Source organism: Aythya fuligula, chromosome 26 (genome assembly GCF_009819795.1).
Source record: "Aythya fuligula isolate bAytFul2 chromosome 26, bAytFul2.pri, whole genome shotgun sequence".
Taxonomy (NCBI): domain Eukaryota; kingdom Metazoa; phylum Chordata; class Aves; order Anseriformes; family Anatidae; genus Aythya; species Aythya fuligula.
Window position 1 is genome coordinate 2,262,195 of NC_045584.1, and position 135,967 is coordinate 2,398,161.

Sequence of the window (135,967 nt, forward strand, 5' to 3'; positions counted from 1 at the left end):
GATTTTCAACTGGCACAGAACTTCAGGCGGTTCCTTTTCATTTTCCAGCTGGCCCTAAACCACTCGCTGAACCAAGCTGGGAGGGCTTTCCCTGCCACCCAGCACTGCCTGGGGATTGCTCTCCAGGCTCTTCAGGCATATGATCCTATGATTTCCTCCACATTTTGGGCATTTTGCAGAACTGTAGAATGGTTGAGGTTGGAGGGGACTTCAGGAGATCACCTAGAGCACATTGCACAGGATGGCGTCCAGAAGGGGGTTGAATCTCCAGAGGAGACCCCACAGCCCCCCTGGGCAGCCTGTCCCGGTGCTCTGTCACCCTCACAGCACAGAATTGTCCCCTCTGATTGAGCCAGAACCTCTGGGGCTTCACTTTATGCCCGCTGCCTCTCATCCTGTCGCTGGGGATAACTGAAAAGAAACCATCTCCATCCTGCCCTCAGACACACGTTCACGAGACCTCCCCTCAGCGTTTCAATCTCCCCCATATTCGGGGCGTTTCCCCTATATTTCATCCATTTCCCCCCCCAGAACTCCGTCGCGCCTCTCTGACGTTCGGAACCTCCCCCACAGCCTTCGAGCTACCGCTGCGAGCCGCGGGGACTCCCCGTGAGGCGCTGGGACCGGCGGCCGCCCTCAGCCGCGGCCCCGCTCCCCTCAGCCCCGCGGGCGCCCGCGCTCCTCCTCCCTCCCTTTCTCCCCCCCACCCACCCCCTTTCCCCCATGAGCTTCCCTCCCTGCGCGCAGGCGCGGTGCGCGCGGCGGGACGTCAGGGGCGCGCCGTGCGTAACGGCGTCGGGCGTGTCCCAGGGTGCCCTGCGCGGGGCTGGCTCCTGCCCACAGTTGAGTTGGGCCCCGAGCGGAGCGGAGCGGAGCCGAGCAGGCGGGCCCCGGCCCGGTCCCGGCCCGCCGCGGTTCTGTCCCCGCTCCGAGCTCCGCCGCTGCCGCCTCTTCTTCTTCTTCTTCTCCTTTTGCTCCCCCCCCGCGCCTCGCGGGGAGCGAACATGCGACTCCGGCTCCCCGAAGAGGCCGCCGCCGCCGCCGGCGAGTGAGGAGCCGCCGCCGCCCCGGCCCGGCCTGGCCCCGCCGCCCGCCCGCCGCCGCCGCCCCGGCCGCAGCCGCCCCGCTTCGCCCAGGCAATGACAGCGGCTCCGGCCCCCTCCCCGCAGCAGATCAGGGACCGGCTGCTGCAGGCCATCGACCCGCAGAGCAACGTGAGTACGGCCTCGGCCGGGCCCGGCGGCTCCCGGAGCTGGCAGCGAGGAGACGGGGGGCGGCGGCCGCCCGGCCCGGGGCTCCCCTCACCGCCGCCTCCGCTCCCGAGGGTCTCCCCGGGGCCGCTCCCCCGCCGCCTCCCGCCGGGCTCCTCCCGGGTACCGGAAGCCTCCGCTGCGGGCGGTAGCGGGGAGCTCCCCAGCGCCTTGCTCTCACCCAGGGGGGCTCCGGTTGCCGGCGGCGCCCCCCCTCGTCCCCCTCCTTCTCCTCAGCGGGAGCACCGGAGGCTTCCCCCGGCTCCCCACAGGGCCTCGCTGCGCCGCGTTCCGCCTCCTCCCGGTACCCCCGGGGCCGGCCGGAGGTGCCCGGCCATGCGGCGTGCGGCCCGGCGGCCTCCCGACGCCAGGCCGCGGCTCGGCTGCGGCCTGCAGGGGGCTCTGGGCCGGGCTCCCGCCGCCGCCGGGACCTGCCGGGGGGCGCCCACCTGTTCCTCGGCCCCCCGCTGCCTCCAGCAGCAGTCACCGGGCCGGGGAGGCGGCCCCGGGTTCCGGGGGACACCCGGAGGGCTTCGATGTTGGAGTCGGGGCTCTGGAGCTGCTCCAGCACCGAGCAGCCTCGGTCTTCGCTTTTATCCTTCCCTGCAGAGCGCTAATGAGCTTATCTGCTCCTTCTGGGATGTAGTGTAAGCACAGAAGTCGGCGTGTGTTTCACCAGTAAGTGGCCTTCACGTATACACTGCAGTTATCCCAAGCGTTACATCCTCCTTTTAATTTTTTTTGGCATTTTAAAGCAGTTCTCGGGTGTTTATCACGGTGAGAGGGCTGCGGAGCCTGCAATCTGTCAGATTTCTGTGATCTTAGCTCAGCAGGCACCGCAGCAGGACGTGAAGGTGCGTTTGGCCTGGCCATCTGCAGTTTGTCGTGGGGGCAGCCAGGGGTGCGTCAGGCTGAGCGTTTGCATGAGTGCGTGGTGTTCCAGGAGGCTGGGTGTACAAGATGGTGTTTTGGCTCTATTAAACTCATACCTGCTTCTCCATGAATAAGTATTTTTTGTAATAGATGTATGTCGCAGTATTGAAGTAGCTAATAAAGCTATTGCCATTTGGAAACGTTCTGGAGCAGCTTGTACGCTATGTGAAAACTGAAGAAAAATCACCCAAAATCACCCTGACCTTGTAACTTCTTCAGTAATCCGCTGTGATGTGCATTCGTCACGAGCGGCGATATCGCGTGTTGGAGTAACAGTAATGAATTATCATGGTAATTGTGGGCTCTTAAATGTCAGAGTTGTTTGAGTTTGAAGTACTTTAACTCAGTTCTCACTGAAATGTCAGTCCATGAATTCTCTTTGCTCAGGGCTCTCTTCTTCTGGTTGCAGATTTTTCACTTGGTGAGGCCAAGTGTCAACCCAGTTAAGATATAATTCCAACAGGTCTCTACTTTCTCTTAACTTCCAAACTGCTGGCGGCACATGTTACCCTCCTTCTGGTGCCCTGGCTGTGTGGAGCTAAGCAGCTAGGAGGTGCATTTTGTGATGGGTATGGTTCCTTTTTCCCCATAAATTCTGCTGTGAAAGTGCTTGCAGCTTGGTTGTGATGCAGGGGACCAGAAACAACCAGGCAGCTGTCTGCAGGGGGAAGTTCAAGCATCAGCCCCAGCTCTGCTGAGCTTCCTACAGGTCAGTAGCCCCATAAGCTTAGGAGTAATGTATGTTAAATTATAATTCTACATACTTGATACTTATCCAGGGCAATAATTAGCGGCGGAAAAATCAGCCCATTGTTCAGAAACGCCTGTAGGCAGGGGGCTGTCTTCCATTTTAACCTCTTCTTCGAATGAGAGCAGAGGTGGTGTGGAGATTCATTGTGCAGGCTTAGAGCTCAGATTTTTTTCTCCAAAGCACTTACAATACGTGGTGAATAGTAGCTAAAACTGTCACACCGTTTCTGTGAAGGGAAGAAAAAATCTGACTTTTGAACGTGCTTAAAAGCAGAGTTTGAATTCAGTCTGAGTCCCAGGGTAGAGGCAAAGGAACTGTTCTGGTGTTTTCCCACAGGAAGAAGTCACTGCAGGTAGGAGCCGCAGCACTTCTTGGTGCTCATGGAAAATCGTGGCTACTTTCTTCTGGCTTTTAGAATCTTCTGTTAAAAGAAGTGGTTGCATTCAAACTTCGAGTATTCATTATTGTGATTGACTTCCTTGTTTACCGAGAAAGTCGAGCTTTGAGGCCTGGATTTCTTTCAGGATTTTCAATATAATTGTTGGTGTGAGCGTGTGTGTGTTTCTGGAGGAGGAAGGGTGAAAATTGCGTGGATGTTGCCAAATGCGTGAAAATGCAGTCCAGTTTTGTGAGGGTGAGGAGGGGGTTACAGTTCTTTTATAGCTTAATCTGATAGTGCCCCACAATCAGTTTAAGCTTCCCTGATGAGTTCTCTACTACAAGCCCCTCCACCCATGTGGATACCCACTGCAGTGTGCCTCTAATGGTCTTTGGAGTTCATACAAATCTCAGATAAGTCAGAGGTCCTGCCTTAAGGGGGAAAAAAAAATCCCTCTCCATGTTTAACTGACCAAAAAAATCTTTTCCCAAGTTTTCAGAACCTGCCTGCTATGAGGAATCATCTTCTGTGCCAATCGTTCATCTTTAACTGCTGCATCAAGCCGTGCTGACTCAGGAGCGATGCTTTAATTGTACACAAGCACTTAGCACTTGAGACCTCTTCTAGTAATTGCTGCAGAATATATTTATAACTTAGTTTCGCGCACTTGCTTCACAATTTACATGGGTAACCTCTATTTCAAACGAGACCTATAAGAAATAAGCTATTTAAAAAAAAATTACATCATCTCGGAAGCCACCCGGGATGTCTGGGTTGGTGTCTTCGTTTATTCATCCTTTTCACATCAAAAAAAAAAACATATGGGCAAACTGCTGCGTGACTTAAACACTAAGAATCAACATCGGTTTCCTTCCAAAGCTTGTGGGTTAGCGGGAATGCACCGCGACTTGTATCAGAGGGAAGAGGTTGGTGTCAGCACCCTTGTGATGTGATGTCCCTGCGGGAAAATCCTTTTCCTGGGAGAAACACCAGCTGGAGAAGCGTCCAACGCTTACTGTGGCGGTTGTGTGAGGCCTTAGAGAGGAGATTTCCTTGGTTCTGGTAGGAGCAACGCTGCCCTTCAGGTTCGCTGTGCGGAGAAACCACCACTTCCACCTTTGCCTTGTTAAATTGTGCTCTGTGCTCTTCGGGGAATTTGTTACCTGATGTCAGGAATAATGAGATCGGTTCGGTTTTGCTCTGCGGGAAAGCCTGCCGCTTCCAACTGGCTCTTAGAATTGCGCTTGCAATTAAATGGTTCCTCGTCCTGAATATGTAGCAGTCTCCGCATGTTAAATATGAGACAATAATTTAATTATTTGCCATTAATACTGCTGTGTGATGCAGACCTGGCTTTGGTTTGAGTAACAACCTGCTGGATGTTCACGGTGGGGATTGTGTTGGCTGTAAATCAGGCTGCCGTGCGTGCAGCACCTCAGTTGGCCTTGCTGCACAGACCTTCAGGAGATGTCCCTGATCCGAATTATTAAAAAATAAACTGGTTTGGGTGTTGTATTAGGTTTAGTAGTGCGTTGGCCCAGGGTGATCTCCCAGTTGTCGTGTGAGTTGCATAGGTATGCTCCCATGGCCGTTCTCTGTATCGATTGCTTTGCCGAAGTCTAGAAACCAAAGCCTCTGTCACCAGCGATAAATCCGCGTTCTAGAATCGACTTGAAAAAGGAGAGCTTCCAGAAGAAGGTGCCAGACGTCGCTCTAATAATATAAATGTTGGGGGGGAAGGAAGGCAGCACTTCACTTTGGGAGGGTCTCGGTAATTTCTCTAGCTGCAGGGAAGTGCTGTGTGGGCGAAAGTAGACTAGGCATGGCTTTTGCTTTAGCTTTATCCTTTTCTGCGAGGCCCTTAATGAGCTTATCAGTTTTCAGGAAGCTGCGGTGTGCAACGAGACTGGAACCTGCTGTACCTCTCCCAACTTCTTGCTTCTTTATTGTAGCTCGTCCTGTTTCCAGGAGCAATCCCAAATCTCCTGTGCATGGAGGCAGCTGATTGTTTCAGGTGTGTGGGGAAACAAGCAGGTGGTTGTGGTATTCCCTGATGTGTAGAGTCTGAGTGGGGTTATCACATCAGTCCTGGGTTCCAGAGAAAGATTTGGTGCCAGCTGTAGGAAGTGCCAATGTAGTCAGTCTCCTGCTAATTTGAAATAACTACAAATGAGGTTTTTGATGCTCTGTATTGTCAACAGCTGAGTTCACTTAACTCATTGGTTTGCGGGTGGAGATACTGTTGGTTTCTTGGCCTTGACCTGCGGTTTTACTCCCTGTCCCTTACCAAAACAGCCTGCAAACTAATTTGGTTTGTTTTCCTTTGTGCTTGCTGGAAGTTTATTCCACCAGTGCCAGTGATGCTCACGTAGATACTGGGTTTAACTGGTCTGAGATAGAGCTTGCCTGGCTGGTCCTGGGCAGCTTGTCACAGGTGGCTGTATAGTCTGTGACTTCTGGAGAGGATTTTTTGGGGTGCTTAGAAGCTTTTTGTTTGCAGTTCCCGTTGCAGCAGCACTGTCACAAAGCTTGAGGCTGCTGTGACAAAATCGGAGCAGAACAAAAGTCGCAGCGAGTTTGGGTTGGGGGGTCCAACACTGGGAATGCCCAAAATTTCCTTCCCATTGGTAATTCCTTGATGATGGCAGTAGTCATTTGTTCTTAAACTGTAATTTGAATGTTTGTTTTGGCGGCAGTGACAATTTAAATAACACCCACTGCTTATTCCTGCTACCTACACCCCTTGTACGTGTGCTGCTGCAGGAGCGTGCGGTGGAATGAACTCAGGGATTGATCTGGGCTAAAAAAAGGAATATAACTTTTTTTTTCCTTGGTAGTTTTTGATGTTGCTCAATTACCTGATGCAGCTTGTGTGTTTTGAGTAGTCCTGGCCCAGGTGTGGCAGCAGGAATGGGTATTAAAGTGCTTAAATAGGTTCAGAGGCTACGGAGCGGTGTGCTGCTCACTTCCTCAAGCTCCCCTGCTGCCTTCTCTAGGGAAGAGGCGGCGTTACTGTAGGATTTAACTGCGCCTGTCGGCGTGCTCTTGAGATGAGAGCGGGCGCCTGATGGTCAAGTTTCATTTGTGGAATCTTTCTGGGGTGGTTTGGAGGTGTCTGGAGCTGTTCCTGCCTTGTTGCGCTGCAGTAGCGCGGTGGCCAGGCACGTGGACCCGGGAGAAGTGCTGGGCAGCTTCCTTCTGGATGTCCAGGGGGAAGTTCCTGGGCGAGCTTTGCAACTGGAGAGTAAACCACTTTACAGCAGTGGCTAATGCTTCAAATAAACCAAAATTAAACTGTCTTGGCTTAAACTCGCATGCTTACAGAAGCTGGAGCTACCAGCAGAGCTGCACCCAGCTGCACCCTTCCTCTTCCCCACCTCCTGCTCCCTCCTCACACTGGGGCAGCCGATGGAGCCCACCTGGCCCTGCTCTGCCTGCACAGAGCTCACCTGGAAGCCTGGCTCTGGCTCCTCATGGCTCAGGAGAGGTGGTTTTGGCACAGAGAGGTTGGTGGGGACTGCAAAGTGAGGAGAGGTGAGGGTGGGGTGGTGGCAGCCCTGAGTGGCACAGGCTTGGGGTGTTTAAACCCAAACAGCCAAGCTTTGCAGCAGGCATCTGTCTGCAGGTGTGGACCCTGTGATTTGGACACTGAAGTCTCTCGGGGAAGATGTGTGGGGAGGGAAATGGCTGTAACAGGTTTCTCTTGGAGCCACGGAGCAGTTTACTGAATAGAAGAGCCAACTTTCTGTAGGTAGGGTAAACATCTGGAATAATTTCTCCCAGTCACGGTGAAACACAGAGTGGAAAAAGCAGCTGATGTGCAAGGTGTGCATCCTTCCAGGAGGAGAGATGCGCTGAACCCAACTTCCCAGGCAGAAGGGAGGCTGAGGCTGCAGTTTCTCAAGCAGCTCTGACTGCAGGCAGCTGCGTTCCTGCAGACACCAATGTACCCAGGACCCCGGGGTGAGCCTTTCTGGGACTTCTGGTTGGCAATGAAAGAACCTGGGTGAGTGGGGAGCCCTGAGGCAGCTGAGCAGGGGGGTCCCAGGGGTGCTGGAGCTGGTGGGAGGCCGCAGGGTGCAGCTGCAGTGGCTGGCAGCGCGAGCGGCTCCGGCTGCCAAGGCACTGCAGCCTGGCACTGCCGTGGGTGGGAGGGAGGGAAAATATTTGCTGTCACGAGCTCCCGAGTGGGCAGAGACCCAATTTGGGGCTTCTAAAACATGAAGACCCTCAGCTTAGCCCATGTTTCTGAAGTCTGGGCTGGGGAGAGAAACTGGAATTTGTCAGTCCTGTTACCTTTTGGGGAACCAAGTTAAGGGTGAGCCTGGGTTAGGAGAGTATCAGGTGTGGGCTCTTGCATCTCTCCGGCGTTTTTGGTATCAGCTTTTGGCATAACGGTGCTGTCACTCTGACACCTTCACCTCCTGATCGAAGCAGTGTCAGAGCAACTGAAGCACTTCCTCCCGGTACCCTGGGAGTGGAGATCCTCTTCCAGTTCCTTCAAGTAGCGGCAATGAGTTTCATTTCTCCAGGAGCCGCAATAATTTTCAGGATAGGAAGAGGAGGAGTTGATTCTGCCTACTGGGGAAATCGGATACTAATTAAGAAGTACTTCTTCTAAGGCATATTACTCTGCTATATTAGATTTGGAGTTAAAAATAAATATAATTAAAAAAAATGAAACAGACATCTGTTTTGGCTGATAACACTTTGCTGCTGCCCTGTCTGGCTGTTTTGTGCGTGGTGATAAATTCAAGTAAACTTTCTTCGGTCTGTGTAGCTCGCGGTATGGTGTGGCCCCACCGAGGTGCCTGGTCTGGAAAGAAATATTTAAGGTAAAGGCAAGTACATCACGTTCACCTTAATGTAATTGCAGGTTTGTTTATTCAGTATTCTAACAGCTAAATTATTTTTTTCTGCAGGTAATTCATGCTTTCGGTGTTTGGAACAATATTTAAGTGCTAGCAAATTGCTTTAATTTGAGGTACAGTCTGCTAAACCGAACAGCACGGCAGCGTTTTCTGGGGCACGGCTTTCATGGGGCAGTGGTGCATGCTGAAGTGTGATTGTTAATATCAAAGTATACAATTTCCAGCGTGTCCAAACAGTCGGCGGTAGAAATTTCTATTGAGGGAATCACTGGAAGGAAAACGTAATTAGTTCTGTTTGATTGAACAAAGTGGTTTCCGAACTTAGCTGCTGGGGAGGAGAGGAGTTCTCTGAATCCTACGTCCGAGCCTGTCTGGAGTAGTTAGGAACACGCTCAGCTGGGTGTGTTTTTAAACTTTGTGCTGTAAAGATGATTGTGCAGAGGTGGAAATCTCGTCTGAGACTGACAGCCAGCACTTCTGTGCAGCTTCTTCCTAGCCTATTGTTCTTGTGACGCTCCGTGTGCTGATTTGCATGATTACGCTGTAGATCTTCACGTTTCTTTCAGGAGTGCAGCACTTGTGAAGGTAGAGGAGCAGCAGCTTGTCCCAAGGTGGTAACACACATTCACAACTTGTCTGAAACGAGTGAACTTCAGGGCTGCCTCCAAACACCTCCAAGAGTCTGTAACTTAAAGCTTGGATCTGGTTAGTTTATCCTTGGAGAAACTACACTTCCCTCAAGTAGAGCTGAGCATAGCGAGACTGCAAAGGATTCAAGAGGGGAAGTTTTGGATGTATTTGAAAAGGTGAGGTGCCCGTGCTTTGTGTGCAGATAAGCATGCCAACTGAGACTGTGGTTGTGTCGTGAAAAATCTTGCCTCCACTGTCATATATAATGAGTTTGTATATCAAAATGTGAGTGTACGTAGTATTTGCTGGACTGTCTAAGACTCAAGGAGCTCACTTGGACTTCAGTGGGGCTTTCTTAGGTGGAAATCATGAAAGTTTCTGCTACTAGGTTGGAAATAACTGAACTAGCTTTGTGAGGGCCAGCTTCCAGCTTCCGAGCAGTGTTTGTTTAAGGACAGATAAAATGCTGATAGCGGAGCCAAGTCCTTCTGTCCCGTTAGGATCACACCGGGCGATTGGCCCCGGCGTGGCGCTGATCCTACAGCCAAGCAGCCCGCTGATTTGTGAGCTGGGAGATGAAAGGTTGAGTGCTGAAAGTATTTGGAAATGGGTGATTGGCAGCAGCGTTTCGTCTAGGATTTGGTGAGCAATAATTTGAGGATAAATTGATTGAATTTTTTTTGTGTCTCCATAAAACCTCTCTCTAGTGTGTGCTGATGTACGTTCGGTATTAGTAATTGCTGTTGAAAGGATAGTGACTTACTTCTCTCCAGACTTGGTAGCTAAAACTTTCCCAGTTTGTAAGGGTATTTTTCTCAGGTTTGTGAACAAACACGCCATGCTTAAAACCTCACAAGCGGTCATGCAAGCACGTTGCATGCCCTTCTATCCGATGAATTAATAAATCCCACTGTGCAATGTATTCAACAGGCTCTTACCTTCACACCTCGTCATTTAAGGGATCATTTGAGAAGCTTCCTTGGCATTTTTGAATAAAATTGGTCTGCTACATTGAAAAGTACTTCGATATGGTGATGGGGGATGTCTATTTTTTACGAAAAGAGTGAAAATTGTATCGCGTAGTGATTTTAGGGTTTTCCTGTGTTACATTCAGGTTAACAGCTGTGGGTAGATATTTCATGGGATGGGTAACTAACATAATTTTTAAGAATTTCAGAAAGCTCTTGACCCTTTGAAGCCGTTCTCATCAGGACCGTAAATGTGGGTTGCATAATTTGAAATCTCTGCTGGTTCTCGAGGGTGCGTTACGATGAAGCAGGTGACTGCAGAGTGATTCTGTCCGGGTGATACCTTTAAGGGTCCTTCTTGTGATCTAGCTCAGTGTCTGACTTTGCCCTTACGGTAACACAGGTAGATAATGACGGGCAGCTCGGATGAGGCGGGGAGCTGCTGGGTGCACGGCGCCTGACTTCTCCTTCCCCAATAACCGCAGTCAAAGTGCAGACTTTGGGCCAAGTGACTGTGTTGCTCCTCGCCATGGGAAGCACCAAGAGTACTATAAATAAAAGGGAGTGTGTTTTAAGGCTGGGTTTTCCGTATGTTTTGTGGTATTCTGTCTGAATAGTCAACAAACTCCCATTTCTCTCCTGCTGAAGGAGGACACTTCCTGTGACTGGAGTTGCACAGCAACCTGGTTGTATGGCTCTTGGAGTTTTTCAGTAATTTTGGACTTCAGCTCAGGTATTGTAATAGTAACAACCAAGATTCATCTGGTTAAACTTTCTGTAGAGGGAGAGGAGGAAGGGTTATGGTGTATACAGCAACTCTGTGTCATGGTTAGATGTCCTCAGGACCAGTGTGATGCTTGTTTGGGTTTCTTTACTGCTCTTGTGTTAGTGCTGTGTTCTGTGGGTGTTATTTATTGTGCTGAAATGATCTGTAGTGATCGCACCCAGGTGGACACATTACATTATTTTGTGATCGTTAGATATGCAGCTCAACACCTGATGAGCCTGGTTCTGATAAGACACACAGTGTTGTTCCACAAAGTTTTAAATATATCTGTAGCTGGCCTCGTTGCACTCTCTGGTATTGGCAACAGAAGGCAATGGATGCACGGGGCTGGGTCAAGCCAAACAGCTCCGTAGTTGTTATTGTTTTGTTAAATCAATTCTTCGTTTTGGCAGGCCTGTGCTATTTCTGAGGTGTTATTCAGGTGTTGGGTGAGTGTGAAGTGGTTGAAGTGGTGGTGGTCGGCAGCCGGAGTGGTGCCAGGCTGACATTGGCCCCGTGTCTGGCACAGCCAGGAGGCCCGCACGGTAAGATGAGCCATGGGCCACGGGTGGCAGCAGGCTTCTGAATTTTACAAGTCCTTTATACCACGGACTGCTTCATCTCATTAATTACCTGCGTGCATCCTTTCAGGGAGACAGAATTCAGGAATGCCAGGTGCGTGTCACGGGGGCGCAGGGCTGGAAGGGCCCTCTGGAGGCGATGTGGTCCATCACCGCCTCTGAAGTAACATCACCTATGTCAAACAGCTCCTTCCAGGTTGTCTTGTCTGTTCTTAAAGCTCTGTAGTGTCTGTGGAAACTATTTGGGAGCTTATTTGAGTGCATTGGTAGTTGTCTGCTTGTTCCTCAGATATAATCGGGAGTTGTTTTCGTGCTCATTGACTTAGTTTGAACCAGGACAACTGATCGCCGTTTTCCTTATGATGGCTCTAACGCACAGGAAGGCTAAAACCAAGCCTTGTGTGTCTCCTCCCTATTTTTTTCCAATACTCTATGAGCTGAGTACTTCAACTCTTTCTTGTTAGCTGTGTTTTCAAAACCCCTTATCACTGCTCTCCTCTGAACTCCTTGTTGTATACATTCTTGAACTGCGGTGCCTTGGGATGAACGTGCAAGTCCAGCTGAGTTTGATGCCTATCCTGTTCCTTATCGGTATGGTGTGGAGAGGAAAACAAGACTGAAATATCTTGCCATGGTAGATGCTGTTGATGCTGTGTTCTGCCCTGCTGGCCCAATGGCAACCAAATGTGAGCAATTCTTCCTCTGCTCCTATTCCTCTGTACCGCATGTGTGTCCCCAGCTACTGGCATTTCGTGTGACCAACCTTCACCCCAGTCGCTGGGCTTTTCAAATCAGGCTCATGAACTCGTTCCTCCAAAAAGTTTTGCCCAGGTTTGTGGTTTTGGGTGGGTTGTGGGGTGGGTGGGTGTTTTTGTTATTTTTTTTTGGTGGGGAGAGGGGAAGAAGTCATCAGGGTGTCATGCTGCAGCAAATCTCTCTCTTGTATGTAATTGAGGGGTAGGCACTAGGGTACAAGTCTTAGGACGTAGCATGCAGGCTGCATAGTGCGTGGTGAAGTTGACAGACGATTATTCCTGTTTGTAGTAATAAGAATGTATTCCAATTATTGATTAATAAATGTGAATGGAGCAAAGTGTTACTGTCCTGTTTTCTAGTTGCCTTCAAGACTTCCTCCTGCAGACAAAGACCTCTCACGTGCCTCTGTTGATCTGTGACAAAACAATCTGTTGATTGTTTTGGGTGCGAGTCTTCCTAATCTGTATCCTACTGCTTCTTGTACCTTCTAAATGACTCCACCAACGGTTTCTTCTTTCAGGGGGTGGTTGGTGCTGCCCGGTGGTGTCAGGGCCAGACCTGAGGGTCTTGTGTCCCCCTTGGGGCGGGTCACGGAGCCCTGGTGCTGGTGACTTGGCTCTAGGCTGCTCCAAAGGGCTGGGGCAAGCGCTTCTGCTGGCCGACTCCTCTCGATCCTTGGCTGTCCCAGTCTCCATACACCTTACTTACGTGCGTACGTACTGCCAAAGGTAACAGGGTTAAAGTGTCTCACTACAGGGAAAATGTTTTAGGTCTGCTGATGCCTTCGCAATGTGCTATCTTGCTGGAGTCTGACCTAACTCTCCTGTCTGATCCTGGCTTTGTAAAGTGTATATGGAGAGGAATCTGGATAACGTTACCTTACCATTAAATAAAAGCTGAGTGCAAATAAAATGTATGCAGACTTTTAAGTCTTTCAGTTAGACCTGGAAATGTTAAATCCAGAGGTCGGGATAAGTTCTTGCTGTATATAACCACTCCTGTGACTGTTCTTAGTAGCCGAGGAGTATTTCTTGTTGCTGTTTTGTGGTACATATCTCTGATCAGTTTTCAAAGCGTGGACTCCCGGTGAATTTCTCTTGTAGAAGATGCTCTCAGGGGATGTCATCAACCCAAAAATGCATAAATCTATTCATGTTCAGCATTTAGCAAAGCAGATCTTTAATAGGAAGCATGCCTCCACCTTTAACAATACCTTTTGTATACCAGGGAATACCTGAACTCTGTTTATGCAAAGGAACTTTCAAACACTTTCGGTAATTATGAGCGAAGTAGTGCGTGGTCATCTTTTTGGTATGTCATCTCTGTGAATAGTATCTCCTGTACCCTATCTTTAGACAACGCCATGCCACGTTGGGGGTAGGGGAAACTGTTAATAGATCAGTTGCAAGGGAACTGATCTAAATACCAGCAGATTGTAACCTGAATTCTGACTGTGTGTGTTTGGTCTGTATCTTTGAATAAATGGCATTATAGTTTACTGTTTGTTATATTTTGCTAATGTCTGGTATCCAATGCATCCTATATGAAGTGCTAAATAAACACTGTGCTACTGTATTTCCATCGCAGCATTTAAATAAAGCCTACTGTGAATAGCAGCTCTTTTTCTTCTTACTCCTTATTCCATGTTTTGGATTATAATGCAATCAAGTAGCTTTTATACAAATACACTGCCGTGAGCAGGATTTGGTATTGATTAGAGACCCCAGTCCGGGGTAGGAATTGGTGCTTAGATGTAAGTAAGAGCTACGCTGCTCTGGGGAAGGCGAGTGTGAGTGGAGGGCATCCCTCGTGGTGCTGCTGCCACACCTGCATTCAGACCGGTTCTGCCTTCCTGGCAATTTCAGCAATATTGACCTTGGATCTAGGATTTTCTTTAACATTATCCAGCCTAAAGATTTACGTGACCTGTGGATATGACAGTTCTTGTAACTCTCAATAAAATGCTGCTGTCCTAGTAGCATGGGGAAGACAACGATGGTACAAATACCCCCGTGAACCTCTAGACAGACCATTTTTTAATATTTTTAATATTAATTGCAAACAGAAAACAAGTACTTGGTGATAGAGATCTGAATTGATACCAGTATCAAAGACAAACCTGTTGAGTCGTCCATCGTAGTTCCACTTCTCTTGCATGCCTTTGTAAGAATTTCTGTGATATTCGTTAAACAAAGCATTTTCTTTGAAGCTAGCAAGCTACTGAGTAATGATAGCATATTCTGAAGAACTAAATTGTAGCATAATGTCAAATACCTCCTCTCAAAGCCAGTATCTTCTGATGTGTTTGTGTAGTCTGTTCAAAATACTTATAACGGAGTCGGATTATTGATTATTGCAACCTGTGATTTCAGGAAGATAATAGCATTATACTTTGTTTAGAAAAGTTTCATTGATTAGACTCGAGGTGTTGCAGATTTCAGTTTAAATACCGCTTAGAAACTTCTGAAGGTACTAACGTGGCCGTGTGGATGATGATGCTGTGCCAAAGGATGCCTTTTAGTGCTGTTGTTTGAACTTCATGCAAATAACTATGAAAAAGAACCTTTCTGTCCAGAATCCAGTAGGACAGAAGTCTGTTAGCAGCTTCACAGCGCCTTTTTTTTTTAATAATTTTGTGCTTAGCTCTTGGGCTTTCCTCCCCTAGGGAAATACCCAGTCCTCCTTGTCTGTATTTCTGTGGCAGTTCTTCGGGCAGCAGCGGGGCGAACGTCTGTGGGGCTGCAGTGCTGGGGGAGAGCAGAGGCACTGAGCTGGCTCTCGCCCCGTGCTGGGCTGCTGGGTGCAGGAGGAAGAGAACTGAACTGCAGCAGCTGAGCCTGGTGCGTAACAACCCCCCAGCAGGCTGCTTGCTCTCCCTGGCCCTCCTGCAGCCCCAGCACGTGGAAGCGGTGACGCCAGCTCGTGCGCAGCCGCTTGGTTTGCTGCTGCCTGCAGAGCTGCCTGGGAAGGAGGCGGCAGGGAGCAGCTGCGTGCTGAGCACACCAAACCCAAAAAAAACTTCTCAGCCCTTTAAACCACCATATAGCGCTTACCCCGAAGTCAGTTACTGAATTGTTCTTGATGTAGAAAAGCGAAAACAGGATTAAGATGGCAATTAAAGAAGAGAAATTGAGCTCTCTGATCTTTTGCACCGAGTTCAGAACCCCGTGCTTTTGTCTGGGCCTGTAGTAAAAATAAAAACATTTACTGCTGAACTTGGAAAACATCTGAGATCCCAGTAGCAAGCTCTGGAGTACGGCTGAATGACTTCAGGAGGCTTGCATGGAATAAATAAGATTTGTTTTCTGTGACTGTCATTAGGGTTGGCTGGAAAGGATTATTGTAGATGACTCGAAGCAGATGTTCTCCAGTACAATTTGGAGTGAATCAGTCTGTGTGCCAATCGGTCTTCACACCATGGGAGCAGCATGGGACGAGCTGAAGTGCAGTTTGAATTCCTCTCGGTTGTTTTCTGTAGGATCCTGAATACGAACGAGGTCCTGGGGCTGCTTTGTGGCACTTCTTGTTTTGGGGTGGTTGTAGTGGGTTGCAGCAGAAGTAGACAACGGCAAAAAGAAACTAAAATGATGTGCAAGTTTGAGAGACCGAGTTATGCAATTGTGCTCTTACAGTGTTGGAGGAGAAGTTGCCAAACTCCCTTGTCCCACTGTGCTGTATGTTCCTTCGCCTGTCCGCTGCGTAGCCAAGAAGCATTTCTAATAGCAGCTTGCATTAATAAATGGTCGTCACTGCTGCTGCTCGAAATAGGACATCCTGGTAGCTTTTACAGCTTTGTTCTCTTGTCAGTTATGTGACAATACATGATTTTTACGAAGCCAGTAACAGATGGTTTAAGGTAAAGACCCCGCTGTGCAATACCGATGTACTGCTGTTACCGAAATAGGTGCCTTCGTCTCAAAGATGATACTTGAGGCCTTTTGGAGAGGTCGCCTTGTTTTCATCATAGTGTTTAACTATACCACAAGAGATTTCATAGTCTATATTATTTTGAAGCAGGTAAAAATGATTTTTATGATAAACCTTTTGTGCCAGTTTGGGTAAAGCATTTCAAGATAAGAGCACAAAACTACTGGAGAAGGGTGGAGAAGTTGTTGAACCTGACTGAATTATTTTTTTAAGAGAACCAGGCTTTCCTGAAGGTCAGAAGAAGGAAAAATAGGAGAAACTACTTGCAGTTTGAGTGTTCGCGCTCCTTGCAGCGATGGCTTCAGTGTGGCTGGGTGCTTGCAGTTGCCCACGAGGGCGTGAAGAGTCTGACACCGGTGTCTTGTGCTCTGCTAGGAGCTGAGTGATCAGCACAGACCCGGTGGTGTAAGGCTGCTTTTGCTCTCCTAATTGGTACCATGCCTCTGTCAGAGGACGGGACTGCACCAACAGCATAGCAGCTAGCACTTCTGGTACAGACCTGGCCTCTGGGAGGTGATTTAGCATTTGGGGCATCCATATGTGTGTCTTCGGGTATTTTAAAACAAAGGCAAAGCTGTTGCTGGAAATTCCCTGACCAGTTTCATCTTTCTGTAGGTGTGTGTATATATATGAGCATATCGCTTTCCCCATCTTGACCTTCTGATAGGCTAATGATCCTTTTTTTTGCCATTGGTTTGTCACTTAGGTAATGAATATTTGGGGATTACCAGTAACTGCAAAAATAATTGTACCGGCTATTGATGTGTGCAATAAACAGTGATTCCTTGTGCCTAGGTAACTCTTAGCGTAAAACATGTTGAGAGGGAGAGTATCATGTTTTGCAAGTCTAAAAATGTTTGTCTGGAAACTCCCAGAATTAAACATTCACTATTCTGAGTGCTCCAGATCTAGAAACTTTGGAAGGAAAAAAAAAAAAGGGGGGGTGGTGGAAATTATGTATTACTTAAATTGTGGTGCTAAATTCTCCTTCCTGGGCAGTGAGGGATGCAGGAATCAAAATGTGAAGAAAGTCAACGTGCTGAAATAAAATACTAAATACCAAAATACTTAAAAATCGGTGCTTTAAAACATCAGCCTGCCTCAGATGGTGGGGCTTTAACTGTCTGCAGAGGCTTGGCAGTTCAGCGAAGAAAGAATCGTGACAATGTAATTCGTCTTTAGCCTGAAAAAGATTTTACAGCCTGAGTTACAATCACTCCAAACCTATATAGATTTAAATTTAAACTTGATAAAAGTTACTCTGAAAAACAGGCAAACTGTTTCATTGCAGCTTTATCCGTGTGTCATCAACCTTAAGCAGTCCTGCTGTTGGTTGTGACTTTATAAAAGGGCAGAAATGAGTTGGAAAAAGCCGAGTCTTACAAACTCATGTCCTCCTTAACACGAAGAACCTTGCAGTGGTGTGGGGAGAGCCAGGCTGCTTGTCTGTGCTCGGGTAAGACGTGGGGTGAACGTGGGATCCCTGCACAGCTCCTGGCTGCGTGATTTTCCTCGGCTGCAGTTTGTGTCCAGTTGAGTCACAAACGCAGTTAAGCAATAAACGAGGCTCGGTGATTCAAGTTTTCCTCGGCTTATCTTTTAAATCCATCTACAAAGGTGAATTAGAAATTCCAGTTTTCGGTGCTGTTAGTATCAGGTCATGGAAATTTGGATCCCTTGTAGTCTGAGCGTTCTCAGAGGAGTTATTAAAATCACACTCGTATTTAACATCTACAGATCGTGGCAGCTGCCTTTGGGAGGGACTTGTGCATACGGAAATGTTGCAGCGAAGCCCATCAGAAAGAAGATCTGATACATTAAAGGAGTGTAAAGCGAATTTCTGAAGTTGCTCCTCAGTGTTACATGTCAGGAAGTGTAATTCCAGAACGCTGACAGTTCCTAAGGTGGCTGCTCGGAGCCGGGGCTGGCTCCCATGCCTGGTTTGTCTGGTGCTGGGCGACTGGCTGAGGACACCTACTGGGCACTGAGCTTGCTTCAGCTGGTTTGAGACTTTGAGTACTTTGTACCTAGGCCTTTAGACGCTTGGTGTAGCTCCAGAAAGCACCAGTGCTCTGAGCAAAATTAGTCAGCAGTGACTTGTGTAAATCTAATGCAGTGCCTAAAAGAATAAACGCTGCATTTCTGATTTCACTGGTTACTCTGTTCACTTGGCATTTATGTTCCCAGTTAGGACAATTAACTAATACCTGAAGTCGGGTCTCAGAACTTTGCTAATTTGCACACAGGTTTTACTGCTACTATTTCATTTAGTTTTATGTAAGTGTGTGTGTGTTACAGCTCCTTCAGTTTCCAACTAGGTCAGGAAAGTGTCCTTGTCCCTATTCTTCGAACAATCAGCTCCCTAAAGCCAGACAGTGTGATAGCAATTTTGTGATTAATGTTTCCAGCAATTATAAAGTGGAAGGTCTTAAAGTACATTTGATAATTAAGATGTACGTGAAACATGAAGTGACTTTTTCTTCCTTGTTGCAGATCCATAACATGGTGGCAGTGCTGGAAGTGATCTCCAGCCTGGAGAAATATCCCATTACCAAAGAGGCACTTGAGGTATGTCACCATCTGAATGCCACTTGGTTTTCTTGTGTGCATAAAAGGACTTTCTCAGCCCGTCTCATTTCCATAAGAGCTTTTCCTGAAACAATAGATTGATTGCAAAGGATTCACAATTAAGATATTATTTTGTCCCTCTCATGCTGCTTCTGACATCTCAGTGTGTACACAGTGGTTCTTTCTGGATTCAGATCAGTGTTCTGGGCAGCCTGGTTCCTATTTGTATAAGGCACTACATTAATCGTTACTTGCTACTTGTTAATTCTTTGCATTCATCATCACTCTTCTTGTTGAGCTACTGGTCACCTTTGTAGTTGTTTGGTGACAAGGCAATGAATCTGAAATAGGAAAGCAATGTTCTGTAAAATTAATCTTAAATTTAGTCCAGCATGTTTCAATGCCTGAATCTCTGTGGTGAGATTATATGTATTAAAAGTTGAAGTACCAGCTGGGATAGCAACTGCAGTCTCTCTGGTCACTTTTAAATACAGAGCCCAAAGATGCTTCTATGGCTAAATTATAAAAAGATTTTCAATCTTTATCGTGAAATTGCTTTTAACTATTGTTTTTTTATAACCTTTGACTGTTTTCCCTAGACTCAGGTAGCTATAGGATGATTTGAGATATCTGATGCTGTAAGTAGTCAGCACCGCAGGATCAGCTGTTAGTGAGTACTGAACACAGTGACAAGGCAAATAATTACTGTGAAATGCGGATCGTGATACTCACAAATACAATTACTGTGAAATAATTGTGAGCCTTAGATGGTAAGTGCTAAGTGCTCTCCATGCTGCCACATGGGAGACAAATCTCAGACTGAACAAATCTCAAAACAACTGAGATTCTGATGTATTACAGTACACAAAGCATTGTGTTGTGCCAGGGGTTTACCTTTGCGTTTATAAAGGACCAAATGCTTTGGAAATGCATTCCATGTGGGAATCACATAGCTATTCTGTAAGTCCTAGGTGAAAAACCAAGATGACTTTTTCCAGTTGGAGATGTTGAAACCTGTTTAGATTTTTGTCAACTCTAGTTGTATTTCAACATACGTATCACGTGTTGCATATTTCTCACAAAATCCACTCTGTCTTCCTTTGAAGTGCTGCTCTTAAGTAATCCAACTTGTGGAATTCTTTGTTTTCAAGTGTTCTTTGGACACAAACACTTCCTTCCCATTGCAGAACTGTGTTGGGGCATCCTAGAAAAGCCTCTTTAAGTTGATTTTCAGTACCCTTTCGAGCTACCAGGAGTGAAGGGGGAGGGCATGAAGGAAGAAGACAGGACATAAACCACACCCTGGCAGTCAGATTTGGGAAATGGAGTTTTGTACTTTCAATGTGTTACTGTAACAGGCAAAGATTCTGGATTTCCTCCTCATGCCTCTTTCTGTAGGTCTCAGTTTCACCGTAATAAATGCACCTTTTCTGCCTTGGGTACTGCAGTTCACCTCAAATCTGAGCTTTCACCTGTATTCTCAAGATTTCTGCTTATTAAGAATTCCATTCTGATGTTTTTCACAGCTAGTGGCCCTGGTGCTTTAGCCAGGGGAGAAAGAAAGGATGGCTTAAAACCCACAGTGGGTTTCATTCTGTGTCCAGAATGCTGGACCAAGTGGGTTAATCCTTCCAAAAAGGTTCATTCAGCTCTTAAACCTTAATTGTTTTATACTAGGTATTTCTTAGGGTCAGCATTAAAAGCAGAAACTTACTTAGACAGTGGAGTTGGAATTTTGTTTAGAATAATACCTGTTTTTAAAAGAACTTTTATTTTTTTCTAGGAAACAAGACTTGGGAGGCTTATCAATGAGGTGAGGAAGAAGACATCCAATGAGGAACTTGCCAAACGTGCCAAGAAATTGTTGCGGAATTGGCAAAAGTTGATAGAACCTGTAACCCAGAATGAACCGGTGCCAAGAGGGTTGCCGAATCCACCTGGATCAGCAAATGGAGGTGCTCACAACTGCAAACCAGAAGCACCACTTCCTGCCGTGGCTGGATCCAAGCCAATCAGTGAATTGAAAAGCAGGAATGACATACAGAAACTAAATTCTCCAAAACCAGAGAAATTGGGAAATCGGAAAAGGAAAGGTGAACACAGGGATGGGCATCAGGGCCCTCCTCCCCCAAAAGTCTCCAAAGCTAGTCATGAAGTATTACAAAACTCTTCGCCCCCTCCAACGAATGGAATTGGAGGTAGTCCTGAAAATTTTCCTAGTCCTGTAGATGTAAATCTACACGCAGGGCCTGAAAGCAGCAGGACAGAACTCAGTGAAAATGATAAACACAATAAGATTCCAGTAAATGCTGTAAAACCTCACACCAGTTCTCCGGGACTTGTAAAACCTTCAAGCACTTCCTCGTTATTAAAGACTGCAGTGCTTCAGCAGCATGATAAATCAGAAGAAACCACAGGACCGCACCAACCTAAGAGTCCTCGCTGTTCCTCGTTTAGCCCTAGAAATGTCAGGCATGATACTTTTGCTCGGCAGCATACTACGTACTCACCAAAGGATTCAATGCCTAGTCCATCTCAAAGGTCTCAGTTCTTAGATACTGCACAGGTGCCATCACCGCCACCATCCTTGATGCAACCATCAACACCTCCCATGCCAGCAAAAAGACTGGAGTTCCCTCAGCAATCAGTAACTGAGGTATCTCAGCACTGGCAGGAGCAGCAGGTACCTTCTGAAAGCCAGCACAGGCATACAGCAGGGACGCTTCAACAGCACACATCTCCCAGCTGCAAAACCAGCTCCCATCCCGGGGAATCTCTCACGCCACACATGGGCTTTTCACAGGACACTTCAAAAATGGACAGTGATGATGCTGCTTCAGGTTCAGATAGTAAAAAGAAGAAAAGGTACCGACCTAGAGACTATACAGTCAACTTGGACGGGCACGTGACAGAAGGGGGTGTGAAACCTGTGAGATTAAAAGAGAGAAAACTCACTTTTGATCCCATGACAGGACAGATAAAACCTTTAACACAGAAAGATCCTTTGCAGGTAGAAATCCCTGCACTTACTGAACAGCACAGGACAGAAACGGAAAAGCAGGAGCAAAAACCTAACCTGCAAAGCCCTTTTGAACAAACGAACTGGAAAGAATTATCCAGAAATGAAATAATTCAGTCATATTTAAACAGACAGAGTAGCTTGCTGTCTTCATCAGGAGTACAGACTCCAGGAGCTCACTACTTCATGTCTGAATATTTAAAGCAGGAGGAAAGCACTAGAAAAGAGGCTAGAAAGACTCATGTTCTAGCTCCTAACAGCAAACCTACAGACTTGCCTGGGGTCACAAGGGAGGTCACAAGTGATGATCTCGACAGAATACGTGAACATAACTGGCCAGGCGTGAACGGTTGTTATGATACACAGGGTAACTGGTATGATTGGACACAGTGCATATCTTTAGATCCACACGGGGATGATGGTAGATTGAACATCCTGCCTTATGTCTGCCTAGACTGAGTTCAGTTTTGCTAAAATGCTTTTACATCTGCAGTTAGCAAAAATGGCAGACACTATGCCACTTAAACACGGAGAAAGCCTCCTGTCCTGGACAAACAGGCCCAACGAGCAGAGGGTGAGAGGGAGCTGGGTATTGACAGCTCTTTCCTTTAAATTCTCCTTTTGTGAAATGCTGCTACCAGTTTACTAACAATTGCAAAGGAAGGCATACGAAGGTTGATAAACTGAGTTCAAAACTCTATAGCGAGCCAGCTATAAAAAAGTGTTAGTCCCCAAGAAGTGAAGATGATTTCCAGCACTTTCTGAATGCCGGAATCTTATTACAGGCAGGTACAGAGAAAATTGTGGAAGTTACCTTAACAAAATATGCATCTATTTATTTGACTTGATTTGGGTTTTTATTTGGCAGTGAGATATTCGAGAGACAATGTGCAAAAACTGTAGTTTTATTTGTATCACATCTCTGAACATGATTGCGTTTTTAAAGTCATGTGGTACGGAGATTGGGTTTTAAACAGCAGGTGTTGCACTGCAGGCTGGGCAACCAGCTTCAGCTCAACATTCCATAGGCATCCACATATTTTAGTCTGGTTTCAGTTTAAATCCAGTCTCTGAGAAATGCTGCAAAAACTAGATGTTTAATGATATTTTTGATCCCACCACCACCAGCCAAATATTTTTCCTCCTTTTCCCTTCCTGCAAACTTCTAGGAAAAAAAAAAAAAAAAAGAAAATCACCTTTTCTAGAATCTAAATGTAATGAGGGTGCTACGAGTTTGTAACTGTACTGTGAGAGGGAAAAAGGAAGCCTGTTTGTATGCTGGAAATATACTTGTTACCATTCCTTTAGATATTGTTTGCCTTATGGATATCCATCATAAACGCAATTTGCAAAAACAAAGAGCCTTAGTGAATGTACAGTAACTAGACTTCTGTGTTCTTGGGATGCAGAAGGGAGCAACTTTGCTATTTGGTCCTTTAAGTGGACACATTGTGATATAAATGTGGAAATAAAAAAAATTTGCACAAAGCAGTTTGTGAATTATTTATACTGAACTAATTTATTTTTAGAAGTTTGCTCGATTCAAACTAACTGCGAATCCATTGGAGCAGTGTGGCGAAGCTGAATCCCATCTGACAGTGTCAAAAGCAGCTGGCTGTTAGGGATATATAAGATGTCTTCCAAGTATATTGGTGGTATTCAGTCGCACAGGTTGGATTTTTTTTAAACTCTGGTTGCATCCAGGGTTTAGAGACTGATAACCCAATTACCGTTAACGTACCTCAAAGTCTAAAAAGATCGTAGTTCATCTTTTCTGAGTAATTTTGTAATATATTATTCCTAATTGTTAAAAATTATTTCTAAAGCAGCCTAATTCAGTATAGAAAGCTAAGAATTTTTATTAACTGTAATTGCTTTAACATTTGGGACTAGTTGTTTTCTACAGTCCCTGGTACTGGGCTTCTGTCCAGCGGAAAAGGGGAGGGGACACAATACCAAAAACGTTTCTAGGTTTAGTGATGTTAACTCATCTGTGCTGGATCTCACCTCTGTGGAAGAGCCTTGGCAACAGTAGTTCTGCTGCCTTTGAGAGCAAAGTCAAGCTCTTCGATGTCAAATCATGATCTTAAAAAGGTGTTCCTCACCAGGTATACATTAGGGTGGTTTGTTCCATGGAATACAACTGAAAATGTTTGGTTTATTTTGAAGTCATTCTTGTTAAAACCTACTGCTTTTGTGATTTGACCGGTATTGAAATGTGTGGGTGTCTCAGAAACGTTACTGATGTCTGTTTGCTTCCATTTCTTTAATCTGAGGTCTGCGTGAAATCTCCTATCCTGAAAAAGTGGTTACCAAAAATGTTTCCAAGTATATTTTCAGTTTACTTCCATTTTATCCTTCTACAGTTGATGAGGTCAGGCAGTGTGTTGTGGAGTTTCAGAAAGTTATCTTGCAACTCAGAAAGGTAGATTTGATGGTAGAGGGCTAAAAAGATGACCATTTTGCAAAATGCTTATTTTGTTTTAAATATAAAAAGAAAAAAAAAATGTACATCTTACTCTACTCCCCTCCCCAGCCCCTTCTCCCTCTTTCCTTGAATGGTCTTATATAGGAACAGGGTCTGTGCTCTTTTGAGGCCTTTGAATATGGGGCAAATTTCAGGAAATGACAAAGCACACTTTATAAAAACCATCTTTCTTTCCATTGCTTACATTTCTGCTGCAACCCATGGTCCACGAGGGCCACGCTCAGTCAAGTGATGCCGTAAGTTCATCACTGCTCTTAAATTATTTAGGGCTCTCGGCAGCAAACTGACCATGCTGATGCTCACTTTGCTTGAGGGAGCTTCAGGTATTGGACCCAGCCCTTTCCCTAGTGGTACAAAATCGCTAGAGAAATTCACTCACAATGCAAGCTTTAAATCTTGTTACGTACCTAGTTTGTTTCTGCTGTAAGGGTCAATTCACTTGGATATGATCCAGGGTGAGATGAGGCTTGACAATCTTTATTTCAGCATGCTAGTATAACCAGTTCTGTGAGCTCCAAAAAAATGTGAATAAGTTTACAAGGTGATTTTTTTGTCAATTTTGTAAACAAGTTCAAATGAAGTTTACCATGTGCGTTATCTGCTGTGTACTCTCATTTTTGCATGAACTCAGTTTCTCTGCTACTGGATTCTCTGACCTGCTTTACAGGCTTTATGCTTCTAGTCCTAAAATCTTAATTTAAGAAGGCTGTCATCTCTTCTCGGTGAATGACATGAAATGGCTCATCCCCAAATCTTCTGGGAGTCACCATTCCCTAAAGTGCATGTTTTTAGAGGTACATTAACAGTGTAGAAATGTCTTTTGGAGGAGTGCATGGATGACAGGGGGTGTAGAACCCCCTCCTGCTTGACAGGTACTCATCTCTCATTTAACATACCCACCGTTACACCTCCCTCGAGTTTCTTTTAGAGCTCCCGTGCCTCTGAGGACGTGACTTTCCCTCAGTCACAGCCCTGCCTGTCCCTCCCTCACAGCGCCCTGCCCGCGCTTCTGCACCCCCTAGGCGCTTTCCAGCGCCGCCAGCACCCCTACCACCCCCTTCACGCCACAAAAAACACCTCAGAAAACCCACCCGGGGCCTCTTTTTGTCCTCCCCTTTCTCTCCCGGGCTACTTTTAACCCGAGCCGCGGGAGCTGAGGGGGGGGGTTACGGGAGGCCCCTGCCGGCCCCCGTAGGCGCTGAGGCGGCGGCCGCGGCCGGGCCCGCCCCGGGAAGCGACGCGTTGGCGGCGGTGACGTCTCGGCGGCGGCCGGGGGGAGCACGGAGCCATGGCGGCGGCCCCGCTGACGGCCCCGGGCGGCTCCGGGCCGGCGGCGGCGGCGGCTGTGGGGGCGGCAACGGCAGGAGGGGGACGAGGAGGCCGCGGGCCGGCCCTACGGGAAGGCGCCCGGGTGTCAGCGCTCTGCCTGGCTTGGTACGGGCTGAGCGCCGGCGGTAACGTGGTGAACAAGCTGCTGCTCGGCGGCTTCCCCCGGCCCGTCACCGTCTCCCTCTTCCACATCCTGGGGCTCTGCGGCCTCCTGCCGCCGCTGCTGAGGGCCTGGCGGGTGCCGCCGGCCGGCCCGGCCCAGCTGCCGCCCCGCGCCTACCCCCGCTACATCCTGCCCCTGGCTTTCGGCAAGTATTTCGCCTCCGTCTCGGCCCACGTCTCGCTCTGGAGGGTGCCGGTGTCCTACGCGCACACAGGTGAGGGCCTGGAGGGGGTGTGGAAGGGGATCTGGGTCCTGGGATTCCTGTGGGGGCTTCCCTGTGTGGCCCCGGGGGGGGTCCTGGGGTGCTGGGGGTGCTCGTTGTGGTGCCCCGGGGGGTGATGTGAGGCCTGGTGGGTGCTCGGAGGGTGCTGGACCCTTCTGTGTGCTTGTGCTGGTGCCTGTTTGGCGACTTGAAGGCCTGAACAGGTTCCTGTGGGTGTCCCACGTAGTGACGTGAATCATAAAGTGGTTTGGGTTGGAGAGAACCCAAGAGCTCCCCCAGCTCCAACCCCCTGCCACAGGGACGCCACCCACCGGGTCAGGGTGCTCAGGGCCTCATCCAGCCTAATCCTGAACGCTTCCAGGGGTGGGGCATCCACAGCCACTCTGGGCAACCTGTGCCAGTGCCTCACCACCCTCTGAGTGTAGAAAAGCCTTGTATGCCCTCATACAAGGGTCCAGTGTAGCGTTGTAGGGCCCGGTGTGTGTTTGTGTGGCTGCCTGGCATGGGGTCCTGGTCCCCAGTACGTGCTCACACCAATGCAGGGACCCAGAGCCTTAAATGTGCTCAGGTGGGTGCCTGCTGCAGCTCCCCTGCCCCAGCATGTGCTCGTACAGGTGCTTGCTGCAGTGTCCCCGAGCACCACAAAGGGCGTCCCACGTTTGTATGGCTGCCCAGAGCAGTGACAAGGGATGACCCCGCGTGGGCTGAGGTTCTGGCTGTGGTGGGACCAGAGCTGAGCCCCTGCTCCATCCCTAGTGCTCGCCCTCTGCTGACGGTCTGTAACGGAGCTGGCCCAATCTTTGCATCCCCACCGAAATTTTCTTTCCGTTCTCAGTAAAAGCGACGATGCCAATATGGGTGGTTCTTCTTTCCCGGATCATAATGAAGGAAAAGCAGACGACGAAGGTGCGGACAGGTTTGCTGAGGTTTCTTCTCTTGCTGGTTTTTGTGGTGTGCTTTGCTGGCTGGGATCAGGAAGGCTTGGCTTTGGTCACCTGGGTGAATTTTGTGGTTGAAATTAGATTACATGGTTCCTTTTCCTTTTAACACATCTAAACATTGAGCAAGGTGATGCTCTCCAACATACTGGAGTTGTTCTGGCATTTATTGTAGTTGCTTTGTTTCCTCGAGGCACAACAATATAAAAGCTGATCCCTTGATCTGTTGCTTTATTCTTCTCTCTCCTTTCTTCCCCAGATCAGCAGTAAATATAAACTCACTTAAAATGAAAATTATTAGAAGATGCAAGCTGTTCTTTTCTATTCCTTTTTCAGGTATACTTGTCTCTGATCCCCATAATAACTGGGGTCCTGTTGGCCACAGTCACCGAACTTTCCTTTGACATGTGGGGACTCATCAGTGCACTTGCTGCTACTCTGTGCTTTTCACTTCAGAATATCTTCTCAAAGAAGGTAACAGCTTTGCTGTTCGTGGTATTGGTCAGTAGTGTCACCCTTCAGAGGAGTAGCATGTATTTTCCAGTACAGAGGGATGATGATGATGTTGACTTTCCTAGAGTCATAGGATGGTTTGGGTTGGAAGGAACCTTGAAGTCCATCTTGTTCCACCCCCTACCATGGGCATGACCCCTCCTGCCAGCCCAGGCTGCCCAAAGCCCCGTCCAGCCTGGCCTTGGGCACTGCCTCTCTGAGCAGTCTGTGCTGCCCTAAATCTCTCCTTTAGTTTAAAACTGTTATCCTTGATTGTTACACACTCTGGTGAAGTCTCTCCCCATCTTTCCTGTAAGCCCTGTCTTCTGACAGTTTGATAGTGCTTAAATATAACAGTTTGTTGAAAATTTTTAACATACCTTGCTGTATCAAATCGCTTTCCTGTGGTGAATGAGTCAGTGTCAACACAGGACACTCCTTGAAGCCTTAGAAACAAAGAGGCGAAGTTAAAAGGTGTGGCTTGAATGTTACAAAATGATTTCTGGTTTGTAGAGCCTTTTAAATGTGTGTTGTTAATACTAAGATAGTCACCAGTGAAGAAACCATTGTTTTTCGGAAAGACATCTGTTTTTCTTTGGTCGTCCTTATTGGGAATTCATACCATAACAGTATTTACAAATTTAATATTGTAATATTTACAATATTACAGTAATAAATTAGTATTTATTCGTGGTGTATCTGTCTGTCTGAGGTTGTTACCATTACATGGCTACTGAATCTTTGCTGATTACATGGTGTGTTTCCTAAGGTGTTAAGAGATTCCCGAATACATCATCTTCGGTTGCTGAACATACTTGGGTGCCATGCTGTGTTCTTCATGATCCCGACATGGGTTTTGGTTGATCTTTCTTCCTTCTTAGTAGAGAATGACTTGGTAAGTGTTACGTTTGGGAAACTGTCTGCAATTAAGACAGGAGGAAAAAAATACATCCATACAAAAATGTTCACTTAAATATTTCAGTGTAGTTCCTCATCAGCGTGGAAGGAACTGCTGTGGAATACCTGCAGACTGTTTCACAAAACAATATATGAAACAAGTTTATCATGAGAATTCATGCCAGGGTTAGGAGAGGTAGCATATGTGACAGCTTGAACCTGAGGAACTGAGAGCTGCAGACAGGAACAAATGCACCCAGAGTGCATGTTACGTGTGTGGTGTTTTCGTGTGGTGTTTTCTCAGAATATGTAGTTGCATATTTGGGTGCTACTTAACCATAGGGAAGTTGCAGCTGTTCTTCCTATCGAAAGGCAGGTAAGAAGTGACTCATGTTTTATTTCTGTTACTTTGTCGCTTACCTGAGATAAACCTTTTTTTTCTTGTAACGTTTGTTTTCCTGGCAGAGCACGATGTCTCATTGGTCCTGGACCTTGATGCTACTTATAATCAGTGGATTCTGTAATTTTGCCCAGAATGTCATTGCCTTCAGTATTCTCAACCTGATCAGCCCGCTAAGTTACTCTGTTGCAAATGCCACCAAAAGAATAATGGTCATCACCGTGTCCCTTATAATGCTTCGCAATCCAGTTACTAGCACCAATGTTCTTGGAATGATGACAGCTATCCTAGGAGTCTTCTTATACAACAAGGTAAGGCATTTATCTGTTTGTTTGTTTATTCAGGAAGCTCACTTGAAACAGTCCAGTAGTTTTGAATTATGCCTTTTTGGCTTATTTTATGCGTGGCATAAAACTGAAGCGCTTGGGTCTGGCCGGGTGCTGTTAGGTGTCTAACAAATTTTGATCTTAATATTTTCTTGAAAAATGAAGATTAGGAAGTAACTCACTAAAATATCTTGAGCAGAAGAGAAAAGTAATGATTTGGCATATAGGAAGAATGAGATTTTTATTAGGAGGCACTAGGATTTTAAAATTCTAATAGACGTATATAGGTGTGTCATTTTAAAAGTGTGTGTTTTCTTCCTAGGTCTGAGGATATGTTAGGTAATAACCTAGAAAACCATTCTTTTGTTCATTCTTTCCTTCTTTCCTAGACAAAATACGATGCAAACCAAGAAGCAAAGAAGCAGTTACTTCCAGTTACGACTGGAGACCTTGTGAATTTGGACCGGCATCGAAACACTCCTGAAAAGTCTCAGAATGGACTTACAGCATTTGCACAGCACGGAGACTATCAGTATGGGCGAACCAATATCTTAACAGATCACTTCCAGTACAATCGGCAAAACTATCCAACTACCTACAACTTAAATCGTTTTGATATTTAGAGTCCTGGCGCACAGGTATAGACTGTGATATCAAAGTGTCCCCAACATTATCAGAAACTTTTAGTACATCCATGAATGTAAAGCCATTTTATTGTACAGGTTTTGCAGAAGGGAAGATGCATGTGTAGTGGAAGTGGTACAGACCTTCAGCTTCTGCCGAGCAGATCTTTAAATGTGAAACAGCTAGGTCTGACACTGGAACGAAATGCACAGTGTAGCTCTTGTAGAGAGAGTCTGGTGAACTGCAGGTACAAAACATCAGAGCAAAATATCTGGTGTCACTGCTCCTACTTGGAGTCTGTCAATTGAGTATTCTTTTGGCAGCTAAACTCTGGCCAGTACTTTGTTTCCACACTGATAACGTAACCTTTAATTTGTTCTCTGTTATGTTTTAATGATGCTTAGGGGAAAATTGTAACTAGGCACATTTCTGATTATCAGAATTTGTTGGTTTGGGAGGATTGACGTATGTATATCAGTTGCAGATAAGTAGTCTTGAATTCATCTTGAGCAAAAAACGAAACTTCGTGTGGGTATTAATTATTTCTATGCCTATACCTTCAGTTTTTGATGACAAACCAGAAGTATTTCTGAAAGAATAGACAGTAGGAAGATTGATCCCTTCAAGAAGCATATTTCAAGCTTCATATGTAGAGAAACTGTTTTCTCTAATATCATTATTGTTCCAGTCACTGTAGTTAACAGAGCTTAAGATCCCCATTGTTTTCTGAACAACGTAGTCCTGTAACTTCATACATAGGTCTTCCCTGGCAATACGGAAAACACCTTGACAAATAAAACGTTTGGAATAATGTTACTTTTTTTAACTTGCTTTACACCTCTTATAACACTCTTGTTGGTTAGAAATTGAAAGGCTTAAGGTGTTTTCTTCTCAGTTTTATGCATAAATTATGCTTCCTTATATGATTCATATATTATGAATGCTTGCATTTGAATAATCATCATTCTCAAGAAACAATTAAGTCTTATCTTTTTAGCCCCTAATTGTTTTTTTTAAAGTTTCTTAATTACTGCAGTCGGAGCTGTTTTGTGCATTTTGTCTGACTTCTAATTTCAGCTGAAAGAAGTTACACTTTGTATCCTTCTCTGTTCCTGCAACTCCCCTAGCTCAATTAGTAAATAGCTAAGAAAAAGAATATTTAAATCAGCAGTAAATATATAATTATGGGTAATAAAAACTGATTCAGTCGATATAAATGAACAAAATTCAAGACAAGTTGGTTTGATTATCATGAATTACAGACTGCATTTATGCATGAAAGGAATGAAACCAGTTGAACTTTGGTTTCACTGAATCAGATTATTATTATTATTAATACTTTAGAAAAAAAAAAAAAAAAAAAAAAAAGGTTTTAGGGGCCTTCTTTCCTTAACAGAAAAGCTGTTGTACAGTGAAATTTTTGATAGCATAAATATTGTGTTTTTACTAGAGGTATTAGATACCAGTGACAACGTTTAGGGTGTGGTGCTGTACACAACACTCCCTCCACCTATTTATTGCTTTAAAAATGACCATTTCCGTGATATGAGATGATGATTTGACTCCTTTCTGGATAATAAAGATTTATTTTTAAGGGCAAAGTCAACCTGATCTTATTCTTTTGGCTGACTATGGAGGTAGTTATGTAGATTACCTCCCACAATACAGTCCAAAAGAGGAAATGGTCCATCTGAAACTTCAGAGATGGGTTAAATATGCTGCTAATGTCCGTGAGCAGAACTTCTTGACTTGACTGGAGTTTAATCTGTTCATACTAGGTTAGAACATGGGCTTTTAGTTTATAAAATGTGAATAAATTATTTCCTAACCCCAAATAACAAGGACAAGATTATGAGGAAAAGCATTCTTTCATATGAAATTGCTTTTGCCTATTCCAGTATTAATTTATGTATACTGATTTCTTTTAATACTGTAAAGAGCAACATGTGTATTTCTAAGGCTCACTTCCCAATATTTAAGCGCTGTTACAAAAATGTAGAATCATGTGGACTCTGGATTTGGATTAGATTCTGGCTCTGCACAAGTTTGATTTGAGGATGAAACATTTAGGCTGAGACTTTTGAGAAGAATTTAGATTGTTTGACTGCTTTCAGAGGAAGCTAGCTGGAAACTGTTAGACTCCTGCAAATGCTGGTGTTCTTTGTGCCTCAGTTTCCCTCCTTCGGGGGGGTTGAAATACCAGAAGACAGTAGCAGTGGGGGCCCCAGGGATGTACAGACGTGCTGTGAGTTCATCTGTAAATTTTCTGGTCTGTCTACCACTGTAATATATTCATACAGCTTGGAACTGTTAGTTGGAATAAAGCTCCACATGCCGTATTCACAGATCAGAGATTTCATTAAATATATTTAGATGGCTTGCTCTCTGAAGAACATAACCAGATCTTTTTGCAACTCTTTCAAGAGAGAGCTTGCATGCACGCTTACTGTGGCAGGTTTTAGCTCAGCTTTTTCTGTCAAGAGTACGGTAGCAGATGAGGGCTTTCTGTTGAAATTACCTTGTCCCAAGTTCCAGCCTGGGCTCATGGCCTGACTTTGTCTCTGAAACAGAACTATTGTACTTGCAGAGCAGAAAGGGACTGACCCAAAATAAGGGATATCACACCGGGCCCAGAGTGTGAATCTCTGGGCTTCTTCCCTGGAGCCTGGCTGACAGTGTTCATGCTCTTGTAGTTCACGTCTGTGGTCAGCAGGGATCATTTTGCATGGTACGATGTATAATTAAAACGGTTGAGTGAATCAGTTACAAGAGGTGGTTTTGCTGAGTACCTGAATCCAAGTCCTTAAGCAATATTGCCCACATTCAGGTAAAGGAAGTTTCTGATACTGTTGTAATATATATTTTAATCTTGGACTGCTACAAGATTTTGTTTGGCAAGGTGAAGCATTTGTTTTAACATGGTTTGTAAATTAATGACGTATTTATGTACATAGGTCTGTAGAAAGTATGGAAACACTGGAATAAAAAGGGCATACCTAGACAATCGTGTATAACGACCCTGTTATTAAAGTGAAGGGGGCTGGTTTCATTTTCTTTTTACTTGCAGGAAACTTTGGGAGTGCCATACATTAATACTGGCCACATACGAGAAATCAGATTAATGTTTTGCTAATATGGGTGTGACACCTTACCGGATGTTTACTAAGACTGAAACGAGCATGATTTGGATGCCGTAACTAGTGTTAGGACACTAGTTGCTGGTACCCTTAGAAATGTTTTGATTTCCATTGTGCATTTCTAACATATGTAAATACATCAGAAAATCGGGAAATTTTTGCCAAAACAGTCCTGGATAGTTTAGAAATACCAGTGTGAAAGGATTAATCTCCCCCGCTGTGTGTGGGTTTTCTCTTGATAGCTCCTTAGATCATGTGGTGCTCTGAAGATCTCTTGAAAGCATTTCCCTTGCAGACTGAATTTTAGTACCCAGTAGTGATTAGAGCATCTTTATCATCAGGTAAAATGCTTGGGTGATTTTTTTTTTTTTAACACCTGAAAGTTAAATAAATCAAATTGAGGCAATACTTAGGCTTTGTAGGAGTACACTGATTTGTAAAAACAAGTGTTGGTAATTTGGGGTCAATTCATGATGATTTCTAAACTCAAGACCTTTTCTTTCCAATGTGTGTTCAAAGCCACATTTTTCTGATGTAGCATTTTGCAGCAGAAGAAACTTCTGCCATGTAGCTATTTGTGGAAAAAGGTGCAATACAAATAAAGGGAAAGTTTTGTTTTTCTAAGGCTTCTGTTTCTGAACCATATTGTAAGCTGTTAAAGATAATTTGAAAATATCTTTATGGTGATGGTACAACCTGGTAAAACATTCATTAAACCTGAGATCACAGGTGTATGATAAATCATACTATGTAGATATGCAAATACAAATATGCAGGTGGCAGCCACCACCCATCTTTGTTTTTGTTTTATTTTAGTAGTCCATAAATTGATGTGAGTATAGGTGTTTTTACCAAGAAAATCCCACAATCCTTATGATAGGAAATCCAGCACTTAAGCAAATGCACAGTTTTGTGTTGTTTTCCTCTTCTTATTTCAACTCTTGTTCTGTGAAGCTCCAGATGTTACTTGGTTGGATTGCCCGTGATGCAGCCCTCCAGCATGTGGATCTTGGTACTGAAGCTGGGATCCCCGTATGGGATGAAGGGAAGATATTGCATCGGTCTTTCAGGGCCTGGGACTCTTTCTTGCCTAAAATATATTAGGCGTTCAGATGTTTTTTGACGGACACCTCTGTCAGGTAACTAGCTTTCGAGGCTCTTGGTGGATAAACCATTGCTGCGTGCTGATGGATGTGGCAGCCTGGATGGTGGCAGCATGGGCTCTGATGTGCAAAGCATTTTTGCTGGAAGGCATCATTATGAATTTTGAAAATTTTCTTACTTCTAAATATAAGCTTTAAATAAGATTTAAATATCTTTAATAAGATTTGAACTTAATCTGGTCTTCTGGGATCAGTGTTAATTTCCAGGACTGCAGGGTGATGTAGAATCATGATCAGACTGTATCTGATATTCTTTTTTTCAGTTGTTTCTTGGATACATGAAAACACCCATCTTCTTTCTGAGTTTTTATATTCTGTAGATAATATAGTGGGGTCTTCATGGTATGTCTTGTTAAGAATAAAAAGTTCTACCTTTTTGTGAGGATGTCTGTGAGTCTTATGTATGTGACTGGAAATGCTGAAAAGTGTAATTTAATACCTAAAATTTAAGAAAGTGATTAGATATCCATGTGAGCACTGAATAAAAGTGCTAGAATACTCAGGCTTCCCTTTGGCCTTCTACAATTCATCTCTGGTTCTCCTGTAAATGGTCTTCAAGCATTTTCTAAAAATTGTGTCAGTAAGCAAAGGGAGTTCAGCAATTCCCACCAAGCCTCGTACCTCTTGACTGGGCTGTGAAGCTGATCAGATCAGCACCTTGCTTTTATAGGGATTCTCAAGCTGTCAGATAGTTTTAATCACATTTTGAAAGATAACGGACCATCAGGTGCCAAAGGAAGGATAAGGTAAAGACTAGAAACAACTTGAACATTTAAGTGTGTAAAGAAATGAAGTCGTGTGGAAAGAAACAGTGCTCAGGTGTGAGTTAAATGTCCCTTCATAGGGCAATTAACAGTTATATTTTTCGGTTGGCTGTCCTGAGCTCCCTGCACATCCATGTTCCTAACATTTTTACATCATGTCTGTGGTCTCCCCAAGTGCTGCAGTGATGGATTTTCCCAGATACGCAACAGATGTTGAACGACATTCTTTCTTTTAATGTGCTTTATGGATTTCTGTCAACCTGAGTGCAATTTGGATGTACTTTTAGTTTGGATGTGGATGTACTTTTTAGTTTGGATGTACTTTGGTGTACTTTTAGGGCTTGGTAAGCACAAGAACTAGCTGCTGCAGGAACGGCAGCGAGCGGGGAGCCACCCGCAGCCCAGAAGCAGCTTCCCAGGCTGGGCAGGGCGAGGGGCGAGCCTTGGGGCCGAGACGGCTTCGGAAACCGTGACAGAGCGGCGGGGAAGGGACCGTGAGGGGACCGTGACCACCCCGGATCCTCCCCGGGTGCTGGGGCCTGGCCCCGCCGCCTCAGCCCCTTCCCGCCCCGGGGCCGGGCCCTGTCAGGTTCCCGCCCTTTGCGGTCTCCATAGCGACGCGGCCGTAAAGCGCGGCCGCGCGTGGCGCTTGGCGGCACTTCCGGCCGGTGCGGCCTAGCGGCGGCGGCGGCGCCCCCGTTGTCCCGCAGCCATGGAGATGCCGCTGCCGCCCGACGGTGAGCGCGGCCCCGGGGGGGTCTGAGGGGGGCGAGAGGGGAGAAGGGAAGGTTTGGGAGGGGTGTGAAGGGAGGGAGCGGGCCCGGCGCGGGCTGACGGCGCTGCCTCCCCACAGACCAGGAGCTGCGGAATGTCATCGACAAGCTGGCGCAGTTCGTGGCGCGGAACGGGCCCGAGTTCGAGAAGATGACGATGGAGAAGCAGAAGGAGAACCCCAAATTCTCCTTCCTCTTCGGGGGCGACTTCTACGGCTACTACAAGTACAAACTGGCCTTGGAACAGCAGCAGCGTGAGTGGGGGCCGCGACTCGGGGCCGGCCGAGGGTGGCGGCGGGCCCTGCCCCCCCCCCCCCCCCCCCTCCCCTGCGGCTGCTGCCTCCCGGTCCCCTCTGGGCCCCGGCCCGCGGAGCCGCTTTGCCCCCCCTGGCTTCGCTGTACCCTGCCGGGATCGGTTTGCGGCCTCTTCCTGCCCTCTGAGCTCCAGGTAGATGGCTGAGCCCTGCCCGCGGCTCTGCACGCCTCCCCTTTGAGGGTTTGGAGCTAGGTTGGGCTGTGCTGTGGGCACAGGGGGCACTCGGGAACCGGGAGGTCCCACACAGAGCTCCGGGAGCTGGTCTGGTGTTGGAGACGTTCCTCTCCCATTGAGCAAGGAGTCGCTTGTCCCCCTCATCTCTTTGCACCACCCACCCTTAATTGCACGATTGACATTTTGCATCGAACCATTATGTAAAGAATGAGGGTCTGGAACCAGCACAGCGTTTGTGTATGGGCTGGTGGTAGCAGACTTATATTTGAGGCTTGCTTTAAGAGTTTACTTTGTCTGACAGTGCTGTGCAAGCAAAGTCAAGACATTGAGGCTACAACGCAGATCCAGCCACTGCCCCAACCGTCTCTCCCACCACCGGCTGCTCCCATCCCAGCTCCTCAGGGCACTCCTTCTGTGGAGGAACTTATCCAGCAGAGTCAGTGGAACCTGCAGCAGCAGGAGCAGCATCTCCTTGCCATGAGACAGGTTGGTGTGAAATAAGCACTCATCTGCCTTATCCTAAACTACCCGTGGCTGCAAATATTCAGAGTGAAGGGAGAGAGAAAGGCTTCCATCTGACTGGTGGGTGGTGGGTTTGGGTGTTGGGGAGGAGAGGAGGCATTATTGTACTTATTTTAGTTCCACGGTAATTGCCACCGAATCCTTAGAACAGATGTATGTGATGCTTTAGTAAGATTGGTCCTTGATTAAGATAATATATTTAGTATATGAAAAGCCCTGCTGGTTCACAGAGTGGAAGAAATTGTGACTGCATTTGATGCTGGAGGCTGCTGGGAACTGCGATAAATGTGGTTGTACTTTAGCAGTAGCCTAAAATAATCTTGTACCTCAAGGCAGATTCAGATTTGGGGCGGGAAGGTGCTGTGTACTTGAACTAGGTGTTTTTGCAGGCACCACTTTGCCCTTAATGTTACTGACAACCAAACCGAGGATTTATGGAAGAAGGGAGCACTCCTGAAATATATGTTTAGGACCTGTCTGCAATTATTTTTTTCAATGAAGGAGGGACATAAGAAGCAGAAATGAATACAGTTTTTTTTTTTTTTTTTTTTTTTTTCCCCAAAGAATGAGAATAGTCTTCTTAAAAACAAATAATCAAAACGTTTATGTGTGATAACATTGCCTGTAAAGGGTCTTGGTCTTTGAGAGAGCTGCTTGTGGTTAAGAGGCTAAGAGGCCTGGGCTACAGCAGCTTAGTTTTCTAAAAGAAAATGGGATGTAATTTAATTTTATTTTATAACTTTATTTTTTTTTTCAGGAACAAGTCACATCAGCAGTGGCCCTTGCAATAGAGCAGCAGATGCAGAAAGTTTTGGAGGAAACCCAGTTAGATATGAATGAATTTGACAACCTGTTGCAGCCAATAATCGACACGTGCACAAAAGATGCAATCTCAGTAAGTGATGTTAGTCTGAGCACTTACTTGGTGCTGTTGTGGATTAGGAACAATCGGAATTTTGGGATTGTATAGAAAATAACTATGTTTTGTATGGTAGGCAAGAAAATTACCTGAAAATTTCTCTTCTGGCAGTTATTTCAGTGTTCTAGGGAGTCCTTATGATGTGAACACTTTAGACCAGCTTTTTTTTTTTTTTTTCTTTCTTTTCTCTAAGGCTGGCAAGAACTGGATGTTTAGTAATGCAAAATCTCCTGCACACTGTGAGCTGATGGCTGGGCACCTGCGAAATCGTATAACAGCAGAAGGAGCTCACTTTGAGCTTCGCTTGCACCTGATTTACTTAATTAATGATGTATTGCATCACTGGTAAGGATTAAATTGTGTTTTTCAGTTTTATGTTTTGATTAATTGGGTGAAAGCTGTCTCTGCTACATATATTCTTTGACTAGTCACCTTTTATTTTTAATGTATTCATTATTTTTAGCAGATGCCTTAACATCTGTAGCTGGCACAAAGATCTGGTGCTTTAATAATCAAATTAAACTTTTATCTAATTTGTATATTTTTATTCAAGTTAAGGCTGTACAGTAAAAATGTAAAGGAGGGAACTCTATATCTATGAATCTTTTGGTACAGTGGAAGCTGGGAGGAATTGATTTGCAATGCTTTTAATGCTATATTTAATGCTATAGTGAACAGCAGTAACTCTTCTCCTTCCCCTTCCTTTTTTGAAGCCAGCGGAAGCAAGCACGGGATCTCCTGGCTGCTTTACAGAAGGTGGTTGTACCTATTTATTGTACCAGTTTTTTAGCAGTGGAGGAGGATAAGCAACAGAAAATTGCCAGAGTGAGTATCTGGTTTTAGTTTAACTATGCTTTGCTTTGTTAGGTTAATGCCAGGCAAATTCACAACTACAAGGACAGAAGAGGACTGCTGAGATGTTTTTAGTCTGGCTGTCTTCACAAAATCTTTTCACAGGACGTGCTTTGCATTTGAACCTATTTGAAGTACAACCTAAGAGTACTTAGCTTTAGCTATTACTAAAAGGTTGAATGCATTTGAATCTTTGGTGGTTCCAAATACAACTGAGTAAATCCTAGGTCTTTTGATAAAGCTGGAAATATTTTACAAAAAAAAAAATTGCCTCAATTTTTCTGTGATTGTTCATCAATTCTAAGCACCTTTCACTCTTGAATTTATGCAGCTTCTTCAACTATGGGAGAAAAATGGATACTTTGATGAGTCAATTATTCAGCAGTTACAGAGCCCAGCTCTTGGACTTGGCCAGTACCAGGTTAGCCACAAAAGAAAAGTTACTCTTTTCAAAATATGCCTGTAAATATGAAAATTTAGGAAATGTTTTTCGTTTTGAAAGGCAACTATTAACACTCCTCCTCCTCCTCCCTATTGAAGTTGTTTACAAGGGATTACAGAAAATGTGAAACGTTACCTTGTTCCTTCAAACATTCAATAATCTGGCTGTTGCTATGGTCCCAGAAAGTACTTGCATTAGTAACTATTACATTTCAGTCAAGCTTATTTCTGAGTGTTCTTTTTTTATGGAAATTGATTCTTGATAAAGGGGTACTAAAGAAACCATACCTTTAAATTGTATACGCTGCCATAGCTTTAAATTTTATATGCTAAGCATTAAAATTGTTTTGGCAGTGGGAGGTACTCATTTTTAGCATTAATAATGAATGCTGTTGGTTTTAGCTGTATTTGAAAGCTAGACTTAATATGGACAGTGGATTCTGTCCTGCAGAGAATATTTCAGAGCTTCATAGTGTGACCAGGTCCTTCTGCCAGCAGAGTTATTTCGTGGAAGGTGGGGGGAGTGTAATATAGGAGATTCTGAATGAGCTCATAGGGGATCTGTTTTACGTGCAGCACTAACTTTGTTCTCCTCAATTTCTCACTTTATCAGGCAAATTTGATCACTGAGTATGCAACAGTAGTACAGCCTGTACAGGTTGCCTTCCAACAGCAGATACAGAACCTAAAAACTCAACACGAAGAGTTTGTAAACAGTTTAACGCAGCAGCAGCAGCAACAAATACAAATTCCACCTCTGGAGAATGAGGTGAAATCAACCCCACCGCCTCAAGCCCCCACAGCAGCACCAGCCTCAGCTCCGCCATCTGCTCCAGTTACACAAGCAGGTACTAACCTGTTCTGGGGACCTGTGCAGAAACCAGTGGGTGGAAAAAATTAAGAGACTTGTTTTTATATTTTTTTTTATCTATTTATTTCCCTACATTTTGCTTGTGAGCTACTGTGCTTTGCTAGTTTGTTTCAAACAGATTCAGGCTTCTGCCTGGATCCTTGCATCTGGTGCAGTCTGATGCTTGAATATAAATGAGGAAAGAAGTTATGAGTGTTAGAAATCTGTCAGAAATCTCTCTCACAGTAGTAGATTTCTGTAAAATGTGACTATGTACCCAGCAAAATTCTAATGGAGTCTTGTAAGTGTGCTGGTGTTAGTAACTGCCTGTGACCTGGATGCTTCTAACTGTCTCCAATTTGTTTCAGATGATGGTAAATCTCAGATGCCCATAGGTGGTTCTTCAGAGTATGACGCGACAGGGTCTGGAGTGCAGGATCCTGCCTCTGGTGGACCTCGTGGCCCTGGATCTCACGATCAGATTCCTCCAAATAAACCACCGTGGTTTGACCAACCTCACCCTGTTGCACCATGGGGTCAACAGCAGGTATCAAGCACTGTTCTGAAATGAGATGTAGGGGGAGGTGGAACTTCACCTATTCAGAAACTCCATCTTGGGAGCGGGAGTGTTTTGAAAAGCTGGGAAGGTTATACATTCAGATTAAAATCCAAAGCTTTCTTATTCTCAGCATAGCTGAAAGCAAAGTTTAGGCTGGATTTCAGGTTGTCAGCTACTGCACTTTTCCATATGAATGAGCAGAACAAGAAGTGCTGTCTTCAAGTTCAGCACTGAGTTCCCTAGCAATTTAGTTTCAGAGAAGAGACAGGAAGAGTCCACAGCTGTTCAGAAATATTTTTGAAATTGTCTGCAGGCAATATTTACTTTAAAAGGTAGAATGTTTTTATCGCTTTCTTGTAGCCTAATGACCAGGCTCATTACTTTTACCACCAGGGACCACCTCACTGTCCTCCATGGAATAACAACCATGAAGGAATGTGGAACGAACAGAGAGATCAAGGCTGGAACAACCAGCGAGAGACGCCGTGGAACAACCAGCCCGATCCTTCTTGGAACAACCAGTTTGAAGCCCCGTGGAACAACCAGCACGAACAACCTCCATGGGGTGGGGGTCAAAGGGAACCTCCATTTCGAATGCAGCGGCCACCTCACTTCAGAGGCCCATTTCCTCCACATCAGCAACATCCCCAATTCAACCAGCCCCCGCATCCGCATAATTTCAACCGCTTTCCACCTCGCTTCATGCAGGATGATTTTCCACCTCGCCATCCCTTTGAAAGGCCTCCTTATCCTCATCGTTTTGATTACCCCCAGGGGGATTTTCCTCAAGGTAAAGTGTGTGCTGGGCCAGGTTTTCTTACGTTGCAATACTGATTGCTGTTACAAACTGTAGTGCTTTGGGGTGACAGCATACTCTTGGTGGAGTGCTCAGGTTTTCCTGAGAAATACTGAGTTTTTGGGTTTGGGAAGCTACAACTAACTGACTCAGTAGGAAATATGTGCAGAATTGGATGCTTCCTTGCTTCTTGTCTTCCTTCCACAACCAGGATAACCAGAAACTGTAATCCAAGCTCAAGTCAGTGGCTCTTTGGGTACTCTTTTTGTGACTATTTCATTTTAAAAATAGCCCAGAGGTGAGAGGCGGGATTTACCTCCAAATTCAGTTCTTTGTACGTCAGGCTGTAGGTGAGGTCTCTTTAGCTAGGTCTTCCCTAGATAGAAGAGGTTGGAGGAAGGCAGGATGGAAGCATTTTTTCTTGTGTATCCATGGTCTTCTCTTCCGCTCTTTATTTTTAGAGAAAAGCTCTCAGTTGTCTGTCTCGTGCGTGGCTAGCGTTGTGTGGCTTGGTGTAGTGTCTGGTGAAATGATCCTTCCCTTCCTCGTTGGGTTTGCTCTCTCGCTGGAACACGGGGATGTCTGAGAACGTAGTCGGGGCACTGTGTGCCTGCCCTTTGTGGCTTGGGTTTGGCTGCAGGCCCCCGCTGAAGTCTGGTGGTGGTCTGCCCTGATTTAGTTTCTATTTAGTTTTCCACATCCAGAAGTTATGATCATTCTGGAATGATCATTGTCAACATAGTATCTAAAGATCCCTGTGGTTCTGTGTGACAAGTAACTTTAAAAATGGCAATGTAGGAGTTGCTATTTTAAGCATAAAAGATTTCTATTTCCCCAAGTCCCAAAAAGGTTGAAAACCAATGAATTATGTATTTAGGATTGTGTCTAACTTCTCCAGTAAAGATTTTTTTTTTTTTTTTTTAAGAGCTGTGGTAGTGAGTAGGAAGAACAGCTTTTCTTGTCTGGGTGAGGTGTGTGTGGGGAAATTAAGGTTTTTCAGCTCAAAAAAGATGCTGTGTTTTGGGTTGTATTGATGACCCGGAACATCTGTTGTATCATGCAAAGATGTTGGAGGAGGGGAATCTACTAAACCAGCTAAAATTAGGAAAGTGACGAAGCAATGACAGCGCAGCCTACGTTCAAATCCTAATAAAGATGAGTCAAATAGCAGAGGCTGAGGACTGTGTGGTGGCTGTAGTGACTTCCTGGAAAAGCCGTTGGTCCCCCTGCAGCAGGTATTGATTTTCAGTCTTCCCTTTTTTCTGCGGAGCGCAGTGAGTTCAGCAGGGTCTCCTGGCATTCATGGCAAATGGTTTGTCCATCAGTGACTGGATGGATGCCTCTCACTCCTACTTTAACAGGATATTATCTCTACCTCTTCTTGAAACACTGCTTTAAACTTCTTTCAAGCATTTTCTTGTCACCTACTCATGTGAGTTAATTCCTGCCATGTTTCTTTCTTTATGTATAATGATTTGGCATAGAGGCAGTGTGTATTACGGATCTGTTTAGGTTGATGCTAAGCCATGATTGTGTGTTTAGGCTTCAGAAATAGATCCCGTCAGCAGCTGGCCTGCTGCATCTGAAACTTTTTGTTCTTGAGCATCTTTCTTGTGGTACTTTTTGACCACAGTATGTCCCAAAGTAAGCAGTGGCTTAGAGTTAGCTTCCTGTTGTCTTGAGAGTGGCTGCTGTAGCCAGAAAAAGAGATGCACTGCAAGATTTCTGTGAACATGAGGCTGGCTACAGGTCCTAGTTCTTCCGTTCTGTTGCTTTTCTTGATCTACAAGGTGCCAAGATTTGTTTTTAGGATAAACGTGCTAATTGACGTACACTGCTCTTATTGCCTTTCCCTTCTCTGTAGCTAAGTAAAATGTTTTAACCCTCCCACTCTGTGCAGAAATTGGACCTCCTCATCATCACCCTGGTCACAGATTGCCTCATCCTGGAATCAGCGAGCATCCTCCCTGGGGAGGGCCACAGCACCCTGATTTCGGGCCTCCCCCACATGGATTTAACGGGCAGCCTCCTCACATGCGGCGACAGGGCCCCCCTCACATGAACCATGATGATCCCAGTCTGGTGCCAAACGTTCCCTACTTTGATCTTCCTGCTGGACTGATGGCTCCGCTTGTAAAAGTAAGTGCTTGAAATTGGGCCCTGACTGGTAGGATTAAAAGATCAAAATCCCACAGTGAATATTATGGGTAGTTTAACGTGTACATTTTCGATTTCACATCTTTCCCTCCAGCAGCCCTCAGGCTCAGCACGTTGTTGTATGGGCGGGTGGTGAGGGAAGGCAGTGAAAATGGTAAAAACTTGGTGTTGTGTCCCAGTGAAAGCCAGTTGAGCCTATATCTGTGAAAGACTCATTTTTTTCAAAGTCTTACCCCCAGTGATTTTCAGATGGGCAGAGAGACCCTGCAGTTCTGATGGGGCCACTGTGCACTAGTTTTGGTATTCAGAATTTTCTTACAAAGATGTTTTGCAACACTAGTGTTATATGTGCCAAGAATGGTAGCGAACATGCACCTGTATCAGCATCTTGGGGGATATTTGCATTTATCATTCTGTGTTTGAGATGAACAAGTAGGTCTATTCCATCTCTTGACTTCGTGTTACTCAGCATACACCAGCTTTTACCAGGTTTCCATCCAGGCACTGTTATCACAGAGGTGGATAGATAAGATGTGTGTTTTATCTACCTGGTGATCCAGATAATGCTCCAATAGGTGTTGTGCTGGCTTATAGAAATCAAAATGGTTGTGATAGCACAAGGAAGCAGTGGGTCATCTGCAGAATCCTTATTGCTGGACCATTTTTAATCCAATAGTGAATTGTGAGGTCCCTACACAGTTAAATCTATATTTATCTCTTCAGGGTAGCAACCCCATGACACATGACAAGAATGTAATTTGTTTTGTTTCCGGCAGCTTGAAGATCATGAGTATAAACCTTTAGATCCTAAAGATATACGTCTTCCACCCCCAATGCCCCCCAGTGAGAGACTACTGGCTGCGGTTGAGGCATTTTATAGTCCACCATCTCATGACAGGCCTAGAAACAGGTAAGAGTAGGTATAGCTAACAATATGGTAAGGAAAATGCCCTACGAAGCTGTCTCAAAACAAGAAGTGCCTCTCTCTCCTTCGCCTGTGTCTTGGTTCTTCTAATGCTGAAAATAAGTGCTCTTGTTGTATTTTAAACTGTTTGATCTTGCACTGAGATGTGTGAGACCTTTCTGCCCGGGCCCTTTGTTCCCTACAAAATCTAGAGGAAATCCTTAATTGCTCCGTGGATCAAAGTAGAGTTTTACTGATGTTGGTTCTATGTGTGGTTGATTTATTGCAGTGAAGGCTGGGAGCAGAACGGACTGTACGAATTCTTCAGAGCTAAAATGAGAGCGAGACGGAGGAAAGGTCAGGAGAAGAGAAATAGGTGAGAGATCTGTCTGGTGCCTTCTGATGCATGCTGTTCATTTGGAAGGTGCTAGGATCACCTCAGACTAGTATAAGAAAAATCTGTTCAGCAGTATGTTGGTGGAATTAACTGGATTTTAAGTTGCTGGAAATTCTAATCCGTAGAAAATAGTTTTGTTTTTTTCACACTTAGGTTTTGATTGGATTGTTTGCAGAAATATAGTGCTTTTGTGTAATTTGAGTTTGATCAAAGCTACATTTGCATTTCTCAAGTATCTCCAAGGAATTTCACTGGAGTTTCTCTGCCTTTATCTGTGCAGTGGGCCTTCTCGGTCTCGCAGTCGGTCTAAAAGCCGAGGTCGTTCATCCTCCCGGTCCAATTCACGATCTTCAAAATCATCTGGCTCCTATTCAAGGTCACGATCTCGCTCTTGCTCTCGGTCACGATCCTATTCACGCTCTCAGTCCAGGTACAGTGCAATGGGATGAATCTCAGGAAGTCAGAGGCAGTAGGAAACAACCTTCAGGGCTGAAAAAAGAACCCTGGATGTTGCTTCGGAAACTTGTGCGTCTGATCTCACGTGCTGTCTTTTTCCAGAAGCCGGAGCAGGTCCCGCTCTTCCCATAGCCGCTCGCGATCACGGTCACGGTCCAGATCAAAATCTTACTCCCCAGGAAGGCGGCGCCGGTCCCGGTCTCGCAGCCCCACTCCTCCGTAAGCTTTTATTTGTTTATTTCTCTTTTTACCTGGACTGTTCAGATAAGTATCATAAAGGGTACTTTTCTCGTAAACTGAGTGCATTAAGTATTTCACCAATAGTAGAAAGGATGACAAGCAGATTTGGTAATAGTGTTTGTGCTATTTCTGTATATATATAGAGAAAATATTACCATTTTGTGATGGCTTTATAACAAAACACTGTGCAGCTGTGAAGGCCTTATAAGCCTTCCTAGAATGGGGGAAAAATCCTCCAAGAGCTCTTTGTGTGAGGAAGACTAGTGTTTGATTTCTCCCTTGTACCGAGAAGCAGATAAGGTTTGTTGGCACCTTTAAAACTCCATAACCTAATAGCTTTATAAAAAAAAAAAAAAAAGATCGTAAAATGAATGGGATTATACTGGATGTTAATATTTAACAAGATTTAAAGTCCCTTGCACTGGGTCAGAACAGTATTGCTTGTTTTTAATTTCCTTTTTTTTTTTTTTTATTTCCTTAGTTCTTCTGCTGGTTTGGGCTCCAGTTCTGGGCCTCCTATACCAGAATCAAGACTTGGAGAAGAAAATAAAGGCCATCAGATGCTAGTGAAAATGGGTAAGGTACTGGTTTGGAATATAAGCCAGGAAACACAATCAGGCACTCAGCTCTTGGACATCATTAATTTTTGCACATTCCTAAGTATTGTCCCTTTCAGCACCTTCATATTCTGAGGACAGAGTAAGGATATTCAGAGATGTAAGTACATAAAACGTGAAACAACGATGGCAGTTGCCCTTCTGGGAAGGATGTAGAAGACAGGGATGTGAGTTTGGCATCAAATAGGATTCAGCTACCTGGAGTTTCATCTCCCAACAGTGTAGATCAGCATCTGACCAAACAGATTGGGCTTGCATTGTCTTTCCCCTTGACCTCTTAAATGTTCTTAGGGATAGCGTTAATGTTTCTCTACTCCCAGACTTGCTGCATGTTAATGCTTTCAGGAAAAAAAAAAAAAAGAACACGGTTCATATATTGTTTCAGACTGTTATCCTGCTACATTGAATGGACGTTTTCTTTAGCTGTTTTCATGATGTTTGCTTATTCTGCAGAATTCTAGTAATACAATAGGTACAGGATTGCAATGTTGTGTCCCTTCTGCAGGATGGAGTGGGTCTGGTGGATTGGGAGCCAAGGAGCAAGGAATTCAGGATCCAATTAAAGGAGGGGATATCCGAGACAAATGGGATCAATATAAAGGAGTGGGAGTTGCATTAGATGACCCTTATGAAAACTACCGAAGAAATAAAAGTTACTCATTTATCGCACGCATGAAGGCCAGAGATGAATGTAAGTGAATGTTGCTAAGCAATTTAAAAAAACGTTCAGACTTATTAATGATATTTGTCCTATTTAGAGTTTTACTGTAGAGTATAAACTCAATTTTGAGTATTTCTTCATTCTTTCTAATATAATGGATTTAAAAAAAAAATCAACAAGGTAAGTAGACACACTCTGATTAACTCTGCATCTTTCCCTTTTCAGGGTTATGTTGTATTCTAATTTCTGAAACGTTATTAGCTTGTTTTGTGCAAGCCACATCATGGCTTCAACACCGGTAGCCTCTATCTTTAAATCTTATCCTTCAAAAAATAGGATTGTCGTAAAAGTAGCAGAGGGAGCCATACCACAGGATGGATGGCTGCCAAAGCAGGAAGGAGGTCTGTGTGGTTGGAATGAAGCTGGCCCACGCTTACTGTTTGGCCCTGCCCAACTCCTAGTTTCCTACAGTTAGTGCTGTGTTCTGTCAAACCCAGAACTGGCAATAAAAATCATAGTAGTGCAGTTTCAGAAAGGGTGCAAAGTGGAGGTGCTTCTTAGGAGATGGAGAGAATTACCCGAGTGATAGATTTTTGCAGAGAGTCTGTGTTACATTAAACTAAACAGTAATTAAAACGAAAAAAACTGGCATGCCAGTTGAAAAGTCACTTCTACCTATGGCCGCAGTAGATCTATATAATAAAACGAATTAACGTAAAGCTCAAAAGGAAAAAATCCTTATTAATAAAGCCCTCATTCCATGAAACATTTCGGACAGCTTAGGTGACTGCAGAATGTGTAAGCGCTCTTTTCCCTATTGTTTCAGTGAAGCGTGAAACGCAAGACCCTCCACCACCTGAATAAGACTCTCTGAAGAAAGATGTCTTGCATCTTCTACAAAACATTAAACTTGTATAAATCCGGATTAAAGTCTGGAGGAAGTGACAAAAGAATTACTTTTAAAACTATGGTGAAAAATGGAAAGCTATGACATGTACTTCAACACTTGTGATTTAGTGTTTAAAAAGGCCAGTCATTACTATGACATGTCTAGCACGTTTAAGAATTTCCATTTTATTTTGCAAAATTTTTTAATTAGTTAGCCATTTTATACTAGACTTAAGCCCCAGTCAAGCTCTCCCCTGGTCAAAGATTGTGATTCACTCATTCCTGTGGAATACAGACGTTATCTGATATGGTTATATGTCTCTAGTTCCATAATGTATGTTTATTTCTCTCAAAAGGTTAATTCTATTTGAAGTGGAGGGGTGCTGCCTTGGGATCAAGTCAGACTGATGCTGAGCAGTGTATCCTAATGTCTAAATGGGGAATGAAGCATCTAGTTCCAGTACAGGTGACCTATGAGCACTGTGCAAGCTTGTTAGAACCTACCATACAACTTAACGCCCCTACACACCAGCTGCTGCAGTCACAACTCTGTTCAGAACACGAGGGTTAACTGTTCTAGCTTTTCAAGCGCTCTAAGGGATGTTCAATGCTTTGTAATGGAAGACATTCTTTAAGCTTTTTATATTTTTGTATATACCCTTTAATAAAAGCTAATTAGTTCAATAGAAGAGAATCAATTTTCTCTGCTCTGCAAGTTTCTAACAGTGAAATGTTATTGGAAACTTCCTTTAACCTAAATGAGAAAAAAAAAAACTTTTGTAACTGTTTCCAGAGACCACCAGCTAAAGATATTAGGCCCTTACACTGCACTTCCACTCCAGAGGTCTGCGTGGTGGTAACCTCTTCCCAGAGTAATTTGTTTGTATAGCAGAAACCCTCTTAAAACCATTCAGTTAATATGGTGAAATATCAGTTTGTTCTAGATCTACTGTAGTTGTGGAACTGTAACTGTCTGTGAATCAGCATACAACACCTGTATGTTATCAACTTGTGAATTTTATTGTTTTGCCTTCCAATAAACACTTTTTTTAATAAAAAAATAAAACAGTGGCTCAAAGTTGAGACTAAATGGATTCCAGCACTTTGGCTGTAAGCCTCCATTGTATTGAATTTACCTCAACATTGCATATGTTTGGTTTTGTAGTAACCTGATAGGTTTGCTCAAATAAGGCACTAAGGTCAGGATGGTATTTTTCTACTGTGATAACAGTCCGGGGTGCTTCATATATATTTTTCCTTTCTACCATGATCAGAGATAGATGAGCTATGTGATAAACACACAGGCTGTGCTGACTTCTCTAAAGGGAGTGGGATAAGTGTTTTCTTATTTATTTTTTTTCTGACCGCTGAGGTAGCCTGACTGATGGCATCTCTATCCTTCCATCATATACAGGAGCAAAAAAACAACCCACAGATGCAGGAAAATAAATTATATATTACAAGATACCAAACAGTTGGTACAAATCGTTCTAGTACAGTTTACAACTTTATCGGTACAGTTTGAAAGTGCTTCTTGTTGCAGCTTGAGCTTTGTAAAGGTAAATTTTACGTATTGCTGATAGATTCACAGTAGTTTATCCTCCTGTGCTTTCTGAATTTCTTTGCGTGCTTGTTCAAGTGTTAGAGGTGGAGATTTGTGATTCTTGATGTACTGCAAAAGAATTAATACACCATTTATCTGTGTAGATATTTATCATATATAATCTTTGTGTCACGCTACCTGCACTTTACTAGCAACAGGAACTGATGCTTCCATTGTAACATGACAAAGATCCTTCCTCATTTGTGAACAGCTAAAGGGTAGAGTAGAAAACTTATTCTTTTAAAACTATGGCTTCCAATAAGACTTTAGTTCTGTCTTTTTTACATAAATACTTGGCTTGCTCTTAATAGAGGGATGAATAATACAGTCTTCTACTATTAATTTATTCACTGTTAATACAATTAAAACTATGTGCTGCAAATATTAGAATTGTTTGGAAAGGACTATACATTTACTCTTATCTAGGCTGCTATCTAGTCTATCATACCTCTTTAGCCTCTTCTAGTGTGTGATAGTGGAACTTCTCATTCTCTAATGACTCCACCAGGCATAAATGAAGGTGCTGAATGTTCTCCACAAACCGCTGGGTCAACATCAAGTGCTGTTTTAGCATGGCATTTAAAACAAGCACTGATGGATTGTATGCTGTCAAGGCTGCAAGAAAGAAGAGTGTATGCTTAGTAACAGATTAGTCAGCTAGTAAGTGCTAAACAACCTGAGTAGGAATTTAAAACACAGTAAAATAGCATTAAGAAGTATGTTTTTCATTACCTTCTACTGCATCCATGCTGATGATGTGACTGGCAATAGGTACTGGATCAATGTAGCTGTTTCCCACAGGCGGGCCAAGTACTGCAGTGTTTGCTGTGTATAGGATAGAATTAGTTACTGGGTTTGGAGGGTTCGGTGTTAGAATTTGGTTTATCAGTTCTTCAAAACATCAGTACTTGAATTAACAACTATAGATTAATGCTGACTAGGTTAAAATATAACACATGAAAAAGCTCAAGACTGAAGAGGGCAGTATCTTGACTTAAACATGAACTTACTCTTTGACCAGCAATAGGTGAAGGGAGAATCCACTGTCTGAACTGCGGTTTCTTTTACAGTCACCCTGTGCACCCGTTCGTGCCTTTCTCTAGTACGCAAAGGTGTTGATGTTGAAGAAGATGGGTCTTTTCCAGAATACGTGCTACTCTCAGAATTTTCCTCTGACATTTCTGATACAGCTTCCCCATCTGTTGTGGACAGAGACTTTTCAAAGTCTTCAGAATATTCTGAATTAACAGTTCTCTCATCACGATCAGGATAATCCTGTCCCTGTCTAGAAAAATCTGCAGAAACTTCACCTAAATGTTCAGAGATACCAGCTTCAGTCACATTTTTTTCAGTATCCCCTTCAGGATTACTCACACCAATTACTGTACTTATTTTAAGAGAGAGTTGGTCCTTTTCCACCTGGAATGTATCTTTTTTTGGATTTCTGTTTGATTCTTGAGTAATTTCAATGTCTGCCCCCTGTAAAATCAAACAGCTGTATGTTAGAGGAATCAGCAGTACGTAACCATAACACGCCTTAATCTCTATCATTTTCACTGCATGTGACAGTCAGCTACTCCTTTATTAGGAGATAAAAACGTTGCTTTTCTGTGTCACTTTGCAAGCTTTACATTGTTGTCAGTTTAGTAAGGAAATGCAAAGACACACACAAAAAGAATTTGGTCAGGTTGCAGTAGACTGCAAAATCCTGACCTAACTTTACAGCTAGTGAGCCAGGCTCATCTCTGATAGCTTATGGGTAGAATAGAAGTATTTATTTTAGAACCTCCATCCTTCACCAAACGATGGCAGAACAGAGATATGAACTAGTATGGAACTTCTACTTACTTTCTGCTTGAATTCTGCCATCTCACTGGTGATATTTGATGCCAAATCATCAAGGCTCAGGATATTCAGCCTGAAGTCTGCAATTGAGCGACAAACCACCATGAGGCCTCACATGAAAGTTACAGTACACATCCATTAAGTGACAAAAAGAAAAAAAAAGTGTAATACTAAGAAGTAATAGTACGCAGTCACTGTTTAAATCTTTAAGTTAACAATGGCTCTTTCTAAATTCTAAATTAGGCTGCTGAATTCTTTCAAAGCAAGTATTTGCCCGTGCTTATTAGTAGATCATTAGTACAATTTGTGCCAGGTCTATCAAGACAACACCTGGGAAAGCTTACCATTTGAGCTTACGCTGGTTGAATCTTCTGCATCAGATGCTTTTGAAAATAAATCATCTAAAGATTTTATTTCACTTCCGTCACTTCCAAGTGATATTTGGGTTTGCTTGGCGTTGCCTGTTCTGGGCAAGGTCATTTTTACAGTATTGTCTTTCATAGAAGAAGATGGTGATTGAGATTTCATACCACGTAGTGCTGACAGGTTTCTGCTGGCTGGTGGAGGTGTCAATAAATCAACTGTACCAAAAACATTCTTCTCTAAGTCTTTGCTGTGACGAGAAGGTGCTTTGGATACCTCTGTCAGTGAAATTTCCTTATGAGACGGAGGAGACGTTCCTAATGAAACAGGAGCCTTACTCTTTTAAAGAACACAAAAAAGAGATTTATGTGTTACTTCATTTACTGTATGTGGATCACCAAAAAGAGAAAGAGATTATAATGGGTAAACCCAGTAGTTTTAGTGTGAATTGAAGCTAACACATCACAAGCAAGCTACACAGTATTAAAAACTATTTTCTGCTGTTAATAAATAGTGACATACCAATTAAAAATACCTTATAAAAGTGTAAACAACATAATCCAGTGAAGACTGTATTTACCTTTCCACTCCACTTAGAATCACTTGTACCAACCCTCTGATTCTCATTTCCACTGGGAAACTCCAGAGAGTTCTCCGTGAATTCTCTCTTTTCCTTTTTGCCTGTATCCAAACCAAGCTTTTGTTTAACCGTACCACTCTTTTTTGGGCTTTGGATGCTTTCATCTTCCATAGGACAGGCATTACTGATGGCTGCGTTCCTACTGGCTGTAGTGTAATTCTTCAGATATTTCTTGCCTCTTGCACTGCGCTCAAGACTGGAAGCAGATGAGAGGGGTTCTTCATCCAAAGGCTTCTGCCTGAAGTCAGCGTTTTGCAATGCCATCTGCTTCTTCCGATTCATGATTTTGCTTTCTAGCTGTGCCACCTTCCTCAGCGCTGAGCTTGATCGCGTGTGGGCAGTGCCACCCGGTGCGCTCTTTGCTACGCCTCTGTTCATTGCCTGCACGGCGCCTCCCAGCGCCTGGCACCGCTGGTTTCCCCGTACTTCCACATCCTGCACCTTGAGGAACCTGCTGCGGTGCCACGGCGCTCTTCCAGCCGCCTCCAACCCCATCTCTCCCACACGGAGGTCGCTGCCGGAGCGAGGAAGGAGCAAGGAAGGCCCGGCGGTTCTCCAGCGCTGCGCATCGCCGTGCCCCTGCCCGGAGGAGGACACGGAGTGAGGCTCCCGCGGCCGAGCCCTCAGAGGCAGAGCCGCCCGGACGGCACCCGTTCCCCCCGGCCCTCTGGCCGCCTCTTCCCGCCCCTCCTCCGCTGAGGGCTCTCCTCAGCGGCCGGGGATCCCCTTGTCGAGGCCGGGCCCTCACCTGCTCGCCGCCCACCGGCGCCCTCCCCGCCCGAGCGCTCGCAGCCATCTCGGGACGCGCTGAGGCGGTTGAGCGGGGCCGTATCCCGCAGACACCCACCCCCCAATATCCCGCCCCCTCATTGGCTCAGCGCTGAACCCCTCCAGCCCGCCGCCGAGCCTTGAGCTCAAACAGCCAATCACAATGAGGCATGCTGCCGCCCGGCAGTCAGAGCGCTGACTACAAGCCCCAGCATGCATCTCGCCGCGCGAGTACGTGCAAGCCGCTCCTCCCTCGGGGAGGCTAAACCAATCGAGTGGCGGCTAACAAGAAGCGGGGGGATGCTTAGCCAATCAGAGCCCGCCGTAGAACGGGCGGGCCCCGAAGGCGCGAAGCGGCGGCGCTGCTCTGGGCTGAGGCGCGAGGCCGCCGTCGTGTGAGGGCGATGGCGGCCGGGCCGGGCGGTGGCGGCGCCTTGAGGCGGGGGCTGGGGGCGCTCCTGCTCCTTGGGGCCTTGCTGGGGGCTGCCCGGGCCGCGGTGTATTTCCAGGAGCAGTTTCTGGATGGAGGTTGTGGGCGAGGGAGGGAGCGGTGGGGAGGAAGGGGACCCCCATCATGCTGTCCCCCCCCCCCATAACGGCCATTTTGTGTCCCCCTGTGGGCGCTGGTACCGCCCGGTGGGGCAGCTGGCTGGCAGAAGAGGTGGGTGCACTCCGAGTACAAGGCGGAAAGGCTGGGGACATTTAAACTCACGGCTGGGAAGTTCTACGGAGATCCAGTGAGAGATAAAGGTGTGTGGGTTTTGTGGAAAATACACCACAGAAGCCATCTCAGGAGCTGAGGATTGGTCTTTATAGCACCTGCCTGTGTGGCAATAGAAGTATTTTCTCCACAAATAGCAAGAAAAGCGAATGTTTGAATGTTATTCTAATTATCTTTACAGGTCTTCAAACTAGTGAGAACTCCAAATTTTATGCAATCTCCTCACGATTTAAGCCATTTAGTAACAAAGGGAAGACTCTGGTCATTCAATATACGGTGAAACATGAGCAAAAGATTGATTGTGGTGGGGGATACATTAAGATTTTTTCCTCAGACTTGGATCAGAAGAACCTGAGTGGAGATTCCCGTTATTATATAATGTTTGGTGAGTTTACTATTCTGCATTATGAAAATATTGCCACTGCTGTTGTGCAGCTTCTCAAGGAAGGTTGTTGAAATGGTAGGAAAAAATAATGAAGAGCTTCATAAAAAATAAGAATGCTGTGACTGTAAGCAGTTAGCTCTTTATGTTTGCAAAGAGGATAGCAAATAGTTAGCTCTTTATGTTTGCATGCATAGGATAAAAGTTGCTCAGCGAGATTTTTTTGAAGACCTTTACTTGAAGTAACGTTCTGTATGCTGTTATCTGCTCTTACATACATTCCTGTGTGATGTGGTGAAGTTTCTGGGTTTGTATCTAAGTGAAATTTGTCATTATGTAGGTCATGTGATTACAAAGTTATTCAGCTTATGCCACAGATAACTTATCTTGCCTGGATTTTTTTTTTTTTTTCCTTTTCTTGAGTCAAGGCTATAACAGAACTAAGCCTCAGACAAGACAAAATCTAATTCTAAGGTAGCTTTAGAGACTTCTGAATGGAAGCCACGTCATTCATTACAGATGGAATGGCATTCCACAGAAATCATTTGGAACGGGAGAGATGTCTAGTGGTGTTAGAAGGAAAAGTAAACAACCAGTATCTTTCTAAAAACAAGTTAAGGATGCAAAGCCTGTTATCTCTTTGTAGGGCCAGATATTTGTGGATCTGAGACAAAGAAAGTCCATGTTATTTTAAATTACAAGAATAAACCCCACCCAATCAAGAAACCAATCAGATGTAAGGTAAATGCACATTTCAAAGATAGATAAACTTTAAAATAACAAAACTAGAATAATATTAAGAACTAAAACCAAAAAATTCCACAATTCTAAAAACACAATTCCAAGCATATATCACCTTTGAGAAGTTGTCTTTCACCATATCTTAAAAATCATGTTAATTTTGGGACATCAGATATCTTGCAATTCACAATGTTTCTAGTTCAGTGATTGTGTTCATAATCACCTGACCCTGATATAGGGTGGAACAAGGTTGTAAGGCTGCTGTATGTTATTAAGAACTGTATGTCTTTCTATTTCTTTGTTGTAATTTAATTAAAGCATTTCTGAAAGAGACTGCTTTTTCTGGGATTGAAATGCAAGTTGCTAGTTATACTTTAAATATTTTTGTTCTCAAGCTATGCAGCAAACTTCATGTGCCTTTGCTTCAGCTATTTGGGGTGTAAATAACTTAGATAATCATTTTATATTCCACTATAGTCAATCTTGTGACATTTCCTTTTGCCAATCAGATGAGGACTGTTTTCTTGCAACCATTTTGTTTTGCTTATATCCAGAAGGGGAGGCTAGAAAACATACTTGGAAGCTACATTACATTAACTGTTTTCCCTCTACAGAAAACTTTTTTTTTTTCTTACTGTTTAGGAAAAAATCCATTAAAACTAGTAACTCTGATTCAAGGAAGTTCCAAAGAGCTGTATTTAAAGCTTTTAAAAGATTTTACTTGCTTTCTTTAAAACCCAGGTTGATGGATATACACATCTGTATACTTTGATTATAAGGCCAGATCAGACTTACGAAGTAAAAATTGATAATGAAGTGGCTGCATCAGGCAACTTAGAAGATGATTTAGATTTTTTGCCACCAAGGAAAATTAATGATCCAGCAGTGAAGAAACCCCATGACTGGGATGATCGAATCCAAATTGATGATCCAAATGACATCAAACCTGAGGTAACGGTCTCTTGAATCTGTACTCATTCTGCGTGATAGGGTTATTTGGGTTCTGCTGAGACTGATGTAGTTGAACTGTGCACTAGTTCTGCTTTCTTTAACCTTTCTGTGCCTTTTTTAAGGATTGGGATGAACCTGAATACATCATGGACACTAGTGCTGAGAAACCTGAAGACTGGAATGATTCTGTGAATGGAAAATGGAGTTACCCTATGATCAAGAATCCTCTATACAGAGTATAAATAGTCCTGTAGATCTAGTTATGGATACCATGTTAAGCAGCTTTTCTTTCCCTCACTGTATTCAGAATATGCGGTTTATCCTAGGGGGAGTGGCAACCAAGGCAGATTGATAACCCAAATTACAGAGGGGTTTGGCCTCACCCAAAGATTGACAATCCAAATTACTCGCCGGATTACAATATCTACAGTTTTGAAAACATCAGCATTATTGGACTAGATATCTGGCAGGTGAGTTGAGTTTACTGCAGATAGTGGAAAATAAAGAACTTTTTTTCACTGGCTGTGTGGCAGTTCGTTTACCCTTTGAATGTAAGCATTATCTGTTATTTTGGAATCTTTGATGGACAGAGGTATTAACTTGCTTTTATTTAAATATATATACAAAACTGCAAAGTATTTAAAAAAGAAAAATGCATTGGTCTTCTGTTGTAGTTGTTTCTTGGTTCATAGCCATGTACAGATAAGTAAGGGGCCTAAACTGATCTGTGTGAGTGTTGGAAAGTATGACTTACTCCACCTGACTTGGGATTCATAGCAGAGGCTTCAGGCAGCTCAGTTACTCCTTTCTCAAAGGTTAACAAGGAGAAATCTGCCCTCTGGAGGCCCTTCTGAGGTATTCCTCTGCCTCAGGTTTCCTAACTAGCTAGAATTGAAACTTAAAATTTCTATGAGCAGTAAAGTATCTAAAGTGTAATTAAGTTGTTTCAATTCTTGAAAATAGTTTTCCAAAACCAGAGAGAATTCTTTATCAAATTCTGCAAAAAGCTATGGGGTTCTTAACGTGTTTTCTATCTATTAAATACATACTACAAACATTATTAGAAGAATGAAACTAGAACCATAAAGGAATAAGAGGCGTCTTGTGTTTTTTTTTTTTTCTTTTTTTTTTTTTTCCCCTCTTTCCTCAAAGGTGAGAGCTGGCACAATTTTTGACAACTTCTTGATAACAGATGATGAGGATTATGCAGAAGACTTTGGAGATGAAACATGGGGAGAAACAAAGGTAGTACATGAAATTTATTGTTTATTTTGGTTCTTGATTGTCACACCTTAAAAATTCTGTTGAATCTGAGCAAGATCCTATTGGTGCACAAAAATGAAATCTTTAATATTAGGATCCCGAAAAGGAAATGAACATCAGGCAGACTGAGGAGGAGCAGGAGAGAGAAAGGGTCATAGAAGAAAAATACTTTGAGGAACGGTTTAAGAAAAAAATAAAGGAAAAAAGAAAATCTCAAAGAGATCGAGTGATGAGGAGCTCTATCAAGAAAGAAGAGCTTTAATTATGTGAAAGACACTTTTTTTCCCAATTATCTCTATAAAGATTTTGATGTTTTGCTAACAGCTTGTTGAAATTTGCATTGTTGAAGCTGTATTAAGGCTGGACTTAAAAATATTTTGTGAACTTTGAGTTTTGTTATAAAGTACTATGATGTACTTTAAATGTTATTAAAAATTTACCTTTTATTGCAATTGTATTAAATACATTTTAAGTGTTACATTAAAAGCACCATTTTTGGAACTGTTTTACAGTTTTTTCATAATTTAATATTAAAATTAATGCTCATTTTGAGGAGATCAAAATGAGCGTTTTGTTACTTCATTAAAGGATTTTGCATGTCAGATGTGTAAAGTGTGTTTCACTACATACTTCAAACTAAGAAGATAAACTTAGAAGGATTTCTGAACCAGGAACCACTGCATATTTTTGACCTCTTGTAACTTGTTCTTTTAACTTTGTTCAGTCACTTGTATCACGTGTCCTTCCTTCTTTTCTCTTGTCTTTTTGCTCTTCTGCATTTCTAGGTGTGGGCTTTTTCTTTCCTTTTCTTAAAAGTAATGCCATGAATTTAGCTAAAACTGAAGCTAGAGTCATAATTTTTTGTCTGCTACTTAGCTCCCCTGCAGCTGCCTCAACAGTTCAGTGTAGTAAGGAAATGGGGAGTGGAAGGAGCAGTGGAAGCTCAGTTTCTGGCCTGTGGTGCAATTGAGGTCAAATTCCTTCACTTATCTTAGTCCTGCACCCTGTAAGACAACTTGCAATGACCCTATGGAGTAAAGAATTTTTACAGGCACTGAAAAACAATCCACTGACAGTTTTTAGTTCTTTTCCTACGTCAGTTCCTCTTGGTTTAGCTTTTATATGACTGCACTGACCAGCCTTGTTCAGGCTGCTCTTTGATATCTGTACTGTCCAGGCAGGGAGTCATTAACCCTGTTATATTTGATGCTGAATGTTGTATCAGAAACCTGAGGCAGCTTAACTGGGTGAAGTCTGTATCCGTAAGGTTTTGTGTAACCAAGTCAAAAGCTAACTTGGCCGCAGCTCATCCAGCTAAAAGGCTGATCAGTGAGTTACCTGCACCAACGCTCCCTAAGGCAGCTCCTACCTTCCCTAGCCCTACTTCATCCCCACCGTAGAGCTGGGTCACCGCCAGCTTCGCTTGAGGCAGCTGGAGCGGAGCCACGGCGGGGAGCTAAACCGACTGCGGGCCTTCACCGCCACCTCAACCCCCGCTCCTCGGGGCGGGGACGGCTGCCGGAGCCCGATAAGCCGCGGCCCCTCTCACTGAGGGTGGTGGCAGCGGCGGCGGAGCAGGCCCCGGAGGCCCGGCGGTGCCTCCCGCCGCCGCTCTCCCCGCCTTCCCCCGCCTTTTCCCCCGCCCCGGCCGCTGCCCGAATCAGCGGGAGGAAGATGGCGGCGCTCATCCCCCTCAGCCAGCAGGTAACCGGCCCGGCCCGGCCCTGCGGCGCCTCAGCCTGGGGGGGGTGCTGAAGGGAGGCGCTGGCCCCCGGGGACCGGCGGCCGGGAGCAGCTCGGGGTGGGGGAGCGGGGAGCGGGCACTGCCCCGCGGGGCTCCCTCCTCCGGGCTCGCGGCGGGGAGCAGGCCCCGCTTGTCGTCCCCAGTGGGTCGGGTTGGGGCTGGGCAGAGCCCCCCCGGGCCCGGCCGTTGCTGTAGGGGCACAAAAGGCGGCGGCGCCTTCCCCTCATGGAGGCCCCGGGGTTGGAGGGGAGCCGGGGCAGGGCTGAAGGGGACTTGAGGCACGGCGCCCCTTTCGCCTGGTTGTAACGCGGGGTGGTTCCTGCTTCGGCTCTCGGGGTGTCACGGCTGTTGTTTAGTGTTTGGGAGGCGCCACAGGAGGCTCCGGGATGAGGGAAGGAGAAGAAGGGGCTCACCCGGCAGCTGCAGGCTTTGGGGGGCCAGGGGAGCGCCCCGAGCTTTGGAGCTGGGCTCTGCCCAGGGTCAGCCTGCCCCAGTGCTGAGCTGTGCCTCGGCATTTGGGATGCTTGTCCAGAATCCTGTTGTTGCTGTCATTAGGGTTTTTGATGAATTCCTCACCGAAGGAATCAGCTTGATCAGCTTGAGCGCTGCGTCTTCTTTTTTTATAGCGTGAAGATATTCGATTTGTTTCCTGTAAAACAATAAAAACAAATTAATCCCTCCAATGCCTTGAAACAAAAACTGTTTTCTGCATTGTGTCTAGGCCAGGCAGGCATTTAGAACAACTGCTACTAGTTCAAATTATTCAAATACGTCTATTTCCATCCAATAATCAACTCTCATTCGTGACATTGAAAATTTCTCTCTCAGTGAGGCTACATTATGTTTAGATGACACGTAATTTGTAGTGCCTCTTATTAAGAGAGAATACTGCTTTTTAGCTTTTGGAAAGCAGTAAGTCCTGATTAACATCTGTTTAATTAAAAGAACGTGTTCAGAAACATCTGAACATCCATGAACATACAAGCTATTAGCCAGAGTTTTTGAGTCAAGCAATCTGGTGCGAAATGTATGTAGAAAATAAGCTCTGGACACGGAAGAGTTTGTTGTTGTTGTGGAATAGCTGTAGTACATCAGTAAAAACGCATCAAATATTTATTATACTAGAAATTGCGCTGCTTTGTTGTGCGAATTATAATTGCATGAATGGTATTTTCTCTTGTATAGCATAATACATTATCTCAAAAAAGGGCCTTCTGCATATATATGTGTTATTTTGAAGTTTTTTAACAACTAGTTCATTGGAAGTGTTTTCAAAAGAATTACTTCTTTTCTATAGTGAATTGTCAAGAATAATTTAGCTGTAGTCAGGGCAGTAAACAAGGAATTAGTAAAATTCTTTTAACGGCCTCAATTACACGATTATTACAAAGATATCTGCTAGTTATAATAAATGCCAGACAATGGTATTAAGAGAAATAGGACAGGTTACATGCACCATAATGCTGAAGCACGTTCATTCAGTTATATACAAGAATATTGAAATCAATATACTAGGAGTCATAAACAGTATGCGTAATTCAGGCATGTGAAAGTGTTTGTTTATATTTGTTTTCACAAATGAATTTAATTATAGCGTTCTTCCTGTTCTATGAAGCTACATTTTTGTGAAGGAAAAATTCAGATGTCTAACCTACAGTATGCAAGATACTTAAAAACAAATCTCAGCTGTCTTCGTGCAAGCACAAAAAGAGTTGAAGAACAAGTACATAAAATCAGTTCTTGGTGTTAAATAGCAACGGGAACCGGTTTTGATTTACCTTTGATAACTTTATTTTCCTGAATATTTGGCCGCCTTATCTCCAGTCTTTCCACTGTGCAGGCATGTGCGATTTACAGCCTCTGAAGGTTACAGAGAGTTGTGTTAGAGATATTGGGACAGTGCGGATCGTTTCGTAGCTCTGTCTTTTGAGACAGCTCAGGATACTCAGCAAGCAGAGTAAAGGCGAAGGTAATCTTTCTGGGGCAGCAGCAATCTTCTTTTGGCTTTCATCTCTGTGGGACACCCATGTTTTTCTCTTTTCAAAGTACCTATTCTCATCCACCTTGTGATGTGACGAGCAGCCAGAAGAAAGTTGTGAATCAGGAGGGCAACAAAGAAAATGGTTCCTCTGGTGCAGGGTCCTTTGTGGCCCAGATGTGACCTCAGCGAAGAGGAGCTGGTTTAGTATCAGTTTATTAATACTACTAAACTAATTAGTTTAATAATTGTTCTGGTGGCAGCAGCTTACTCCTTCCTGCCTTTTCTCCCAGATCTGTGTTAAGGGACATGGAGGTGCATCCGTGTGTGTACTGCGGAGCGTGTGTACCAGGTCTGCCATCAGAGATTTTGAACTTCACATTTGCTCAGGAAATCATTTAGAGGTGAAACAGCAAGGCACAACAGTTGTGAGGTTTCTGCTTGGGAGACAGTGCAAAGCATTGGTCCTAGGTGACATTTTTGGGAAGATGGAGTAGGCGCAGACACCAGTGTTGTCACACGAGCTGCTGTATAACAGGTTATAGCCGTTAGCTACTCATCAGCTGCGAACCCTTCAAAACATGTCTGATTGCCAACATTAACGTGTGATGTTTGTTCTTTATCAGCTGATGTCATCAAGTCGCAGAATAATCTTGAACGATGGTGAGGTAGTCACGCGTGCTGATGGGTGGCTAGGCGGCTATGCTATTTTTATCAGTTGAGCCCATTTTGTCTGGTCTGCTTCGTCACAGAAAAGCAGTCATTTAGGTAAATCGGTCAGAAAGGCTTTGGCTCTGTAAAATTCTGCAAGTAGTGGAGCGTTGGAGTGCTTTCTGGCAGCACTTGGATGCATTCGCATTGCCGTAGAGGAAACCTTGCAGCATTTAGGCACAACACCCTGGATTCCTGCCGCCTCCATCAGGTAAGTCAGCCGAATGTCGTGGCTGACAGCATCAAGTGAGGATGGGAAGACGTCTGGTGACGGGGTGAGGTCATTCCATGGGGCTGCTGGAGCGGTTTGCTCTCAGTCTTGGTATGAATCCAGTTTCTGCGTGCTCTAGGAAACTTGCCAAATTGGTTAGAGGAGCTTGGAGTTGGTCTCTGGCTAGCTGCTCTGATTTTTCTGAGAAATGAGGGGTGTATGGCTGGGTGGAAGCTGGCTAAAACACACGACATTTTTTTGAGAGATGGACAGACCATTTCCTATTTCCTCCTTTTCTCTGAACGATGTGTTTCCTGCTTTGGACAGGAACGCGGGGCTTAACTATGCCGTTCATTTACAAGCCGGCAGAAAGATGAGTCAGGTTTATGAGTTATGGTCGCAGCTTTCTTACTCTGAACTGCTTTGCAGCTTCCAGAAGAACAAGAGCATGTCGTGATGTTGGCGAACGCAGTGCCTTATTTTGCACATGGAGTTAAGTGGAGTGCCTTCAAGATGTTTAAGAAAGTCCTCAAAACGTGTGACCTTGCTAGCCAGGTAGAATAATTGACATTCCAAGAGCTCATTGCTTGCTTGCCTTTGATTAATAGAGGCTGGCTATTTGGGATAGCTCCTTAAATTAAGATTTGGCATGTTTATTGTAAACTTACAGGAAGGTCCTCTTTGCATCAAATGAAGTTTTATACTTCTTGTCAGTCTTCATTTTATTTTGTCACATTTCCGTCTCCCTTCCCATCAGAGTAGGCAGAAAATCCAGAAGTCCCCGTGGGTGATGAGGAAGAAGATGGCATTTGGGAGGTGACAGAGTGAGCATGAAGTCATCATTCGTCAGGTGTCTGACTTATGTCCTGTAGGACATCCCAAGCAGGCTTTGGGGTGTTTCAACATCCCTGCGCCTCAGTCGCTGAACTCTTGGGTTGCTTTGTCATTGGTTTTCTAAGGCCTCTAACAGCCATAAGGAGTGACTTGTTTGAGATGGAGGTTGGGCTGTAATTTTTTTTTGCTGTTGGCATTGAGGCAGAAGTGTGGAGGTGTGACCTTTGTGTGACGCGAACTTGTGTGCCCAGAGCAGGAGGTAAAGGGGAAGGTGGGTTTGGGGGCGTCTGCCCTTCTGGCGTTTCTGCTCTCACTTCCTTGGAATGTCATCAAGAGGGAAGAGGAATCTGCTTGTTTAATACACTAAGGCAGGGCCTTGTGTTTGCTGCTTTTGTTGTAATGCAATGGTAACATCAAGTTGAAATCTTCAAACAGCAATGCCAGGGAATTGCAACATCTGTTAATTAACCATACCATTTTTTAAACTCTGTTTCTTTTTAAGATCATTAAAAAAAATAGACGCGGGTATATTTTGATAGCAGGGCTGTGTGTGTATAATTGTTTGCTGAAAATACTCCATAAATATATATATACGTGATGTAGGAGGTCGTCAAGTCAGTGTTATGATCAAAACTCTACCTTTAATTTTAGTAAGTCTCAAACTGTCACCTGAAATACCTTGGCAAATAGTTCAAAGCTGTTCAACAAAACCTTGTACCGTATAGTGTTAGGAGTGAGTAAAAGTGAGTGTAATTGTCAATGTTGGTGAATGGGAAGGTGATGAGTCTGTTGGCTGCAAAGTTTGGGGGGATCAGTGCATTTTGTTCCAAACTTGGTAACTGAAATCTGAGCAAATTAACTTTATTATTATTTTTTTAAATCTTTGATAGAAGTAATACACAAAGTAGTATGTACTGATTTTTTATTTATTTCAATTGGTAAAGGTAGGCTATTTGTGATTGAAATTCATTTTCTTCTCTCCTATTTTTCAGTTTTCAACTGGAAATCCATTATATGAAACTTATTACAAACAGGTAGGTTTTTAAAAAGATTAAAAAATAAAGTACAATTTCCTTTACCCAAGATTTCCCTCTCTTTTCTTCCCCTTTTCCCATGCTAAACTTCTGTAAATTCTCTCTGCTGAGTGGTAGCCACGTGCTTGTATAACTTTTGAATTAGAGATAAGAGATTTCATTTCTCATCTCTGCTTTCATGGCAGACGTGCTTCTGTTGAATGTAAATTTTTGTCTTTCAGGTAGATCCAGCATACACGGGGAGAGTTGGGGCAAGTGAAGCGGCGTTGTTTCTTAAAAAGTCTGGTCTCTCCGATATTATCCTTGGGAAAGTAAGTTGAAGGACTTAGACAATGTTGTGCAGTAATTATCTACGCGCTTGTTAAACTGCAGCTAAGATTGAACAGAAGGGGTTTGCAGATGTGAATGCAGTGGAATGTAAACCCAATCCTTTGAACATTATGTTAACCACAGATTAGTAATAGTTCCAAGGTCTTGGTCTGAGTTTTGTTGGATTCAGTAAGGGGACACTGTCTTTTGTGTAACATTTTTGTTGTTAACCTGAGAATTTAATAACATTATATTTCATAACTTGAAAGCTGCAATGAACAGTTCAAGAAGACATTCAGTATGAAGTGTTGAGCTGAGTTAAATTTTAAAGTTACAATGGCTTTTATTTTGTATCTCCACAGATATGGGATTTGGCTGACCCAGAAGGGAAAGGGTACTTGGATAAACAGGTAAATAAAATGTACCTGTAAACTTCTTGTCTTACTTTTCTTGATTCAAGAAAGTCCTGATATCCATAATAATTATTCTTAGCCTTTTTTTTTTTTTTTGTAAGTTTTCATTTACAAGATGAAGTTTTTTTTTCTAGTGCTGCTCATATCCAAGTGTATTAACTCAGTGAGGCTGCTGGAGAACTTTTGTTCTCATTTTCTTTTCCTATTGGTTTGTAAATAATCACTGTGTATGATATAGATACATAGTCATTGAAACTAATGAACACCAACCATGACTTTAGGACCTATTTTAGAAATCTTTCTTGCATGGAAAAAAGTAACCAGCATTATTAAAAATGGCTTGGAATATAAATTCTCTGTGTAAACATGCAGATATGGAACATCATTCATTTGTTTTCTGAATATTATTAATTCATAAGAAAAAATGTTAAAAATAGCTATGGAACAGTCCTTCTTAAGAACGAGCTTTGATTTTTTTTTTTTTTTTCTCTTTGTTTCATGTTTTTGTAAAGTCTTTCTTGAATCATCTTTAAAAGTGGTGAGGTAGTTGGTGCTGTGCATTTAACTGAGTGGGGCTCTGCATCTGTTTTTTCCATACTTAAGGGAACATGTACACTGTTATTGTGTTGTATGTATTGGAGAGTGTGAAAAAACTGCTTGCTTATTTTAATAGAAAGCACTATTGTTTGTAGGGTTTCTATGTCGCATTGCGCCTTGTAGCATGTGCACAGAATGGCCATGATGTTAACCTGAGCAATCTGAACTTGACTGTGCCACCTCCTAAATTTGTAAGTAATATGTACATGAATGTATGTATGTACTATATGAGAGCTAAACCTTCAGCTGAAATACTGGAATCACCTGTCTCATAAATGTCATGGTTCTGAGACTTCAGGTTGCTGTCAGACTGTTCCTTAAGACAGCTGCAGTCATGTCTGCAACCGTCCTGTCTTCCTGAGTAATATGTTCCAGCCCCTTCCTGGACTCCAAAATTAGTGCAAGTTTAACTACGGTCAGCTTGTTCAGGGAGCTGATGTGGCTGAAACCTAAATTAATCAAAAATATATATGTAAAAGTAATTTTAAAGAGATTATTTTGGGACTGGATCATCAGTAAAGGGCATGACTGCAGCTTTGCCTACATAAGCTGATGTGGAACTGTACCTTAGCTTGTCTTAGTTCTGGGGCTGGGGACCTAGTGAACAGTGTCCTCATCCAAGTACTGTGACAGTACAAGTTAGTACGACATATTTTTTTAATTTGGATATATATACAGCTCTTCTTCTTTTTTTTTTTTTCAGTGTAGTTAAGCTTCATGCCTGTAACCGTCTCTTAAAGCATTTAGTAAGGATTAGAGACAAATGTGTTTGTGTATGTATAAAAAAAATAAATCTTTCATTTTAGCATGACACTAGCAGTCCCTTGCTGATCACGCCACCTTCATCAGAGACTCACTGGGCTGTTAGGGTAAGTGTAAAAGACAACACATTCCATCCATTCTTTAAAAGTAAATATTTTCTTTGTCTGTAATTTTTGCAGTGAGACAATTTTGTATCAAATATATTTCCCATTTCAAAAGTCCTTCCTTTGCAGTCTTTCCTACTCAGTGCACAATAGAGAATATTGAGCTACAGTTTTATGTTTGAAATAAGTATTAAACAAACCTTTGACAACCCCTGATGTGATGCTTTTAAGACACAATGAATTTTAATCTTCTGCCTACATTTCTTCCAGAATCCTAATAGTAGGCACTTTCGTGTTTGTATAAGGAACCCCACTGAGAATAGTGAAGCATTTCATCAAATCCATCCTGAAGTATTAATTTAAAGCTTGAGTTCATATGTTCTAGTATAGCATTCAGTGATACACACAATATATATCACTGGAATAAAGTAACTTTTGATACATACATTGGAATATTTGTATTTAGGCACTTTCAGATTCAAACGTTTTCCAAAATCGCTTCTAAAGTTGATCTTTTACTTGTATGTTCTACTCTGAAGTGGGAAACAAATTATTTGGAATGAGTAATTTCTAGTTTATAATCTTGTCAGGAGTGTTTTAATCAGATTGTGTTGTCCTTTCAGAACACTACAGAAATGTGTCTTACATGTTGCACATTAAAATCTCTTAGGTGTCATAACTTTAGCCTTGAAACTAAGCTCCTAAATCTAGTTCCATTGATTTTACATTTAAATACAGCATGGTGGTACTTGCAAGAAAGCTTGGAAATTTAGAATAAATGCATTACTGACCAGTCTTAATTTCTTGCAAGATCTCATTTTCAACACTCACACAGGCACACTTTTTTACTTATTCAGGCTATTTCTTACCAACTAGGTGGAAGAAAAAGCAAAGTTTGATGGTATTTTTGAAAGCCTTTTGCCAGTAAATGGTTTACTTTCAGGAGACAAAGTAAAACCAGTACTGATGAATTCAAAGCTACCTCTTGATATCCTGGGAAGGGTAAGTATGCTGTTTAGATGGAGCTATTCTCTACTAAGCTTTTAGTTGCAGTGTTAAATATTTAAGTGTAACTTATCAACATAGATCATATTTTGGCTGAGATTTTGCATCAAGTGCATGCTATAAAGCAAGAACGTTAAGTAGGGTCTGAAGTCATCCACTTAGAAATAAGAATAATAATAGTAATTTGGGCCCTAAAGTAGATTGGCTTCGTTATCTCTGTGTTCATTTTAAGAGCTGGAGATTTTGATTGTGATTGTATTAAAAAAAGTAAGACACAACAACAACATAAGCCTCTCCTAAACCATAATTGCTTTAATAACATTGTATTCCACTGTTTTGTCACTTTTCCAAGTGCAAGGTATTAGACATACCATTAAATCTATCCACTGTTTGTACAAGAGAGCACTTTAAAACATCCTAGTTTATTGTAGCTGTCAAATTGTCAAGTATTTTTTTCACATATATTTATAAATACTTGTAAGATCTGAGTTTAGCACATCCATTGTATACTTGCAAGGGAAGCAAACCTTCAAGTATTTTCCTACTTTAATTTAAAATATGTTCCTTTACTGTCTGCATGTTGATAAGGTTGAGAATTAATACATTCTATGGAAGAGCTGTGAAAATCTGCATTATGATATACTTTCATGTCTTTAAGAAGAACTCTTTCTATATTATCTGTAAAATTTAAGTATGACTTGTTTTAATTCTACACCTGAATATTGTGAAGCACTCAGTCTTGAAGGTCTTCATATTTTGTCATGTTATTTTCATGATGAAAATGCAGGAAACTTGTTCAAGAAGAGTTTGTACACAAGATAGGAGATTGAAGAAATTGGAAAAGTAATTCTGAGAAGTGGATGTATTTTTTCTGACTAAAAAAATGAAAACTAGAAATTTTGGAATAAAATGCAAATTAGAAATATATTGACTTTTCTAAAATATCTTTTTTATAAAACAAATTGGGATGATCTGCTAGCACACACCATCTGGAGAATTTCAAAAGCTACCTCTGGATGTTTTTAGTCAGCTTGTTGGGTCCTTAATTGCAATACATAGTGATGAACCTGCCTCTCTTGCAAGCAGAATTTCTTAGAGCCATCGTTTCCACAAAATACTTAATTCATGTTACCAGAAAACTCTAAATCCAGTCTGTTTCATGAGAGAATGCTTAGCTATGTCTAACAGAACTAATATGATTTTCACAAAAAATCTGTTAGGAGCTGTTAGAGAGCATGCTTAATACAATGACCATTAACATGAAAAGCACAGAATGTAACTTGTTCTCAAGTCCTTGTTTTTATCGTAATTGTTGTAGGTCTGGGATCTCAGTGATATTGATAAAGATGGTCACCTGGACAAAGACGAATTTGCTGTGGTAGGTTGCTTTAAATTCTCAATTGACAGTGTGTCTGCTGGAGCAAATCGTTCTCAGTTGTCTCTTGAGCTTTGCAGGTTTCTCTCCTGCAGTCTGCTTTTAAGGTCTAAGTCATTCACATGCAGTTATGACCTTTTTCAAAACCAGACTGACGCATGGTTGTGTCATCAAATTAAACTTTTAGGAATAACGTTCAAAATGATGTTTTGCTCTAGCTTACGTCTCTAACCTTACTGTCTTTTGTTTTACTAATATGTAAATGACTGGTGCTGGAAAATCTTGTTGCTTTTTTCTTCTTATTGTTGACATGTAATATCTGATCTCTTTGCCTTTGCAGGCAATGCATTTGGTTTATAGAGCTCTTGAGAAAGAGCCAGTTCCTTCACTGTTACCCCCTTCTCTCATACCACCTTCTAAAAGAAAGAAGACACCCGTCTTTCCTGGTGCAGTTCCTGTTCTCCCTGCAAGTCCTCCACCAAAAGATAGCCTGCGCTCCACTCCATCTCACGGTAGTGTAAACAGCCTGAACAGCACAGGGAGTTTGTCTCCCAAGCATAGCATCAAACAAGCACAGGTACAAACAAAATTTCTTTTTGGTCTCTTCCTTGTGTAAGCATTTTTTCTGAAAATATTTGTTGTTTGGAGGATTTGAGCAGAGAGAATGATGTAAGAATGGAAGAAGAATATGTGAATTTTAGTCACTATGACCATGAGATGTAGCAAACTTTATGGAGAATTTTCACTTTCCATGTAAAGGTTTTATTCATGTATTTGCTTTAATACTAAAGGATTAATTAATCTGCCTTATAAAACTCCCATTTTTAAAACTCCCATTATTAAAATTATTTTGTATTTATTATAATATGAATTTATTAAAATTCACAATTCAGATAAAAAAGCGTTCAGCCAAAACTTTCATGGGAAAAGGGAAAATACCTGTTTACCAGATTTGATTGTATGAGATGTGCTCAGAAAATCCAAATCTGACAAAAACTGTATATAATCAGTGCCTCGGTAAAGATTATTTATCTTCTTTTGACTGAAATATAAAACTTTTGTTTTACAGCCATCTGTGAATTGGGTAGTACCAATGTCTGAGAAAGTGCGATATGATGACATTTTCTTAAAAACAGACACAGACATGGATGGTTTTGTGAGTGGCCAAGAAGTAAAGGACATCTTTATGCATTCAGGTCTATCTCAGACTCTCCTGGCACATATATGGTAAGAATTCCCTAGTAGCTGTGTTTTTGCAATTCACTAATCTGGGAAGGCAGTTTATCCATCCAGAATTGTAATTCCAGCACTAAAAAATAAAAATAAAAATAAAAAAAGCCCATCAGCCTCCTTTACTTGTCTTGTTGCAGTATTATAACATGTGGGCTATATGAAAAAACAAGGGAGAAATAAATTCTCACATTACTTTCTTTGAAGTTGGGTGTAGGTCAGGCTGTGAATAGTGGTTGTTTTTTGTAGTTCTATTAGTAGTGCTAATAAGAACTTTCTCACAGTAACACTGTTCTGTTCAGCTAAGTCTAATAATGCTGCTCCTCTGCTTATGGAACTCTTTTACTAGACTGAGCAAGCTCTGATGAGGAAGAATCAAAATAAAATTACATATATATTTGTATTTCAGACTTCTTGGTTAAGAAGTATGCTTCCCATGTTTATAAGTATGATCTATTTTTCACCAGGGCTTTGGCAGATACAAGACAGATAGGAAAGCTAAGCAAAGATCAGTTTGCACTAGCAATGTATCTCATTCAACAGAAGGTCAGTAAAGGGATCGATCCTCCACAAGTGTTGTCCCCAGATATGATCCCTCCCACAGAGAGGAACACGCCTATACAGGTAATTCACTGATTATTAGTAGATACACTGAGCTTATGTGCCTTAACCATAGTGGGCTTTGAGTATTAGTTTTGTAGTATGTTCATGTTATGGTAAAGAATTGCCTTTTTTCCTATCTCCTTGTACAGTTTTCTTTCATGTTTCAAACTATATAAACGTTTTTGACAAGACAGTAAATAAAGAACAATACAGTAGTATATTGCATAAATAAAGCAGTAATAACTCTGACAAAAGCCTAGCTTGAAAAATACTTCTTTGTCACAAATAAGTTTTTGTAAACTTCTTTAGGGATTGGTTAAAAGATGTCTTAGTAGCCTGTCCCTGGCTGTGGTCAGTATTACATTCCTCCTAAGAAAATGTAAAACTCTTAAAGGGAAACTGAAGGCTAATGACTTCTTAGTTTTTGGTATCCGGTGGTTGACTCATCCCTTGTCCCATGACAGTCCGTAGCCCTATATCCATCATCGTTAACTACATATTATTGGTCATAGGAGCATCTAATGTCTTACTGAATCCTGCTTTGTTCCATTCCTCCATAGTTTCACTGTATTTCTGAAACTTAAATTAACGAATGCTTCTGTCATGTCAATGCATTCACCTTTTCTGTAAATTAAGTAGTATTTTCCTTTACTTTTTTTTACTTTCCCTAACCAGAAAGCTTTTGAGCCTCTAAATATATTTTTGTTGTTGCTATTGCTCTGGTCCTTTTAAGCTTTTTCCTGTATCCTTTTTCTATAGACTCTGTCAGGTTACTTGACCCCTGTAGGAACTGAGATTTCAGCACTAACAGAAATGCGCCGTGTGAGTAATTGTAATGTTGCAACGTTGTTCGTGTATTTATAACTTCAAAAAAGTTTTTATTTCTACACCTTCTGCTCTCTCTTTGCACTTTCTGTACTTTCCTCCTTTCACTATGCTAATTAAATATGGTAAGTCTCCTGATTTATCATACTAACAGTGAGTTCCATGTTGCAGTTTTTGTTTATTTACGGGGACTTTTCAAAGGATTACAAATCCTTATCAAAATAATGTCAAATTTTGTACCAAATACTGAGATTCTTTCTTAATAACTTAATAACAACATTTTTTGCCTTAAAAAGCAAGGGAGATTCACGTGGAGAATTGTGTGGCATGCTCAATGGTGGTTGTGTAGTGTTTTGATATCTTCCATGTGATTTTGTAATTGCATATCATGATTGTGTTTCACCTTCGTCTTCAGCCTTAGTAAAAGAAGTTCTGTTCTGACTCTGCCTTCTAATAGACTATTTTATTCTTAATAGGACAGTTCAAGTTCTGTTGGATCGGGAGAATTTACAGGGGTGAAGGAACTGGATGATATTAGTCAAGAAATTGCACAGCTGCAGAGGTAATAGTTGTGGACGATTAACAGAAAATCTTGGAGTAGGAGAACCAATTAAGAATATAGTACTCGTGTCTGTTACTTTTATTTTCTTTTAATCAGTTTGTTACTGCTTGTCACTGAAGTTAGTGGTAAATCTCCCAACGATACCATACAATTAGCCAATTTTGCAAAGCCAGTCTGGATTCTAGAAGGTGACTTCAGAAGATTAATTATAGAACAGGTTGTATTTTTGTAGGAATAATTGATATGTACACACCGTTACTCCTTCAAAGAATATATCGTAATGAGGGCTGGCATTTTTGTTTGTGTGGTGTTTCCAGAATAATATTTAATTGATTCTTGCATGTATGTGTGTATTGTATTACTTAACCAATCATGAAAACTTTTGTTTGTTTATCTTACAGAGAAAAATATTCTCTAGAGCAGGATATTAGGGAAAAGGAAGAATCAATCAGACAGAAAACCAATGAAGTTCAGGTAAAAACTCATCTGCTTATGATTACTAGTTTTTATTGTAATCTAAAATAATATAGGGGTCATAAATCATTCTTTCTTTTGTCTTACGTTGTTTCTGGGCAAGTCTCCTCCTTGTATGGGATTTTCCTCTAATTTAGAAAAGGTGTTTATTTTCCTGTTCTCCGTCAGAAATATTTTATTCTCATGCTGGTTAATACCATTAGAGGATGTTGCATGTATGGTTTTAAATATTTTTTCATTAGTACTTGACTGGCACTGTAATTTATTAAATCATTATTCAAAATGTATTTTTTTTTATAGCAAGGGTAACTCAATTACACGTGTTCTGCATCACAGTTTCTTTCCATTTTGTGGGCACTGATTTGTATGATGTCTTATACAAGTTCCTGCTGAAACAAAGCATGCACATGCAGGAAATAGTCTATATGACATAGAAAATCTTGTGGAGTGTGCCAACCTGTTTCTCTGTGATTGATCATTCCCATAAGACAAGAGCTAAATGTAAGATAAACTGTGAAATTTTCCTCAGGAACTGCAAAACGATTTAGATAGGGAGACAAGTAACTTGCAGGAGCTGGAGGCTCAAAAACAAGATGCCCAAGACCGCCTGGATGAAATGGACCAGCAGAAAGCCAAACTGAAAGATATGCTGAATGATGTAAGGCAGAAATGCCAGGAAGAAACACAGGTGGTGAGTGTATATTAATCCTCAAGGTGCTCAAGTATATCATATCTTTTGTTGAAGGAAATAGCATTCATTTCATAAATAAGCTCGACTTACTAATTTTTTTAACCATAAATAGCAATTTCCACACAAATGCAGATGTCCAAGAAAGGATTTTGCTAGCCTGAATGCCTTTCATAAGATTATAAATGTGGGGTTGAACTAGATGATCTCCAGTGGTCCCTTCCTACGTAAATTACTGCTGTTCTGTAAATATGAAATATTTATTCAGCCAGTTAGAATAGTTGAGAAGCATTACCTCTGACCCATGAGACAGCCTGTGGGCAGCAGTGTATATTTTTTACTGTGAACCTTATGTCAGTATTCTGAGTTAAAGTTAGGTTTTCAGGAGTTACAACTGTCAATGTAGTTAGTATGTTATCTTCATGTAGAAACTCAGTGTCTGAAGTAATGCAAAAAAGTGGAGCAGAGTGATGTGTGTGCAATGGTATAAATTTAACTCTTATCAGAGTTTAAAAAGATTAGCTTTTTAATACTTGATAATACTTGAATGGAAAAGAATCCAAGTTCTGAAAACTACAGTGTAACCATTTAAGAAACACTTGGATTACCTTTATAATTTTTGAGGCATTTTTGTCATGTAAGATACTAGTGTTTCTTAGTTTCTTAGCACATCCTCTGTGCTTTTACCAAAGATTCTGTGTGATGTAATAGGAAGCATGCAGATCTTCAAATGACATTCTTCATCTTCTGTAGTAGTTGATAGCTTTGTATTATTTATAAATTCATAATGTGTTAAGGTACATTTACTTGAAATTTCTCTCTGATTTTTGTAACGTTTTGTTTCAGATTTCATCACTGAAAATGCAGATTCAATCTCAGGAATCAGACTTAAAATCACAGGAAGATGATCTTAATAGAGCAAAAGCAGAGCTGAATCGCCTCCAGCAAGAAGAGACTCAGCTAGAGCAGAGTATCCAGGCTGGAAAAGTACAGCTTGAAACAATAATCAAATCTTTAAAATCAACACAGGAAGAAATAAACCAGGTATTCACTGTAGTTTGTATGACATCATCTTTGCTTTCTTGAATGCTAAAAGTTGAACGTCAACTAGAAAGATGACTTTACAAAAGAGGAAAAAAATACTGGTGCATGAAATAAGCCTTTCTGACTGGTTATTGAATGAGTAACATACTGAAGTATTTTCTACTGCTTAGGCAAGAAGTAAACTTTCTCAGCTTCAAGAAAGTCATCAAGAAGTCAATAAGAGTATAGAAGAATATAATGAAGCTCTCAATGGGATTCATGGTGGTAGCCTGACAAATTTAGCAGACATAAGTGAAGGCCTTGGGCAGACAGAAAGAAACAATTATGGAACTATGGTAAAACTTTTTATACTGTTATTTTGAGTATTTTACAATTTGTAACTTAATCTAAAATCATTAAGATGTTTGTTTAGTTGACTTTTGGGATGTTAGCAAATACTGTGATTCCTGCAAGGTAGAAATCTCCAGTGATTTCACACTTTCTCTGTGAAAACATAATGCCCCCTCCAAAAAAAAGGACTGTGGATTAAGAACAGCAATGCATAGAGATAAATGGTCTTAATGCTCAATTTAGTGCTTCGTTCTTGTGCTTGCATGACTAATGTTATGCTTAATTTCCAGTGGAAACTTTCAGAATATTTCTCTTATTTGTAAAACCTAAGCATCATTGGTAGAAAACTCTGGTGTATGTTCATAGTAAATTTTTAAAGCGTTGTGTCCCTTTCCTGTTTCTTAATACTTTCTTCCTCTTCCTCCTTTTTTTTCTTTCCTCTTCTTTTTTGAGAAGTCTTAATTAAGACTTCTTCATTTGCATCCTGTAAAGGGATTACAGAAAACTCATATCTTTCTAGTTTTGGAGACAGTATCAGTGGGGTAGTTAGTATGAGCTATTTCTTAGAGGTGAAAAGCTCCAGCTGACAATTGAACTCTGTTATACAGGTGCTGTACACACATATATCTACTGTGGCATAGACTGGGCAATGAGGAGGTTTTTTATAATTTGAAAGGGTTCGGTTGGCCTCTATTGGCAATCTCTTTATTGACCACAATACAAATTTGTTTCTGCTGTGTATTTACTTCTGCTTAGAAGCCACTTATTCAGAAAGCTCTTTAGGAAGTGAATTTTATTCAGAAAGTTCTTTAGGAAGTCACTTTTAGGATCTTTAAACAGGAACCAAGATACCATAGAATTTCTGCTAAATGAGTAGCTGAACATTTTAATAAAGGTGAGTTGCTCTAATGTTTCTCCTCTTGATTTTTAGGATGATCCATTTAAGAATAAAGCCTTGATGTTTACAAATAACACACAAGAATTGCATACAGACCCATTCCAGTCAGAAGATCCTTTCAAATCTGATCCATTTAAGGGAGCAGACCCTTTCAAAGGCAGTAAGTGACCAATGGCTTACCTGAGACCGTGAAGATTAATTGTTGAGTAAATGATATTTTCAAACTTTTATCATCTTGCTAAATAGTGGATAAAACAAACTATTTTTCTATTCTGCATAGGTGACCCATTCCAGCATGATCCCTTTGCAGAACAACCACCTGCTCCAGCAGGTAATAGCCCTTATGATAACAGGACTGATGAGATAAACAATTCATAGCCAAGTGCAAAGATGGATTGCAAGGTTTCCCTGGCTTCAAATTTTTGTTTTGCATGTGGGAAATTAGATACCTAGCCTTACATATGGACATTCAGAATCAATATGTTAATAATGTGTGTAACTTTTCATTAAGTGAAGTCTGTAACCCTACTTACTGAAAATATGTACTCATTACAACTTCCTCTCTATACTGGGTACTTACTAACTATCTGGCAATTTGTCGGATTTACAGTGTTGTTGGTGTTCGTTTTAATAAGGAAAAAATAATTAGTGTGAGGTCAAATGTAGGATGGTTCATCTTGGAGTCACTTTGTTGTTTTGCTTAGTAGATGCTACACCCTATTTACCTTTTAATGCTTCTTCTAGATCCATTCGGAGGCGATCCATTTAAGGAAAGTGACCCATTTCGTAGTTCTGCCCCTGAAGATTTCTTCAAGAAACAGGTGAAGAGCGATCCATTTACATCAGATCCATTCACAAAACCCTCCACTTTACCCTCAAAGGTCAGTAATTTATAAATTCACATGCAATAGGTTTCTTTATTGTTGACAAGCTAAAAGGAAAGAAATATCACCAAATACTTTTCTCTTAAGTGAGGAAAACACAATTCATTTTATTCTTAATTAGTATGGATTTTTGGGGGGATCAGGATGTTCCTCTTTTCAGTTTCATGATAATGATGTGCATTCATTATGAAGATGCAGATGGGTGTATTTTTTTCTGTTTGAAAATTCATACCTCCAACGTTCACTCATTCACACCATTACCTCCATTGCACCAATGCTTCTATTTGTGCAGTCACAAATGGTGTGTGTGGGATCGAGGAACTGATCTAGCTAAAGGATTATAGAACCAATACAGTGGAAGGACTGCACAGAACATGTTTGTCAAATGTATAGTCACAGTTACAGTTCTTGAGCTGTACTGGCATGTATGTGTTGTGTTTTGGTGGTGTTTTTTTCTACTCTTACAGAATTCATTATTGACTATTGCCACCCAAGAGTTAGAACTAGTATCAGTCAGTGGAAGGTTAGTTTAAACCTGTAGGTTTGTACTTAGGTAACAAGAGATTTTTTGTGCAGAAGGGCAGCTGTAAGCACCATCTGTTTAAAAAGAAGTTTGGGATATACAGTGTCCCTGAATTACTGATAACGTAAATGTTTGATTTGAATATTCAGTCTCTGTTGCTTAAAGACTAAACACTAACAACTGAACAGAGGGTGACTGGGTGCTGGAACAGGCTTCCAAGGGAAGTGGTCATGGCAGCAAGACTGTCAGCATTAAGCATTTGGACAATGCTCTCAGACATGTGGTTTGATATATATATTTTTTTAATTATTATTTTTATTTTTTGGGTGGTCCTGTGTGCAGCCAGGAGTTGGGTTTGATGATCATTGCGGGTCCCTTCCAACTCAGAATATGCAATGATTCTAATTCTGAGTGTAATTTTTTTATTTTGCCTTAGGAACTAATATCATTTGTGTGATACACTTTCACTTGAATGTGTTTTGCTTGTAGATACCTAGCTTACTCACTTTTGTTCAATGCTGTCAATAGCTGAATGGATTAATGCTGCATATTTCATCTATTCATTCAATTTCATCCTCTCACATGTCCACAGTAGAGTGATCTGAAACTGGAAGTAATTTGTCCTAAAGCAATAGATTTTTCTTTGCACAGAAAGACTAATTCACAGTACAGCTGAACAATAATTATGTATATCTGTTCTTATTTAGTCTGACCCTTTTGAAAGCAGTGATCCTTTTACATCTTCCAGTGTGTCTTCAAAAGGTCCAGGTAAGAAGAACATTTTTTCTTGTGAAGATGAATAAGTAGGTATTTCTTTATGAATGAAAAAATCAAATGTTAAAGTTGAGAATAAACAAAGTATATTGTGAACTGGTGGTAAATACCATTGTGCTCTTACTATGTTTGATGAAGATAAAGCCCTCACGTTAACTACATACTTGGCTTTTGTTTTTTTCTTTCAAACAACTGATAGAAAACTATTGCTCTGTGCAATTTTTTCTTAACATCACTTAGCAGGGTAAAATGCAAGTGTTTAATCACCTACCCAGTTTCATACCTTATTGGCAATAAGTTATTCAGAATTCTTATGTATTATTTTAAATACTTTTTTTTCTGCATCCATTTCAGATCCATTTGGTACATTGGATCCATTTGGAAGTGGCACTTTCAGTAGTGGGGAGGGATTTGCAGACTTCAGTCAGATGTCAAAGGTAAAGGTTACAAGGAAAGCAAATGTCCTTTAAAATAAAAAATGTATTTTTTGTTTGAAGGGTGCGATAAGATTGTGTTTTTTGAGCTGACATGTTTCTTCTGCTTTTATTCCGATGAGTCTAAGTACTTAGCAAAACATTATTCATCTGTCTCAGGTATGGTGAAGTCTTACCAAGACCAGTAGATTCAAGGGGGGAGGGAATCAGTTTTTCACATACATTTTCAAATACCAGTGGAGCAAAAGAAAGAACCTGTAAGCAGAGGTTCTAGATAAAGGAAGTTTGGGCCAAGCAATACATTGCTAAGTTCTGAGGTTCTCTTGGATGCTGTATCTCTCATTATGTTCTAACTTGTTCTTGAACTTCTCCCTGAGTTTAGGAAACCAGGGGAGGGTGGAAAGTATTGTGTGCTTACGTTTCACAGTTTTGCACAGAATTGCTATTTCTTGGTTTATTGTTATAAACAGAGTATATAGGGTATTCTAAATGGAACTGTCTTACCTTCTTGTCTGTATAGCCATTCTGCTGATATTTTTTTGAGGCAGACTTGTAGTTACAGTTGCCTAACTTTTTACATTTTGTACCACAATAACACTTGAACATTGTAGAGTAAATGTTTGCTAGAAAATGTATTACCTTTTTGTCTAATTAAACATTTTGTGTTTTTTTCCTAACTTTTCTTACTGTTTTGTGGGATTTTTAGCTCCCCACTAGGTGGCAGCAGTCTTTACCTTTTCTGGTGTTTGGCTTGAATTGGAAGCTTTAGTGAAGCTCTGACTGAGCCTTAGGTTTCCCCACAAAGCTCCTCTTTTTCATTTCAGTATGATAAATTTTCCTGCACAGCATAGTTTTTTGTGCCTTTTTAAATCACTAGTAGAGTCCTTTGCAAAAGCTAGATGAATATAAAATAATAAAGTTTTAGAATTTTCCCTGAACTTTTACAAAACAACAACAAATAGGCATGTGTAACTTAAGAAAAACTTGGGAAAAGGGTGTCCGTTCTGCAAGCTACCATGTTTTTCCAGTTACTACTTTGTTTCATGGCTCTGCTTATCACAGAGTGAAGGCCACACTGCAGTATGACTGTTCATTGCCAACTAATAAAAATAGAGTTTTACTTCCTTTTATTTTTTCTTATCAGCTTTTTGCTAGGAGTAAAAGTTCTAGAAGTACTTAAGTGATTAAGAGTGTAAATATCATTTAGTGTTAATGAAATCCTAGTACCTATGACAGTGGATGTTTGTATCTTATGCTAGTGACATAAAAAATGAGGTCAGACCTACATAATTAAAGTTAATGTTTTTCCATGAGTTAACTTGTAGCCTCTGTGATACACCAGATTTTCTGCAATGTGCTTACTCTCTTTTTTTCTTTTATGTTTTTTTTCTGTTGTAGTCAGTAGCTTCAGACCCGTTCACCTCCTCTTTTGGAGGGATGGGATTCTCAGATGACCCTTTCAAAAGCAAATCAGACACACCAGCATTACCACCGAAGAAAAATGTCCCTCCACGGCCCAAGCCACCCAGTGGTAAGGAGGTTTTCTTTCTTAATAACCAGCTCCCCCAATTTACTGTGTATTCTTGGAAGTAAGGACAAGTTGACAGTCTTCTATCTCATATTTCAACCATGGAGGAAGGTATGAGATTATCAGTAAATTGACAGGAATTGTCAAAAGAAAAAAAAAAAAAAAGACTGGAACTCTGGAACTGATTGGAGATTCAACTTCAAGTTGTTTTCACTCCTAGAGCTGATTTGTCAAAACATTCAGATACCAGTGAAACTTTTTGAAGAACTGAAGCCACTTTAGAACTGTTAGTTTCAAGTCTACTTTTAACAGCAGTGATATAGTTCAGTTAATATTAGCAGTGAAAATCTAGTTGACTTCCAAAAAAAAAAAAAAAGGGAAGAAGAGAAAAAAAAATAAAAAGAAGTTCAGGTTTCTTCATTTGAATAGGCACATAAGTTTACACCAAACATGGGGGTCAACGTCTAGAATTTGGAAGGTTTTGCCTACCTTTCTACTGGTCTAACAGTCATACATTGTCTGCCTTTATGCAGTTGTGTTTTGGAGAAAAACATGCACTCTGCTCTCATCCTGTTTGTAACAGGTATTGTTGTTCTGACTGATTTTGCAAACCAGCTGTGCTAGAACTAGCTCCTTGGATAACATGAAACGGTTCTGTCACAGGGGTGTCCCATAGATTGTTCCCAGGTTTGGAAAATACTGTTTAATAGAACAGAGTTACAAGCAGACCATTGCAGCAGCATTAATTTGTTCCTATTACTATGACTTTATTCCTCAAAAGATTGTGATGCACACTAAAACCTTGAAGTCGAATGATGAGGTTCTATGTAGGTGAGTATTGATGAAAATTTGCCAGAAAATGCTCTAGGATTATGGAAAAGTTCTTGAAGCAGTCTGTTCCATGCTTGCTTTGTGTAAGTATTTCCCACTTAGAGGTACTGGAGGGTATTTAGTAGTTTGAAAAAGATATAATATGTGATGTCAACAAATGTCAAGAGATAAGACACATGTCAGTAGAAGCAGAAGTATAAAAGCTGAAGGTAATCTTACTTGCCATCACAGATGGTGCTTTTTTTTCTTTCTTTCTTTGGTTTTCAAGGGAGGTGTGTAAGTGACCATCTTTTTCTTTTTAGGAAATGTCTACATAAAACAATTTAGTGTTTAAAGGGCCTCCGTAGAGTTGAAAGAGTCAAGTACTAAATACACCTGTATTATCTCTTTCATGTGGTTTCTTTCTATTTTTTGTTTGAAACATGATTATTCCTAGCAAATAGAGTGTTATACTAGCAGCAAAAATGGGCAATACATTCCGTAGAATTGACTCACCTACATACTTTTCATTGTAGTATTTGCCTCTTTTCAACCTTTTTGTGCATATTGAAGAATTTTGGACATTTAGCTTTAATAATTTGTTTTGAATTTAGTTGTGTGCACTCAGCCTTTAATCCGTCTTTTCAAAAATTTGTTTAAATGTGTACTTCTCCCTTTCATTGGGAGACACAATATTTTTAAGGTTCCGCTGCTCTACCAAAAGCAAATGTTGTTATGATAAAATAGACTGAGGAGGAAACAAAGCAGGTTTTTTTTAAAAGCAAACGAGCCTCATGTGCTTATGCAGTTATACTCCTCCCTTCCTTCCACACTAAAGCAATCTTCAGTGGTTACTTAGAGCATGAGAAATTTTATAGTAATATACTGCGATTCAAACGAGATAGAAGCATACAAATATGTGTTAGAAATGGGAACACTGTTCAGAAAACAAACAACAGAAAAGAAACTTCCGTTGTTTCTTACCTTTCTCATTGGTCTGTTTAATTAAGAAAAAAAAAAGTATGTGATAAACATCTTGCTGAAAGATGGATAAACGTTAGTTATTAACAGACAAATCTATAGGTTGCCTTTCTGGTCCCAGTTCATGCTTGTTTTTGTAAAACTTGTTGAAGGATCAGATCTTAATACTGAAAATTCATTGTGTGACTTGTTTGTTTTTTCTTAGGTGCAATAGAGATCTCACATAAAGCTTTACTTGCCCTCAACACTCAAAAATCAAGTAGAAATTACTAGTTAATATTTTTGCAGAGCTTTAAAGCTGCCTGATTTCCCAAAGTAATAGTTGATATGGGAAATGAATAAAATCCATCAGGGATAGTTTGTAATTTAGTGCTTTTCAACATTCAGGGTTCATTAGGACTTAAGTGACACACAAGCATTGTCTGATCCAGCTGTCAAGGTATTGCAGAGTGTTCTGGACAATCAGGATGTGGCCAAAGTGTGCCACGGTTTCCCTCCTTGCCCACACATCCCATGTTTTCTCCAGATGAATGAAGAGTTGCAGCTCAGGTCTGGTTTCTTCATGAAGGCAAAGGCAGAGCTAACCTTTGGAACTGAACACTGGGACAGGGAAACAAGGCAGACATAGCCTCTTCTGGTGAAGGTCAGATCAAAGGGCCTTCAGGTGTACCTGCAGAAACCTGCAAAAGGAATGTGCAGTTCAGATAGCTGCTTTCAAATACGAGCTCTGGAGATGCTTTTCATGTTGTACTTAAGGGAATTTCTCAGTTATGGCAGCTTTGCCTGTAGCAGGGTTGCAATGGGCAATCATTGTTTCACCATATAAATCATGACCTATAAACTGAAAGATTCGTTGCTTTTCTTTTTTTTTTTTTTTTCTTTTTGTTTTTCTGTTTTTGTACTTGCTGGTGTTTTGTTTTTTTTTTTTTTTGAAGTTTGGAAGATGACAAGCAGCAATGATCTGATGGCTGTGTTAGCAGGCACTTCTGTTCACAGCTGTCTGTGGTTGTTATTATCTGGCAAGGATAGGCAAACACTTACTGTGTGGCATGGATTAGACGCCCTTGAGATCTGTATCTTTCCCTTCTCAAAAACTAAGGTTAGGAGAGGGGATAACAATCATGAGATTGTTAAAGTTAAAAAAGTTGTATCTTTGGCCAACTCTCAGGCTTATAGTTGTTCTGTTCTTCATAAATCACTTTCCTCCTTTTTTATTCTCTTCTTTTCAAACCAAAGTCTTCAAGATCTTTCAGATGTTTCTCCGTCTTAAACTGATCCTTGTTTGATCCAAGAGAAAGCACCATATTTTTGTTTTTCTGGTTAACTTTTTTTTTTTTCCACATAACTATTTAAAGTGCAGTCTTTAAAGAGAGTTGGAGGAAGGTTAATGAATCAGTGAGTCAAAACAAAGAATGACAAGAAGTATTTTAGAAGCAACGAGCCTAGATGCAAGGTGTATGTCAAAGCTCCAACACCCCTTTGTTATGCGTGAAGATTTGAAAAATCGGTATCTTTGTCCCCTACCTGGTTTAAGATTCTTTTCAGGCTGAGGAAGATCAGCTAAGAAAAAGCTCTTCAGCTACTCTGACCAGACTGTTCTAATAAAAATCCCCCAAGGAGTATGTGCATGTTCTTTTTCTTCAGGAATGCATTCATAGTCCATGAGGTTCCTGACGGACATTAGGTTCAGCACAGCTCCCCTGGGACTTGGCTGACTTAATTTGATGTTCACCAGGTGGTACGGGACAACTTGAAGGTTTCTTCTGAGAGACGTGAAAGTTTTTCCTCTATTTATTGAGGCTGTATTTTTAATAATGCTCAAAAAGCACAAAAAGGTTATGCAGATAGAAGTAGGTCTGTGCTTTGCATCATGAGCTTTGTATTTGTCTTCTCCCTGGCTTATTAAATGAAAACAAGGCAACGTTGATTGCTACTTATATTAAGAAAAATAATAGTGTATATTGAAGTACTTAAGCAAAGTGTGACAGGGATCTAAATTCCAGTGCAAATTATTTTTCTCAAGCTGTCCTAACAAACAATTGAAGTCGCGTAGATTTATAAATATATTTTATTTTCTGATTTAAAGCGTTCTGTGTGCTATTTAGCACTATAGAACTTCTGGTCATTTTGTATTTTTTTTTATACTAGTTCTTGGGTTTTAGAGAACAGTTGTGTAATTAAGAATAAATAGTCAGAAAGAGACGATACACTGAAACCTGGCAGTTAAAATGGTCTATGCAGGTTCTCACAGATTAACAATTATGTTTTCTGACATGAGCTGCAGATTGAAATCAGTCAGAGTTCACCGCTAACTAGTTTCTAGGTAAAAGTTGTTGATTACAAAAAGAGAGAAACAGATTTTTTTTTTCTTTTTCTTTTTTTTTTTTTTTTAAAGTACAGGAAGCTGCTGTGTGGGTGTCAGTGATTGGGTTATAAGTAAAATTCAATGCTCTAGTGCTTTGATCGTGGGACCTACTGCATTTGCCCCACCCTTACCCACTTCCTTTAAATGCAGCACCATGCATTCCACATTGCGGTTATAACAGTACTGTTAACCAGTGATATTAGTGGAAGAACCTTCACCACTAACCAGTGTGTAACCTTCAACCTCTTCTAAATTTTTATTGCTCGCTTATAGTGGTTTTGACCTTTTTAACCTTGAAAGAATATAAAAGTCCAAAAAATGCAGGAAGAAATTGTAGTTTCAGCATGTTTTCTTCTTGTAGTGATTATTTAATAAAAACAGTTGTTTTTACCACTCCAGCTTCTTCACTCTTTGTAAATCTTAGAGTTTATTTAAAATATATTGAATATTAATGACTAATAGAAGTGGTGAGTGTTGTATTAATAATTATTCAATGATAATGTACTTAACAAAATTATGTATTGGTATTCCCAATAAAAACTCAGATAGCAGAAAAATATCATAATTTGGATAATCAAAGGACTAAGTACCGAGTTCATCCCGTGTAAACAAGAAATTAGTGGATTTACTTAGTTGCTATTTGAAATACAAGTATTAAAATAAGCAGTATTGGGAATTTGTTATTCCAGACTGCACACAGTCAGTTCATCAAATAACTTTGTCTTTTTTTTTAATCCATTTATTCTTGGTAGCTTTGATGTATTATGGAAACTGAATTTATAAATTGGCATTTCAGAGGTTAGTGGTTAACACCTCTATCTTCAAGTTAAGGACTTCGATTCCGTTCTCACATGGCTTTTTTGACAGGCAGTGTTTTTTGAAATGTCAAAATACGGAAAAAAACCTTGAGAAGACAGAATAGGGGGCTAACTAGCCTTCCTTGAATTAGTATGATTCATCTTTCAGAGATGCCTCGCTTGTGTGGAGTCACAAGAGACCTGAGTGCCAACACAAAGGTTTGCCCAGTGTTTAATTTGAGTGACTAGACATTATTACATAATGATATTATTAATCATAAATTTAGCCAACTAAGGTGGTAGAGTTCGGTATTTTTACCAAATGACAAATGGCAGAGCTGATAGAAGTATTTTGCTGTTGCCAGCAATTAGGTCTGTAAGGGCCCCACTGACTTAGGACTCAATCAGTCAGATTTGGCTTATGTGACTTTTTTTTTTCATCTTGCCAGTTGGAAGATAAAGAGATCTAAATCTGCTGATGGCTTTAAAAAAAATGAGGAGGGGTGGGGTCTTCAAGATCTAGTAGAGATCTATTAAGATCTTAATATCTTATTGAACTACCCTGAAAACTAGAAGCTGTTGAGCTAGACTCAAACTGTTGAACTTTATTTGCACCCCTGAAATATTGTAGATGCCTCGCAGCGCTGTGCACGATCAGATCCTTTGTGCTGTCAGCCACAGCTTTGCTTGCACAAATCGGAGGGGCAGGGCAGGCAGCTCTCGGAATGACAATGTTTGTAGAGCCCTGTTCTGCTGCTGCCTGCCTTTGTATTTGATGCTTCCTCCCCCTTTATGTCCTTTCTGATAAATATAGTTCTTTTTTCTGTGTGTCACTTCTCTAAACTTAAGGCATTTTATGGTTTGACTGTTTTTATAATTTTAGACTTAGTTTTCATCTATAAAGCAGTGCAAAAGTACAGCCAGTTTACATGGCCACTGACCTCTTATTAACAGCCCTCAGTTGAGCATTCAGTTTAACGAGAGAAAAAATAATTAAAAGAATTCCCTTGCATTTGAACATTTTTTTAAAATTTGCATGGGCATATTCAAGTCATATGGATCACCTTTTGGTCGAAAGGGGAATACAGAGTTCTGTTATTTGCTGCATGATCACAGGAGTGCTTTGTTTATTTCTAAGTGGTACCACACACCTGTTTCCTTAGAGCTTCTTGAGTCCCCAAGGTTACTCACGAGTAGCATGGTGCCTGTTCACCTTTATTTTTTCCCCATCTGCAGCTGACTGTGAAAAATTCAATCTAAAAGTTTGTGACAGACAGGAAAACTTTTTTTTTTTTTTTCATACCTTCTAGAAGACCTGACAGTTGTGTTAGAGTACAGGCATCCCTTGTTGTTTAGGATAAATGACTCATGGGTGGAGCACCTGCCCTAGCCACAAACTAAAAATTCCATTCACGCTTTGATTCTGTTGTTTATGCTGATCTCTCGCAGCAAAGATATTTCAGTACCGATTGTTGAAATAGGTTGTTCAGAATCTGTTTCAGAACAGTTCGTTATCTTAACATACAACGATTCCTCTGCTAACCTCACCTTTTCAGAAGTCTGTAATTTTAACAATATTTGTCTTAAGCTAAGATGTTCAGAGTTACTAGCTAGCAAAAGCAGAGAATTTTGGAAATAACAAGCAAATCTGTTTTGATTTTTTTTTTTTTGCATAGGAAAAATTCTTATTTTCTGTTACTAATAATATATATTATGATTTTGTGCAAACAGCTTGATAGCCAAACAGTTGAGTTTGAAATACAGTGCAAAAATAGCCCCTGTTGAGGACAAATACCTTTGAGTATTCTATAGAAAATTGGTTTTGATTTAATGGACTTTCAAGAACATTTTGAAAGCTGGTAATATATATATATATATATTTCTGTAAGTTCCTAAAGCTCACGGTTTACGAAACTTTTGTTCCACATCAGTGGAAGAGCTGGATAGTTTAACAGCATGGTAAAAAAACATGCTGAGTAAGTTAGGAATGATAAATACATTTGGTTAAGTGCCAAGGGAGAGTTCTGCTGGGAAGCACCTTACACACTGCACAGTCTTCAAAATTTGCTAGAGTAACACCTCCTCTGGCAGATACAAGATGTGTGAGGAGCCTTGGCATTACTTGCTCAGATGTAACTGCAGGTATGGACTCCACTCGTACTGTCACTACCTATCGTACATAACATGACTCTGACTTCTTACAGCATATTTTTCACTTTAGAACGTTTCCTGGAAAGGAGTACCTGTGTAGTGAAAGTTTAAAGCCATATCATCTCACCTCTGCCATGTTTGTCGGCATGCATAATACAAGTCTTCAAACACATGAAAACGTGCTGTTTCTTGCAACACAGAAGGTACTTTTTTAAGCAAAAAGCTAGGATCATCCTTGAAACATGGAATATAGTGACAACTCTAAAGGTTTCATTGTTTCACTGGCAATATCTTGTAATGCAATAAGTCAAATTGTCAAATTCTGTAATTGCATCCTACCAGTGAGATTATATTTGCCTTGAACTATAGATCTCAACCCTGAAGTTTGCTGTGGGGTATGAAATTAGATAAACCCTTCACATGGGTGGAGTTCACTATAAGTTAACAGCATTTGCTGTGGTAAACCATTTTGTTCATCATCTCTTTTTGCTGAAGTGAGTCCTCGGTGTGGTTTGGGTGCACCACTTGGGTAACTGCTGAAACTGCTGTGGTTTCAGAATAGGACCTGTTTTGCTTTTTTCTAAACTTTTTTTCCCTGAAACTATTAGCAGAAAAATCAAATAAGTAAGGGTTACAACTGTTTGCCTCTGCTTTCATATTACTATACCTCAAAAATGTTAAGCAGTATCGTTATAAAATGTAGTATTTTTAGTCACCAGTATACATAAGATTAATGGCACCTCAGTAACTACTGATAGTACATTTTGCCATCTTAGGATTTTACAAACATCCTTCAGTTCGGTTGGTGATTTTTTTAAATATGATTTTTGTATTTTTCCTTTATGTTATAGAACTACTTCACCCACATCCTTGACATGCTAAACATAGAAATACAAAAGTTTTATTTAAATACATACTTATTGCATTGGGGGATTCACACTTGGGGTAAGCCAGCAAGGATGTGTCATAAGAGAACTCTGGTGTCATTATTACTAATTTGTGGCCAATAAATAAGTAAATTTGAACATCTAAAACCAAACAAACTTCTGCCAGGCCTTCGAAACCATGTTTGCTGAGTATGGCGGGATAGAACAGGCTATAAGCAGGATACAGAGTGGAGCAAAAGAGGGCTCGTTGCGGAATCTGTTGCAAGTGCTAGGATTGGCTTCTCCATGTGGGCGCTGCCCTTAAATTTCTCTGCAAAAAGTAACCTAGGTTTCATAAAGGTTGCCCTCTTTCTGCTTTTCTTCAAAATAACAGCATTAAAATCCTCTTCTGTTCTTCAACATACAGAAGTAAAGAAAATGGCACTCAGAACATAAAATGAACATTTTCTATGTTATTAGCAGTAACTCTGGTATTCACGGTGACATTTCCTCTACAGCCAAGTTGTTCTTTTTTGATCTGTCCTGAAGATGAAGCACAAGAAACCCCTAATGCTCTCTGTTTATGTTCTGAAACCACTAGGGACTTTGTGCAAAAACATTAAACAGGCCACCTAGAAAAAAACAGGTTTGCTGAGCAAATACGTTGCAAAACCTGCATTCGTATTAACAGTCACCAATTCCACAAAGTGGTTTCAGCAACAGAAGATTTAACCTCTGAAAGGAGAAGCTTAAAATGGACCGGTCTTTCCTCTGTCCATCAAACCTGGTTTGGAACAATACAGGGTGGAGAGAATTTGTTTGCTATACCTGGCAGTAGGGGAACAAGAAAAAAAATGTAGGCTCTTGTTTTGCCTTAACCTAAAAATAGAAATACAGATGCTTTAATTCTCTCTGTAATTTAAAAAATGATTTGCTCCTTTATCTGCAGAATGACATTCAAAAAAATGCTGAGTTGATCATCTTTTGCCAGGTTTGTTCCTTACATTGCATAGATGTGTCAGTAGGTGAGATCTGATGGAGATGAGTGGGATGTCAACACAGTAAAACATTTCCAGTGAACAAAACATGGCCTCTGCAAAGGCAGATGGAAACGCTGGTGAAGGATGGTCCAGGCTTCTGGGGAGAGCAAATGCCGCTGGTATTTCCTGTATGTTTTGGTCACTTCCTTCCATGAAGGAAAAATCTTTGGTGTGATCTGCTTGTCTTTTAGAAACCCCACATATAGTTGGAAAATAATGGAAAATGAGTTGGAAAATTATAGTTGGAAAATTCCCCATGGAAAATAGTAGTGGAGTGACCATTTAAGAGCTCGTCCATCCTCCAGCTTCAAGGCAGCACAACCAGCTTGCTTTCTAGATACTGTTTCTTGAACCCCTTGGGTATGCAGCAAATTCCCGAAGTAGTCTTGAGTATTCTTAAGTTTTGTAGAAATTTTAGCAATTGTCTAATATAAATCTGTCTTCATAATGTCTAAATCTATTAGTCTTTCTTGGTGTTCAATTTGCAGCCAAGACTATGATCAGGTTCCCCCTGAATATTCTTAAGACTAAACAAACCCAGTTATGTCTCCTGCTGCACATGTCTTGTTTCCTACACCTCTTTCTGTATGCTTGTTCTCCTGAGGGCTTTCCTAACTTGCTTTGCATTTTCTGTGATGCACAGTGCCAACAAGTGGTTGCCATATTCAATTTGAGGCCCAACTTGAGTGGAAAAAATAATTTTCCCTGTATAGGGCGCATCGTTTTTGCATATACATTCCAGTATGATGAATGCCTGCATGTAATGTTCTAAGATTTTGTCGCTGATCAGCAAGTTGTGATCAGTTGTGTTCAAGAAGCATCTGGATGACATTCTTAAATAGTAAAACATTTAGCTTGCCCTGTGTGGAGTCAGAAATTGGTATTGATGAGCCTCATGGGTCCTTTCCAACTCAAGATATTGAGCAATTTGATGCGGTCCTACCTGAGATTGAAAAGGAAATTTGCCCCTCTTGCTCTCGTTTCCCATTTTTCCCATTGGCTTATTCATAGGCATTAAATATCCATAGAATGCCTTCTCAGTGGAGAGCAGGGATGGTGGTAGTGCTGCTGAAGTAAGAGTCTGCTCGGTTCCTCCTGACCGAGGCTGAGGACCACAAAGCCCCTGCAGTCCTTCAGGAGGTGCCACCAACACTGCGCGGAGCCCGCTGATGGTGAGGGCAGCACAAGAAGGATGTGGAGCTCTTGCAACAGGTGCAGAGAAGGGCCATTAAGATGTTCAGAGGGCTGGAGAACCTCTCCTGTGCAGGAAGATTGAGGGAACTGGGTCTGTTTAGCTTGGAGAAGAGCAGGCTCTGGGGAGACCTCATTGCAGCCTTCCACTACTTGAAGGGAGTGTATAAACAGGAGAGAGAACGCCTGTTTACATGCGTTGATAGTGACAGGACAAGGGGAAATGGTCTTAAACTAAGACAGGGGAGATTTAGGTTAGAAATTAGGAGAAAGTTTTTCACTCAGAGGGCGGTGAGGCACTGGAACAGGTTGCCCAGAGAGGTTGTGGATGCCCCATCCCTGGAGGCATTCAAGGGCAGGCTGGATGCGGCTCTGGGCAGCCTGCTCTAGTGGTTGGCAACCCTTCTCAGAGCAGGGGGGTTGAAACTAGATGATCTTTAAGGTCCTTTTCAACCCAGGCCGTTCTCTGATTCTGTATATCCTGCAGGCTGACCGCAGGAAGGTGGGCCTTTGGGTGGCCTCTGCGATAGGGGAGGCTGAGGGATTTAATGGCAGGTGGAGGCAGGCTGCTGGATGGGTTATTTATTTAGTGCAAGTCTGCTGATCTTTTATTTCTCCTCTTTGACGAAGGAGAATTGCCACAGATTCAGGCAAATTCTGCTTGATGTACGCAGCTTATAATGTTTATGAGCACCTGCCACTGACTGGAAATACTTTCTTAAAAGATAGCAGGCTATGTCTTAAACATGGCAAGTACGTACTCTGATATGTGTGCCATGATGTGAGTAAATTCTAAGATTCCTATTAAATTCTAATTCAGACAATTGGAAGCTTTAAAAATAGTTTTATGAATGTAAATAAGGTATGTAATTCAGGTAATGTGAGAAGTTGTAAATACATTTTCTTTTAAAAATGTTTCCAGGTTTTCCTTTAACATTTGTCAAGTATGCATTATCATCATGACTGGGAAGAATTACATTTTTCTGTTTAGTTATTTGACCTAACAAAATAGTTTTTTCAAGGGGGTTTTAAAAGTAACCATTGAGGTTCTAATTGCAACAACCAAAGTTTATAACCATGATTCATGAGCATACACAACAGCTCCTGTGATTGCATCTGTTACTGGGGTAGAGTATAAGAACAAGAAGTCACCTACAGAAACTGGGTTGCACAGCAAGCACCCCAGAACAAGGTGATTTCTTCATCACGCTATTTTCCGTTGCACATAGTGGTACAAGTATAAACCAGTTCCAGGAAAAAAAAAAAAAAAAAAGCATGCATTCTGTAAAGTCACAGATAAGTAACTATTTTGTTCTATTTAACATGATTAATCACTTACCTTCAGTAATATGTTTCCAAATATTTTGTCTTTTATATTATCCCAAACAATCTGAAATGTCTCTAATCCTGGAAATTGAACTAAAGTCCTGCTTGTCAATTTTTTTCTGATCAAATGTCTTTACATTGGGTTTTATAATTTAAAACCTTGATTGTATTAATATGTAGTATTTGTAAGAAATATAATCAATTAAACCAACTATTTCAGATGATTTGTATTGAGAAATGAATAGCATTGTATTTGGTTAAGTTTTAAACTACCCCCAGGAAAAATGGATGATGCTAAATTGCATCACAAGTTTCCTATTTAAGGGGTTTGCATTGTCCATGGTAAGTAACTTCTCTTTTTTTCTCCTTTTTTTTTTTCCCTAAACTTTCCAGGTAAAAGTACTCCTGTAAGCCACCTTGGGTCTTCAGATTTTCCCAAGCCCCATGATCCATTCCAGCCATTTGGGGCTGACAGCAGTGACCCGTTTCAGAGTAAAAAGGGGTTTGGGGACCCATTTAGTGGAAAAGATCCATTTGCTCCCTCCTCTTCAAGTAAAACTTCTAAAGACTCTTCCTTGGGGTTTGCAGACTTCAGCTCTGTAAGTTAAGTTCATTGTCTCTGAGCAAACCACTTTCTGCTCTGCTTGCAGCAATCTATTGGGTTTTTGTTTTAACTGCAAACCTACTGTTCACTGGCTTCTGTCTCTTAGTACCTTCATGCTGTCCTCATTGTTTTTGTATTAATATTTCTGTAATAAAAAGGTATTATTTCAATAAAAAAGGAGTTTCAAGTTTCATACTAAATTTTGAAGGGTTTATTTGCATTTAAATTATTTTAGTACAGTGTGCCTTTACTCACAAATTCTTTGTAGCAGAATCTGTGTATTGTTTTTGTTGCATGGAGGCTATTCTGTAAACTGGTTTGGGGGAGCCAATGATGTAAAGATTCAAAAAATAATTGTTGGAGACATTTATATAGCAATTTCACCATATCCTGAGAAGTGAATCCTTAAAGGGAAAGGTTCCCTAAAATATTTGTATTTGTTGTGAAAAAAGTTCTGACAATCCTGTCACAATGTTTGCTGTATACAATGGAATGTGATGCTAAGGATACGTAAACGAGACAGAGATTGAAAATTTAGCTGTTGAATTTTGTTCCAGTTACTGGTATTGTAGAAAAGCCCTTGTTAGACAAAGAAAACAATTGTTTTGTAGAACCAATACAGAAGCATCCATTTTGCACTCCAAAAGACAGTATCAGAAGGCAAAGCCAAGTACTTGTTCATTAAATATATCCAGGTTTCTAAAAGCCTGGCTTTGTTTTAAGTGCTGGCAGGTATGTTATTGAATTGGAAATCAATGTAAATATAGTAGTAGCGTGGTTCTTATGCTTCCACACGTAGGTAGAAATCTGTTCTATCCACAGCTTCAGGCTTCTTCCTTCTTTCATGTGTTTTTTCTGTCACGTTGCCACGCAGTGAAATTGCCAGCTTAATCTGTCACTCAACTCTGACGAACGCAGTTCAGTGTTCAGCAAGTGGAGATCTTTAAGCTGAACCTGTCAGGTTGCTGATTTTTTAAATGTTTTCCCCTGATTATTAGTTACTAGTAAATGTGTATCACTTTTCTATTTTATATTGTTAGTCGAGGTCATCTATGCATACTTCTAGCTGGCCTCAGTGCTTTAATTTATCTATGATACTGGAGATGTCAAAGATGAAGATATTATGTATGCTTTACCACAGTTAGTATTAGCCTGTTGAATTTGGTGCACAGTTAAATTCTGTGATTGTATACAAAATGGTGACATTCTTAATAAAAATAAGACGCAAAACTTGCTTTATCTGAAATTTCTTGAACACCACCTAGTTTCATCCTTGAATGGAATGGAATGACTGTTTCCCAGCTATTGTTGTCTTATTTGCAGCCTGCATATCTTAAGTTAAAAAAGTGGCTTACACTGATGGATTGCATCAAATGATTAACCAAAATCTCTGATCACTGTCCCAATGGGTGCTCTAGTGTTTAATTCTCTGTGCCATCAAGTTTCCAGGAGGTGAGAGTAACCTGAAAAGATGAGGCAAAATTAGGAAAAGAGATCTTGAGCAGCAGCCACTTCTAACTATTGTTAGGTGGCACTTCATCCAAAGAAATTAAATATTAATTTATTTTGTGAGTTGCTTTCTACTCCTGTAAGAACAACAAAAAATGTTAACAATTTGAGAAGAGATGGGTTTCCTGGTTCTTTTCAGCGTTTCTTTTTTTTTTTTTTTTTTTTTTTTTGCTTGCCTATAACACGATTATTCCGCTACACCTGATAATTCTTAATCCTTCTGTATAAAGTCTCAAGTGTACTAGTTTCCTCGTAATCAGGAAAGATGTGCTTGTCTTCTCCTATTCTTTGGGAAATTTTGCTCATAAAGGAAATTAAAAGCAATTTTACTTACAGAAGTTACTTTGACATACAGCTTGAATCAATGGAACCTGAGAACAGATTCTTAGAATAATGTAGGTTTGAATGATTGATTAACTTGACTTTTAATTGGAATTCTTTACAGTTGCAAATGAATAACATGAGGACCTTCACTAATTTTTAGTAGCACTCTAGAAATTTTTTTTTTTTTTTTTTTGAGATGTTGGCCAAATCATGCACCCAGAGTTCAAGTGTATTCTCATTGCATTCTTAACTTCTTTACTGGCATTGAATATGACTCTTTGGAACAAACCAAAATATTTTGGTAGCTCGTGTTTCAAGTATTTCTAGTTTCCAGCTTCAATTTACAGAATAACAAGAAAAACAATCTATTAATTCAAAGAAAACATTTAAATTTTGGAAAAACAGTGCTTAGAACCAAGCTGATTTCTTTCTCTTACCATAAGCTGGTAATTTATCAAATACAAGGCAGCATAGCTTTTTTTGTATGTCATTAGTTTTGCTGCAGAACCTGCTGTTTTCCTCATTTATGCATTGGGTCTGAGTGTACTTTTGAAAAAAAGATATGTTTTTATGAAATGACACATAAGTGATACATATTTATAGATTTCTTGAAACCTAGACGTATCCAAAAAAATATGTTATTGTTTTAAATGATTTGTAACTGAGTTGCATGACCTTTTTATAGGCCATCTGTGCAAGAATCAATGGCCAGAATGAATTGTTTCACTATCTAATGGTCAGTTATGCTCCTGAAAATTTTACTTCATGCCAACTATTTGCAATAAGGCACATACAGATTTGTTTCCAACTTTTTTTTTTTTTTTTTTTTGGTACTCAGGCCTTTCTATCTACAAAAATAAGTTACGTATTGTACACAAGTCCTAAGTTGGACTGTCATAAGCTTTGGAAGATTTATCTGAAGAAACAAGCTATATACGTAAATCTATTCTCTCAACATTAAAGAAAAAAAGGCACCCCAGAATGTTTGACCAAAGCTTATTGTATTTCTGAAAACACTGAAAATAATTACTGTTATTCTTGATCCTAGCTATAGGATATTCTTTTTGAATCCTTGGAATACATGGAAAAGTCCTGCTTCTATTTGAGCCTGTCTTCACTATATCTTGAAAAAAAATCTATTTAAAATTCTATTTAAAATTCTAGTTAGCACTTAAATCTTGCCTTTCAGCTGCTCCCTGGAAATACTTAAAGAAGTAATGATAGGATTTCTTCATTTTAAGATATTAAATGTGTGGTTCTTCTGTTGTATGTCAATAACATTGAGTGCAAAGGTTCTCAGAGAAGTTTTAGTGGTGCTGTAAGCAGAGGTATTGTTTGAAGAAAAGTAGCTTTAGAAGTAGCTTTGCATCAAATTATCATGATTTTGCAGGTATTGTGAGAAATAAAATGAGGAAGTGTGAGCATACAGAAGCATACAGATGAAACATGATTTAACTTAGTAAATGCAAATTGGACTTGGTTTTAAACAAATACAAATAGATGCATTTATTTAAAATATGAATTACAGATACAATGCAGAATGGAAAAGGCAAAGGTGGGGGCGTTCGTGTAGTGCATATGCAGCTAGGCATAGGTCTATTACTTAAAGCTGCATTTAAAATTCAGTATTTCAAGCTTGTCTGGGAAGGAGTAGCCGTGCCAGCTGGTGCTGTGGCCTGTTTTGCTGTGTTCAGAGTTACTATGTTGAGGTCCAGAGGGCAATTTTGCAGTGTACATTCAGCTGAAATTAAAACTATACGTTCTGTGTAGTTCTCTCTCCTGGGAGAGAAAAAGAGGGGGAAAAAAAAAGAAACAGATTTTCCTGAACATTTAAAAAAAGATAGAACAAAGCAAATTTTAGAAGTGGGATATAATGCAAACATTTGTGTGCACCTCTGCCAACGCTTCTGCAAACATCATCCTCTTTGGTGGATGCTAAAATTAAACACTAACAGATTGTATTTTAGATTTAAATTGTTATTATTTAAATATTTTATAGTACTTTATGTAGAAGGTTTGACCAAACAAACTTATGCAAAGTTTGATGGTAATACCAGACCATAATTTTGGAATTGTTTTGTTTAATAGTGCTTAAAGTGTTTTGGGAAGCTCAAACAGGCTTGGAAGCTCAATGTTAAAATGTGTTATATTTCCTTAGTATCTTATGAAAAAACTCAACCTGTATTTTATGAACAGTTGCAAGAAGTGCTTCGCTAACTTTTGATTGAGTTATGGATCTTCCCACAAATCAGGAGTCTCCAGAGTCATTATTGAAGCCCCTCACCCTTAGCAGGAAATATTGCAATAAAACTCTGCCATGGACTTGCAGAAGAGTAAATAAGTCTTGGTTTAACCAGCTAAGAGCTACACATTTATTATTCTCAAAAATGGATGTAGGTTGTGATGCTCCCAAACCGCTAACTAACTTCTGTGTTTGTGGGGTTTTTGTTTGGCTCCAGTCTTCTGGCCACATCCATACACAACTGGGAGATGGATGCAGGGACGTGCAGCCCACATGGGTTAGTTCTCTGGTGGGAGGAGGAAGACGTTAAGGAGATAAAGGAAAGGATGAAGTGAGGAAATGAGTGAGTGAATTTTTGTCTTAGTCCAGAAGAACTACCCTAAGACAGCTTGGTATACTTGATTCATATATTATTTAATGAGTCTGATTCATTGTGTTTTTCTACTAGCTTTTTGGTAAATTTATTAATTCGTTTTCCATTCTCGTTTTTTAGTTTGGAAATGAAGAACAGCAGCTGGCTTGGGCAAAGCGTGAGAGTGAAAAAGCAGAGCAAGAAAGACTAGCTCGATTGCGGAGACAAGAACAAGAAGACCTTGAGCTGGCTATTGCGCTCAGTAAGGCTGATATGCCAAACTCCTAGAGCTTGTTTGGCTCCACCCTGTCCGAGTGAATCCTTTAAACGTGGCTTTTATAAAATACTAAATTCTTGGTTTCTGTTGTGAAAATAATTCTAGTCACCTTCAACTCTAAACAAGGCTGTCTGGTTCAATCAAACTGGGCTCTGTGTGGCTTTTCAAGTGCGCAATATGCAAGAAACACTGTATAAGCTGTATTATATGTTCTAGATAAAATTTACTGCTTGTAAGAAATTTAACACATGATCCTAAGATACCGAAAGCAAAGTTTCTTTATCTTGAAGACAACGTTGCATATAGAAACCTGCAACTTGTGAATCTGGCTTTTTATTACCTGACTTCCATTGTTTTTTGAGGCTGCAGTATGAATTTCAAAGAAGACATTATAAAATGTTATTTATAGAATTAGCTTTCACTTGTTACATTTATTTAATTATTCATGGTAGGCTAATGGGTATGTTATCTACATCAAAATCTTCAGTATAAATTCATTATTAGATGTTCCCTTTTTATCCAGGATATATGGCTTTTATGAAAGAATCTGGCAATTTATATATGATGAATACAAGCATAGTGAAGTGTATAAAATATTTCAAATTTGAAACCTGTATGAAAGAGTAGTTTTCCATATTTAAACACTTATTTGCATTGGCTTTTAATTGTAGGTGATGTAAAAGAAGGAGTTAATTCAGTTGTAGTAAATTGGGTTTAGCTATTAAATAACTAGGTAAAATCTTGCTTTATCTCATAAGCAAATGTGGTTACAGGGTTGTGGTAAAAGTTTGAGTGCTTCTTTCATGTAAAATCAAGCAACTTTAAAACTTAGCAAGGTTGAGCTGAGTTCTCCCCTACAAGTCATTTCACTCTCTTTTGTTCCATTTGCCAGAACAAAGATCATATTTTTTGTGTTATCCATCTAATAGTGTGAGACAGTCTCTACCTCTGTTTCTTTAATTCCATCTATCTTACAGTATGGGGTTGCACATAAAGCATTCTTTAGCTGAAATAAGGCCAAATTCAAACAGATTTTATTTGCAAAATACATGTTCATGCATAAATTATAGAACTGGATTGGCTTTTAAATAAGTCTTGCAGTAGTAAGTCCAAGTAGGAACAGATTTTCTATACACTTGCAGAACTCAATACTTCCACCTGGTAAGGATAACACAACGTGTTTTCCATGTCATATAGAAAGCCCTTCTGATAGATCTGTGAATTATTTACTTACTAAAATGCCTTTTCTGGTAATTACAGGAATTCTAAGACTTCAGTTGTCTTTGCCTTGCACTTTTATGTCTAAATAGTGTAGGCATCTAGCACAATTTTTTTTTTAATGTCCTTATTGTGCATCTGCTTTCCTATCCTTGGTTCTGTAGGAATACAAACCGGGTACTTAACATTCTTTGTTTTTACACATGCAGCCATTATCTTGTAACATTTCCTCTATTTTCTGGAAAACGTGCTATTCCTTTGTCATCGTTCATGCATTTACATTTTTTATGCCCTTGCTTCCTTAATTTTATTTTTCAAAATACAATGATAGTGCCTGTTCATTGAATGAAAGCAATCTTTCCCCATGCTATTGTAATTGCCTTATTCTGGATGCTTTCCTTGCACAGAGATAGCAATCAAATTGGATTATTTTAATCTTACTAGTAGTTTTCAATTCTGAAACGTTGCTAAAACATAGCATTGGTTGTCTCAGGATTTTGTGACTAGCTGTATGGGTGAGTGCATGTCTGTGTGTGCATGCACACACACGTGTACATCCATTCATTTACACGTGCAGCAATATGTAAGACAAAACCAAAAACCCCTATCTCAAAATGCAGTCTTAGGAGTCACAATGCCCTGTTTTCTGTGCTACTGGTACTACAAATAAATGTGAATCTTTAATTTGCCTCAGAAGGGTAGAAGATGCATTCTAGTATCAAAACAACCATTTGATGATTTTTAGTACTTTTTTTTTTTCCAATGAATGCAGTAGGATTTCTAATTTTACAGAATCTGATTTGCTTTCCCTTCCCATTGAAATAACTTTTCTCTAAAATATGTCAGCTTAAATGATCAAACATGTTAAAACATCAATGAATTCTCTTTTCTGTTGGTTTACAAGACTCAAAGTCTCTGAAAACAAACATGGTCTGTCTGTATCTAACATGAGATGAAACTTGCTGTGAAAGAGCAATTTTCATAATTGAATGGCTGCAGTGCAGGATTCTCAGTGAAGTTAAACAAATGTATTCATGAGTAAGATTCTCCTTTTCATTTTCACTTGGGCAAGAGTCTTTGTAGTGTCTCTTTAGCTAGAATAAAACACCATTTATATGTAGTGCCATTTTAGAAAGGAAAACCACTTTTGGACTACTACTCGGATGATGTCACTCCAGTGGGACAGGGTGGATGAGCTAAATAGCTTGATTCATTTTCTGTGTTATGTACCATAACAAGACTTTCTGCTGCTTTGTCAGTGCTGAAAAATATTGTAATTTATAATGCTTCTCAGGCAATGAGTCGGTGTTTTCAAGATGTTGAGCAGGAAGCCAGAAATGTGAATTAATCTAGCATTCCACATAGTGTTAGAACTGATTATTTTCCTGTTTCCTTATGGACTCATTCTCCTTATTTGCTTGGACAATAACAGAAGATCAAGCAAAAGTCCTCTATGCACAGTGTATAAGATCTAGTGTCTTTAGATTTACTGAAACACTTTTGATTCAACATTTTAGGCACTGTGGTAGAGGAAAACTTAGCTGTGATTTCTCTCTGTTGTATTTAATACAGTTTTCCTTCAGTGTAAAAAGGAAGATTGCCCACATTCTTCCCTTATGCTTGTAACTTAGTGTTTTGTATAATAACTGCACTTGTTCTAAGACAAAATTTATTGCAAGATACTGATCTTATTCTTCCTCCAGAACAGTGAAATTTAAAGCACAAATAGGCCTTTTGCTATTTGGGCAGATAAAATATGTACAATGCAAGATATATAAAATGTGAGTATACACAATGCATATACAGTGTACATTGAGATCCATATTATTTGTGTGTATATATATATATAGTGTATTGAATAATGTAATAATAGTGTGTGTATATACTATATATGTCCACATACTATGTCTAGTATATAGTTACTTGTGCTGTACATAAAATGTGTATATACAATGAATATGTAGAATATGCATTTATATTCTATATATTAACATTTATGTGTATGTATGTATTCTCTAGAGAGAGATGGATACAAAAATGGAATCTATACAGAAATACAGATTAGATCGTGGCTCTTAGAATTTCAAAGTTCTGGTGAAAGAAAAAAAAAAAAGAGGAGGAACGACTACTACTAATAAATTTGTTTCAAGATTACTTTTATTGGCATGAAAAACTGTGTTCATTAGTTGTGCCAAGTGTGAGAGAGAAACCTGGCAGAAAGTAGGTATCATCTGCACTGGATGTGATTTCACATTCTTTTGAGTTTTTCAAGTGTCTTTTTGAAATGTAGACTTAATTTCTGATCTGCTTGCATGTGTGGGTCATGTGATGTCAACTTTTTCTCAGGCTGAGGCAATGTTTTTTCTCCTACATTTGCTTCTATTTCACTTTTTTCTTTTTTTTCGCCTTTTTAAAATACTGTATTTAAGGAGCTGTCCCCCTCACCCCCCTTCCAGCCCCAAACACACACACACAGATCAAACAGGCACATGCTAAGGTGGAAAACGTGTTTTTCTTGCCTCATTCCAGTTATATGGGTTGCACATAATTGTCATCTGGATTTCAGTTCTGTTTTTCCTCCATTTCCACCTAGTTTTTACTTCAGGAGGAATGACTATCCATGGCATTCTTGGCTTTGAGGAAAGAATGGAGGTGATTCTACTTTCTTCTTGGATAAATTATTAGACTCTGTAGTATGTTGAGCAATCACAAAGAGTTTAGTAGGCTTTTATAGTGGCACATGTGTATTTTATACGGAGTACCGTCACTGCTGGAATGACTCATGGAAAACTATGAATTGCATACAGCACCGAGGCACAACAGTTAAAACAGGAAAGACAGATAATTTTTCACATTGAACCTACGCATGCAAACTTTGCATGTAGGACAGATATTGAATTACCCGCTTATTCCTTTATAGACCAGTATGTTCACATTTGCCTCAAGTGGTTTCCCTGAGACATAGTCAAATGCTCTTGTTGTAAAACATACCAGTCATTCTGCAATAAAAACAGATGCTCATAAAAGCAGTACTCCTATAATACTGCTGTATGAAATATTTTTATATTGGCAAATTTTTCCTTATGAAATCTCTGCCCTATGAGGATCATCTGTCCTTACTGTATTATGTTTCATGTAATGTGCTCACAAAGTGTAGGAAATTCCAAGCCGTGTCCGAATTTGTAACTTTTTTTTTTTTTAATTCCTGTCTGTGAAATCTGTTGTCAGAAATTTTGTAGAAATCATTTTGTCATCTTATGCTGAAAGATAATGCACTTTTCTTGGATTCTTCTTATAATCCTTTTGGGGTTACTATTTCTTCTTTAGTGTTTCTCCATTGAGAAGAGTATTTATTCTGTAGAACCAAGGCCCAAGAAATTTTGGTCCAAGTAGAAATGTTGCTTTCCCAACGTCAGAGTTTGATTTCTGCCTCCTCCTGCGTTTTATTCCTCCCTCTCAGGAATTTCACTTCTGTTTAATCCTAATGTTGCGTATGAACTCTGTTAAAGTGAATTATCTGTGCTAATAATGATCTAGTTCAAATATCTTCCTACACCAGAGGAACAGCCAAGTTTTTGTTGTGTGTCAATCATCGCATCTCTCTGTAGACTCCACAACACCTTTTCTTAGAAAGGAATTTTGCTTGGAGTATGGTGGAATCATAGAAGATTTATTTTTAGAGTAAATATGTTAACTATTACTCATTGACACATTTGTTTGATCAGTTGATATAATGCTCTTTTTACTTGAAAGTTTTATAAATAAAGGCTAATTTGTTATAAAATGGAATTTTCATTTCTCCAACTTCTGCCTTTCCCTTTTAATTTTAACTATAAAAGGAAGACTCCTAGTGAATATGGTTCCTTCTGCTGTTACAATTATAGCCTGCTCTTCTTGGTGTCCCTGTTAATACGACTTGCTCTAGTATGACCTAAAAAAGGTGGAAACATAAAGTGGAAACTGCAATGTTGACCTAAATTTGACTAATATCTCCAAATATGTACATTATCATAGTTATATTTATCTCTTGACTATCATAACAAATTGAAAGAAAGGTATTTTAATTTTAACCCATCTCATGTGCTTATTGTTTAATATAATAAGAGAAATGTTATTGTTTAATATAATAAATGAAAAGTTACTTTTTGGAGCTCTGAGGCTTCGGCAATCTTTCTTTCCTTTTTTTGTCCATGATTTCCTAAGCTCTCGTGTCAAACTTGTGGATCTTGCTTAGAACAACTGCTATATTGTCGGTGCTGAGGTCTGTTGTGTTTTTTTTTTTTTTTTTTTTTTTTCTCCTCCTTTTGGCGGGAGCCCTCGGCACGTTGCTTTCCCTTCTGTCCTCGCCTCCGTGTCCCAAGCACATTTGGTCTGCACTGACCAGTCAGAAAATCCAACGCCGCACCCTTTCCAAAACAATTTGTGTGCCGCAATGCTAAACATCCAGGCAATTTACGCTGGGAGGGGTTACAGAGATCACCAGAGACAAGCCCTTTCTGCTCAGTGGAAAAACACACCTCACTCTCAAGCTATTCTGCATTATTCACTTTGACTCATTATGCTCCCATGTGTTTGTTTTATTTACTCGGCTTCTGCACACAATGGCATGGTTAACGACAGCTTGCCAAGGCAGGTTTATCTTGAAATTGCTCTCCAGCAATATTTTTAGTACGTTGACATTTTAAAGCCAGGATTTTGCTATAGCATGTCACAAACAGGCACAACTTCCTAACCAGGTTCTTTCATCATGTAATTGTACCAAAAAAAAGTGGGCCACAGCTTGGTGTTTTTGCTCCTGCTCGGTTTTTGGAGCCTGACCTATTCAACATACTGATCCTAACGTTCTCCACATTTGTGCCTGATCTGTGTTATCCAGGCGTAATCTGAAAGGACTCCAGGTTCCAGGCAGAGCCTCTTCGGCGAGGAAGGGAGGAAAGCGCACGCATCCCTCTTTGGGAAGAAACATTTACAAGTGGAAACTCCAACGTAAAGGAACACAAAGCAACCAGCCCAGCTGTTAAACCTCAAGAGCAAATGTGGCATTGCTGCCTGGACCTAAAAATGCCCCACGAGCAGCGTGGATTGTGGAAGTTGAAGCTCTCAGAGCCCTGCTGCCATTCCTGCCATGGAAGCTGCAGTCGTATTTTTCCCTGTCAGAGGCTGCCTGGAGAAAATTGCTGACTCTCCTGGCTGCTCTGCGGGACTGAGTTTAGTCACACTGAACATTTTTTACCTCCTGTCTGGTTCTAGGTGCCGATTTTTCTGGCAAAGGCAGTGCGAGCGTTTTTTTTTTTTCATTTAATGACTGCAATTATAACTTTTTATTGGTGCTGATGCAGCACCTCTTACAAATGCTGCAGCCTTCCCTATTGATGAAGTCCCATAACGCTCTTTGCCAACTGCCAGCATAATACATTTTGGCTGTTGAACTGCCCATAAATGCTGTCCTCAATCACAGCATTTCACAAGGAAGCTGTGCAGAGAACAAAACTGCAGGCTTTCTCTGCCCATCCCTTGCACCTGTGGGAAAGGCACCCAGGCATCTGTATCCCTAGTTTTGGAAGTGCTCGAGATATAAAATCATCAAAATATCAAAAAACTATTTATGCTGTCATTGTGCATGGGCTGTTAAAAAAGTGGTTGTTGGGATTTGAGGATTTTTATTGTGTTTTGCTTCGTGTTTAAGCCTCAGGCTCAGTAGCTTCTTTTCTAATATATTAAATGTCACAGGGGATGTCCAATATGATATTCCAGATGTTTCCTGATGACATAATGATAGGTCAGAACTCCAGGAATGCTCTGAGCTGTAAGAAGTACAAGAAACCAAAGTAAAAGTGATTTAAAGGGATACTGGCAATTATAAACCTGGGACAGGTAAGGAAGTTCATCTGCAATTTCTGTGTTGCTGAATTTATGCTTACTACAAAGGATGGAATACTTTTGATTTACTAAAAGGAATTATAATTGAAGCAGGCAAATAAGGAGGTAACTAACGCTAACTACAGTTGCAGAGTAAATGAGAACTTTGTTGTTCCTGCTCTCCTTGTGCTTGGAAAGGTGTTTTTTGTAAAGTTAATGCATTTCCATCCTGTAAAGCCGTGCGTATGACTCAGTTTTTGTGTTTACATAAAATGTTACAAGATCAAATAATTGTGGCTGAAAAGTCAGACCTCAAAAGATTAAATCAAACATATTTTCTGCCTAGCAAGCTCAGGATAAATCCCTGTCTCCTCTGTGCACTAGAAGTGTAGAGTACTATTTCATGACAGAGGCTATTCCCAATCTCAGCCTGAGAAATGGGGAATTGGGTGTTCGGGATCAAACAGTGCGGAGCTTTAAGGAGTCTCTGGGAGTCCATAAGTCGAGCCCATTACCTCCAGGGCTTGTAAATTGTGTATGGCTATGTGCTGTGGGTTAGTAGTGCTTGGCCTGTAAATCCATTCCTTCTCTGAATCTATGGCAAGCACGTTTCTGAAAGGACGTGTGCCTAAGCCTGGGTCTTCATTATTGACAGGGAGCTGCTTCTGCACCCCAGGGCAGATCAAGATGAGTCCCAGGCAGGTGAGACCTGAGAGTGACTGCTCCAAGGACACGCAGGAATTTTAAGGTTTGTAGATGCCACCAAGTATGTTTCCGATGTTAGCAACAGGGATAGCTTTCTCCGTATTGAATCACATGGGGTTTGGATTGAATTTACCTCTTTATGTTTTCCCCCCAACACTGTTAGTTACCATAGCGATGGCTACATGACTTCGTTGCATTTGTTTTATTTAAATATAGCAAAAGAAATTGCTAGAGCTTGGGATTCTGGCTTAGAAAATTAAATTTAAGAAAAGCCTAACAGCTACTCTCTGTTATAGGTGCACAAAATAGCTTTGGAAACCACAGAGTTTCTACCACAGAAAACCACAGAACCACACAATCCTATAATTTGAAGAATGGACAAACTTTTTTTGGCACTTCTTGTGGATGGAGGACCAAAGTTTAGCGTGAGGGAGTGTTTTTAGGCAGCTTGCAAACGGCTGCAAGCAACCAAGGACTCACACAAGCTGAAATCCCCCATCCCTGCATGGGGTGAGCCACGGCCACAATTAACGCTCAAACTCCCCCAGCTGTGCTCATCGATGCTCTGCAGCAAGCTCCCAGAAAAGCACAAGGGTTTTCCATTCCAGCCTTCCATCTCAGGGTTTAAAACCCCTGAAAAAAAGCTCCCTGCCTGCTCAGGGTGCCAGGGTGATGCTCGTCTCGGCAAGGCGCTGCTTTTCCCTCGAGAGCTGAGCCATCGCAGGGGCCCCGTGGGGCAGCAGGACACGGGGTCAGGGCTCGGTGCTGTTTCAGCAGCACCAGGCTGAGCGTGTTATGGTATTTGCTGAAGAAGAGTTCCCATGTAGCTCGGGCTTAACTGACACTTCTGAAGTCAGCAGGTGAGAGAAAACGGTTTTCAGCATAGCGAAACACAGCGCTCTGAAACCCAGCGTGGAATTAACTGACTTCAACCAGAAACGGCGCTGGATGGTGGCTGGCGCTCAGATCTGCTTGCTAAAACTTTCACTTGGAACATCGTGCAGGATTTGTTAGTTTCTGTGCTTAACTAGCTCTATCTAATCTGGCAATCTATCTTGCAAGTGTAGTGAGCCCATCACTGTGGTATCTTATAAGAATATGTGTGAAAATCTTGTTTACAACGGACTCTACATTTCCTCCTATCGTGTTCGACTACGATTTTTTTTTTTCTACTGTGTTGAAGTCAAATCCAGGGTAGCTGCAGATTGGAAGGGCACTTCTTGCCCTTTCGTGCTTCCTGCAGGCTCCCTGGGAGATGCTTGGGAGCTTTCGTGTTAATTAGAGCAAAATCACGTACAAGATTACGAGCTGACGTCCTGTTATTAAAATACGTTGCCGAGCGTTAGTGATTTCCTGCTGGCCAGGGGAAGCTTGCTAGCGTGGTGGAATCACACCAGCACATCTTTGGATGTACTAATTTAAGGCAATTAAAAAAAAGGGTTGACAATTACTCATAATAGAATGTGAGAAGAATGAGATCAGCATCTCTTTCTTTATGCTAAGAGATTATCTCGAAATTCAAGAACCTGCAGTTTCCTGTGAAGACCACACAAATATTATCATACATGCCGTCCCTTCGGCAATTAAAATAAAGTTGGTCATAGGCTTTTATTAATGTTTTGTGCCCCCAATCCTTCCCTACTTTCAGAGGCCTGTGTTTATACATCTTTATCTCTCTCTTTTTTTTTAGTATTTATGTAAAAGAGGATGCCTTTGCCCTATTTTCAGATGAGTCGCAACAACTCTGAAAGCTCCGAGGACACAACCTGCTTATTTTTACAGGGGGAACAGCAACACAGGAGAGCATGTCCCCACTGTTCATCATGATTTGAGTGTTGTCTGGTTACACAGCAGTGTGCAGATAAGAAGTGTCTTGTCTGAAGCCCTTCTAGTGAACAGGAGCAGAGGTAGCGGAGGTTTTGAGCCTCACAGCCAGACCTTTCACTGGAGCAAAGGGAAGTTTGGACATTCCCGTGCAGAGGTAATGGAGGAGGGAGGAGGACCATGCAAGCTCCTGCAGTGGGTCCTGCAGAGGAGCCACACACATTTGTTTAAGGGGTGGTGAATGCAGTGAAATTTCTCTTTGCACCCAGGCAGTGTTCAGGGTTTGTGCGCTTTGTGCTAGTCCACTGGCTATGGCTATCTCCCACAAGAGTAATTTGGGAAAATATAAAAGTGGCCAGACTGAAGGCACACCTAGCTTCTACTAGAGGTCAGCACAGGTGGCTGGAGATGAGCAGAGCTTGATAAGGAGGTCATGATGCTGCCAGGCATCCTGCTGCTGGCCATCTCTGTCTCGGGACCTTCTTGAGCCAGCTGTGGGACTGTGCACCGAGAGGTGGCTGCACTGAGTGCACTGCAAACCTCCTTGTCTTTTTTTAATTATGTTAAGAAAGGGGAATAGTGTAAGATAGCATTGTACCGCTGAACCCTGGAATGGCTAAAAAATATTCCCAATTCCTCAGAAAGAGCAAGGGAAAGAGGTTACTATGGAAAGGTAAGGGTAAGAATTAATTTCAAAAAAATCATTCTTAAGGCTATGACCACCAAAAGGCATGCTGAAATATGAAAATCTTTGGCTATGGGGAAAGAGAAGGAAATACCTAGAACTGTTGCAACAATGCATGTGCTAAGTTTAGAACATCTTTAAGTCATCCTCACTTTCTGGAATTAGGTTGTGCAATTTTTTTTCTAGCAAATAAATGAGTTTTGTTTTTAATGAAGAAATGTTAAATCTCCCTTATATTTCACTTTGAAAGAGCTATAAAAGTGAAATGTGGAACTCATTCTTCCATGTCAATGATTAGAAGCCTAAAATACATCTGTTCCACATGAACAACTGCAGACTTTGCTTTCACAGAAGAATAGCTATATTAGTACTTTCTTTAAATGTATTCCTGTTCATTTCATTCCTGTATTCTAACTTGTAAAGTCAGAAAAATATCACAATCTTGATTAAAATCAATTTCACAGTATCCAGATGTTAAGAAAAAATAATATTAAGCTAAGTCTGTGTGTTTAACTAACAGTGATTATGTTTGAGAAGTATCAAGGCTCACAGCTAAACTGTTGCTGCAAAAACAGAGAAGCCTCATCAGAGTTTCAAAGTAATTGCATAAATACACTGCTTGGACTTATGATCTCATTTACAGCTGTGGAAGAGCTTTTGGGGGGGGCTCTATTTGACTTGCTGCAGATATTTACTCCTGTAGCTCTTGCAGTATCCGGCATGTGTCAAATTAGTATTCAGAATGTGGATTACTGGTTAACTTTTCCTCCAGAATAGTAAGTATCTCTCTTAACTCCTGAGATCTAGGTAGGGTTCAAAATTATTAGGTGAATTTAAGCTTTTGAGAATGAGTTATGAAGGTATTTTAACCTGTGTTGTGAATTTATGTTTAAATTCCACTACTGTTCTATTGGAATTTTGCACTGAGCTCTTGAGAGCAAGGATAATTTATGTACAAGGATGCCTTAAAATAAGCCTCCGTAATTACAAAAATGCAGTGTTTAAATTTATAGTAAAAACCCACACACTGCTGGCAAAACTATAACTGCATCTGGAAAACATTAAGGATGCTATTAAAATAGTCTAGCATAAACTAGAAATGAGACTGAAATTACAGTGTTGCTTACTTAACCATTTTTAGGAAGTATATTTTGAATACGATCTACTTTCCTATTTGATTTTTTTGATAAAACACCATGTTGTATCTTGTTTACTCCAGAGAATGAGTTGTGTCCTCTGTTATCTATTCTAGAAAACCCATAGCTCAGATTTTTCAGTCTTCTTACAATCACTGATATTTTAAAACATAAGCAGGTGGTTGTTGGTCCAGCCATCAGGGAAGAAGTAACAGGGAAATCTCGAAGGAGAAAAAAAAATCACAGGAATTAAAGATTTATTTTATTAAAAAGATGAAATGTTTTCAAACATTGAAAAATTACGTTTTTATAAAAACAGAAATAGGCAAAATACCCATTTGTCTTCTATTTACATATACAATATTTCTCACTGTATAAAATTATTTACAATATATAAAAAAATTACAGTAAAATAGGTTATTTTCTTACAAGACATCAAGCCCTGTACTTCTAGTGTAGATCATGGCAAACAAGAATATTATTGCACCTGTGAAACAAACAGTCTAACAATAGGAGTGTTCTCTTAGCCATGCCTTCAACTGAGATCTAAAATAACATCGGTAGCTACAGTAACATTCATTTAATCTCTTCTAGGGTCAACTTCAGGCAGTTTCCATACAAACATTGTCTCATAAAGCTTAGGACTGGGCAGTTAGAATCGGAAAAAAAAAACATATTTACAGCTTCTATACAATCTGTATGGAGTCTTATGGAGTTTACCCTTCACAGAAGCTGCATAAATAACCCCTATTCTCCTGAATGGAACGGCAGGTTCACTGATACAGTCACGTCAAATTCTCTGCAGGAGATGACTGGCTAAGTCTCCTTGTGTCAAATCCTCCTCGGCTTCCACTGCTAGAGTGTCGGTGCCTCCCTACGTAGTACCAGCTACAGGTTTTTAACAATTCTGCACCTGAGCAGTTAAATAGCGTCCACTGTTCGCAGGTCAGAGTCTCTGGGGCTACATGTGCCGTTTCATGTGCAAAGCCAGGTGGTCTGACCTGGAGAACGCTCTGTCGCAGAGGTGGCACTGGAAGGGCCGGTGGCCGGTGTGCTTGCGATAGTGACGGGTGAGCTCGTCGGAGCGAGCGAACTTCCAGCCGCAGCCTTCCCAGTTGCAGTGATAGGGCTTTTCACCTGTTGGAGAAATCACAGAGACTGTGACTCAGCACGGCACTCCCACATACAGACAGCATCACACGCTAGGCAACTTTCTGTTTTTATCTCAGCATATCCTTTTATTTCCTACCAAGCTCTCTGCAGTAAGCTCCAAGTAATATTAAGCCATGAGACTACTCTAGCAATTCCTTTACTATCCTGTACCTGCACTGAGTCTTCTGAGAAAGGGCGTTGGACAATATGAGCCCTTACAACAGCTTTGACCCACATATGCATTGGAAAACACTTGGATATTATAGGTCTGATCACCTGTCACAGCCCAACAGTTAAACTTTTTGGAGTTTAGAGACTACAGGGTTAAAGCTCAGGCTGTGCTCTGTATGCAAACTGTTTTACACAGGTCGCTATCCCAACCCGCAAGCAACGTATCTACGAATGAAGCATCGAGCTGTATTTACCTGTGTGTGTCCTGAGGTGGGCCTTCAGGTGCGAACTCTTGGTGTAGGTCTTCCCACAGCCTGCGTAGGTGCACGTGTGAGTGGCTGTCCTCTTCCGAGGCCAGGAGCGCCGTCCTCTTTTTGGCTTGGAGTCCAGCAGCTCCAGAGGCGAGGAAGGAGGGGTGAGCATGCCTCTGGGAGCAGAAGGTTGTAAGGGCAGGCTGTCCTCGAAAAGGCCAAACTGGGAGGTGTTCTGGTACTGGAGATGGGTCTGCGGGTGGTGGAAGCCGGAGCCTGGGTGGTAGCTTTGCTGGAAGGACACGGACGAGGTGCACATCATCTGCGTGTGGCAGTCACTCACCATGAGATCATCTGGGCTTAGCGGGGGCGTCTCTGCCCCAGGGATTTGGGGAGAGCTGGCCACCCGGGGCTGCTCATAGGCCATCATGCAGGTTGCGTTGCCCTCCTGCTTGATCTTCGGGCAAGCCTGAGGCACCAGACCCATAACTGGCCCATAATTGTCCATGTCAGGCTCGGGCTTAATGTTCTCGACAAACTGCGGGCCCCCGAAGTTGGGTGTCACGAAGAACCGCCCGTGGACGTTGCCAGGTGGGCAGTAGTTGGAGTCCATCTCGGAGCGGATCATCTCCGGCATGAGGCCGGCGTTGTAGGGCGGAGGGCTGCCCTGCTCCAGGGCACTGTAGCATCCCGGGGACGGATTTGTCTGGTAAAAGCCGCTGCTCTCCCCTTGCGTGGGGGGATAGTCCCCGCCGGCAGCGCCCTGGCCGTAGCCGTCGCTGCCCATGGAAAGGATAAAATCCAGCACGTTGTTGAGGTCTTCATCCTCTTTGCGAGGCGAGAGGCTGCCCCAGGTGCCAGCGGGGGCCTTGGCCTCCTGGTCGCACTTCCACCTCTGGGGGAGAAAGAAAAGGCAGAAGGTTAGCGGCGCTGTTTGGGGAACACGGAGGGGTTTGTAGGGCTGCGGGCTTAGGGAGCAGCGGGGCCGCGGCACCGCCGCGCACCCCTGCGATGAGCGGCACCGGCCTCAGCGCGGCGGGGCCGGAGGGGGGGGGTGGTGGTAGTGGTGGTGGTGGTGGGCAGGGGCCAGACTCACTTCGTGGAGGGCTTTCTCTCGGCAGGGGCTGGCGAAGGTGGCGAAGGAGGGCAGGATGGTGTCGCTCAGCGCCATGGTGCGGCCGGGCGGGACGGCGGACGGCGCGGCGCGGCGAGCCGCCCTCCCCACCTTATAACGCGGGCGCGGGCGCCCTCAAGCCAATTGCAGGGAGCGGAGGAAACGCGTCCCGGACGGGGCGGGCGGGAGGCAGCGGCTCGGGCGCAGCCTAAATTTAGCCCCGGTATAAAAGGACGCGAACAGCTCCAACCGAGCCCGAACGGGGCGGAGAGGGGCGGAGCGGGGCCGTGAAGGGCCCACGCGGGCCCCCCCACACCTCCCCCTCGCCCCCTCTCCTCAGCGCGGGGTCCGTCGGTCTCGAAGCCGGGACCCCCGCCTCGGGTCGCTGCCTCCGGCTGGGGTCGGCTCCGGGGGCCGCTGAGGGTTCCTTGCCCTCGGGACCCCCCCGAGCTGTGGGGACGCTGAGGGGATCCTGAGGGGACTCTGCCCTCGGGACCCCAGAGCTGAGGGGACCCTGCCTCCCCTGGGGACGCTGAGGGATGAGGGGCTACGGAGAGTGTTCCTGTCCTGGGGACGCTGAGGGGACTCTTTGGGACATGAGGGGACACCAGTGGGTCTGTGCTCCAAGTGACACTGAGGGACCTGCTGTGAAATGGGGGACGCTGGGAGGTCCCTGTCCTGGGAACACTGAGGGGGATCTTCCATGGGACCTGGGGTGGCAGTCCATGCTCCCAACAGACACCGTGAGGGACCTGCAGTGAAATAGGGAACACTCCCTGCCCCATGGATGCTGAGGAAGGTGTGAAAGAGGGTTTTGATCCCCCCACCTCACAGCAGCTGCTCCACAGCCTGGCCTCATCCCTGGGCTGTGCCCCAGAAAAAGAGTTTGAGTTGGGTGGGAGCAGGAGGTGCAACAAGCACAGCACGGGAGGCAGAGGCACTGCTCTGCGTGGATGAACCAGGTCACCCTCCAGCCTCACAGACCCACTTCAGTACTGTAGGAGAGTTTTTTTGTACCACTCGCAAGCGGTCTCCATGCGAGGAAAAAGCTGGAGACTTGCGTTTAATGGAAGCTCAGGTCTCTAGCGGAGTTTCCATTTGCTGCACAAAGATTGCCAAAATCAACGTTTCCTTATGACATTATGAGAGAAATAATGCAAGTAGCTTCTGTGATCTGCTTTGTCCGTAGCCAAATTATGGTCCTGGGCTGAATTTTTTCGAAGGGAAGACTGTTCTTCTCCCTTACCTTGGCCTCTAACTCGGATGCCCAGTCAGAAGGAGCTATTCTCCAACAATTTTTGCTAATGTGGCTCAGACTCCTGTTTTTGAGAATCACAGCTGCTTGGCAGCCAGCCAAGACCAAAACAGCAAAAGTGGCAATTCTGAAATTGGGGAAAATGACGATCTATCACAGGATAGACCGATTCTTTGAGAGCCTGTTCAGAGAAAGAGCCATGCTTTCCCTGTACCTCCTCCATATTGCAATCACTTCTGAAAGGATTTCTAAGTGAGCTAGAGATCAGAAGAGTGTGGGAGAACAACTCTCACTTTTATATGCTGTGTGCCCCGGGAGAGGAAAAACGATGGCCCTTGATGGGTTCTGGTTCTCAGAAACATTTTGAACATGTTCACTAGAGCCCATCCCAGGCTTGTGGCTGTATGCAGCCATCTCAGGAAAGCACAGTTGCTAGGGTGAATAAATGATCTTTTCAATAGCTACACATGTTTTAAAATAATGAATATCTCTTGTATAACTTTCTATAGTTTTTATTCTAAAAGTTCACAGGATGGCCAGGAGGAGCAGCCAAACTTCTGTGACTGGAGCAGAATCAATACACTGAATGCATGGTAACGAAGTACACAAAGATGTATGACTCATAGCTATGTAATGTCACACTTGTGTAATCTTTCAATGTAAACTCTTTTCCTCTAATAAAATGTTAGTAAGTGTACAATACGTATATATGGTGCTGTGAGTCAGCCAAGAAAATATACTCAGATGAATTCCGAATGAATGTGAATGTTCCCTTGATAACACACCCTGAATGTCTGTGTCAGTTTATGTGCTTGTGATTTCAGCAACAGCTATAACAAAATATTTTGTTTCTAGGATATACAACTGTATGTGTACATTTCACTGAGAAGTCTAGTCAGATGCTGACTGCTATTAGGCACTGAAAGGACGTTTGCTGCACTGACTGTCACCTAACTGTCGAGTTTTTTCTATGCATAAAGGAAATGTTTAGTGGGTAGTGAGGATGAAAGCCAAATTAATGAAATAATCATTTAACCGCCTTTAGTTTCTTTTTGTTTTCCAATAAAGCTGCAAAGCTAAAAAAATGTTGCTATATTAAACTTGGTAAGATGAATGCGAGAATTTATTTACGTTGTGAGTCACTAGTTCTGTACAAATTGAGTACAACGTTGCCATGACCTTCCACTTGGTTTGTGGTTGTGCTAAATTTTCTGACTTCTTTTTTTTTTTTTTTTTTTTTTTTTTTTTTTTTTTTTTTCTGTATGCAACGTTTATTTAAAATATCTAAAATTGAGACTCTGGCACTGATCTCACTTATGACAGCATAGATCAGGAGTGATGCCACTGGTGTATAAATGTGAAGAATGTGACATTAAAAGGTATTTGTTAATCTGCTGTGGGTAGAGGAGAACTAAATGAAGTGTGATTTGTCTTCCTGCCAAAGTAAACACAGGCTCTACCATTTTTGTATGACAAAGTTGATTTTTATAGGTGTTGCTGCTGATCTCTGTTGTTGCTTTTACATCAAGAACTTTTGAAGGGATTGTAGTCAAGATTCCACAAGTTAATAAAATATTCAGAGCTGGGGCTGTGTGATGAACTGCACCTTTGGTGAAACTGCAACTGGATCAGTTGGTGAGAATACCCACGTCACCTGGCTTCTAGAGCATTCTGAGTCATTGCAGAACTCAAATAAACAAACAAAAGAGGCTCTCCTTTCTCATGAAATTGTTCTCAGAAAGCCCTGACTCGCATCTAGAGCTAACGTAATAACAGCAGAGTAAACAAGATGAGAATTAGACCTCATAGAACATTGTTCAGAATTGCAGTGATAGTAATGCTATGACCAATCACTACATATTTAAATGAGACAAACATTATCATAGGATTTCTGTCTGCCCGTATCTGTATCTCAGATTGCCATAGTTCTGTTGACTCACAAGTTTTTGGTTAATTCAAACTGCAGATTCTGAATGAGGACTTTTAAAAGTCTAATCTCAAAGAAGAAGTTGATAAAATGATGTAAACAACCACATAAAATGAAATATATAGGTATTTTTAAGATAGGCATCTCGTAATTCCAGAGCAGTGATTTAATCCTGTAAGTCTTTTATTTGATTAAAGTAACAACACAAATTAATTTGATAAAGGAGCCTTTTTGACCAGACTTTTCATGACTGGAGTTTGTTCCCATACAAAAACTTAAATGTTCACCTTCATCTTTTTGATAACTTTAAGCTGATGGGGCTCATGAGGCTTTTGATACAATGTATTTTCCTTTATTTATTTATTTATTTATTTATTTATTTATTTATTTATTTGTGATTCTCCTCTGAAATGTGTGCATATTTTCAAAATCTTTCTTGAAGGTTGAGCATTAGGAACGTGAAGCAGCACATAAATGTGTTACCCCTCTTTAGCCGAGGACTGCACTTGTGCATTTCCAGTTATGGCATTGCACTGGAAGCTCACACGTGAGTGACTTTCACAAAGCCCTCCTCTCTCCCAGCTCCTTCACAGCACCTCAACTTTCCAGCCAAGGGTACCACCACCATGCAAATATGCTCAGCACTCAGTGCTGGCTCAAGGCTTTTCAGCTGGATTTAGTTTTGGTGACACCAGAATATATGGGGCACAAGAGAAGACTGAAAAGTAGAACAGAGCCCAGGGTGGGAGTGATGGGGGGCCATGTTGCAGGGCTGGGAGGCATCATCAGAGGCTTGGAGCAACTGGGAGGAATCCAGCTTATTAAGACTGCACAGAGAGGAGGTGAAGACTCTGTGTGGGCAGCAGCTAGTGTGTTGCCCTTACTTCCTGTAAGAAAAGGTACCACTAAAAGAGGCATCTCAAAGCAGCCATCTCTAGCAGGGCAATTTTGCTGCCATCAGTGTTCTGTTGACCCAGGTAACAATCTGGTTTTGCCTACGCCAAAAAGCAGAGCTGCCTGCATTTTTAGTTCCTAGAAGCTTTAAAGCTTCTCTGTATGGCCATGCATGGTGTTTATTTCTGTATCGATAGTGAAGCAGTTATAATAATTATTAAACAATAGCATGTCCTTCTAATTATATAGCACTTCCTTGATCTTTGTCATCTAAGACTTTATCAGTAACAGTTTCTGTTTTCTTCCAGGTCATTGTTAGCAATGTTGAATTGTAAGTGACGATAAAAAAGATCAAGAACTAATAAACCTGCTTGATTAAAATTAAATTAGATTTCAAGATGTATCAGCTTGTGTTTGGACCAATTTGCGTGTGCACACCATATTGATTTGTCATTTTCTTGTTTCTTATTGTGAAAATCATATTGCATAAGGCAAATCCTTACAGAGATTTGCTTGTTACATCAGCACTGCTGCCTTATTTAAAACACTGTCAAAAGCCATTGTCATTAGCTAAACTAACTCTCTTTATTTATGATTCTTTTTCTGTATTAAGTCCTTCCAGTATTTTGCCCAGGTTTATATAACACAGATGAGCCTATGTGGGTCATTCTGTTTACCCTGTTAAAATATTGACATAATATTAACATTCTTCAAGTCACCTGGGGCTTCCCCACTGTTCTGAAATTGATTGATAATAAACATTAACCATCTGGATATGTCCTTAGTTGGTTCTTTTGAAACACTTACTTATAAGTTACCCAGACCTGGCAACTTAATATTGTTTGAGTTGAGCAGCAGTTGTTTTAACATCCTCCTTAGTTACTGGAATGGAAAGTATTTCAACATCATTATTGTCTGATCTGAATACAGCATCTGGCTTTTTTCCCAAAGAGAGAACAGAAGTATTTTTTAGCACTTCTGCTTTTTCAGCATTATTATTGACAGGTCTATCATTTCCATTCATTGTGATGGCAATCTTAATTTGTTTTAGTGAAAGCCTTATTAGCTCATTTCACAAAGATTAGCAAATGTCAGCTGTTGATACTTTAAAGCACTGCATGCAGACTTCCATAGATGCAAAGTAAAATTAAGCTTAAAGTCCTTTTCAATAAATAAGTCTACTTATAAAAAAGAAAAGCTGTCTCAGAAATACTCAAGGAAATGCTGTTCCTGTCATTAAAGCAAGTTCATGGTACAATAAATCATGCAAAAAGTCAGATGTCTCATGAATTTAATTGAGGTTAAGTATGTATTGTTACACCAGTTTGCTATGTGAGGGATGGTAGTATTCAGCTGTAAATTATTCTTTGTCATTTTTGATTCAGGGACTCTTCAGACCCAAACATTTTACGCCAGTTTTTAAATTATCAGCTCTGATTAGGTATGTAGTTGTGTTTCTGCCAGCATTTACTGACATGTGTGTCGAATGCACATATGTTGTATTGCAGATGTCCCTTTCAGCTGTCAATTAAAAACACATTTGACAGATCTTTCATTTTTTTACAGAACTGTGAAATGATACCACAGTTTCAAAAACCATACTGACGTTTAATTTTATCAGTGAAACTGCCTAGATTATTGGGCACTGATTATGAATAGCTATTTTCAATTGCTGCCAAATAGTTTTCATTACAGAATCAGTAGTAAAGAGATGTACAAGTAACGGTGTGGCAGAGGCCAGAAAGTACTTATTTGGTTTCATTCAGAAAAATAACTGTTGCTATTAACAAACATATAATAGGTGAGGTCGAGAGCCCAGTAAGATGAAACTCGAAAGGCAGAGCTCGTCTCTGCCCTAGCAAGTTGCAGATAATATTTGGGAACCAGCATGGGGCAGGGAAGTGAAATGGGATTCTGTGTTAGTAAGAAAGTGGAAGCACAGCCTGAACAAACTCTTTGCCTATCAACAGCTTCCTTGGACATGCCTGCCTCCCCTGGGCAAGGTATACAACTCTGCCTTCTTCCCCCTTGCAAATATACAAGTTGGCACAGTGGCACTAACTCAGGCCATGGGTAATAGTGCTTGAGTTTTGAAGTAAAAGCTTCCATTAACCCTAAGAGAGTGTAATAGATTGAAATAATAATAATAATAATCCTGGAATAGACTGGGTATTGCATCGTGAGTTTTCATACTTGTCATGTCTTTCCTGGTCTGTGTTTTAGGAAAGAACCTACATAATTTACTGGAGATGACAGGAGAAAAAGTAAAATGATGTATTATCTCTTATGTCCATTCGGAACAATTAGTAGTGTTGTAAGACATGCAAAGTTAACTGGTTTTAGAAGTGAGAACTGTGTTTGGGGTTTAATTAATGCAGGAAAAAAATCTGTTTGAGGGAACTTCAAAGAGCTAATCAGATGCACTTTTCTTTCTTTTTAATTTGTAAGATCTGTTCCAGTCTGAGTCAGCATGGCAGATGCAGATGGCTTTCTTAGCAGATTTTTTGTCACTTTGAAGTTCACAGTTTTTAACTGGGGGAGGGAGAGAAGACTGGACAAAGCTCAAAACCAGCCACAAGCAGAGAATTACTTAGAAGTGAGGAAGGGTTTTTTTGATTGTTTGTTTTGATTTTTTTTAATCCCCCTCACTGATGTGCACAGTATCTTTATGGGTTATGGTTTTATCTGATAAGTAGAGGATAAGTCACCAAACACTCAAAGCAGGAGTTCATATAGGGTGTAGGGTGGTAAGCCTTGTTTAACACGATGAACATGTGGGGTTTAGTTCTCCTTTACAGAATGCCTTCTTTGTACTGCACCTGTATTATTTATTAGTCATATGTCCTGCAGTTGTGTAATGGGAAATACTGGAGCAAGCATTTCATTAACTGTGACACTGTTAATTGGTATTGCTTGCTGCCTGGAATTACTTTCCCTGTTTGAATACATGGAAGTATGAATCAGAGCTTAGTGAATTAGCCAGTGAGAGGAAGACAGGCATCTTTGCATGATAGGCTGTATGTATAGAGCAGCTGATCTCATTTGTCTTCCTGGACTGTGAAGTCCTCAGACTTAGATCACTGAAGTATTCAGAATGGTATATATATTTTCCATGATCACAATTTGTTATATCATTATGATTAAGCTTTGAAACTTCAGTGAGATATTTTGGGACAGACTTTTTCCAGAGGCTTATGACCGTTGTTGTGAACACTTTTTTTTTTTTTTTCCTTGAGCTATTAATGCCTACCCTTTTAGGATATTTATACATTTAAATTCCTGGATACCTCTGAGCTCAGGAGCAGTGTTTTGCATCTTGTAGAAAATGCCTTCCATTCAGAAACAACAGTTCAACTCATTTTTTCATGCACCCTGAAAATTTACTCTGAAGTGTTGAGCTGATATGCCTTCAAAGAATGTCACACCTATTACTGACACTAAGCTCTATGGGGAAATTAAGTGCCAAATTTCAGGGTTGATATTGATCGAAATTATTCATACTTGGTGCTATAGCAGATATAGTATACATAGCAATTACAGTTCAAGAGCATAATGCTGTTGAAATCCCTTGAACGGTTACAGCTATTCTTGAGCAATAAAATTCTTTTCAAGGGACAGCCTAGTACAATGCAACTTTGTAGAATGAGTTGTGAAATTTTCTTTTCATTTGCCACATAAAGTGCCAAATAAATGTTTGCAATAAAAATACAAGCCTGGGAAGAACGTGTTTTGCCAATTACAGCATAATGTGGGCTACAAAGAAGCGTTCAGAATGGAGTTCGGTATGGATGTTAGGATCAGGTTACAGCAGGGAAAAAGAGGGCATTAATTTGCCAAACAACTGCTAGGATTTTATCCCGCATTTGCAAGGAAAATCGTTGCCTTTGGAAGAAAAAAAAAAGAGATGGGGCTCATTCTGTGCAAGCTGAATATGGAGAGGAGAAGCAGGCAGTCTTTGCTTGGCAGGCAAGCAGAGCACCAGGACTGCAGAACACAGATTGATGGTTGCCGATCCGCTCTGTGTGGTTGCCACATTTAGCTTCTCCAGTTGGCCAGCACCAGCGGGGGGGCACAGAGTGGGATTAAAGCTTTCGGAGCAGAAGTGGTACAAGCCACACTGGGCCCGGTGGTGACAATTTAAGGGGCCCTTTCTCCTGTTGCTCAAGAGCTCGCATGATTCACCCTGTTCCCTTTTTCTGAGTTTCAGATCACAGAAAACCGAGTTATTTTTCAGCATAACTTTTACTTCAGCCTAAAGTTAGATACCGAAACGCTGTGCCTGTAACTACAGCTTCGCTCAGCCTGACAATGCTCTCCCACTAAAATTATGGCAGCGTTTGCCGAAAACATGCAGAATGTGGACCATCGTGTTCTTTACTTCTTCTTGGGCCGTTTTCTGCCTTCTTTTGCTTAAAAACCACCTGCTCCGCGGAGATGGCAAAGTGTCTCATTCACATGAAATCAGCGCGCAGCAGCCAGCCAAGACGCAGTGGCGTGTGTGAGTGAGAGGGGATCCTTTGCAGCCTTTATATACCAGAGTTATTTTTAACCACAGCCTCCATGCTTATTACAGTGTTTCCTCTCTCAGACGCTCAGGAAGCCCACTTGGCTCTGTTTCCTGCTAACATGCGGCCCTGGCTCGCAAAATCTCTGAGAACAACAGGCCTGAGACTGCTCGGCTCCATTAAAAAAACTGGCAACTTTTCAAGCCCTGACAGAAAACCTTTGAAAGCTCTGGATTTCCTCCAGCTAACGTATGAGGCTCCTACATCGGTGACAAATTAGACTGAAACAGCACAAAATGCTCCTATGTAAATAGCCTTTTTTTTTTTTTTTTTTTTCTGCATTCACCCTTTTAATAGTTCAAACTTTATTTATAGTTATTTCTCGGGATGGAAAAAATATTTTTATATTTTTTTTTCCCCAAAGATGGGTTCTAGTGAAATGTTTTCCTTGTTTGTTTGTTTGTTTGTTTGTTTTTTCTTTTTCCTTCGAGATTTTTTTGTGACGGTTTTCTTAGGCTCCAGGAGCAACCTTTCCTTCCTGGAAACCAGGACAAAATGGCTGTTGTGAGCTCTTCAGTAAAAGGCCCGTGTCCAGCGCTGAGTGCAGGTCTCCAACCGCTGCAATTCCACAACTATTAAATAATAGTTATAGCAGGCTCAACTGACTTCTGATTTCCTGAGAGACAGCAGAAGAGGTCAGTTGCACTTTATCGGTGCCTTTGCCCACGCGTTTCAGGCATAACGTTAGTCTGCCATGGTTTATTTTTTCTTGGGACTTTTTGCTGCAATTCCAAAGGGACTGCTGCTTCCAAAAATGCCTCCATGTATCAGAATAGATGTGACCTTCAACACCGAGAATGCTATTTTCTCCTGAGTTTACATTTTACAATACACTAAGAAATCTTACCATCAAGCAACATCTCATGTCTGTCAGTAAGAATGACCTGGAATCGTGGATAACTCCAGAACAGTGGAGCTATGTGATTTTCGCATGTTCTAGGAGCATTTCCAGTAGTCTCATCATTATCTGAGTCATCAGCACCTTAAGGATTATTTGTGCACCCTAGGCATGAACAAGAACCATCTGTACCATCTACCTGGCCTCTCTAGACCAAGTATTTATTGAGATGCTGGAGGCACAAACACGATCATTGCAGGAGCAGGTTCACTGGCATGGGATGATTGCCCTGCCCTGCCCTAGCTGGGCAGTGATGTGCATTTATTCTCCCCATTTTAAACATTCACAGCCTGGGCATGTAGGCTAAGGAACTGGAAGGTTCTGTTTGTGCTTAAAGGAGAAAGTGAGAGATAATTCATCCCGCCCTGGGATGATATGGCCAGTTCTTGGACAGCTAAAGGCAATTGCAGGTAGTACTGTTCCAGCTCCACAGATTTGCAGAGCTCCTTATTTTATTTTATTTTATTTTATTATTATTTTTCCTTTTCAAAGGGCTCTCTTCTGTCCTTCATTATCCTCCTTCACACCCCTGAATCACTAGGTTATGCCTCATAAAATACATACATACATACATACATATATATATATATATATATATATATATATATATATTTAAGTTCAATCATCTCTGGTATTTTTGAAAGCCAGCAGCATTTTTGCCATGTGCTTTTCCCTTGGACCTTGTCTATTGTGTGAGGGCATCTCCAATGGTAAGAATCAGCTATAGCACAAGTCAGAGAGTAAAATTAGTTTCTAAGTTATTGATATTGATAACACTGCTCGAGCAGCTGTGGTTTGCTCTATCTGTGACAATGAAATACTGAACTGGGAGCTGGAGGTATCAAGCACGATCTTGAATGAGTAACTACTACCATCTCTCAGATGACCCTTATTCTGATTGAAATCAATTCACTCCCAAAGTTATCTGCATTTCACACAGATGTGGTTAACTTTTTCAGTTTAAAATTACTGCTGTGAGACAATAAAAATGTAAACAGCTTTTAGATGTGAAAGATGAATCCCATGTTTTGTAGTTTTAGCAACTTATTCTGTTGTTCATTCTTTGTTTAGGGCTTTAATTTCATGTCAATAGCTGGGCTTTGGGTGTGCCAGGGGCACCCTCCTTTGGATGAATCCTGGCAAGCAAGCCTTTCAAACTCAGGATATCATTTTGGCAAATGATCTTTACTTTGCAAATGCAATTTTTGCAGTTTTTCCACCCTACCTCTCTGTGTAGTTTATGGAAAAAGTGGTGTGCAATGGCAGATTCACATTTATTTTCAGGCAGGAAACCAAGAATGCAAAAATGCATCATGAACTGAAGGGTCAGGGTGAAGGCTTTTTAAAACAGAATCAAGGTGTTTGGGTTGCATTTATCAAGCATAGTCAAGCGGTCTAAAACTGACTTGTTTTGATGCTATTTGGAGCTCACTGTAATGAAAAACTGACTTTGTGCAGATTGACTTTCTGCGTCACAACCCGTCTTGGGATAGTAATACCAACAAGGACAATTAGTTTAACTGTCGTTCACAATTGCTGTTTGTTTGTACTGGATGGTTTATGGTAGAAACTGCAGGACAGCCTTCCATTCGAGCTCGTGCCAGTGGCCTCAGTAATTGCCCACTAGTCTCTGAAGGACAGACTCACCAAGGACTTTCAAAGCTAACTTACCCTCCTTCAAATATAACTGAAATTTATAGCTAGCAGCTTCTAAAATAACTCACTTCTCTACCACCTCCAAAAACAGCTCTGGGACCATGTGGCCTTGTGGTTATGGCTCTGGGGTTGTGGTGATGAAGTCAGAGATTCAAATCCAGTTGTAGGGAGATAAAAAGCTTCAAAGAAAGTGAAACTGTTTTTGCCTTGATTATGTGGAACTAATAACACTTCATTCTACTTACACCTGAAAAACAAAATTCAGAGCTAAAAATAAGGCATGGGGCTGAGGGGTCAGATCCCATGTCCTGTTTGGAGATGTGCTGTGGATAAAAACATGTGGCTGGTGCGGAGAGAGCGCTTAATCTGATGTGTCAGAGGGGTTTGCATTTCTTCAGTACATCATATCAAGGTGCAGGGTGATAAAAGTCAAGGTCTGAACCTCCATATAAAAAGGTTAAAAAGGTCAACTGTATTTTTTAGCATACCTTTCAACTGACCAACTGAGGGCTTGAGGTCTGTGATCTGTGTTTGCTAGAGCAGCCCCAAGGTTTGTCTTAAGCTCTTAGTGGACATTACAGTGCACGGAGGGAGTTGTGAGAATCCGAAGGATGCTCCCTGGAAAGTGTTATTATGGCACATTAATTAGTAAATGTAAATAGGATAATAACTGTGTAATTGTACACTATACAGGCTCAGGGTGGACAGGGTGTCCTCTGCTGTTAGAAAGCTGCTTTCCTGGACTGCAGTGTCTGTGTCTTCTCTCACGTTTTAGGGTCCTTCTACTATAGGGTCCCATGGTTTTAATGAGCTGTCAGACAAAACAGATGTGCTTCGGGTGGAAGATGTAAGAGCCTACCACTGTCTAATGGCCAAAGCCTTGGGACTAAAACATTGTCCTGGAGAAAGGTATGTTACATAAATGTACACACACATGTATGCACACAATGTGTATTCAAGTGCCTCAGGCCAAAGAGGAACCTAAACCTGGGCTGAAAGTAATTAAATAATTACCACATTATTTGGTACGAGAAAGCACACGGGTCTTTTCAGCTGGAAAGCTCTGACTTCCCCCTCAATACTCAGAATTATCACCGAGCAATCGCTGTCATGCTGGGTTATTTCTACAGCTGGTGGATGTTTCTGGGCTGAGAAATCCTTCAGGGAATCTTTTTCAAAACCTGGCCCAGTTCTGACACCCCCCACCAAAAGAAGGAAAAAAATCCTTGTGATGTTCACATTCAGTTTTTTTATCTGTCACTGATACTGCTCTAAATTCCCTCTGTTTATATGTCAAATGAGAGAATTTTTAACTTAAGCTGAGGGTTAAAGTCAGGTTACAGTCGCACTTCTTTGTACAAAGGATGTACATACAAAAGTATATTTCGAAGCTAGTCTGATGACTCTGCTACAGGTCATAACAAGAAGAGTCCAGGACAATGTTAGTCTGAACAATGGCTATTGTTGTGTTTTGATGACATCAGAAGCCCCAAGTGAGGTTGGCACATTTTTCTGATCTTTTAGCAGCATTTCAACGGGAAAACACATAGATGATAAAGAGCATAAATGGTAAATATTTTCCCTATAGTGCACAGGGGAATATCCAAACCTGATTCATCAGTGACAAGCTTGGATGATTATTTCCTGAACTACATTAAGATTTAGTCTACAGTAAAGACAAGCATTGAAGCATTTACTGAAAGACAAGCGATGTTTCTGTTGTTGGAGTCCAGTGGATATCAAAGATGTCTTTGAATTTCTACAATTAGAAGCAGCCAAATAAAAACCAAATAATTTTCCAAGCAGATGGCCTTAGCCCTCAATACCAAAATTATCGAACTCCCTAAGTAGTGGTTTTAAGATAGATGTTAATGGATCTCTGAGCAAGAAGCATTAGTGATCTGGACTATAGCAACATTTTAATTAAGAAGTTGTACAATAACAGACTCAAAATGTAAACTTCAAAACATTTAAAGCCTAAATTACCCTGGGTTAAGAACTGGCATTGAGCATGTAATTTTTAACATTCCAGACTGCCTTCATTATAGTTCAAGAAGCCACAGAAATACACCGTTACGAGCCAGGAATAGTTCTTCCTTTTATTTGGAAAGAGAATTACAGAGGGAGCTATTGGGAACTGAAGTTTAGTTCCTAAAGCAGGAGCAGGCTACAATATTTTTATACACAACTGCAACCACAGACTTGCACTCACTCAAACATGCCGGACTAAATGGTGCCGGCTGTATAAATACTCAACGTTAAGTTAAAACACAGGTTCTTTTTTATTTCAGCTTTGAAGGTTTATCATGCTATTTCTACTTTTGCAATATCATTTAAAGTCTGGATGCCTTATATATATATATTTATATATATATATATAAAAAAAAAAGAAAAAAAGAAAAAAAGAGAGAGTGCTAGTAACTTAAACCTACAAATTAAGACCATGGTTCTTCAGTAGGTTTGGAGAAAGGCTGATTCCATTCTGGCCATTGTTGATGGACACAATGCTTGCTTTCATTTGTGAACATGCGCTTAAAATTAAAAAGTAAATCCTTCTGGTTTTCTTGTAATTTTTTCTCCAGCTGGTTACTCCTCAACTGCATCATAATGCTCATATAATCTTTTTTTTTTTTTTTTTTTTTTTTTTTTTCCAGAAATTGGACTCACATAACTAGTTGGTATGCAAAATATGTAAGGCCCCAGTCTGCTCTGAATTACACCCATGCAAACCGTTGAAACTTAAAAGAGAATTTAAAATATGCATGAGTAAGGAAAACAAGTGGTGGTGCCCTCAATTTGCAAAATGTCCTTTGAGAAGATGCTTCAGAAGACGGGTGTTGTGGGTGTAGTATGCTTCCTTACCTGTGCCCCCAGGACAGGGAGGAGACAGACTCTGATCCTTAAACCAAGAGAGCCAAAAACTACATTTTATTAGTGCTTTTGGTAAATCAAAAGGGCAGGAGCAGCTATTGTTGCTCACTAATGTTCTTAATTAACTATAATTTATTGAAAAGCACCAATGGAAAAAAATCCTAAATCTCATGGCTTGTCAGAAATCAAATGTCATTTTGTTATGCCAAGAGTAGTAAATAAACCCAACATGAATAGACATGAAAGGGCTTTCTAGAAGTGGTTGGCTGCGATAATTCCACTCAGGAAGCTGCTGAAGAGCAGCAGAGCCTGGCTGCCGTAGCGTTTGCCGTCTCTTTTCCCCTGTGTTGTTATAACGGGGAGGGGGGGACTGAATTTTCTTTGTAGCATTCGTTGACTTGACCACATGGAGCTGTGCTTCAGAAGCCTTCATCCTGGGGCAGAACACTTTTTACATACTTTATAAATTGTTTTGACTATTTTCAGATTAACTATTGAACCACAGTGGAAGCGTATGGATTCAAGATATTTCTGGTGATTGTGTAACTGGAAAAAACTGTCCTGATTTTAAAGTATTTTTGGCATACAAGTGAAAGTAAATAAGCAATTTTGGAGACTCACTGGAAAGTAATTGCTCCTGCAGGACACTAGCTGTGCCAGGAACTCTGGCAGATGCACTGAGCCCTCACTATTAAGCTTCAAATGAAAGCATTTTTTAATGCAAAAGATCAAAAACAAGGATATATAATCTAAAATGTAAGGAATTTGGAAAGAACAGTTGCCTGTGAAAGGAAATGTCTAAACATATGAACTGCATTAGGAGGGAATACAATGGAAGAAAAGCCCGATAACCTCCAGAGACACCTTGGCTTGCTGTGGTGGGAAGCATGAGCTGTGGTGGCAGTGACACGGCCGAGATGCCGGCAGTGACGTTGGTGAACTGCCTCTGACTGTGGCTGTGCTGGTGACACGCAAACCTCTGGGTGCTTGGAGATGAACTCGGGCTAATCAGACCCGCAAATGCTTGGACCAGCTGAATTTCTGATGACGATGCTGGGTGAGGAAGCAGGAGGAAAAGCAGCACCTTGTTGCAGGTGACGGTGAACCACCAGGACAGCAACCTTTAGATAGGAACAGCCTGTCCTTGCATTTCCATCCAGTGATTCACCAGTGACTACGAAAGAGTCATAAAAGCACCACTGTTAGCTAATGTGTCATTAAAGGAAGTGTTCTGCTTTTTTTTTCCTACACAAGAAGTTAACAAAGTATTATTTTTCACTGCCTTCATGCTCTAAGCTGGCATTTCAAAGGCTGAAGCTACTGTCCTTTGTTGTTGCTCTACTTGCTCATCTCAAAGCCGTAATTGAATCCACCCAGGCTGCTTTGCAGGTCTCTGAGCTGTCAGCTCTCTTGGAGGCTGTGTGTACAAAGCACGGTGCTATTAGCTTCAGCAGCTTAACAGTAGATCAGTAAACCTCAAGGGGCTGTGGACAGCCACACACTCTGTAGTGAAGGACACAAGTGGTTTTGAAACTGAAGCCACCTGCAGAAAAACTTCAAGAAATGTGTTTGGTCCTCCCCACATCTCTCACCTCAAGTCTTGTTTTTCTTCTCTTTCTTTCTTTCTTTCTTTCTTTCTTTCTTTCTTTCTTTCTTTCTTTCTTTCTTTCGGCCACTGTATTCTCAAACTGCCCTTTTCTTGGGCTCCCAGCCTGGGGACAATGGCTCAGAAATAACCTTTTGTGGAGTACATTTATCTAGGTTTGTAGACGCTCCTTTGGCAATCAGATCAAATGGCCATGTCCGAAGAAGCCTTCCTGAAATGCTTAGAATACTTCAGTGCAGGATGACAGATGAAATAAAGCATTTTAATGTTGCACGATGTATGGCTTTGTCTTTAGGGCTTGTATCTGGGTCCAATCAATGTAGTATCAAAGTCCTAAATCAAGCAGATGAACATTAGCTCTCCATTTATTCTAACGGGACATTTGATTCCTTTCTTGGTACACCAAGATGGGAGAGAGGCTGGCCTCTAGAGAGAAAAGCTTCCTGGTTACAATAAAATACCATCCCAGCCAGTACAAGTGAGATACGTGCACATCTCTGGTTCCCATTTCCCTGAAGGCCAAGCCATGAGGCTCAGTTCCAGCTCTCTGCACACCTGCTCTGTCTCGGCCGCCAAGTAAATGAAAGTTGTTTCCCTCCTCGTGAGCAGTCAGTGAAAAAGCTGCCTGTGTTGGCATCAGGCTGGGATTTTTTTTTCAGTCACTTCTTGATGCTTTTCCTTAACAAAAATGTCATGGACAATAAGAACAAAGTGCTGGAATTGTTAATATTAGGGGAGGTCCAGTTTCCTGACTGATAGAAGCTCATTAAATAAGTTGCCTTCTACTGGGTCCTTCATAGAAGCTTACAATATAATAACTTGTCTTCTATAGGTCCTTCATTTTTAAAGCAAATATAGCTGTCATTATATTCTGATTAAATTATATATTTATTCATATATAACCTATAGAAAACATCTCTATATGAGCATATATTTACATGTATACATACACATATGTATGAAAAGAAGGATTTTATCTGAGAGATGTATTAGTGGAAGGCTACAATAGGAGAAGGGCTCTTGCATTTGTAGATACAGATGTCTCTGCAAAAGGAGATACATGTTTTTACCTATAGCATCATTTTTTTTTGGTGTTAAATGTTTCAATGTATTTGGGGAGAAAACCAACCAAACAAAACCTATGTTGCTCTGAATCGAATTGTGTGTGGCAGTGGACTGTGAGTTGAATGGGTTGAAGATGTATACACCTGTTAGATGTCTTTTGCATCGTGCCACTGTGCTCGTGCAGCAGCACTTCCCAAGTAAATAGGCTTGTGGCAGCAGAAGAGCAAGCTTGTTTTTTCATCCCAGATGTTTCTGCAAAGGAACAGTTCTGCAGAGCACGGCCGTACACCTTCAGGGAGCAACTGGCACCAGGGAAGCAATGGGATATTGGCAGCGGGAGGAAAAGAAGCAATTTCAGGGATGTAAAGAGTCAGTTTAAGGACGTGGTGCAGGCTGAGCACTGCCTTGTGTACTGGCGTTTCATTTACCTGTTTGGTTTGGGTTTTGCCAAGAGCACAGCTGAGTTTTCAACTCCTCCGCAGTTCGGTAGCAACTGAACAAGTCGTTAGAAACCACCGAAACTCAAACCTCTACGAAAGCAATGGTCCCGCAAAACGTGAGCTGTTGTAGAGCACCTGACAGGGAGGCTGAGCTGACACAGCGCAAACTGGAGTGGCTTCGAGTGCCATTTCACATGTGCCGTTGTCCGTCTCCTCCTTGAGCCCTTGGCTGCTGCTGCCACTTCTGAGCAAGGCGGGTGTAGTAGAGAAACTGGTGCTACAAAAGAGATTAAACCCAGATAGATTTAGAAGCGAATGATAACTAAGGTCTTTAGGGCAAGGACTGCCTTTCCTCCTTGGTGTTCGTTCACTGCATGGCATAGAGGAGTTTTTTCTATGCTTGGGACTTCTTGATACCACAGTACCAATAAAATAATCTGAATGAGAGCACATCAATACTAGGACTGTTCAAGTGCTGGGTGACGTAACATCACTGTACGAAATAACAGCTCACTGAGATTTGCAATGCTCCAAACAGACGTGATGGGCTTGCTTCAGGAAACGGTGGGTGAAATCCTCTGGCTTTCTTGTTTGGGTCAGAAGAGGAATCACAGTGCTCTCCTCAGGCTCCAAAATCTCTCTCTCCCTCCAGAGGACTCTTGGCTTCTTCATTTCTGCAGCTGATAAGGACATGCTATGAGGCAACCCCTGCAGGCACTTTGTATTTTGAAATGTGCTGCTCAGTGAAGCAAGATAGTCCCCTGTCGTTCCCCCCACGAAGAAAAAAAAAAAAAAAAAAAAAAAAGGTCCAGGAATAATATCTTAGAGCCAAAGCAGAAGTCTGCCAGGGAATGAATGCCCTTGGGTGGAGATTACTGATATTGTATTTGTTGTATTAGGCAAGAGAGGTCAGACCATTCTTTAGAATATGTTACAGTAAACAAGCTGGGTAGCTGAGCCCTTCAAAAGTTTCATTACTGATGAGTTTTAACGTTAAGAACTTCTATCGTACAAATCTTGATCAAGGGAAAGATAAATGTGCTGTTTTTTAGCATTTCACTACAAACACGGTGTTTGTGCCAACTGACACAATGATTAAATATGATCCTCTCTTCTCAGAAATGAGGAGAACTGTAACCGCACCGAGCTCTCCGCCGCTGATACAAGATAAAAAGAGTCAAATCGTGTGTGGTTTCCTTCAGACCAAACTTGTGGCGCGGCATTTCGTGAATGATGTTGTCCAAAGTCAAAATAATCTGTTTCGCCCAAAGGTGATTTCTACAGAGGACTGCAAAATTTATACAGAATAATAAGAAAGGTTTGTTCATCTTAGCACTCTACATTGGCTCTTTGGTAGTGCAAATTGAAGATAAATGCCCCAGTATGGGAATGGGAATCCATAGGCGTCCAATTCATTTCATTCTAATGATGGCTAAAAGGGCAATCCAGCTTCAAAATAAGCTGGTTTTTGTATTCTGACTATTTTTTAAGTTAATACTCAGGACATTTCCCCAGCACTGTGCCCCTGCTGCCTTCTGCTTCCTGTGTGCTGTTGTCCCGCTGCTATTTCTGAGCGGTGCCACTGATGGCCGCAAGACCTGGGTTCAGCTCAGCTTCGTGCAGCACCATGCCTGCTGCAGCAGCAGCCCCACCACCAAGCCCTGCCAAAGCCACTGTACTGGTTACTGCAGAAAATTAGAGCAGCTGTTTGTTTCTTTTCAAGAGTATCAGAAAAACAAGAAGATGGTCCCCTCCCCATGTGGGCCAAAGGCTGCTTCAGCCTTTTCACTTTCAACCACACCAATAGCAATAATTCTTCTCTGCCTTTCTCTAAGGAGTTTTTCCAATTTATTGCTCTGATGCTCTGCAGGGCCTAGGTATCAGCTATGAGCGGCCTTCCCTTGTTGTAGACCAAGATAAAGGCAGCAACGGAGCCACTCCCCTAAAAAAGAGGCGAAGAATTGCAGCCCCAGACACCTTACCACAGTCAGGGTGCTACAAACGTTGTGCTTTGCAGCCTCACAAAGCCCTGCAGAAGGCTTGGTTTGCTGAATCTAAATAGGATGCCTCACCCTTCTCATGAGCAAAGCGCAGCCGGGGCTGGCGCTCGCGCTTCCTTCGTAGAAAGCCCTGACACCACACTGCTCCTCCTGGTTAACGGCAACCATTTCTGTCAGGCTCCACCAAAAAGCAGACCCTTGTTCGGCACAGCTCGGTCATGCCCTGTTCCCAAAGCTCCAGCAGATTTGTCCCGAGTCCTTCAAGCTCTGTTTTGTAGGACTGTGTGTGGGGCAGCACCCTGCTCTGCAGATAACCTCTGTTGAACGCCTGGCAGGCTTGGAGATCAGAGCTCACACTACTGTGGGTGAGCTCATGGAGGAAATTTGTTGTGACTGACAACTTGCTAATTCCTCCTGTGCCCCGAGATGGCCCTGCATTCACAATTTGGTCTCAAAACCTTACTTCTGATGAAGGAGCATTTTAATGGCTCTGAATCGAAGGCTGTCATCGCATGGCTGATGGGATCCTGCATGGGGCATGATGAAATGTTAGACCCTAACAAGGCACGCTGAGAACCTCCCTTCAGAAATGTGCTGTGGATGCAGGGAAAAGCAGCTGTAATATTTGTTTTCTCACACGCTTTGTGGGTGTGGGGAGAGGAGATGGTCAGGAGCCAGGAGACATGAGGCTGGGATCCCCCATGCAAGCACAAAGCCAACGGCTTCTGACCCATATGGCAAAGGGCAGGGTGACTGATATCCTGGAGGGGGAAAGGGGAAATAACTGGTACTCGGTCCAAAAAAGAGGCAGCACTTCCAGCAGTGGTGTGTGTATGTGCACAGAGTGGGGGGAAAGAGCACAATTTGGGTACCAGCTACTCAATGGGGCATCTCCTGGGCCACGCTGCCTTCCCACGCTACCGGCTCCCCCGTGCCCTCGCTCAACTGCTGCTCTCACCCAGGATTCGTGCAGGAAACGTGGGTGAAGAGTTCCCCGAGAGCAGACGGGCTCCTGCTGTGGGCTGCCCACGGAGCCACCAGGCTCCTGCAGCGTGTTGACTCAGCGCGGTGCCCCGCTTGCAGCTGGGGATGTCCCATGGCACCTGCAGGAAATTTAATCAGAGTGTGGAGGTGTGCGGCTTGTTGCGAGGGCAGGAGCTTTGATGAGCTCAGCAGGGGAAAAAACTTCTAGGAAGGATTACTCTGAAGTTTTGGAGGCAAGGGACTGGTGCGGTTGTTTATAGCGTCACCTTTAACACAGCACACTGCTTAGAGTCCCCTTGGTGCACATGTGCACGAGCTGCAGCAGCAGCTTTTGGAGAAAGTGCATCTTTTGGAGGAGCTGCTCCATCTTCATGCAAGGAGCTCTGAGCACTCCCCTGCTTCAGCTCTTCCAGCAGCAAACACGTGCACGCAAACACACACACTCTGTGCTGGAAGCAAACCCATCTTTTCTAATGACTTTGCCTAGCTGTAGCTTCCAACCATTGCAGCTGCTGTTTCTTTTCTCTGCTGACTTCATGTTCCTACCCCAATAAAAAAAAAAAAAAAACTTGTGTTTGATACAAAAAAAAAAAATTCACTTCATTAATCTAAACCCCTCTGGCTATACTGTCACAAAATACTGCTTGGAAAGAAGAAAGCTGCTTCTACGCTGCTGCCTCGGAGCGCTCCGTTGCTCAGTTACTTAAATCAGGAAGACCAAGATGTTCCCTCCTTTCCCGCCACCTCCACCAGCATGTTGCAAGAGTGAGCAAGACAGGAAAAAAAAGCTCTTACAATGTCCCATCTATGCGGTGTGTCAGTCCCTCAGAAATAACTCCTGTTGTCATCAGCCCTCGATATTCTTGGTATTTGACATAATGCACGGAGATAAGTTTGGGGACATAATTGTACACAGCAATCCAGAGTGTTTTGAGCACTGCAGCTCTCTGGCTCTTGCTTCAGCTTTGCCCAGAGATGTCAGGGGGTTTTGGGACAGACGCAGCACGGACTGGCATCAGCAAGGGACGCTGCTTTGTGCCAAACTCAGCTTGTGTGACCCAGGGCTGAAGCAAGCCTGCAAGCTGCTGAGGTTTCCCTTGGTGTTAAAGAATAAAAAGAAAAATAAAATCCTGACTTTCCTCATGGTGGAAGTTGGTCTTACCAATAACAAGCTGATTCCTTCATCCGTCTCTACCAAAGAATTTGCTGTAGAGAAATAACTCCTGTTTATGAACTCAAGAGATATTTAAGAAACATTCTAGCAAGTGTGGAAGTTAGAAAATCTGACTTTGGGGATTCAAAAGGAGCAGCCGTGGATTATTGAAGTAAAGGTCAAACTGTTTACTCCGAAGGAATAACACGAACCTCCCACTTCTTCATGAATTCTTCATGATACACTTTGTAGGACAAATTTTGGGCTATCGTTGCCCAAAACCCCCAGTGGGGTTTTGTTGTTGTCATTCCTCCTTTTCAGTAGTTACAGTTACTTTGGAACAAAACAGTGACAGCAGCTATGGAAAAAAACACTACGGCTTTATCAAGTAGTCTAAATGAGGTTTGCTATAATCAGAGTGGTGTAATTCCGTACAGAATATTAATTGCAATGTTGGCCACCTTCCAGCTCAGCTCTTTACAGCTCCATTTAAACGCTATTTACTCTGATCTAATACTAGTTATAGATGTTACTGGACTTTGTTGCCATTAACTGCATGAAGCAGAAGGGCTGTTCCTTTCAACACATAGATCATTCAGCACAACGAACGCTTCTTATTTCAGAGCCCAAATATAACATTTTATTATCCAGTGAAATCTGAAATTTGCTTGGATAGAGCTCAATCCTGCACCATAGAAGTCTGCGAGCATTTAATGAAAGCTAAACAAGGCCTCCATTTATATGATTTATGGATTTGCTGTTTATTTGCTAAAGGCTTCTTTACAAGACTTATATCACCATGTTAATTACTTTAAGTATGTCCATCTGCACTCAAATAATAAAAATATACATATGAACTGTAACGAAATATCACCCCGAACCATGCAGGGCAAGAAAAACCATTCATGCTGCAGCTATAGCAACTACTAAAATAGCAAAGCGCACTGATTTCTGCCATGAACCTGTTCCTAATGTCCAAGAGACACTGTGTGCTGTGTGCTTTATATACCAGCTCCCAAAATATCCGAGTCCTGATAGGATGAGAAAATACTGTCATGTTCTTGCGCCAGGCCAATTACAAAGCTGTAGTTCCTGTGCTGGTAAAGATGTTTCCTGTTGATAACACAAAAGGACAACATAGCACTTAGCTGCTAATGTTATCTGGGACCCTTGTGACCTCTCGGAAACTTTAACAATTGTAGAGTTCACAACACGTAGAAGCGCTCTGTCTTGTGCTTTTGTTTTAATAAATAAGCAAGAAGGAAAATAAACACTCGCTCTGCAGCCATGCACTTGCTATTGGGCAGGGATTAATTAGAGGTGGCTGGGACGCAGAGGAGAGCTCAGTTCTAATAGCAAAGGGTTCCTACCTCTGACATGGGGCGGTACTTCACCGAGTCCTTTTCTAAACAAATATGGTGAGAAGGAGGAATTTTACACTCCATTTTCTTTTGTCAATGTTAAATGCACTCCACTCCAACTTTATAGGCTTGTTTTGTTTTGTTTGAGGATTAAACAGCAGATTTCACTTGTTTATAACATTGGAATTTCCAAAAAGACCTCATTCATCATGGCTTTTCCCCCGAGCCTTCTTTACAACTTTACACGGAAGTCTCCTCAAGTTCCTCCCATCTTTTTAGTTCCATTGCAGCTCTTCAGCTAGTCCAGTGGCTCAACACCGCAGTCACAGGTCCGGAGCCTGGAATGCAGCACTCTGGGACCTTCGAGGAAGAACTTCTTGAAAACATGAAACTGCAGCTGGCTTTGGGTAGATTACATTACCTCCTAACCATCTGCTTCTAATGCACAGCTGAGATCTCCAACCCACCACTAAGCACCCAGCTGGATTCACCAGCCCACTACAAAGCCCTAATGGGGTCTCTGGGTGCACGTGAGCCCTTCTAAATCTCAATACAACAAAAAAAAAAAACAGTGCTTCTGCTCGCCCCGGGACTTTGTGGGATTCCCAGACCCCTCCTTCCCTGCTGGTGCAGAACCACACGTACACTCAGCAGGACGTGGGCAGGAACCAGCAGCTTCCACAAGCACTCAAACCAAAGCAGAAAGTGGAGGAACCCAGCATGAGGTTGATCCTCTCTGATTCATAGCATGGGCTCAACACGCTTTTCCTCAATCTTGCAATCTAGAGCAATCCAAAATCACACTGGTAAGGAGCTCCTCTGCAGTCTTCCTTCTCATCCACTTGGCTCTAACGGGTACATCAGTGACTTGTAACCCTTGGCTTCAAGATTCCTAAATAACTAACATGGATTTAGCCTTGTGGGCTGGTTTTGCCTAGATTTTCTTCTGTCCTTCAAAAAGCCTTGGTGCAGCAAGCATGCTGCTTGAGAGTCTCACTTGAGGCATAGCTGCATACAAGAGGTATACAGAATATATCTTCTGTATGTCCTTATGTCTTCAATATATGTCCTTATGAAGGACAGAAGTGGTTTTGGTTTTTGACTTAACAGACACTCACTTTTAGAGCCTTATAAATGAATATTTGGGCTTCGGTTCTGTGCTAAGGGCAAGTCCTTTAAGTGCTGCTTCAAACACCCCAGCCCCTGTTAACCCATAGCTGCCCAAGTGGAAGAGCAGAGGTAAAGCCAGTCAGCATTTTTCCTTGCTCCGTTATTATTTCTGCTGGAAACAGGCAGAACTTCTTGTGATAATTTCCTTTGAGCAGTGCTTATTCACAGCAAGCCACAGTGGGAGAGGGTGGGAGGCAGAGTTCATTCATTTTTGTAGCATAACATAGAACAGATTGTGTTTGGATTTCACTAGATATTTGTTGTTTTACGTTTCTCTGCTTTATATTGGAGAAGGGCCTGCAGCACAACTTTGATCCAAGGTACAAATCCACAGCCAAGACTTGAAGTAAGCCTGCAAAACTTTCTCCGGAACGGGCCCTAGCCCAGCATGCTGACTCGGGGAGCGTCGTGCTCTTCACGTTGCTGACCAGTTGATTCAGGCCTGGTTCTGCTTATTTGACCATCAGCCCGCAAACGAACTCAGAGGCTCCTGCCATCCACGTTCTCGTCTGTAGTATTTTGAGAACAATAAGCCAGTAACTCCACCAACAGGACAACGCAGTTGCATCAGTACAATGCTGCCAATTGCCAAGGAAGTCAACGAGACCAGAACAAGCGTAAAGAAATGCTGGCAGCGTGAAGGGGGAAGAGCGTGTGACAGAAGAGGAAGGAGAGGAAGGTCGTAAGGCTAAGCCAGGCATCATTTCTGATATTAAGCACAAAATTATCCACGTCTTCTAGTTCAACCAGTCCGCCAACAACCCCAAGGTGGTAGAAGAGGTGAAGTGGGAAAAGTGGTTATAATCTTCCTGTGCAACACCATTGCCTTCGCAGGGCTTTTTGACGATTTCAATTTCAGATAACTTTTTGCACCAAGTTCCTGGGAACATAGCCCAGAACACGTCCTAATAAAAAAAAAGAATCCTTCATTTTTAGGAGAACAAACACGGAACTGAGTTTAGCTACAAGTCCTATCTTTAAAAACACATGATGTTGTTCTGTTTAGGAACCGGTGTGCAAGGAACATGGGAGAACGCGCTGCTGCCCAGAACGGTCGTGTTGCAAAGCTTTACGAGGGGAAGAGCCCACACCCAGAGCTGGCCACGAGCCGTGCACAGACCCTGTGCAGCCAAAGCCAAAGAGATCAAAGAGTTACAAGCCCAGCTCGCCAGCCCCAGGAAGGCAGGAAATACATCAGTACCCAAAGTCTTTAACTAATGCACTAATAACAAAGCGAAATAACTACAGAAGGGAACCTCCTGGATCTGACTACGAGAGATGTGACTAATGCAGACCCTGTGCTTTCACAAACGCTGAGTCGACAACATGCCCTAGCTACAGGAGAAACAAGTTTTATCTGTGTGCAGGGAGAGCACCACTCACGTAACAGTCTGGATTACACAAAATTAATTGGAAAAGGTTTACAACCGTTTATGATTTCAGTACGACTCCTCCTGTAGCATAAACAACGTTGATGTGTAATTAATTACCATAATAATTATGGTAATTCGTGTTGTCCCTTAATGCCACACTCTCACGCTAGCTTCTGCAAGGCCGTCAACCCTCACAGTGCCAGGGCTGCTGCAATTACAAACAGCAGTGGGTGTCAACCACAAAGGGGAAAAAAAAAACACTGAAAGAATTGCAACATGCTGCATTTGGCACACGATAAAGACAGAGGTGCCAAGGTTTAGCCCACTTCTTGTCAAAGAATATGAAGTCAGAAATAAACAGGTGCAATCTCTTAGCCGAAGACGAATCCAGTGTGGATAAAGCCTCATTGTCTCTCTTTATGCGTAAGAATGTTTTATTGACAGAGCCAGCTCAGATATGTGCAGTCAGGAAGCACATATAAGCAGTCCAATAGTACACAGCCATTAAGGGATGGCAATAAGGAAGGAAGAGTAACAACACGCAATAGAAAAACAATGAGAAAACCACCCGGCCTGGAATACTGATGGGGAATGAAGCTTTTCCAATGCATCTGTTTTGTTTGTTTGGGACATAGGTTCTGGTTTCTTTCATTATGACAAAAAACAGTTCCCTAGAGGTAATCAAGTGAAAAAAAAATACTCCTCTTTTGCTGAGGAGCTTTCAAAGCACCTGCTGACTCCTGATTCTGTGAGGCGCTTGGAGGTGCAGCCTCACACCACCATACAGCTCTGTTCAACTAGCTGGGGTTGTGCAGGAGCAACGTCTTTAAGTCTCATAACACTGCCATACAACTCCAAGTAGCTCCTTCTGTAGCACTGCCGTGGCTCATCCATCCCCTTTGTGCTGATGCCCCCTACTTGGTGTAGCAGAATTACTACTGTCAGGCACATGAGAACAACAGAAAGCAGAATGTTAAGAGAGAACTATCAAATGAAATCAAAGTTACTGAACTTCCAAAAAGGAAAAAAAAAAACCACTATACTGAATAGGCCTAAGAAGTTTTAGTGCTTTTCTTTGTGTGTGTGTTGTTTTTTTTTTTTTTTATAGTGAACCAAGAGGCAATAAAATAGCTGTACCTTCCAAACCAAAACATACATGAGTACATACTGTTCAGTGTGTGTCTATTTTTGACAGTTAATGGGAAATGATGTCCTCAGAGCATGCACCGTGCTCAGAACGCCATCTACTGCCAGAACTGGCCATGGAGGGGTAGGAGGAAAAGGAAAAAACACCAAACCATAGCTGGTTGTTGCAATCTTCCATTCTGAGAAAGCCAAGACATCAGATACACATACGCGCTACTACAGGAAGTACACCACCAATTAATCCAGTGGAGCAGTGCTGCTGACACACCCTGATGTACAGCTAAATATTTATTAATTAACTAATGGTTAGATGAGATTGCAGTTTTGCATGTGTTAGGGATGGAGGGCAACATTTTGCGCGTGAAATGTTCTGAGCAAGCCTGTATTAAACACAGAGCCAGGAAAACACAATTAAGCTCAATGAAGGAAAAAAAAAATACCCTGCATCACAGTGTATTAGAAAACCAAGACTGGGAACAATATTTGAACATTGCTGGCTTGGTATTAGGAACAGACGTGTTCAGAGCCACTTAAGAAGTTGAGCCTTTCAGTGTTTTAAATTCCATGTAACAGAGACAGCTACGAAACCACACTGAGCTGAAAATACAGACCAGATACCTTACTGCTTATTTGAATT

The 135,967-nt window shown here is 41.7% G+C and overlaps 7 protein-coding genes across 9 annotated transcripts; 5 read left to right on the top strand and 2 right to left on the bottom strand.

The window, feature by feature from the left end:
• Nucleotides 1-1,139: 1,139 nt before the first annotated feature.
• Nucleotides 1,140-23,899, top strand: MED26 (mediator complex subunit 26). The gene is made up of 3 exons (XM_032203817.1): nucleotides 1,140-1,214; nucleotides 18,306-18,380; nucleotides 20,164-23,899. Exons 1-3 carry the CDS (start codon nucleotides 1,140-1,142, stop codon nucleotides 21,856-21,858), a joined length of 1,845 nt encoding a protein of 614 aa, XP_032059708.1. The 3' UTR covers nucleotides 21,859-23,899.
• Nucleotides 23,900-25,175: 1,276 nt separating this feature from the next.
• Nucleotides 25,176-33,961, top strand: SLC35E1 (solute carrier family 35 member E1). The gene is made up of 6 exons (XM_032203472.1): nucleotides 25,176-25,593; nucleotides 26,438-26,508; nucleotides 26,877-27,014; nucleotides 27,802-27,927; nucleotides 28,395-28,640; nucleotides 29,045-33,961. The coding sequence occupies exons 1-6, from the start codon at nucleotides 25,176-25,178 to the stop codon at nucleotides 29,276-29,278; spliced, it is 1,233 nt and encodes a 410-aa protein (XP_032059363.1). The 3' UTR covers nucleotides 29,279-33,961.
• Nucleotides 33,962-35,013: 1,052 nt separating this feature from the next.
• Nucleotides 35,014-47,915, top strand: CHERP (calcium homeostasis endoplasmic reticulum protein). 2 transcript variants are annotated; one of them, XM_032203470.1, is made up of 18 exons: nucleotides 35,014-35,080; nucleotides 35,197-35,370; nucleotides 35,908-36,092; nucleotides 36,886-37,023; nucleotides 37,241-37,392; nucleotides 37,761-37,872; nucleotides 38,231-38,320; nucleotides 38,954-39,188; nucleotides 39,559-39,737; nucleotides 40,143-40,539; nucleotides 42,446-42,684; nucleotides 43,479-43,612; nucleotides 43,896-43,982; nucleotides 44,284-44,433; nucleotides 44,562-44,678; nucleotides 45,181-45,275; nucleotides 45,822-46,007; nucleotides 47,222-47,915. In XM_032203470.1, the coding sequence occupies exons 1-18, from the start codon at nucleotides 35,056-35,058 to the stop codon at nucleotides 47,224-47,226; spliced, it is 2,700 nt and encodes an 899-aa protein (XP_032059361.1). In that variant the 5' UTR covers nucleotides 35,014-35,055; the 3' UTR covers nucleotides 47,227-47,915. The 2 variants fall into 2 exon arrangements, with proteins under 2 accessions (XP_032059361.1, XP_032059360.1); XM_032203469.1 differs by lacking the exon at nucleotides 47,222-47,915 and adding an exon at nucleotides 46,804-47,209.
• A 14-nt stretch (nucleotides 47,916-47,929) lies between these two features.
• On the bottom strand, nucleotides 47,930-52,099 carry C26H19orf44 (chromosome 26 C19orf44 homolog). Its single transcript, XM_032203471.1, has 8 exons — nucleotides 52,065-52,099; nucleotides 51,257-51,895; nucleotides 50,658-51,015; nucleotides 50,317-50,393; nucleotides 49,479-49,947; nucleotides 49,201-49,293; nucleotides 48,917-49,083; nucleotides 47,930-48,537 (listed from the first exon to the last, which is right to left on the bottom strand). The coding sequence occupies exons 2-8, from the start codon at nucleotides 51,809-51,811 to the stop codon at nucleotides 48,451-48,453; spliced, it is 1,806 nt and encodes a 601-aa protein (XP_032059362.1). The 5' UTR covers nucleotides 51,812-51,895; nucleotides 52,065-52,099; the 3' UTR covers nucleotides 47,930-48,450.
• Nucleotides 52,100-52,488: 389 nt separating this feature from the next.
• On the top strand, nucleotides 52,489-56,404 carry CALR3 (calreticulin 3). Its single transcript, XM_032203930.1, has 9 exons — nucleotides 52,489-52,612; nucleotides 52,730-52,834; nucleotides 52,987-53,190; nucleotides 53,834-53,928; nucleotides 54,670-54,879; nucleotides 55,002-55,115; nucleotides 55,206-55,349; nucleotides 56,032-56,124; nucleotides 56,237-56,404. Exons 1-9 carry the CDS (start codon nucleotides 52,489-52,491, stop codon nucleotides 56,402-56,404), a joined length of 1,257 nt encoding a protein of 418 aa, XP_032059821.1.
• Nucleotides 56,405-57,798: 1,394 nt separating this feature from the next.
• Nucleotides 57,799-95,167, top strand: EPS15L1 (epidermal growth factor receptor pathway substrate 15 like 1). Of its 2 annotated transcripts, XM_032203500.1 has the most exons (25): nucleotides 57,799-57,846; nucleotides 62,613-62,654; nucleotides 62,876-62,965; nucleotides 63,326-63,373; nucleotides 64,069-64,164; nucleotides 64,780-64,842; nucleotides 65,716-65,841; nucleotides 67,163-67,222; nucleotides 67,560-67,796; nucleotides 68,289-68,446; nucleotides 68,917-69,073; nucleotides 69,812-69,874; nucleotides 70,354-70,439; nucleotides 70,841-70,913; nucleotides 71,443-71,604; nucleotides 72,448-72,645; nucleotides 72,816-72,980; nucleotides 73,907-74,033; nucleotides 74,154-74,204; nucleotides 74,618-74,754; nucleotides 75,988-76,048; nucleotides 76,409-76,491; nucleotides 77,887-78,019; nucleotides 89,937-90,142; nucleotides 94,716-95,167. In XM_032203500.1, the coding sequence occupies exons 1-25, from the start codon at nucleotides 57,817-57,819 to the stop codon at nucleotides 94,860-94,862; spliced, it is 2,799 nt and encodes a 932-aa protein (XP_032059391.1). In that variant the 5' UTR covers nucleotides 57,799-57,816; the 3' UTR covers nucleotides 94,863-95,167. The 2 variants fall into 2 exon arrangements, with proteins under 2 accessions (XP_032059391.1, XP_032059392.1); XM_032203501.1 differs by lacking the exon at nucleotides 69,812-69,874.
• Nucleotides 95,168-106,587: 11,420 nt separating this feature from the next.
• KLF2 (Kruppel like factor 2) lies at nucleotides 106,588-109,037 on the bottom strand. Its single transcript, XM_032203628.1, has 3 exons — nucleotides 108,949-109,037; nucleotides 107,856-108,747; nucleotides 106,588-107,415 (listed from the first exon to the last, which is right to left on the bottom strand). The coding sequence occupies exons 1-3, from the start codon at nucleotides 109,021-109,023 to the stop codon at nucleotides 107,240-107,242; spliced, it is 1,143 nt and encodes a 380-aa protein (XP_032059519.1). The 5' UTR covers nucleotides 109,024-109,037; the 3' UTR covers nucleotides 106,588-107,239.
• Nucleotides 109,038-135,967: the final 26,930 nt, after the last annotated feature.

What these genes read in the sequence shown, in the direction of transcription:
- KLF2 (XM_032203628.1), bottom strand. Translation starts at nt 109,023, where the DNA reads ATGGCGCTGAGCGACACCATCCTGCCCTCCTTCGCCACCTTCGCCAGC. An exon ending in GAGAGAAAGCCCTCCACGAA is followed by an intron (nt 108,748 to 108,948) that starts GTGAGTCTGGCC and finishes TTTCTCCCCCAG; the next exon opens with AGGTGGAAGTGCGACCAGGA. An exon ending in CCACCTCAGGACACACACAG is followed by an intron (nt 107,416 to 107,855) that starts GTAAATACAGCT and finishes TTTCTCCAACAG; the next exon opens with GTGAAAAGCCCTATCACTGC.
- SLC35E1 (XM_032203472.1), top strand. Translation starts at nt 25,176, where the DNA reads ATGGCGGCGGCCCCGCTGACGGCCCCGGGCGGCTCCGGGCCGGCGGCG. An exon ending in GGTGTCCTACGCGCACACAG is followed by an intron (nt 25,594 to 26,437) that starts GTGAGGGCCTGG and finishes TTCCGTTCTCAG; the next exon opens with TAAAAGCGACGATGCCAATA. An exon ending in GAGTCTTCTTATACAACAAG is followed by an intron (nt 28,641 to 29,044) that starts GTAAGGCATTTA and finishes CTTCTTTCCTAG; the next exon opens with ACAAAATACGATGCAAACCA.
- EPS15L1 (XM_032203500.1), top strand. Translation starts at nt 57,817, where the DNA reads ATGGCGGCGCTCATCCCCCTCAGCCAGCAG. An exon ending in AGAAAACCAATGAAGTTCAG is followed by an intron (nt 70,914 to 71,442) that starts GTAAAAACTCAT and finishes AATTTTCCTCAG; the next exon opens with GAACTGCAAAACGATTTAGA. An exon ending in ACAACCACCTGCTCCAGCAG is followed by an intron (nt 74,205 to 74,617) that starts GTAATAGCCCTT and finishes TGCTTCTTCTAG; the next exon opens with ATCCATTCGGAGGCGATCCA.
- CALR3 (XM_032203930.1), top strand. Translation starts at nt 52,489, where the DNA reads ATGGCGGCCGGGCCGGGCGGTGGCGGCGCCTTGAGGCGGGGGCTGGGG. An exon ending in GGAGCAGTTTCTGGATGGAG is followed by an intron (nt 52,613 to 52,729) that starts GTTGTGGGCGAG and finishes CCGGTGGGGCAG; the next exon opens with CTGGCTGGCAGAAGAGGTGG. An exon ending in AAACATGGGGAGAAACAAAG is followed by an intron (nt 56,125 to 56,236) that starts GTAGTACATGAA and finishes CTTTAATATTAG; the next exon opens with GATCCCGAAAAGGAAATGAA.
- MED26 (XM_032203817.1), top strand. Translation starts at nt 1,140, where the DNA reads ATGACAGCGGCTCCGGCCCCCTCCCCGCAGCAGATCAGGGACCGGCTG. An exon ending in CCATCGACCCGCAGAGCAAC is followed by an intron (nt 1,215 to 18,305) that starts GTGAGTACGGCC and finishes TCCTTGTTGCAG; the next exon opens with ATCCATAACATGGTGGCAGT. An exon ending in TTACCAAAGAGGCACTTGAG is followed by an intron (nt 18,381 to 20,163) that starts GTATGTCACCAT and finishes ATTTTTTTCTAG; the next exon opens with GAAACAAGACTTGGGAGGCT.
- CHERP (XM_032203469.1), top strand. Translation starts at nt 35,056, where the DNA reads ATGGAGATGCCGCTGCCGCCCGACG. An exon ending in TTGGACTTGGCCAGTACCAG is followed by an intron (nt 38,321 to 38,953) that starts GTTAGCCACAAA and finishes TCACTTTATCAG; the next exon opens with GCAAATTTGATCACTGAGTA. An exon ending in CATGACAGGCCTAGAAACAG is followed by an intron (nt 43,613 to 43,895) that starts GTAAGAGTAGGT and finishes GATTTATTGCAG; the next exon opens with TGAAGGCTGGGAGCAGAACG.
- C26H19orf44 (XM_032203471.1), bottom strand. Translation starts at nt 51,811, where the DNA reads ATGGGGTTGGAGGCGGCTGGAAGAGCGCCGTGGCACCGCAGCAGGTTC. An exon ending in AACCAGCGTAAGCTCAAATG is followed by an intron (nt 50,394 to 50,657) that starts GTAAGCTTTCCC and finishes GCTCAATTGCAG; the next exon opens with ACTTCAGGCTGAATATCCTG. An exon ending in CAGCATGGATGCAGTAGAAG is followed by an intron (nt 49,084 to 49,200) that starts GTAATGAAAAAC and finishes TCTTTCTTGCAG; the next exon opens with CCTTGACAGCATACAATCCA.